Source organism: Salarias fasciatus, chromosome 12 (genome assembly GCF_902148845.1).
Source record: "Salarias fasciatus chromosome 12, fSalaFa1.1, whole genome shotgun sequence".
NCBI classification, from domain to species: domain Eukaryota; kingdom Metazoa; phylum Chordata; class Actinopteri; order Blenniiformes; family Blenniidae; genus Salarias; species Salarias fasciatus.
In genome coordinates, this window is record NC_043756.1 from 3,366,593 (window position 1) to 3,508,676 (window position 142,084).

General features: G+C 42.0%; 1 protein-coding gene across 1 annotated transcript; it reads left to right on the forward strand.

Moving 5' to 3' along the window:
* The first annotated feature begins 1,463 nt into the window (after nucleotides 1-1,463).
* On the forward strand, nucleotides 1,464-52,716 carry npffr1l2 (neuropeptide FF receptor 1 like 2). The gene is made up of 3 exons (XM_030104999.1): nucleotides 1,464-1,806; nucleotides 51,114-51,213; nucleotides 51,717-52,716. Exons 1-3 carry the CDS (start codon nucleotides 1,464-1,466, stop codon nucleotides 52,714-52,716), a joined length of 1,443 nt encoding a protein of 480 aa, XP_029960859.1.
* The last annotated feature ends 89,368 nt before the right edge of the window (nucleotides 52,717-142,084 follow it).

The window sequence follows — 142,084 nt, forward strand, 5'->3', positions numbered from 1 at the left end:
TTATACTAATACATTGATCCTTACAGACAAAATCATAATGCAGAAGCCGATGTCATTACATCATGATTCTTTTGATCAGTAACGGGGGGCCGTTTGATCTCTTGGTATTTGAGAGAATATTTGACAGGAAGGGTGGGTCAAGTCTGTTTCATAGGATCTTCAAAGGTGGAGTCAGAAAACCCAATGAAAGAGAACAAAGCCCAAAACTAACAAGGAAGGGAGCTAAAACAAGATCCAAGAGTGAATGAATCGCAGGACAAGAAAGGTAACACTGATAGGGACCCACACATGGACTGATGAAGACACTACAGCTGTCGCTTTCTGTCTCGGGATGAGAGCTTATAGCCTTTCCATCGGTGCTACATTATCGTCATTATCACTGTTGTTATTGAAGATACCATTACCAAAACTAAAACGCAACAAAATGCTAAATGAATAAATAAATTATTAAGCGCCCATAAATTAATGAATCTCACAAACATGATTTACATATGCACAGAAGATAAATCCAAGTCAACTTAAAGCAGGCGAAAATAGTTTGCTTTCAAACATTTTAAGCTGAAGCTTTGCCTGCAGGTCTTCAGTAACCCATAGAGCACAGTACCCCATTAATACCAATAAGTATAAATGTGTCCTGGTGTTTAAGTGCATGGAATTACAAGTGCATTCAGAAAATGTTCATTTGTTTTATGGATTTTCACAAAACACATCAAAGACAGTCTGAGAGAAATCTGAACTCCTGGCTGCTTGAGTTGTGCCTTGCGGACACGCTGGGAGGCAGAATCCTGCCACTTCTCAGGCTGCAGGATGTCTGCAGCCTTTCATATGCAGAGTTCAATTCCCTTCATTTTGCCTTCAGTTCATTTGACGAGCGCGTTTTCACAAATTCACTGTAATATCATCTCGCCTGCAGACAGGCGGTGAGCTTTCACTGCAGCGTGTCTGAGCAGCAATCAGCTGTTCAGTTCAGGGTCTCAATTATTTCAGCAAATCAAACAAAAACAAGTCATTTGAGATATGAGCTAGCACTGTTTTGGAGAAAATTGTGCTTAATACTTCATCTAATTTTCTCAATTCTGTGTGCATGAAACTGTGCTTTGAACCAAGTTAATGTGAATCACTGTAGGATCATTATAACTGCACAAACACAGAGTCTCAAACACAGTCAGACACTGCACAAAAAAGAGGGTGAGTGAATCATAATAATAAAAAAAACATGACATAACATTGCTCCGGATGAAAACAGAAAGCAAAAAACTGAGCAGAACATTACGAACTAGAAACACAGAAAACAATGTGGTCATCAGACACAGAGAAGACATTTATATTCATATAAAACAAATACAATTCTTAACACTTTGACCAAATCATGTGATGTTTCCAGTAGTATTTGAATCAGGAGGAAGGATTAAGGATCTCTTGTTATTCCTTCATTTTCCTTGCAGTGCTGGCTCATTCAAGGAATGTCGATGCTGGACAGTATGGGTGAGGAGGGGCAGGAGTCGGAGGGATCAGCCTTCGCAGCTGGCTTTCTGAACGCCAGCCTGGACGGCGCCGTCAACGTCACCAACGTTACCTTTTTCCCTTACTACCAGCACTCGCTGTACGTCGCCGCCACCTACATCCTGGCGTATTCCTTCATCTTCCTGCTGTGCATGGTGGGAAACATCCTGGTGTGTCTCATCGTGCTGGAAAACCGTCGCATGCGCACAGTCACCAACCTCTTCATCTTCAACCTGGCGATCAGCGACCTGCTGGTGGGGATCTTCTGCATCCCTACGACTCTGGTGGACAACCTCATCACAGGTATGTGTGTAATATGATGTGATGTGCGCATCGGTTTGGGCTCAATTAAATGTTGAATCGAAGAAAGAAAATCGTTGAGGTCTCAAAATTCTCTGGTGCCTTCAACCCAGATGTCAAAGCGAGTTGGGAATAACTAAATTAAACTTGAACTCTGAGCCAGTCGGCCATGTCTGGTAAACCTCTTAAAAAAGGCAGCCTGCGTACTTTCATTTTTTGCTTTGATTTGAGTTCCTGACTTTTGTTTAATAAACACATAATGGGAAATCAGATAAAGGCTCGTTTTCCATTTTTCAGTTTCTAAATTCCAAACAAGAAACAGGAGACGAGCCGTCTCCTAGTTTTTGTCTACAAACCTCAAATCGGAAAATGGAAATCCACTTGATTCCCGTTTATGGATTTCTCCAGTAAAATGAAAACGAAATGGCCAAAAGGTACATGGACCCAGGGGCACCACCTCAACTGACTCCTCTCAATATGGATGGAATCGGCACACGAGCAGGGGAAGCCAAAGAGCCTGGAACCAGAGACAGAATACCACGAAACACACAAGAGCAGCCGTGAACCGTGACAGCTTGAAGGTCCATAAATGCTGAGTTCATCTGTGTTTCCATCAGAAAGCTTCATTTTCTTACATTATTCCGCCACAATGCACTCAAGCTCTCTGAAGTGTAGAGACCTTTCAGCAACAGGAAATTTCAGCTTTTTCCAAAGTGTTGTCAGTTGAATGTGAGTCTGGACTCAGATCAGGCCAGCTTGAAACTGCTTTTCAACACTTTCTTTCTGCTGCTGAATGCACACTTTGAAAAACCCAGGATTTCACAGGAGTCCTAGATAATACCTTTCTCTCTCTCTCTGCGCAATCCTTTGATTCCATTACTACTTTCATTCTTTAAGTGCTTCCAACACCCAAGAGACCCAGGTATCTCCAATGCATGATAGATCCGTCTCTCTCTCTCTCAGTTTTTCTTTTCTTTTACAGTGGAGCACCATTATGAACAGACTAAGAGCTCCACATTAGTCTGATCCGCTATAGAGGCATTTAAGAAAAGCTCTGTGAATTAGCTTTGACAACTTTCACCACCATTAGTTTTACCTTTTGGTGTCTTTCATACAAACTTACTTGATTAACTGTGTTGCTCGTGGTTCAGGCTGACAGTTTCACTTCAGGTGGCTACAGAGGTATTTCTTCGCTCCATGCTTTTATGACTAAAATACTTTTGCTAACATCACAAACTGTTCAAACTGGGCTTTGTCAGTAACTTTGCTAATTATAATGTAGTCTATGGAATTGTGTGTGTGTGTGTGTGTGTGTGTGTGTGTGTGTGTTTTAAGCTCAGAAAGAATTCTCAAATCCCACACTTCATAACAAGTAAAAAAGGGCCAGTCGCTTCTTATGAAGTCAAACCAGGGTGAGAGCTGCTGTCGGTAAGGGAGTCTGCATCTCCATACTTCTGCTTGATTACATTTCGGCAAGGCAAGTTGCACAGCACCATTCAGACACAATTCTTCATAAGGAAATACATTAAAACAAGGTGATCAAGAGTCTTAATCTTAAGTGATTCAAATGAAGAAATATATTAAAGTGATTAGAAAAAGGAAAATGTTCCGTAAAAACCACTCACGTGCAGTGTTTCTGATGTTGTTCGGCGAGTGTAATCAGATAAGGGTCACTTGATAAAATATGTGTAACAGCAGGGTTAAAAAGAAGAAGAAAGAAAACAGATTCAAGCAGCAAATCCGATCCGTGCATCAAGATTTGCAGTGTAAAGGTGGCCTAACACATTATACACAGTAGGCCTGGGCGATTATATGATCGTGATTGGTGATCGCGATTAATTTCCAGTCGATCACGGTGATCAGCTGTGAGCACATTTACTCGATCAGACATGGCAGAAATGTGGGTGACACGGTTGACTTTTTCCTGCTCAACTTCCGCCTGTATAAGTTGTCTGAGAAGTAAACAGAGATGGAGCTGAACGTGGAGCAGAGGGCAGTGAAGCAGATGAAGTCAGCCCTGCCTCGGCGTTATCCTCTGAAGATGAGGCTGCTGCTGACAGGAAAGGCTGCTCCACCCGCACCGCTGCTAGCTCACCGATCTGTTAGGAATCTGGTCTTTTGAGTCCAGGAACTACTTGTGATACAGTTTAACTAACAATCGTTCAGTTCTTCTCTTTTACTGAAAATGACGGTGCATCGCATCATTGAACATATTACGACGTCTTGCCGCTAACGCTCTTCTTCTAAAAACATGCAGAGAGAGCCTGCAGCGCTGCAGCGCCCTGCTTCTTCTGTGGTGTCTGTGTAAAATAAGGTTGAACATGCAAACAGCACACCTAGTGGCATGAAGTGTAAATGCAGTCATGGCGTCGTCTGTGCGCCGTGGTCTGAATGAGGATCTCCCTGGGGTTATTATGTTTCAGAAACCAGAATATTTATCTTAACACGAATATTGACTGCACGTAAACGCAGCCAGTGTCGTCTTTTCAGGCCACTGCACCATACGAGCAACATTCTGAGAGGAGAAAAACGATTACTTTTGTTTTTGTTTTTTTTTTATATTATTGCAGTTTTGCACCGTTACATTTTAAATCTAATCTGTCCAATCTAGATTATTGAAATTTTGTACATTTGATGCAAGCATTAATGATGGCAGCAGCATATTTAGCATCAGAACTTGAAAATAATGTTTACATTCTAAAGCACCTTCATTATCTCCAGGCGGTTTCTTTAGCTTTTTAATCTTTTATAGCAACAAAAATCCTCAGGGCTGTAAACTGTAACACTGTAACTAACGATCGTTCAGTTCTTCTCTTTTACTGAAAAAACGATGCATCGCAAGATTTTATTATCTTGGTGCTAGATTTTTTTTCCCATTTACTGCACTGTTCAGTGAGATTGTTCTTATATTTTTCTATGTTTATATTATTTAATTTGCATTGCTATTTACTTGGTTTGTTAATAAAATGTTAATCTATTCTATAGTTCTAGTTTTCAGTGCAGATGCTTTAAAACTGGTTTAAAAACAATATAACATATCGTGATTTTAATCGAGATTGAATGATATGAAAAAAAAAATCGTGATCATTTTTTTTTGCCATATCGCCCAGCCCTAATACACAGTAAGGTTTCTCTGAATATTTTTGGGTCAGAACTCCTTTTATTCTTCCAGTAATTTTCAGATGGGTGTCAGCTGCTTTTGTTATTGTCTATTTGTTGATAATTGGCCAAAATTACTCCCAGATTTCTGTCTTGATTTGTTGTTTTGAGTGACTGACAGATGCACACTGATCTTTAATCTTTACTCTTTGGAAGTAAAAACAATGACCTCAGTTATTTCTGCAAAATGTTCTGGAACATCCAGTGGTTATTTTAATCCTACTCTCACTCAGCAGGTATAACGGTCTGTAGTCATTCCCTGACACTGACATATTTACCTGTGTGTCATCTGCATAACTGTGATAGGAAATGTTGGACTATTAAATGACCTGAGCGCTTACTCTATGATGGGATGAATGAATTCTATCTCCTTTGGGTGTTTTTCGTTTGTTTGTTATGTTTTTATTATGACGTTTTAATATTCAGGGCAGCTATGGATCAATGCTCCGCTGTCCATATGTCAGTGTCTTTGAGCTGGACGTTGAACTCCAACAGATGGATTGAGCGCTTTGCTTGGCAGTCGTCACATTGTGTGTGCGCGTGTTTGTGTTACTAAAAGCATTAAGCTCTGTGAGGACACTAAAGCAGTGAAAAAGGACTATAGATGGAAGCAAAATACAGTTTCATCGGGAGCACTGTGATTTGCATTTGCTGTCTGGAAAAGGAAGCCAATGCAGCGTAATCAACCTTCATCTCTTCATAAAATGAGTGCAGAGCTCTTGGAGAACTAGTGGAAGTTAAAATAGGCTTCATTTTGGTTAAACAGAGAAGAATATGCACTGTACAAACCTTGTCTCCAATTCCTGTATTACTGTTTTGGCAGATCGAAGTCAGAATTACAGTCTATAGCAATGCTGTATTAGTGGCGTGCCGTCATTCACGGCACCGCTGTCTAAAATGGGACTGCACTGTACAGGAAAGAAGATCAACATTTACCAATGTATGCACATCCATATGCTCAACAACTGTCATTGTAATTATGTAATTATCATTTGTTGTGGCAAATGCGACATGAGTGAGCTTTAATTGTTGCTTTGCACAAAGAATATAAGGCCACAGCATCGTCAAGAGGTTGTTTTGAGTCTCTTTTTATACGACATACAACAGAAAAAAAAAGGCAACTCCCTTTTGAAAACCCTTCAACTCCGTCTCTGTGGAAACGGCAGAAATGCGGCTACTGCGCATGCGTGGCACAGCTGTTGTAAATAGTTCTTCTGCACTTGCTCAGTCGATGGACAATCAGAACGTTTTCCTCTGTGGAGTCTTGACTCCCGGTGAAGATTCTCCTAGATTTGGTGGTTTTAGAGTCGACAGTCACTGTAATAACAATCCAACTTGTTCGCCTGCCTGTACGACTGTCAGTGTTGGGTCATTGTTAATGTTTATAGGAAAGTGTTCTCTGTGCACATTTGTCTGTAGTTTCATCGCAACAACAAAAACACCCGTTAGATGTTTCACAAGACAACCATGTGGCTTGGATATTGATTTCACAAATGTTGCCTTGTAAATGCAAACAAAAAGGCATTTTCTCTTGAAATATATTTCTGTGCGCATGGGGTTAAAGTCATGCAAATAAAAGCCATTGGGGGCCAGCTGAGGAAATACCTCTCACAACAAGACCAGCAGTGCATCTGCTGAAGAACGAGCAAGTTTGAATTTCTCTTTCATATACGTACTATGAAGGCTAAACGCAGTCGTTGGCAATGCACGAGTGTTCATTGTTTTGTTCTTCGACTCCTTCATTTGGTCGAAGTTTCATGTAACTCAGCAGTTTTAGGTTGAACAGGGAGGTCCAAACGAATGATCTCTCAGTCGCAACCTCGGCATTCAAACATTGATGTGACCGATCTCTCGTAAATTCATTGTCTTCATCAACTTCACTAAAGGATCGTTCTTACTATCATTTAGGCAAAGGCTGTCAAGCTTTAATAGACTGCATTTAAAGGGCTGGATGTACTGCTGTATGCATTGCAAGCTTATGAGTTTGACGTGCCACTGAATTTGAAATAAGTAATGAGTCAATTTAGGGAGGAAAAAGTACCGTCTGTATCTGTACAACGGAAATATAAACCGCCTAAGTACTACTAAAGAAGCACAAATACTCTGTTACTGCAGTGCATATTTTCATGCATCTTCATGCGCATGTGAGAGCTCATGCAACAAGGTTCTGGTCTGAAGAGAACCTGAGTTAGTGCAGTGATCGAGAGTTTCCATCAAAACTGACAGAGCTTGCAAAGGACTGTGCACGGCAGGAAAATGTTTTTTCTTGAAGGGAAATTTGGTTCATTCTGCCAGAAACGGACGACGGAGGAGGAAAGTTTTTAGAGTTGGAGCCCTGTGATGGTCAGAGTGTCAGGCGTTTTATCATGGCAGAGAGGAAGGAAGTGGAAGAGTGCGTGAACCTGCCTGGAGGAACCCAGATAGCGGAGAGTTGTTTCATTGGCTGCTTTTTAAGTGAGTGTCAAGACCAGAAATGCTGAGAAAACGGAGTGTGCATGTGCTGAAATGTGCTGGAAGGAATCTGCAGCTGTTGATGGATGAGTTCATGATCGACTGTACCAGGAGCAGTGCCGCATGCGCAAATAAACAGGGTATTGACATTGATTGTGAACAAGATGGATCGACTGTGCAACAGAAGCTACGTAAGCTGTACCAGCGAAGAAGTCATCAATCAAAACCCCAGGATTCTGGACATACCTCGTGAGTGTGAGCTTGATTGCTTTCCATTATATGGGAATCTGCACGTTTCAAGAAACATTATTTCATCTTTAATACCACTTAATCCTCTGCAGGGGTCACTGGAGGCAGTTCCAGTCGATTTGGATTCTGGCAGGATACACCTGCACCAGCCTCCAGTCTATAAAGGAAAAACAACCACACACACATTCACATCTAGAGGAAATTTAGTATCGTGACAACACCAGTGCCTGTTCCTCTTAATAGATTTTTTAAAAAAAAAATCAATAGTTTCTTTGAAATCTCAAAAATTGGCTTGGTGGTTTGTTGGACTGGATTGGAGTTTCCTGGTTTTGGCCCACAGGCCTCATGTTTGACACCCTTGACAGAGTGATTTTGATGGGAACAAAAACAATGAAACAGACTGATCATCAAAAGAAAAACTCACCGGGGCTCTGGTAGATGCTTTTTTGGAATATCAGGAGAAAACACACACATAAGAGAGAAGTTAACATGGATTGGAGCAGACTTTGGACATGCAGAGTTATGTAGACCACAAAATAAAAAAGTAGTGATTCAAAAGGAGTGACTGACACTGCAGGTCTGATTTCCTCCGGCAGGTCAGTTCAAAGCTGAACGGCCTCATTTGGTTTTCAGCGTCAAACGTTGGAACAACCTACCTGAGGATCAAAACCAGCCAGCAGGTTCATGAAGGGTCAGCATTTCTGAGACGTGAGGTCTGGCTGAACCTTGATGAACTTTAAAATTGATCATGAAGTCAGTTGTGAGTGGACCTGCTGCTGTTATCAAGCCAGAAGCAGAAGAGACAGTTTTCTTTCTCACATAAATCTTGAGAAAAAAAACAGCGTGAATTGTGAGTAACAGTGTGAGCAATCATTTATTCAATGCAGCAGAGCACAATAACTGTTTTTTTTTTTTTTTTTCCAAATCTCTCTTACGGAATGTAATTGCTGATCAATAGTAACTCCAAAGGTTTTGGTTGTGGAACAGGGACCTGTGGCTGCTTTAAATGAGCTGCATAAACCATCTATCGTCTGCGTGGCTTTTCCTATCATTCAACTCAGGTCCTGTTTGTGAAAAATGTGAAAACACATTGTTTTTTTTTTTCATTTTTTTGTTTTAGAAAAGTTTTCAGAAAATATTCTGAAAGTCTGTTTGTACGGAAAAGGTAGAAAATCAGAAAACAATGTAGTTTTTATGTTGGGCCACTAGTGGGTGCTGTTGTTTGTTCTTGTCATGAAGCCACACAGTGGGAGAACACAGATACTGGTATGAACGGACAACTGAGTGATTCTTATTACGGTGACCGTTGACGAAAACTACGTCGTCGAGGAGAATCTGAACTGGGAGTCTTGACACTCTGGAGGAAAACGTCGTTCTTATTGTCGATCTACTGAGCATGTGCAGAACTATTTACTTTGGCCATGGCGTACATGCACAGCAGCAGGGTGTTGGGATTGAAAAATCATGTCAACCTCTCATCCAAGGAGTCAATTTCAGTGTGCCATAGAGTAAGAAACCAAAGATGTTTTTTTTCTTGCATGTAAAGCTTAGTTGACTTGACAGTGAGTGACTGATCGTATCTGAAACACTCTCACACACACATAGAGAATAGAGGGTGTTTGAACTGAATGCCACTTTTCAACTCGATTCAATACACAACCTTGTGCTGCATAAGCTAGTGGAGTAGAAATATATAAATACAATCAAAAACTGTGTGGATCACATGCTGCGGATAAAGTCAGAACTGTCCCACTCTCCGACAACACCGTTAAAGACAGAATTTAAAGTCGTTACCTTCATCAAGGCTCGCCCATCTAACAAGAGACTGTTTGCCAGCTATGTGAGGATGACGCACATCCAACGCTGCTGTTGCACTCAGAGGTGCAGGGGTTGCGGCGTGGACAAGCGCTCGTGTGTTTATTGGAACTGCAGGAAAAAATAAGAGAACTCTTGCAAGATCGCAATCGACCGCTGTTTGACCGGCTGACCGATGCATTTTGGATCAAAACACGTTCACTCTTGACACGAATGAGCTATGATACTCGGGTTCTTACAAACGGCACTTTTTTCCATTTTGGGTTTCTGTATAAATACTTTTCTCCGTAGTACAGTATTGGTTGTGTTAGATTCACTCAGTTAGAATTCTCAGCTAAATCTACATAATTTGAGCTTTTTTTTAAATATTTGTCAGCAGTCGCACAATTAATTTCATTAATTTTTTTTCATGAAAACACCTGAAAACATACTGAAATGTACTGATTGTTATGCCACCCTTGTACAACTGACTGAATAGTTTGACGAGGACTCGGTTATTTATTCACCGAGTGGATACTCAGCTAAAGCTGCATATTTTGAGACTTTTAGAAATTACTTTTCAGTAGTTTGACTTCATTTCATGTTTGTGCATGAAAGCACTGGTGAATCTTTTTTTTTTTAAAGTGTGAAGTTATTGAAGTAAAGAGTTTTGGTTTTAATTAAAGCACAGCTGATTGAGCATAAAAGGAGAAATGTCCCTCTCTGGCATTGCCACTTGCTAGCTGCTCTGCAGTGTAGTGTTAAGCAGTGTAAAGCGCTTTGGGCTCTGCTAATGCAGATGAAAAGCGCAATATAAGTGTAGTCCATTTACCATTTAGTGTCATTCAATAACTTGGACAAGTTAAAAAAAACACCTGAGAACCACAGATTCAAATAAACTATAAAAACTTTCAGTTTTCTCTGTCTTTTTGTAAAGCAACACTAAGGAACTTTTCAACCTTAATAAAACATTTTAATATCTTTTGTGATGATACATCGACTTACAACTCGTTGAATGACCCCTCTGTCACGGCCTGAGGGCGTCAGTATTGCTTTCACTTGGACTGAGCAGCTGTGAGGAGGCTGGTAGGAACCCTGCTCACTAAAACACTCCAAATGTGCGGACTGCTTTACGCCATGGTCTCCGAGGGGGGAAAAGCGGCACAAAAACAAAGTTACGTTTACCAAAGTTAAACGTTTATTTTCAGCATCATGATATAACATTGCTTAGCCACCATTAGATTCATTTAGATTCATTACCTCGTCGTTATCCGTCCTTCACACAGCCACTGGAAACAAATGTAGGCGAGTTCAGTCCGACAGCACGCCACCGGGAGCAGCGTTTTACAACGCCACGCGCCAGTCCTCATGGGAACTGTGGCATTCCTTCAGGCAAAACACTACCGCTTTGTCCACTGGCGCCGCCAAAATCAACGAAAACTGAAAGTTCCTTAGTGTTGCTTTAAGGGCTGTGTATTTAAATGAACTAGAATCAGGGGTTCAAATCATAAAAATGCAGCATTTTTTTTGATGGAAACCTCCACATTAACAGCCCCAGTCGGCTTATGGAAGGCAGAAAAACACATGAAGACTTTATTAGAAACACATCTCTTCTGACTTTTTTTCTCCCTCCTGCCACCTCGTAACTGTGGATAACTCAAAACACACAAAAAACAAATAATGTAACCGTGCAGTTTACTGACTCACATGGGGAATTCTTTTCTCCTGCCGTCCCTGGTGTCACTGAGGGTATTGATTGGGTGTATTTGGCCGGCGCTGAGGAAGTGTAAACACTAGGCAGCAGTTTCACAAACTGTGGAGCGATTGCTCTGTTTTCTTTTTTGTTCTTTTGTAGAAGCATATAAATGTTGGATAAACTGGAACCCTGCTTCGCTCCAAACAAGAGCAACTAAACCCCCAGGAGGGCAGTCCAAGTTTACTAACAAACAAGCTGTTTTCACATGAAAAATGAAGGCAATGGCAGCTCGAAGTGTCACAACATGGCTTTATATTGGACTGGAAAGCACTTTGGCTGGCCATAGACCTTTTTTTTAATGTGCTATAATGCATACATTTGATATTGATATTGAAACCGAGGACACGATTGGCAGCTTGCTTTTGCATCCTTACCTTTTTTTGTCCTGCTTCAAGCCGAACCAGAAGTGTGATTACACCTTCTGACTCTAAATGATGAATTCAGTGCAGTTGATTTCTTCTTTCAGAAACTAAACAGACAGTTGAACCATCAGGCTTTCATCAGCAAATGGAGCGGGGCTATAATTCTCCCTGCGTCTGTGCAGGTGCCGATAGTTATCAAGTTTGTTTCATTTATAGAGAAAAATCGATGTTGAACCACAGGAGGTCACAGCAGGTGCGCACAGATTGGATGAATTGAACAAACGGAATAATTTGCAATGCAAAAATGAAAAGCCAATAAAATGTGGGGTAGTTGTTGCCCTCGTTCAGCCTTTCATGTGCATGCTCTTGCTTTTACAGATGACACTCATCTTTGCTATATCCTGTAGCTTCGTCATACAATCCTGTCCAAATGACGAACACTGCCTTTTGCAGCCAGAGTCAGCTTTGAGTTAGGATCAGAATGGTTGGATGGTGAAATGAAACAAAAAAAAATCACACATGTAATACTACAGTATTTTTTATCATAACTTCTCATTTCAAGAATGCGTAGAAGGGGGATTGTGTGGTCGTGCTACACAGTGTCACCTCACAGTAAGACGGTCTGCAGGACTGGAGTTTGCACTTTATTCCTGTTCCGATGTGTGAATCTTTCCTCAGGAACTCCAGCATCTTCCCACAATTTGAGACTGATATGTTGAATCAACAGGTGACTCTGAACAGGCTGCAGGTGTGTGAATATGAGCTGTTCTCTCTGTGTTTACTAACGACAGACTATAAATGCAGTTACTTGAGCTACTTAGACATGCTCAAAATGACATTTAATGAATGTATTCTACAATAGATAAACATCTACAGTACGTGTCTTAGACATTGAAATCATTAAAAACAAAGTATTTAAGCAGTTGTATTTACTTGAATCTTGAGGAATCCAGTCGAATAACACAGTCCAAAGCAAAGTTTGCCAGTTTCTCGAGTTCACAGCCCTGAAGACCAAATCAATAAACACATTTACCATTGATTGGTACGGTGGGGTTCAACAACAGGACCCATTGATTATGTAAATGTGGTCTTTTGAAGGGAAAAAAATACTGTTGTTCTTTTTAGGTACAAGCAGTGGATCTCACAGGGTTAAGGATTTGTGCCACACATTCACTACCTTAGGGATTTATGCAAGTAGCATTGTATCCTTCCGGACATTTTTTTCTTTTTCATTTGCACTCATTAAACCATGTTGTACTGCTATGGTACAATAGTTATCATCACATAGAAAAACGGTGCAGTGACAGCCAGTTGACGGACCCTCTGCCAGCCTCACTCGCTTGAATATTGATTTGATATTTGATATTCCACTGTGTTTACAGAATGCAGTGTGGAGCATCGACTCCTCGTGTCAAACTGCATCCCTCGAGGGCCCTCGTCCTGCATGTTTTAGATGTTTCATCTTGATGTTGTCTTCAAGCTTGGAAAAAAGCCCAGTAATGAGCTGCCAGTGCAATCAGCTGCGTTGGAGCTGGGAGAGAATTGGCCCTCGAGGACCGGAGCAGTACCCTTCACCCCAGGATGCTCTTTGTTAATGCTGCACGGTAACTATATGTGCCCTGATGCAGTTCAACACCATAAGACAAGGGGCTGTGGAAAAATCAGCCATTAAACCAGATCAAAGTTGTTAATTTTCTGGTCATATTGACAGTTTGGCACAAAGCTTGACAGTAATGCAGCGAATCCTGAACCTTTTTCTCTGGAGCCCCACAAAAATGAACTTCTGCTCAAACCTATAATGTCCTTTTGTGATATTTTAAAGTAGTTAATATACAGGCTTTTGATTTTTTCCCGTTGGTGTGCAGTTTATATTTCACATTCCCCAAAGAGGACCAAGCCTGGCGCACTCCCTGTGCCCTCTGACGCCTCGGACCCCGGGCTGGGAACAGCTGCGTTGGGCCACGCAGAGCCTCTGGGGAAGTGGCATTTTAACACACAGCCTTTGTTACAGTTGGAGGATGAATTAGGCATAATCCTGACCTATTTATGCAGCCCGTGAAGTATATACCGTTATAACTTTAGCTCATTAAAATTTATGGCTACTACGCCTTAGAAAGCCATTGCAACTGCTCTGTGTGTGTGTGTGTGTGTGTGTGTGTGTGTGCTCGGCTGCTTCACATGTGACTTAAGTGAGTTCAGAATTAATATTATGGTCTTTAACATAACTCATATTTAACCTTGAAATTTGCCTTATGGTGCAGTTTTCTCACCATGTAAAGTTTGAGATCTTCGATGAGACAAACACAAAGGCCACTCAGGAAGTCAGTCATTTTATTGGGTTTGTGGAGTTGATTGCAAACTGTATCATAGTTTGGAAAATGATCTAAGCTGTGGCTGCTTGTCTGACATCCGCTGCTTTAAAGGCAGTGTTAGCTTTTACTCGCTGGCACCAGCATATTACAACAAATCGGATTAATTTATCACCCTGCAGTTATGGGAACGCTTATCTCAGTTATATTTGCACAACCGGTTAAAAAAGTAATGTCAGTGCATTTGAAAGCAATCTTCACGAAGACGAAGGAATCCAGACAAAATGTGCTTCCAAGAGTGTGTTGCTACTCCCAGTCCAGCAATAGAGCTGCATGTACTGCAAATCCATTGAACAGCATATCCTGGTAAAGTATCTATATCTGGGGAGTTTTGATACCACAGCTGACTTTTCTATCAGCTGATTTTCAGTTTGCACACTCTTTAAGAATATTTCACTGCAGATGGTTGCAGAACGCAGTTTCTCCACCCTTCTCTTACCTTGAAGTACACGACATTAAAACCCAGTGTGGCCAGAGCTACGTCTGTTTCATCCCTCCATCTGCCAGAATGAACACTCACCAGTATCACACTCATATTCACACTTCTGGGCAATTTCGAGTTACTAATTAACTACCGTCTGATCTCTGTTTGACTGCAGGGGAAACCTGTGGAAACACACACACAATAAAACATGCAAACAGCGTAAAGCTCCACAATCCACAGCCCACCCAGGATTATGAAAGACACAGTCTTTAATGGGCCATCATAGACACAGTGCATTCCATAGTTTGTTTTTTATTTCAGTTAAAATGGTGAATGTAAAGGACCTAAAATAAGCACTTGTCTTGATTAATTTGGCAAGAGTAGTGTGCAAAACTTCAGTTTTTCCAATTGTAAGGAATACATTTCACCAGGAATAAGTGTGTGGATGTGTGTCTCTCTATGTTTGGCCCTGTGATAGACTGAACAGATGGATGAATGGATAGCTGAATAACCATAAACTGCTATAAAATGTGCGAGATGTAGCATGCTCTTTTCCTGAAGAGTGCATGGATGACACAATCCACCTTCTTTTATGTCAATAAGTTGTATTCTTCACAGACAATTTTCTTCTCAGAGGAAACCTCAGTTTGGCCTGAAGGCAGCATTCAGCGCTTCACAGGAAGTCTTTGCAGGGTGCCTTCACACTTTTCACTGTGGGGGGAATTTGACTTATTGTAGTCGGTGCAACGTGCCCTCACTCCTACGTTTTTCCACTCTAGTACAAATGTCACTTCAACTGATGTAATTTTTTGTGAACATAAGGAAATATGTTCTGCGAGATTTCTGTAGCTATAGGCTGTGTTCCCTTTGTGCAGCATGTCAGTGTTTCCTATTTTATTCTATGCATAACACTCAATCCATCCATACATATTCTATAGCTGTTTGTCCAGTTCAGTTTCATGAGGCACTGTTCAAGTAATCAACTAACAGGTCACCTACAACCCCACGCTCACTTATCGGCAAGTTCATCTGCATTCATGATTTTGGGCTATGAGAGGAAACCTGGAGAAAACCTAAAACAATCATTCAGACTCCACAGAGGAAAGGCCCACGACTAAACTCACGCTCTTGTTATGAGGTCTACAAAACCAGTCAGTCCACCGGCATGCAGGTTTGAACAGGTTTTTTTTTTTTGTGCTTTTTTTTTGAAGCACTATTCATTGAATCGTCGTTTGATACTATGGCTAATATCATGTGTGATTAACATTCACTGACTTAGGCAGCATTTCACTTTTAGTAGTTGTGCGTTTACATGTGTTTATATGACAGCATTTCGACAAGAAGAAGCCCTCAATTACAGTGTTGTCAAAGTGAAAACGCAAAGTTTTCGTTGTGTTTTGGGACTCTGTTTACGTAACAACGATGGTCAGAGCCTCTTAAAACATGGCTTTTTGAAAATGTCTTCTAAGGGAGAACTTTTAGAAAATGCGCTGCCTCCGTATAAATGAAAAAACACAACTTTTCTGAAGCACTGCTATTGTGCATGTGCACCATGGCTGGAGTGAATAGTTCTTCTGCACATGACCGAGCAGACTGACAAGAACTATGTTTGTTTTCAGAATGTCATGAGTCAATATTCTGCTGGACTTGTTATCTTTATGTTTTAAAGTCATCCAGAATAGCAATCCAAGTTGGCCGTCAGTTCATTTAAATGTTCGTGTACTCACCATTGTTGTTTATTGTGAATTGTTCTCTGCACACCTGTGCGTGTGGTTGCGTTATAAAACATCCAACGATCTGAACATGCCGTCTTAAATCGATTTCAGTACTTCAGCATTGATGTTGCTGCCGTAAAAACAGGGCTTAAGTTGGATAAAAAGCTGTGAAACAGTGGATAGATATAGTGACCAAAAATATAAATTCAGCACTTTTGTCCGCTCCTATTTTTTATTGAGCTTGAACTCACAGATCGAACATTTTTTACTATGTATACAAAAAGGCTGATTTCTCTCAAGGTCAGAAAGTCAGTCACTGGTGTGACCACCGTTTACCTCAAGAGTGCAACACATAGAATTGATCAGGTAGTGGATTGTTGGTCCACTCCTCTCACGTGGGGCTCACACTGGATGCGTTCCGGCTGCGGAACACTGTGTGTGTGTGTGTGTGTGTGTGTGTGTGTGTGTGTGTGTGTGTGTGTGTGTGTGTGTGTGTGTGTGTGTGTGTGTGTGTGTGTGTGTGTGTGTGTGTGTGTGTGTAGGGGGGGTTATTGCACACCCTCATGCATTGGGCCCTCATACCTTGTGCCTGCAAGACAGCTTGTAAAAGAGAAATATCATCATGATTTAATATCATAAGATCTCATCACATCCCCATTCAGCACCACGGACAGCTCTATGTTTAATGTCTGTGTGGATGTGAGTGTTTCACTCAGTATACCAATTAACTGTATTAAACCGACACTAAGGAACTTTTCAACCTTAATAAAAAATTTTAATATCTTTTGTGATGATACATCGACTTACAACTAGTTGAATGACCCCTCTGTCACGGCCTGAGGGCGTCAGTATCGCTTTCACTTGGACTGAGCAGCTGTGAGGAGGCTGGTAGGAACCCTGCTCACTAAAACACTCCAAATGTGCGGACTGCTTTACGGCATGCGTCACATCATGATAGAACATTGTTTAGCCACCATTAGATTCATTACCTCGTCGCTATCCGTCCTTCACACAGCCACTGGAAACAAATGAAGGCGAGTTCAGTCCGACAGCACGCCACTGGGAGCAGCATTTTACGACGTCACGCGCTAGGCCTCATGGGAACTGTAGTATTCCTTCAGGCAAAACACTACCGCTTTGTCCACTAGCGCTGCCAAAATCAACAAAAACTGAAAGTTCCTTAGTGTTGCTTTAAGTTGATACTTCAGCACCATGGATAGCTCTATGTGAAATCTCTAACGCCGGGTTCACACCGCAGCTAATCCGTAGTCATTAAAATCAACGCTGTGGTTCACACCGGCCACGGTCCGGCTGCGGTCCGGCTCCGGAGCCCTTGCGGAGCTCCAGAAACTTTCCGCTAGCATCCTATTTTTCCGGACGCTGTAGCCCTACCGCGTCAATCCAGATAGAAGCAAGTCGTGTGCTGGACGGACACTCGATACGTGTTCCAAAATAAGTGATTTCAAAATAAAATCTGTGTTGTATATTTTTCCTTCAAATTCTATTTTTTTATTTCTTCTGGTAGAATAGAGAACAAACAACATGTAGTCATTATACGCATTAGAAGAATGAACAGTTTTGCTCTTCGTCACTGCAGGAAAGTCAAACGACACAGCTCTGTGACCGGAGCGGCTCTGTGTTGCCAGATTGGGGCGGGTTTGTGCCAAACAAGGCTTCTTTTTTGAACACGTCGGACAGGTTGATAAAATGGTTATGTATTTATGACATATTTTTTATTATAAAAATACGGTTTTAACATGCATTTTCAACAGAGATGGCGGTTTGGGCTGCTTTCTATTGAGTTAAACAGGTTTCATGTTGTTGGGGGGAGAGAGCGATGGATCTGGCAACCTCCTCCAGCAGACCGCAGATGAACCGGAGGGGGTGTGAATGACAGTGCTGTGGTAATTCCGGAGACGGAACGCAGTCGGAGCGCATCCTGTGTGAGCCCGGCGTCGATGGCTTTGCCAGTTGCTGCATACGGGCAGGAACTGAAGCACACTGTTGTATACGGCCGATCCGGAGCATTCCAAACATCCTCAGTGGGTGACATCTCTGGTGAGCATGCTGGCCATGCAAGAACAATGTCTGGATGTTTTCAGCTTTCTGGAATTGTGTCCAGATCCTTCGACATGGGGTCGTGTATTATCATGCTGCAAGATGAGCTGAAGGTCATGAATGAGTGGCACAGCGATGGGCCTTCGTCACGGTGTCTCTACGTTCACAACGCCATCAATAAAGTGTGTTCAGTGTGCATCACATGCCATCACCCCACCATGACCTCCATTCACAACACTGACATCCGCAACCCGCTCACCCACACAACGCCATACACGCCGTCTGCCATCTGCCTGTACAGTGAAGACCGCGATTCGTCCATGAAATGAACACCTCTCCAGAGTGCCAGAAGCCATCGAATGTGGGCCTTCGCCCACTCAAGTCTGTTACGAAGACTAACTGCAGTCAGATGGAGACCCTGGTGAGGTGATGAGCTTGTAGATGAGCTTCCCTGAGACGCTTTCTGACAGCATGTGCAGAAATTCTTCTTCCATCAGACACAGCAGACCCAGGACAGTTTTTAAACAAAGGTCTTTTTTAACAGTAAAATGGCAGAGAGAGCGTGGCAGGAGAGGTGGTGTCGACCATACTCTCCTACATTGGTTAATATACAGTATACGTCCCCCTGTTTATATGTTGGCCCCAACAGGGCCAACATACAAACAGCCAACCATTCACTCACACCTCGGGGCAATTTAGGGTTGTCAGTTAACCGGACGTACATGTTTTTGGACTGTGGGAGGAAGCCAGAGAGAACACACACACCTGCCCAGAGGAAAGCCGGTCTGTGAACCCAGGACATTCTTGCTGTGAGGTAAGAGCACTAATCACTGCTCCACCGTGCCGCCTACATTACTCACTGCAAAGAAATTTCATGACTGTCCTAAAGCTCAGATCTCCTTTTATTTTGAAACTAATGATATGCCTTAGATTAAACCATTCTTCCAAATGATTCCAATTTCTTTAATTGAAAGAGCTAAAGCAATGAAGATGATTTTCCTCCCACGGATACTATGCTTATTTCAGATTACCCTTATTTTCCTCAAAAAATAATTTATTAAGCAACTAGACTGATTAATAATTCATTTTCTTTGCATAAAACTCGCAGAATAAGTAAAAAAAAAAAAGCACTTCTGTAGATCAAAGCTCAAGGAAGGACGAGCCTCCGGCTTCAGTGATCAGGACCTTTACCTTCTGGCTCGATATAACTGCACCATTATCTGATTGTCTGAGGATGGAGCAAAAAGACTGTTTCCCATATTCTTTGGGGGCCGGCCCTATTAACCCCTAACTAGGATCGATAGGCTCTTATACAACAGTAACCACATTATACACTGCATGATTGGCATTTGGAACACAATCTAGTCGACTTTGAATTGGCCCCCTCCTCTCAGGATGAGGCCTTCTCGGCTGGGAATTAAAAAAGTATTCATTTGTTCCAGATTTGTACAGAGATGGTGATTTTACTTCATTCATGAAGCTCCAGAAGAAATGCAGTTTTTTTCTCTTCTTTTTTTTTTTTTTTTTTGCTATTTGCAAATCAGAGATTACATAAGAAAACATAACACTTGCAAGACTGGGATTTTAGGTTACTCCTTCAAAAGGTTATGAGACTGAAACACCGTCAATACTCGATAAATGTTTCAAACTCTCTCCCAGTGAAAGGAAGTTGATTTCCTTCACCTATAATAGCTTTTTTTTTTTTATCATTCAGCTCCCCCTCCTCTGAAAATTACAAGCGTAGATGGAAAGAGGAATTTGGTAACCCTATTCCAGAGGATTTGTGGGAGAAGAGGCTTGGAAGAATTCACACCTGTTCAAATAATGCTAACACTGGCTCATCCAGTCCTAAATCATACGTAGGCTTCACTTCTCAAAAGAAGCTGTCTTGGCCTCTAAAATGTGGCTAGATGGTTTAACTAATACACTTCATCTTGAAAAGATAACATTTGTTTGGTAAGACAGATTTCCACAATTTGATAATATTTGGAAACCCCTCATATCATACCTTGCAGGAACAACTTCAGCACAGCAGCATGGATGAAGCTCAAAATAGAGCTCCAAAACTGAAAGGGTGATGAGTGAGACTGTGTGGGTTGGTTCTGGAAGTAGGATGTCTGAGATTATGGTTTTTGTTTTTGTTTTTTTTTGTTTTTTTCCTCTATGGGGAGGGTCAGGGTGGCACGGAGGGAATGATAATAAAACTGAGCCCTGCATGCTTGAGGAAAATGTATTCAAATTTGAATTGTAAAAGATATTTGAAATAAAAGACTGCCTGATGTATTGAATATGGTCTTTCTGCAGCCTTCCCCAGTGGCTTGTCTCACTGAAAGCTTCAGCAGTGCCTTTCAAGGTCTGCTGGATTCAGTGGCCCCAGAAAAGACTCGAAAGCGTCCAGATAAGAGCCGTACTCCCTTGTTAAATGACGACTCACTGACCTTGAGAAAGAGCTGCACAAAACTTAAGCATTAGTGGCGTCACTCCAGGCTTGAGGTTTTTCATCAGGCATGGAAGGGCATTCTCCAGTGTCTGCTGCATATTTATTCTCAAGTAATTATGAAGAATAAGCATACGTAATTCCAGATTGTTATTTGACGCAGTTTCTAGACTCACCCAACAACACCAAGTTATTAGCAGTTCCGATCTGTCTGCATGTGATTTTCTGTCATATTTTAACCAGATTCAGAGCCATCCTTGAGATATATATAAAAAAAAAACAAAAAAACAAACATATTTTGGAATTTGTCCAGGATAATCCTGGACTAAAATGCCTTCATGCCGCCTGCTTGCAGTGGTCTCGGACCACCAGGAGGTTTTCACAGCTCACTGACCAGGAGCAACGCACATGAAGCAGCAGACTGATGCCAGTGGCTAAGCTAATATGCTAACAGTGGACTGACATGACTGCAAATACTCCATAACGTGAAACTGATCGTAGGCGATATATTTTGCACGCCTCTGAATCAGAGTCTTCTTCGGTTCTGCTGCTGCTAGATGTAAGTTCAGCCTGCGCTCAGTTCTGCCTGACCCGTGTGTTTTTCTGTCTGATGTTGGGAGAATCAGTTCCTTCTATTGTGAAACACGTTGCCTGCTTTCCCTTTCCATTTTTTTCTTTCTTTTTTAACTCCGCATGGACTTTTTTTTTTTTTTTTTTTGAGAATTTGTATTTATGGGATGCAAGTCATAGATGATCAGTTTAAACAGATATAACATCTTTTCTTTTTACACAATTGAATGAACATAAATGAGTGAACAATAAGCAAACCTTCTCCCTACCCCAGAAATATGATCCTTTTTAAATAATTAAAATATACCTTTGGGGAAGGGAGACAAAATAATTAAACAAAAAGAAGACAAGACAAAACGAAACAAAACAGAGTAAAGCAAAACCAAACACAAAAAAAAATTAAAGCCGCAAGCGGCATTGGACGGGACCTCGCCCTCTGGCAAGGTGGCCCCACTGAGGCCGTCCTTGCACCTTGGTGACTGAAGTCCAGGTCACTGGGAACCTTGCTCCTCCATAGACTTCCAGCACCCTGTCACCGAACATGGAGTTGTTAGCATCTCCCATCCACTAACATGTAGCTGTTAGCATCTGTCACCCACTAACATGGAGTTATTAGCATCTCCAATCCATTAACATGTAGATATTAGCATCTGTCATACACTAACATGAAGGTGTTAGCATCTCTCATCCGCTGACATGTAGCTGTTAGCATCTCTCATCCACTAACATTTAGCTGTTAGCACCGAGAGTGACTTCTTACATCGCTGAAACTCTGAAAGAAGGATGAATTTGTTGTAAAGAAGCTTCAATACTATGTTTTAGGCCTTCAGAGGCCTATATGACATGACTGAAAAATAGCATCATATGTACCCTTTAATGACAGCTGCTGTCGACTGCACTGCATGCCCATATATGGTCAGTAGTGGACTTCCTGTTGGATTTAGGTTATTGGTGTCAATGGGTGATTTTTAGATCTCGTTGAGATGAACACATGAGCAATTGGTTTTATCTCTCTACGACATTACTACGGACTGCAGCGGCCATTTTTTCCAAAAATGTGACTTTTATTTTGAAGGGCTGATAAAATCCACACCGTGTGACTTTTGACAAAGTTTGAAACATCGTTTGTAGAGAAGCTTCTCCTCTTTCAGGCCGCATTACTTTGACTTCTCCACGACAAACGGTCTCGGACAAGAAAATTTTTAAATGAGGAGTGATTTTTACTTTGAAAGGGAAATAGCAGACTTCCTGTTGGATTTAGGTTACTATTGTCAATGAGAGATTTTTAGATCTCGATGAGACGAGCGCGTGAGCAATTGGTTTGATCTGTCTACGACATTCCCACGGGCCGTTGCGTAGGAATCTTTTTTTTTTACCAAATTTTACACTGAAAGGGAAATATCGGACTTCCTGTGCAATTTAGGACATTTTTGTCAATCAAAGATTTTTAGATCTCGATGAGACGAATGCATCCACGTCAATTTGATCTCTCTACGACATTCGTGTGGGTAGCAACGTACATTGTAGTGCTTCAAGTGAGTTTTCAGACTCAAACTTTAAGGGTTAATAAAATCCACACCCTGAGACTTTTGACAAAGTTTTGAACAACTTTGGAAGAGGAACTTGTCCTCTACGATTTCACGCCACCCTGACATCTCTACGACAAGTGGTCTCAGAGCAGATAATTTTTAAATGAGGAGTGATTTTCTGAAAATTTTATCTTGAAAGGGAAATAACGGACTTCCTGTTGGATTTAGGTATAGGTATTCCTCTTGGGCAGTTTTGGATCTCGATGAGACGAACGCCTGAGCATTGGTTTGATCTCTGTACGACATTCCTACGGGACGTGGCGGCTATTTAACTGTTTCTAGGTGGCGCTAGAGAGCAGATGGGGTGATAGTGTTACTTTTTCCACTTTTGAAAATTTTATGATTGTCTGGATGTGCCTGCCAAATTTAGTGACTAGACGTTCATGTTTAGCGGGTCAAATTTGGTATCGAATACAGCAACTTTTGGCTATTATGTTGATCGTGAAATACTGGACTTCCGGTTGGATGTAGGTCATCGTGGACAGATCGTAATTGTTAGATATCGAGCAGACGAACGCATGGGCGGTACTTTGATCTGTCTCAGACATTCGCACTGGCCGTGGTGGAGATTTTACTGTTTCTCGTGTTTGCTAGTTCCTAGGTGGCGCTAGAGAGCAGATGGGGTTAATTTTTTTATTTTATAAAATTTTTCATCTCTCTTGATGTGCCTGCCAAATTTAGTGAGTTTTCGTGCATGTTAAGGGGGTCAAATTGGCCGTCGATGTCCAGGCAGGAAAATAATAATAATAATAAGAAGAAACGAACGAAGAACAATAGAGGCCTTGCCCTCCAGGCAAGGTGGCCTCAGTTGAGGCCACCTCGCCCTCGGGCTCGGTCCCTAATAAAAATAAAAAAGGACAAGAAGGAAAAAAGAGGGGGAGTGAAAATCAAATAAATACTATTGTTGATTGCTGCCTACTCCTTGGTATCAAAATAAACCAACTATGCTGGAATGTGTCAGGATGAACAGTTCTTTGAGGGCGCTATCTGCTGCGGGCGGCCCGCTTCATAAGGGATGACACAGGGGATATGATCATATAGTCGGTCTTTGCAAAGAAGTTTCTTGTACTGGTAACTTATCAAAATAGTTGAGTAGTGGTCTCCAGTGAATGTAAAACCTGTCTGATGAACCTCTGAGCGAAAACTTGATCTTCTCGGGTTTCAAAAGAGATAAAACGTCATGTAACCAAACTTTAATAGACGGTGGTTGAGGGGATTTCCTTAATAAGAGAATTCTTTTACGAGCAACCACAGAGGCGAAGGCTGTAACATTATTCTGAATGGCTGTAATATGAAGGTTGTCTGGAGGTCTGCGGAAAATAGCGATATGTGGAGATGGGATTATGTTTATGCCAAGTACTTCTGAAAAGAATTTTTTAAAGAAACGCCAGAATTTAGACAGTTTGGGGCAAGACCAAAACATGTGGGTAAGATTACATGGAGTCTGTGCACATCTGTTACATTTTTCATCAATTTCGCCCGGGTAAAGTTTCGAGAGTTGTTCTTTACTATAATGTAACCTGTGAAGGACTTTGAATTGTATGAGCTAGATGATGAGTTAACATTTTTTTATAACCCCCTCCCATAAGGTCTCGGAAAGGCTAAACTGAAGTTCTGATTCCCAGTTTGATTTTATCTCATTAACAATATTGTCGTTAGTCGAAGAAAATAACTTATACAAAGAGGAGATGTGACCTCTTGTTAGACCTCTTGCTGGAGTGAGTAAGTGGTTACGACAGATGGGAGTTGCGAGAGGAAGGGTGAGCCATCCGAAGGGACTCTGCATGGACTTTGACTCTGATTCGGATCATCCCTTTGGACCCCCAGCTGCTAACATACAAAATGGTAAATAGAAATCATATCTGACAGATTTGGTGAAGGAGTGTGTCCCGTTGTTCTGCATTTATACTTTTTCTCCAGTGTAGATTGATGCAAACGCCTCGCAAGCTTCTCATTCAAAAGTCTCTGCGGGGTCTATTTCATCTGAGGAGGAGGGAATCAGTTCCTGGTGTGTCATTTTTCTTCCCACTGCATCAATTTTTGTTCAATTTTTTTCTTTATGAAGGTGATGATTTGACTGAACCACATGATTGCTCACACCTGCGAGAGGGCATGTATGAGAAGTCATATGTGTCATCCCACCCACTGATAAAGCACCTGCTCAACCCTACCACTCCTCAGCTGTGCTCAACAGGAATGACAAACGCTGATAAAGAAATATTCGATGACTGAGCAGCAAATACAGCAACTGGCGGCAGCTGGAGGCCCTGATGTCTTTTGTTCATTTAATGTTGAAGTCCATCTTTCTGTCTTTCTATCATATATTTATTGGAACCCGTTCTTTATGCTTCATGTTGTCCATGTGTTTACTCTCGTTCACACAAGCTGACACAGCAAACTTCTGTCTAACCCACTCCTGCTGTGGATTTGAAAGGATGTTTTTCCTAATTTGGTGGTCATGGCCAAGGAGCAGGGTGTGATTTTAATCTGCCCTTGGCAAGCTTTTGCAGATGGGTTTTTGCTAGATTTTACAAATCGAATTTTGTAATGAGGTTCTCGGAAGGTTTTGCCTTCAGTGGAGCAGTGAATGAGTGTGGCAGCCAAGGCCATGATTACATGATGACATTTCAAGTTAAAAAAACATTTTCGTGTTTTTGTTTTAGAAAAGTTTTGTGTTTACACGACAATGTTCTGACAAAGATGCCCATCGAAGTGTTTTGAAATATGTTAGCATGTTGTAATGAAACCAAACACATATACACACAACATGGATTCTACAGCCAGAATTTGGACCAGGAGACTTTATCTCTCTGGATGCAGAGGCTGGTGTCACGCTGAGATCAGCTGTTAAATCAGCAACAGCTGCATGTGACGCAAACTGCTTCTCGAGTGGCCTCTCAAGCCCAGTTATGAATGTAGAGCCGTTTTATGAAATCAGTTTGTGAATGTTTAAACCTCAAAGCAGAGTGGAAGCTGAAGTGCCCTGATATGCATAACTTCACATCTCAGTGAACCTTGGCTTCAGAATGTCGCCTGAGACCTAATGAGATCGAGACAGCGCCACCACCCACCCCGTGAAGGTGAGAGCGTGAGTAGGAGGAAGCGCGATCTTTATATAAGAAGGTGGCTGACAGGTGAGGCAAATGGCATAATGTGAAGGCAGTGGTTTTCACAGATCTTAGGTGAACCCAGACACAGACTTTTTAGAAAGGTTCAATCCAAAGTGAAAGTGTTCAAGGCAGCCGTATTTACCTTGATGACAGATGTATGCATCAACTTGCTTTTGTTTCATCTGTCAACTTTAAAGGATTGTCTCTTGGTCTATTCAGCAGTACTTGAGCTATAATACTCGCAGCCTTCAGATCAGGGCTGTCTAACTCATTTCAGCCTTCAGCTTTTACCACATACAGCTTTGTTCTTACTCAATAAAGTTAGACCAATTAAATATAAACTTTTCATCTGTCCTGAAAGTCTTCTCCTATGTGATTCTGACACACTGCAAGGTCACCTTGCACACCTGTTGTTAGAGATCTTGTCAACCTGTGCAGAAGACTTCAGAGCATGACTCGAATAACCCCTGGAGTGACTGGACCGGGGAAAAAAAAGCCAGCAGCTAACAAGGTGATATTTCTTCATGGTGCACCACGTTAAGCCCAGCGTCTCCCACCAGGCTGTCCTCTGCCTGCCAGGTGACGTCCGCTGTGTCCACGTCGTGGTCTGCCGGGTCCTCGTTTGGCCAGGTTGTGCTGTCAGCTAAAACAACAAGGTTTAACACTTTATTCCAGTCCAGCTCAGTCACGAGCGGTCGATCCAATAAGACGCGTTCAGAAACAGGTCATGGAACTCAGCACAGCTCAGACTGTGAAAAGTGGCAGAAAAGAGAGACGACCTGGCACGGATCAAACATTTATAGACCAGGGAGAGGAGAGACCAAAGAGTCACAGTCGATAACAAATAAGGGAACTGCAAATAGAGGAGGGCCACGAGGGCAGGTCAGGCAACGTTCAAGGGGAATCACAGCTCAACACAAATACACACAAGTGAAAATTAAACAAATACAGAGCCAGACCACAGATACCAGATCCCTGACGGCTGTTCTGCAAGATTGCATGAAAATCATCTCTACCAGAGTTGACAGAATGTTGAACCACGACCGTGAAGCACGACGTTTCAAGTGCAAACGCATCATTTTCATTTCAGAACAGCCCCATGCTTACACAGAAAATGATGGAGTTATCAGCATGCCAGGCTACGAGTTGGTGCTTCGATTTTATAACGAAACCACACACACACACACACACACACACACACACACACACACACACACACACACACGCGTATGTAAAGAAAAAACACTAGAAACATTAACAAGACATTGGCATGGACGGATGATGGACTATAAAGCTAAAGTCACTCTGGCCATTATCATTAATCATCTATCAATTGCCATGTACAAGCAAGACTGCAGGTGATAAAGACAAATAAAATAAGACTTTTTAATGACTTCCAAGGCGAATTTGACCTTATGAGACGTGCATCTTGCTGCTATTCAGAATTGCACCCAGCAGCCTCTGCAATAATCAATTAGGCATTGCCAAATGCCCTGAGCTATAGATAACAGAGCACAAAATTAACCTGGCTGATAGCTTGTTGAAGTAATTAAAATTGCTTTAATTATTTTTTCTAATTTAATTAAAAATTCAATCAAGCCTGTTTCGCCATCTGATAAATCCAAGCTTTTATTTTTTTTCTTCATTAAAATGAAGCTGAAGGTGAGACTGACTGACACAGTGCCAGTGAAGGCCTGGATCGCTCACATACGCCTGGTCAGTAAAGCATGCCTCTGTCTTTTTAGATCCAGTTGTCCAATCAGGTCCTCATGGGGCTGTAGTCGGATGAGCGACACAGCTGGAGACAGTTTGCACCAGGGATTTTAAACTAGAACAGTCACATACAGCACAATTCCACAAATTCCGCACCGGGTGACAAACGGAGAATTTTTTATTTATTTTTACAGTCAATTTCCTTACTTATGTTGGCTGAAGTTTCCTTCGATTGTTTGAAATTTGCTTATTAGTTGGAACGGGCCGCATTGGAGCTTCTCACAGGCCAGTTTTGGCCCACGGGCCTTATGTTCAGGTTAGATGAGGTAACCACTCCATCGCCGGGCTCGGACGTCATCACCTTCACCTGGGTCAGTTTTAAATAAGTGTAAAACGTTCCTCTCACTTCACTCTTAAACTGAAAACATTTCTGGGAGCGCCCGATGTGTTCCTCTCAGTTCACACCCTCCGTCATGTTACATCCTGTTATCAACTGAAATGAATGTCAAGTGTGGTTTCCGCTGCCTGTGCTGGAGACGCTGATTTGCTGGAGGTGCTAGATAGCGGGAGCAGAGCGGGATTGTTTGACGGAAAGTGGCAAGAGGTGAGCTGAGTGCGAGAGCGAGAGCTGAACAGCATGCTAGGAGTGTGCAAATGTGGATAAGAACCCGTTCAAAACACGCAAAAGAAAACGCTTCTGATGCAGGAGCAACTCAAGTCTGCTGAACATGTAGCTACCCACACAGAGGCTTTCAGTCTGAACCAAGTTTCACTCAGTCCCTGTCATTACAAGATTGTAAACAAATAATTCACTAACATTAAGTCAATGAATTGATTCATTCCTCTACTAAAATCAGTTTATTAAAAATGTTGCTTGTTGTATGAAATGCTAAGATGAAGCTGTAAAGTGGACATTGCCGCATAATTCTGAAGCTCCAGCAGTGTTTTTAATAAAATACCACCACTAATCAATACATGTTTGGACAGATTTGGATTTAATCAAATTAATCACAGCCACCAGTTGAGAGCCAATAAGGAAACATAGAGAGGGAAGAAGGGAAGGAAAAATAAAGAGAAACAAGGTTGTCCAATTAATGAATGGATGTACAAAGTCTGCAGATATTTCTGAGTTATCATCCTTACTGCTAAACATTGCACAATTCCTGATCACATTGAAAGTGAAAGACCATCTAAAGTTTTGTGTACATGTGATTTTTGGTATCAAAGTTACGAGTTCTGTTACACAATCCAGGAGATTATTAGTGACAAAACCTCGAAAATAACCAGCTGAGGAGATGCCTGGCACCACAGTGCCGGTAGCGTCTCTGCTCAGCCCGATTGCACCATCTTTTCATTTGCAAGAAAACAAACAAAGCAAGCACTTTCTGAGCTGATAAATCCCACTGTGCATTGTCCACTAAACCACAAACCAGACAATCCACTCCGTTTTTAGCACAACCTGGGAGACGCGCACAGTTTTCAGAATTCATGAAGACAAACTTTTGTGTGTTATTTGCTGTATGTGTGTGTGTGTGTGTTTGTGCATGTGTGTGCCTGTGCCATATCACATTTACAACAGTTTTTATGCTGGCAGCCCTTTCAGTGAGGCTCCAAGTTGAACTGTCAAGCGCTTCAGCAGCCTGGGAATAACTGTCCATGGAGTGTTTTAATGTGATGTTCTGCAAATAATTGCTTGAAGGAAGGTGAAAACACGAGCAGTGTGTCTGATGCTTGAAGTCTTGTGCGTCGTCATACCTTCTTCTTAGCCGTAGATACCTGTCACACTTGATAATCCAATTATTTCTGAAGCATTTTCCACGTTGTTGTTTTTTTTTTTTTTAAGTCCGTGTTTCTGAGCAGTTATGTTGCTAAACCAAATCACAGAACACCTTGAGAGCACTTTGACTGGTTGCTCTGTGGAAACTGATGAGAGCTCTTGTTGAAATACCATTTTCTTGAGACACCTGGGAAAGAAATACTCTCAGTTGGGCATTTTAGGCACCTTCATTAAAATTCACATCTATATGCAGTTTAGGGCCAAAACCTTTAAAAAAAAAAAAAAAAAAAAAAAAAAAAGCCGCGACTGCATGTGGAAAATGTACAAACACAAAAAGCCCTCAAGCCTGGACTCACACCGGGATGCTCCTGCTGTGAGAACCACTACAACACCAAAGGGCCCTTCGCTATACGTCTTGCTATATTTGTTTTATTTTCTCCATTGTTATTGGTGGAGTTGTATCGCCTGAGGCTCATTTATGCTTCACATGCAGTACATACTCAAAGAGATGCGTTTCCTTCATACAGCATAATCATCACAGCCATTGATCCACCACAAGGCACGGCGCTGAATTAATGGCTGAAGTGGAGTCAGAGCAAAACAAGCATGGAGACGTAGCATGAATGCCGATATTAAGAAAAAGGAACCAGATAAAGCGAGACAGATGAAAGTGATCTTCAAAAACATCCAGTAGTGTTGCTGTGTAATTTCACTGCTGGCCGCAGGACAGCCAGTGATACTGCAGCCTTTGGCTTGTATACCGTCAACTTTCCTGACATGAATGTGGACAGAGGGCTCTGTGTGCTTCTGGATGGATAGTTATAGTTAACAGATCAAACTTGGTTTGTGAATTATTAAATGAGCAATCTGAACAATGTCCGGGACAGTTATAGAGTGATTTTATGAGTGTCCTGTGATCTCATCCTCAAACAATTGCAACAGAAAATTGACGTCCACCCCATAATTTGTTTACTCCTCTCAAAATAACAAGAACTGATGAGATAATACCCCATGGAGGAAGAAGGGACAAAGAATATTGAAAAGAAAATACAAGTCAGCTGAAAATGATGGCGGAAAAACAATAGAGCAATTACTTAGAAGATATTACATTTTTAGGAGAAATTGAATGATGTAATTACAAGTTGACACAGGTCAGGAATAATTATTTAGCCTCCATGGTTTCCCATAATTAAAATAACCACAAGGTCCTTTTCATAGTCAATAAACTTTGAAGACCTTTCAGATCAGTTATTAAACGTATAATGGACGATGTTTCAGCCAATGAATGGCGTGATGCCAGTCTCAACTATTGGTCCTCCAACATGTCCATCACGCTGGAGAAATGCTTGCGTCACGCCGTCAAGCGGCTCGTAGGAGCAGCAGAGCAGGTAGGACGGTCTGGCGCGTGCACGTTTTTCAAAAAGCGAGTAACAGACGTTTGGCTTCGACTTTTTCGAGAAAATCGTCCATTATACCATTAAAAAAACCAGCGATTTATTTTCACAATTATCAACTATAATAAAACTGAATGTTTTTGAGTTTATCTGTAGATTTCTTTTTTCATCCAAATAAAGCAAAGCAGCTCTCTTTTAGATCCAGTTTACACATTACTCTTCAAAACATTCAGTGGATTCTTTTACTTTATGTGTTTATAACTTTTATCTAGATTCAGTTTCTCTCTTCAGGTAGGCGGCTTTTAAATACCAATGGTGAAACTCCTCCCCAACAAAAGAGAAATCTATATCAACAATTAACATCTAGAGGCCGGAATCCAGCTGAACATCTTAAAGCTCCATTGTCTGTAGTGATGAGATGAGATGAGGTGAGACAAGGGGAAATTAATGATCACAGCAGTTCCAAACAAAGACGTGAAAAATTAATACATTTGTGAAGAATAGACATTAAAACATTTATTTCAAGAATTCCAATATCAAAAATATTAAATATGTGATAAAGAATTTGATCAGATTTGTTGAAATGTGAACTCCCTCCACGTCTGTGAACTGGTAGATTTTTGGTGCATCTTCCACATATTCTTCCAATCTTCATGTGAAAGTTTTATATTGAGTTCCAGTTTGAACTTTCCATGTTGTTCTTGTATATAGTTCATTCAGTTTTTGTCTGTTGTCAGTTTTCAGTACAGTGTGGGTATCGTTGTGATTTTTATATCTGTTACTTATGGTTTGAATCACACCGTTCACCTCCATGGAGGGGTCCGTCCTGATTTCTTTTCTGTAAAACTGTCTTTTTTGTAAGTATAGAATTCATGATTAGACCTTTCACTAGAATACACCACACTGTAATTCCCAGGACGGAAACGATCTTATACTTCCATCAAACTACTACACTGAATGGCCAGGCTATGTGATTTTAGAGTTACTCTAAATATTTTTTTTTCTTTCTTTTTCAAGTCAGTGACAGATAATACCGAGGCAAAACATAGCACATAGTTCAAAAGGTTCATAAACAATGCACTTTCTATATGTATTTTAAACATGATTAAAAAAAATACCCAAGAGCATAAAAGCCATGTACCCTTGAAGTCTATCAGACTGCTTTTAACATTCATTATTTATACTGCATGTAATAAAAAGTAAGATACTCTCGCTTGTGGGCTTCATCCTTGTGGGTCTCTTTCAATATCCTGTATCTGCTGCTGCCTGTGAACCGAGCTCTGCAAGCTTTCCCCAGCGTTTGCTGTTTCTCGGTAATATTTTTCTCTCTTCGCACTAATCTTCCTCCCACCTTGTGAATCCCGCTGACAGCCACCTCTAACACAACCTTTGTCAGAAAACGCTTTCTGTTCAAATGAAAATGTATTTCCTGCCATTGCTCACAGGCTTCAGAGCTTCCTGTTGTGTGGCTGCACAGCGGTGAAAATGATGAGCTCTGTTATCCCACAATGCAGGCTGGTTTTAGGGGTTTTCTGTGCGGAGTTTGGGTGCTTTTCCTGCACTTCATGGAGTTTTTTTTTCTCTTGGTCAGAAATGTTTAAGGTTGAGTTTCGGGACTCTGTTTACATTGCAAAAGTGTTCAGAGCCACTGAAAACGCAACTTTTTTAAGATGGCTTTTTCTCTAAAATGCTCCGCCGCTGTCTTCATGGAAATGGGTTTAAATTAGGGCTGTCAAAAATAACGCGTTAATTGCGTTAATTAATTTATGTAATCAATCTCGTTAAAAATTTTAACGCAGTTTAATGCATGCGCATCATGACAAGCCTCACCTCTACCAGCGGGTGGCGGTAGTGCACCCGCGTGGAATGCAAGCTGCCTGCAAGCTGCCAGCAACCGAAGAAGAAGAAGCCTCACCTCAGCCTCGGCTGATCGAGAAGCTTTTCCGGCACTACAGACTGTTTATCTGCTCCTTTATTACGGATTATTTAGAGAAAATTAAGCACATACACTGTCAGTACATTATCATTAAAGTTTATTTAGCCTTTTTTTTCTGTTTCTGAATCACGGGGGCGGCGCCGGAGCGATTAGTTAATTTCATTTCTGTCTGCAGACCTTCTCCTCCCTCCAGACAGAGTCTCTCTCTCTTTCCACCAGTTTTTCACTCTTTCCGTGTCTTTAAGTGGAGCCATCAGGCTGGAGCTCCGTCTACTTTCACTTTTACCGTCATGTTTTGTCTGCTGCGCGGACCCTGGCGGACAGGAATTCATGACGATTTTTAGGTCACGCGGACCAACGCGCAGCGCACACCCACGCGGACATGTGAAGCTGGACGGGCAGCAGACAGGAGGCAAAGGAGGCCTGGCGTCAATTCATTTATCAAAACAGAAGAAGAAAGCAATATGGAGGGAGATAAGCCGGCTGGCCCCATGGATTCTACTTGTTTGATTAAAAAAATGTTGAAGCAGTTTTCTGTTTTCCACACAAAAAGGAACACTGGCTAAGAATGACCTGTTTAATTGTGCAAGAAAAAAGTGTGGTATCTCTGAGTTTTACTTTTCTTGTGGTACTACATTTGTTACAGACCTGAAAATGTAACTCCTGCCAAAAGCCAACTTTAGAGGGACTGCAGAGGGAGTGCTGCTCACACGCAGACAATATGTTATGGTGTGCATGTTTTAGTTTTTTGAATATTTATTTTATTTGGAGCCTTAAATATAAAACACTTCACGTGTTTAAATATATATAATCACGTCCTGTCGTTTTTTTGTTAATGCAATACAGGAAAAAAGGGTATATTTCAGACATAGTTGGACATTGCAATTATGTGTGACTAATCATGATTAATTAATTTGTAAGCTGTGATTAATCTGATTAAAAATTTTAATCATTTGGCAGCCCTAGTTTAAATGCAACTTTTATGAAATGCGGCTACTATGCATGCACACCACGGCTATAGTAAGAAAAACTTCTTCTGCACATGCTCAGAAGAAGAAGAAGAACAACAACAATGCTTTTCTCCAGAGCGTCATGCCCCCCAGTCCAGATTCAGTTCAATTCAATTCAGCTTTAATTATATAACATCAATTACAACACAGTCATTTCTAGACATTTTTACAGAGAAAACCCAGCAAGTCCACATGAGCAAGAAGAGACTGAGGAAAGGAAAAACTCCCTTTTAAAAGGAAGAACCCTGCAGTTTCAGGCTCAGAGTTGGCGGCTTTCTGCTTTTGCAGTTGGTATGATATTCTCCTGATTCTGAGAGTTTTAAAGTTGATTTGACAGTCACCGAAATATCAGTCTAACTTGCTCATCTGTCCACGTACTCCCACTGTTTTTGTGAATTTTTCTCTGTGTGTCTGGCTTCATCACAAAACCAAACAGCACCAGCTCGTTTTAAATATTTCTTATTTCAGTTTTAAATATTTCTGCTGTTTCCGTTTAAACAAACATTGTTTCCAAGTCACTGCCATGTAAACGGGAAGGTTTTCTGAAAAGAAAATGCAAAAAAAAAAAAAAAAGAAAAACAACAAAAAAAGAAATCCATGTCACTTTAGTTTGTTGCGTACACAGCATTTATCTATGAAGCAGCAAACCTTAAGTTGAACTGAATTTAATTTAGCTTTTATCATTAAAAAGATCAATATGTTTCATGGTTTTGACAAGCTTTGTGTTTATAGAGTCTTTGTATGTCTCTACTAGATGTAAAAGTTTTATAAACTGACCCTCCTGAACACTGCAATCTGCTCTCCTCACACTGAGAACACAACTTCATCTGTAACTGTGGTAAACATTTAACTTGTTTAGGTAAAAACATCATCACCTTCTCTTCTACTGAAAGTCTTTGATGACTCTTTCAGTCCTGCTTGCTGGTTGATACAATGTTAATCATGAAAAAAAGGCTTTTTTTCTTTGATCTCACATAGGTTCAAGGAGAGTAAAGGGACAATGAATTTTAAACACATTTCACTCTGAAATTTCATGCTACACACGGTTTTCACAGAAGCTGCAGCATTTGAAGTTAGTACCAGTCTCACATCCATATTAAGGTGCAGAGGATGGCTGACCATATGCTAGTGTGTCTTTTTGCTGTGCAGCTTCATGTGTGTCAGACATGGTGGTATCTTTGGCACTGGGGTAAAGCTGTAGTCTCAAGTTGTACAGGGGGAGGGCTTCACAGATACCCTGTGTCAACTTTTTTCAACACGCCATCGGAGCAACAACTCAGGAAGACTTCTGTTCCCTTAAAAAAGTGAGTCTCTTAGTTATTATCATGCCATGTTCTGGTGATTTTTGTACAGATTTGGAGATTGCAATTTCTGCATCATCTGGTTGAAAAAAAGATTTTTAATCCAGAATCCAGCTAGTGAGGAGCAAAACCTGCTTTAAACATTTGATGGTATCAGATATTTCACAACCGGTTGTGTAGTGGTCCTTGGAGAATTGGATATACTTGATTTTCGCCTTTGTTTTTTGTTTTTTTTTTTTTTTGAAACAGTGGCATGTAAGACTGCCTTGTTTATTAGAAATCTGTCCATAGCAGGGCTGGGCAGTAAAACAGTTAAAACTTGTATCGAAAAGTAAGTTTTCCTCCTTAACACTATGTTTCCTAGAGTGAACAGGACAGGATAGAAGATTTTATTTATTTATTCATTTATTTCTTAATATATCTGAAACACACGTAAACCACATTTTTAAAAAGTGAAAACAGAAAACTTCCGTTGGGTTTTGGGAGTGTGTTTTCATGACTGCCTAGAGTAATTGAAAACACAACTTTTTGAGGCTGACACAACACTTGTTATATCGGGTGATGTTGTGGCCCATAAAGAGCAAGAGTTTGCTGTCAGACTGACTGTTAGGTTTATAAAATCCAACTGTTGCAGGGCTTAAACCTATTAGAGAGTGTTAAAGATGAGTGAGTCGTATGCAAATCTTTATAAATGATTGAATGAATGAAAAGTGTCTGTAACCTAGCTGGTGTTCCATACATGATGCTTTATGTTTCATCATTTCAGCAGCCACTCAGTGTGCCTGGATCAAACCAACGCTCAGATAAACACGAGTACATTTGGCTGCCACATGATCTAACAATAGCACATGAGTTCCGTATCACATGTAAGATGCTGCACACTGAATGTGGCTAATTACAAGAATAAACAGTGCGGCTGATGAGTGGAAGAGGACGTTATTATATGTTATTACCATGATTGATTTGTGAGAACGTTTGATGATAATATCAAGGTCTTGATGAGCTGCACTTACCTGAGGAGACGATCCCTCATCAACTCCAGTGCCATCGGCACAACCTGAGATGAACGTTGTAGCATTAGATGCCTCAAAGCTGCATGGCAGCCATCCCTCATGCGGTCTCTATAGTGCCTGTTACTATAGCAACGCTGCATATAGCCCCCAATCACCACTGTTGATGTGGTAAGAGCTTCAGTTGAATTAACAATGTCTTGATTTCAAAGCATATAGCAGGTTGACTCCAGACAATCAACCATATACTTATATTATTTTCATCTTGTAAGAGAGCAATGTACTCTATGTATGGAGTCAAAGCAATGTACTTGAGAGAAACTAGTCGCCGTGCAGTTAGCTGGATCAAACAGAAGACTACAAAGCCTTTTCTAGTTGCTGTTTGCATTGTCTCTTAGAGAAGTGTTGATACTGTGCTCCCTTCCTGCATTGATTTTTTAGAATGAATGACATTTTAACTGTGAAACATGCAGAGAGACATGAGGCAAATATGAATCCTGGCAATACCTTGCCTTGAAATTCCTTGGTGTAGAGACACTGAGTGAGAAGAATGGTCAACAACATTTTTCGAAACCTGAGAGTGCTCAGTGATGTTTGCAGGAGAAGAACAGTCAATGACAAACAAGAGACCTGCAACAGTGTTTTCATTTAGATCTCAGCTATAAAAAGATCAGATACTCAAAGTAAATGTGGCAAATCTGTGCATAATACTTGACTTGACTGGACTTGGCTTGTTCCATTAGTCAAGTTTTTTTGCCATGTTTTCGGTGTAACCTAAAATCAGATTTAACTTTTCTCTCCAAATGAACATCTTTTTTGTTACGCTGGTGCCGGCTTACGAACTACTACTGAAGTGCAGCAGGTCAATGAAAAAGAAAGCCAGAGACTGCATCCTCACATCCTCATCATTCAGGACTGTTTCATGAACATTGACTTGGGGGGGGGGGGTTTTCAAGACGGCAGCCTCCTGGGGTGAGAAGCATGCTGAGACAGTAACCAGCTGCATCACGAAGCTTACAGAGGATATCACTGTAATGAGGACCTTCACTGCACATGGCAACCACAGTCCCTGGATGACCTTAGGGGTGCAACTTTCAGGACAGGAGACAGGACTGCTCCTCACTCAGCCAGGTCTGCACTCTCAAAAGGGCTGAAGGCTGCAAAATGCACCCATGAAGAGAGAATGAAGGGAATCTCTGAGACACAGGTAACAGTAAATGAATGAAGTAGGGAGTCCAGGTACTGATGGATGAAATGACCAGATGGCGGAGGTTTACGACAACGGTGCTTCTCTTCCACACAGGCTCAAGAATTCCTTGCATGCTTTCAAGCATTGAACCAATGTACCAAGTAAATGTATGAAGTTGATACTTCTCTCTCTCTCTCTCTGTCTCTCTCTCTCTCTCTGTGTTTGTGTGTTTTACACAATGCGCACAATGCACCAAGTAACTGTAGCACCATAGACAGCTCAATGTTCAAGTCAATTTGTGTGTTTTTGTGTGTGTGTGTGTGTGTGTGTGTGTGTGTGTGTGTGTGTGTGTGTGTGTGGGGGTGGGGGGGGGTGGGGGGGTGGGGGGGGGGGGGCATTATTACACACCCTCATGCCTTGTGCCTGCAAGACAGCTTGTCAATGAGAAATATCGTCATGATTTAATATCACAAGATCTCGTCACATTCAGGACCATGGACAGCTCTATGTTTAATGTCTATGTGGATATGGGTGTTTCACTCAGTATGCCAAGTAACTGCATTAAGTTGATACTTAAGCACCATGGATAGCTCTATGTGAAATCTCTAAGTGTGTGGGTGTGTATGGTGTGTTTCACAAATTGTTCGTGGTCATTGTAGGAAGTTGATATTTCAGCACCATGGACAGCTCCGTGTTCAATCTTTGGGAGTGTTTGGGGAGGGGCTGTTGCACACAATGTAAAGGGTGCCTGAAAAACAGATTTTTGCTTCAAGGAGAAATGTCATCATGATTAAATCTCTCAAGATCTCGTCACACCTCTATTCAGCACCATGGACAGCTCCATCTTTAATTTGAACGTGGTTGTTTTTCACAATGTACCAAAGTAACTGTATCAAGTTGACACTTCAGCACCATGGATAGCTCTAAGTGCGTAGGTGTATGCGGTGTGTTTCACACAATGTACGTAGTCACTGTATGAAGTTGATATTTTAGCACCATGGACAGCTACATGTTAGTCTCTCAGTGCGGCTGTGTGCTTGTATGAGGGGTCGACAGGGAAGTTATTCAGAATTACCTTTCACACACACATATGACACTAAACATTTCCACACATTATAGTGAAAATCTCACACACCTACAACTGAAACACTCTCACACACACAACTGAACAGTTTACCTCTTATACACACAACCAAAACGCTCTTACATGTACAAATGAAACACTCTTACATGTACTACTGAGGTTTCAGTGTAACATGAAGGCATTTCAGGGTTCGCTATCATTCAGTATCACCAATAAGCTCCAAATCTTTTGTTCTCAACATAGCCTCCATTTAGTCCTCATTGTGTGCCTTTCTGAAGAGGGGACACATGTCTCCAGGAGACTCTATTGCTTGGATTTTAGGGGGTTTGCTGTAAACCAAAGCTCACTGTGTGTCCATTGGCATGACATGGCTGAATTGCTTTGCAAATTACACTACAAAATTCTTGGGGGGGAAAACACACTAACTCAAACAAAGACTAAAAACAAAGAGAAATAGATGAAGATTCATTATTCACCATTAGATTATCCACTATTAGCATTCCTAGAATGCTCCAAAGAAGGAAAATGTCTGGAACCTCCTCTTTTGAGATGCTTTCTTGTTCCACTGAAATGCCTTCCATGCGTTCCACACTGAAATCTCAGTATTGTGCATGAGAGCATTTCAGTATTATATGTGAAAGGGTTTCAGTATTATATGTCAGAGCGTTTCAGTAGTGTGTAGGACAGTGTTTCAGTTGTAAGTGTGTGAGTTTTTCTCTATAATGTCTGGAAATGTTTAGTTTCATACAGTATGTGTGTGTGAATGGTAATTCTGAACAATGTCCCTGTTGGTCCGTCATGTGCTTGTATGTGTCTTTCACACAATCTACTGAGTAACTGTGTTAAGTTGATACTTCAGCACAAAGGATAGCTCTATGTGTAACCTCAATTGACTCTATTTTCGCTGATGACGCAGGGAGCGCTGGTAATTTCGGGAGGCACATCGCGTGCCGTCTAATTGGTAATTTCGCTGACTGGTCCATTCTGTACTAAGATGGTGGGGCCACGCACCAGGGGTCTGGGCCAGCTATGGGTTGCAGAGCTGCTGGCTCCAGGGGGTGCACATCTGTCTGCATATCTGGGGGGAGGTGGCAGGGAGGAGGGGAGGGGACAGGAGGGTTTTGGGGGTCGTGATACCCTGGATCTCAGGGGCGCTGGCCTGGGGCAGGTAGCCGCCCATGGGGGCAGGTAGCCGCCCATGGGGGGCCGGTTCTCCTGGGTATGGTCATGGCCCTCTGCCCGAGTGAGGGGGGTTGGCTCTTGGACTCTTGGGCCCTAGGTTCTCAGCTCTGCCTGCCCAGGGCGTCCGGTGCCGATCTTGGTCCTGTGGCCACCGGGGGTCCTGGCCAGGCCCTTCCTTTGCCTCCTTCTGGACAGGTGCATGAGTGTCACAATATCGTAGACAATCACAGAAATGGCTGGTCCTTCTCCTCCATCCTACGTTCCACTTCTCACCATTGAAACCACAGGGTCAACCCATGAAAAGCAACAGGTCCAGACAAGATCTGGTAAATGTACTGACTGACATTTTTAACATCTCCCTCAATAAGGTCATTGTCCGCAGATGCATCAAAACATCCATTACAGCTCCAGTTCCAAAGAAATCAGTTGTGTCCTGTCTGTATGACTACCAAACCATCACACTGTCACTAACTATGATGAAGTGTTTTGAACAGCTCACCACACCACAGCCAGCCTCCCTGCATCATTTGACCCCGTCTGACCCCCTTCAGTGTGCCTTTGTCCCAACCACTCCACAGAGCATGCAATATCCACTTCACCTTGCACTCAGCCATCACCTGCCTGGACAATAAGTACACCTCCACTCACATCCTCGACATTGACTTTAGTTCAGCATTCAAAAGATCATCCCCCAGAGACTGACGGTGAAACTCGTCACACTTGGCTTACTGTACTGCCACACATACCTGGGTCCTGGACTTTCTGACCCGAGAGATCCCAGTCAGTCCAGGTGAGAAAGAACATCTCCAACTCCAACAGGCTGAGTGCTGGATCTCCTCAAGGCTGTCCACTACTGTTAACACCGCAAACACACAACTGTGCAGCCACACAAGGGCATCCAGGTCATCAAGTTCACGGACGACATCACAGTGGTGAGGCTCATTCAAAGGAACAATTAAACAACGGACAGAGACGAAGAGACTGAACTTCTTGAGGACACTGAAACAAGCCTCTCTCCACACCAGCATCCCCAGGACCTTCTCTAGAGGTGTGGAGTACTCTGGAGAGTAGGGGTGTGACGAGATCTTGTGGCATGAGATCTCGTGAGATTAAATCAAGACGAGATTTCTTGTTTAAATCAAAAGCTGTCTCGTGGACACAAGGCCTATCAGACTGAGAGCACACACCTAACAGAGCTGACACTTTGTAAAATGTGGACAACGGACAAGTTTTCATGGCAAATTCCAGTCCGGGCAGACAGGAAAATGGCCAAAATGCGGTCAAAATACAATTTTTAAGTCCGCCTTCCAAATGTCTTGCAGAAGCTTCTGATGTTACAGAGTTACAAAGATACAGCGCCACCTAAAGGCCTGGCTTCAGGCCTGTAGGTGGCCTTTAGAACATCATCATTCTGAGTTGCTTTCATCATGTCCTGTGGATCCAGACACACTTACTGCAACTCCGAAATTATTCCTATTCCAAGCAAAATTAGGGTTAAAGTTATTTTTATTCAATCAAAACCTTTTTTAAATTTTATTGACTGGATATGATACAGGCATTTTCCAAAAGTTAATAAGATGATGTGGAAGAAGCACAGTTGTGTAAAACAATGTTTGCTGTTATTTATATTTGAACAAAAAGTGACATGCCCACAATTATTCACACCCTTATCAATAATTAATGGAAACATTTTCATTAGCTATTACAGTTCCTGAGCGGCTTTCTTCATGTCTCCACTAGTATTTATGACCATTCATTTTCAGCAGTGAACTCCAACTCTTTCATTTTATCTATTTATTTTTTTTCTTTCATTTTAAACATGTCCTCCATTTAGTCCTTATAGCCTGTCCCTCTAAAGCAGAGGTCCTCAAATACAAATCCTGAAGGTCCACATATGGTTTTTCCAAACAAGCATGGGTCTGGGGGGGGGGGGGTGCGAGCAATGCCGGGCAGTGCCGAGTAGTGCGGTGCGATGGAGCGCAGAGCGGAGCAGCCACGGCGCCCCCCCACCCCCCACCCACCCCCACCCCCCCACCCCCCACCCCGTACATTGCGCCCGAGGCCGCCTTCTACCTTCTACTTCGTCATTGTGACAGGAATATTGTGTCTTGTCTTGTCTCATGAGCTGATTGTCTCATCACGCCCCTAGTGGAGAGCGTCCTGACATACTGCATCTCCACATGGTCGTCCAGCTGCTGTATGTCAGATGGAAAAGCTCTGCAGAGGAGAGTCAGGGGCCTGAGAAGGTCATCGGAGTCTCTCTCCCCTCTTCTAAAAACGCTTCCAGAGCCGCTGCAGGAGCAGGACACTGATCATTGTTAGGGACTTCTCACATCCTCTCCATGAACCTTTTGAACTGCTGCCATGAGGCAAACGCCACTGGAGCATGAAATGCAGAACCACTAGACTGAGCAACAGCTTCATTCTACAAGCTGTCAGAATGCTGAACTGCTGATCCGGACATGCACACACTCTGCACCAATGTTTTTTTTTTATTAAAGTTATTTATTTTAGCGTTAGTCTTAGTATTTAAATTATTCATTATTCCAAGGTCACCTTAACTGTTGTTCAGTTCACATCACTGCTGCTCCAGACATTCATATAATAATTCTGCTACCAGCTTGGCCATTTTAAAAAAAATGTCTGTCTTGGGATGTGTGTGTGTGTGTGGGTGGGGGTGTTCTTTTATAAGTGTGAGCAATTTCTTTTTCTAATTGTTTAATTGCTTTTAGTGGATACTGAAGGAACCGTTTCACATTTTGCTTTCACAGCCAAATGACAACAAAGTCTGATTCGATTTGATTTGAATTGATTTGATTTGATTTGATTTGATTTGAGTTGATTTGATTTGATTTGATTTGATTTGATTTGATTTGATTTTTTTGCTGGCCTTCACTGATTTTGTGACATGACCATTAAATCAAATAAAACAGATTAAGCAACATTTCTCTGAATTAATTTGGTGGGTTCTTGTGTTAATTGCAGGTTCAAAAATTGAGCAGTCAGTTACAGTCACAGTAGGAATTAATTGGTGAATTAGTGACTTTAAGAAATATTGTTTTTTCAGGTTGTTGGTGTCCTTGTTTTCATTACAATATTTTTTTATTAGATTTATAGATGATTGGCATTTTAAACCAGAGCCCTAGTGTGTGTGTGTGTGTGTGTGTGTGTGTGTGTGTGTGTGTGTGTGTGTGTGTGTGTGTGTGTGTGTGTGTGTGTGTGTGTGTGTCTGCGTATTCTGAATCAAAGAAGGTGCCTTGACACACTGAACATTGCCTCCAAACTTATTGAGGAACCAGAGAAGCAGCTGAACTCTAAATCCATCCCAGTGGGAGGAAAGACTCAATAAGAAAAACTGAAGTTGAGGCTCTTTTGTTTTCTGGGAATCCCCTGAACTTTCAAAGCAAAACCTTTGTCCTGAGTGTATTTCTTTGTCTCTCTAGCGCTCGGTATTGAAGATGCACCACTAAATTACCAGACTCATAAAAAAGAAAGAAACCATGTATGTTCATTCTAATAGTTTGACTGCACATAAAGGTTCATCAGACTGTGGCTGTATGAAGAAAAATAAAGTTTTTTCTTCTTCTTTTTTTATTGCGGACAGAATACTCTGTATTCAAGTATAATGCTGAATCGTCAGTTCTTTATTAGATTATTCGAAGGAATGATATTTTGTTATAACTATGTTTTGTGATAATTGTGCGTTTATGGCTTTTTTTAAAGTGAATATCAGAGGCAAACATTCACATTAAACCAGATATTTTCTTGTAATCTTTTTGATCTTTTCCTCTCGTTTTGTAGATCTCGTCTTTTGCTGATTGTATTTTTATTTCTGTGACTCCAAATGGCCAATAAAAGTGATGCTGATTCTGATTTGAATTCATGTAAACGGATAACATCTAATTATTACAGTACGCATTATACTCTATATGAATGCACTCATTTGTTGTGTTTGCGATGCAGCCTCCTTGTTTTCCATGTCAGTTCATTTTCTACTTGTCACCTTCCTGATTATTGATCTATTTCCTGCAGCTCGGTGTTTTGCTCCTGTTTCTCCTTTGGGCAATCAACTGCTCTGTGTACCGAACTCTGCCCTGGGAGGTGACCCATGACTGAGCTGCAAGTGACCCATGTGTGATCCGTTCGAAGATTTTGTCCCATGAGCCTGGTCACACTGACAAAAGAGAGGATAAAAGAAAGAATGGCCATGATTGCAGAGCTCCCATGTTCTTCTGACGTAGTGGACTCACTCTGAGAACGTCCCCGAGTCTCACCTGAGTAGATGTGAGGAAACAGGAAATGCACTGAGTGTCCTCCACTCCCCGTGTTCTCCTTTAATCAGGTTAAAAAAAGGATATGCCGTATTGTCATGAATACACTGAGTGCACTCACAGACAAGTGGAAATCTGTCCCTCGTGTTCTACATCAACCGTCTTTGTGCCATGCTTTATGCACATTGTTATGTCTCCTGATTGTACTCCAAACAATACAGCGGCACGGTAACAGGTACTGCGTCGTTTCCTGCCTTCTCTTAAGAGGATCTGTGTATTCACTCAACATGTCACCTCAACAAATGAAAACACTCAACCTTGGAACCAGCCAACATTTCCAAATAGTTGAAGCCTCCGATAGCAATTTTAACATTTATTCCCTGCAGCTCGTTATTTGTTATGCAAACTGTTTCACGTCAGTGACAGCACCTCAGATTTTTTTGTTGGTGCTATAAGTGAGTGTAATCTTTCAGTGATGGCGCTGGGAGGATTTAGGGATCTTGAATTTATTTTCTGCTGCAACATTGACAATATTTGTGCTCCGTGCGTGTAACCGCCATGCACAGACAGTAAAAGGACTGCAATATAAAACTTGCGACACAGACCGCAAACTCACGCTGCCACTTACTAAAACCTCCACTGAATGAAAAATATTTGTTTCATTCAGTTGAATGACATATTAATAGATATTGCAAAGAGATACCCATAAGGAGTCAGAACTTGTATCTCAGCCACTAGTTATGCAGTAATTGCTGAGCATTAGATGTCAGTGTCTTAATAAAACGATACGTCGGTTGTTTGTAGTTGACAGCAAAGGCATCGATGGTTTTGTCCCAGTCTAGGAATCCCAAAGTTGGCGTTATGTCTCCTTGACTCCTTCCCATTTCCAGTAGCAAAAAACGCTCCATGTTTTACTACTAAATTATGCAGTCACCAGAAAAAAATGCACTCTCATTATCAGGAAATGGAAAGTTCAGAGGCTAATGCATGCGCTGCTCTGATTGTCTGAATCAGACCACATGGGTTTTAGTCAAAAAATAAATAAATAAGTACATGTTGATTCAAATAATTACCAGACAAAAAATTGTAGCATTCAAACATCAGTAAAGTTAAAATCAGAACAGAAATATTCCCCTTAAAAAATCATTCAAAACAGGACTGGAATCTCAGCATAAGCTGCAGCACGGTACAGGAAACGGAATGTACAGTAACGAAATGTAAAATAACTACATTACTTGAGAAATGTTTACAGTCACTCAGAATATTTCCTCCAGACAGCAGCTGCTCTTGAACGCAGATCTCGTATGGAGACGGAATGGAATCTTGTTTAAAAACCCAAATGTGTCCTGCGCACGTTTGTAGGAGTGATTTGTGCTCGGGCATGATGTATGGCAGCAATAAACTCCGTCACTGTGAACCTGTCACGGCCCGACTGCTCTGGCTCTGGTTCGGTTGATTCGTCCGATTGATTTTTCCTTCTTCTGCGTCTGTGTGTGTCCACCATGTATTGCCAGGACACAGTTGGAGAAATGTTTTCTGCGTCACTCTCAAAGTTGTCAGAATAATCCGTATGTTGGTCACAGTCTCTCAATGAGCCAATCAGGTTGACGGCATTACAGAAATCCAGTTTAACAGTCTGCAGTCAGGCTTGAGTCATCACTTCATTTCTGCAGGGACTCTGGGATGCTGGCGTAGTTCTGGTGCAGTGCTTTAGTGCACGTACTGACCGTCTTGTGTCAGACAGGCTTTTCAAAGCTTCTATTCTCCAGTTGTCATTTGGCTGCAAAGCAGTCGTAATAACCTGCCAGTGGGCTTTGGATTTATAGGAGAAAATTGAAAAGTGTCTGTATAAAGTGAAAAAAACCTCCTCCGTCTCAAAGCCGTGCTTCACACTGTTCATCTCCACTAAGTTGAGAGTGTGTGTCGGGCACGATACCCCCTCTGCCAGAGGGTTCATTGACTGCAGGCCACTGTAACTGAAGGACATGTTGGCTGAATTATCACAAAAGTGGCCTCTGCAGTGATTCACGTCAATGTCCACATCTTGCAAAACACCAAGAACGGATCGGCAGAGTGACTCTCAGCTGGCAGGAAGTTCACTAAACGCTCCTCGACACTGCCGTCAGGCGACATGTGGTTGTCCGCTGATCTCTGTGGGTCATGTCCGGCGTGGAATCCGCTCTTATCGAAAAATGTTTCGCCATTTTCTTCTGCCAGATTATCTCTGCCCGGACTTGCTCCCCATCCGCTCAATAAACTCCAGACCTGCTGTAGAAGACAGATAGGACGGTGTCCCCCCAACCAGCACGGCAATATTTTTTGTCCGTGGGATTTCAAGAATGGGTCAAACCGTGATAGCTTCCAGCACACCCATGAGATTCCCATCATGGGGTTGTCTGGTCCACACTCTGCCAAAAACTTAACAACTGCAACCACCCTCTTTGAAAAATCTGCGTTCTGTGATCACACTCTCTATCTGATGGATTTTTTTTTCTTTTTAATTCCACTTTCAGCACAACATGTAGCATGAGCTCCCGCGGCCTTCTGTCCTGTGGCTCTTCGATGCTTCATGCACGGTTGCAGTTTCCTCGTCACTGTGACCCAACGTGAAAGCCGACTGAAAATCACTGTCACCAAATAATCTGCATGCAAAACAAAGCTAATTTCCTTTTGATGGGGAATAAAGTAACCAATCTCTTGCCACTGTTTCCTCACTTGCCAGTTTTCTTATAAATAGAGTTTCAGAAAAGAATCTTTTTTGTTGTTTGTGTTTGTGTTATTTGTATGCAACCACATCTGCGTCTGTGTTCTGACAACTTTCAGGAACAGTTTTTATCCAGTATTTCCTGAAATCATCATCAATTTTGTCCCAGTATGTAGGATCTGAGCTCGTCTTGAGCGGCTGAACAGACGTGAAAAAAGCCCTCTGCTGAGTGGCTTGGTTGTGACTGCGAACTGCTGCTATGCTGATGTTAGCTTGATCGTGGTCTGCCTCCGCCTGCTGGTTCACCAACCTTGGTAACTGGACTTCAGTGCTTGAGCAGTACCCAGAGTGCTTCACACTGTCAAGCACATTCACCCAATCACACACCAAAGGAGCCATTTGCTATGCAAGGCGCTCAGTCCGTCCACTGGGAGCAGTGTCCAGCTCGAGGACATGTGGAGATGGGAAACCGAACAAACAACATTCCAGTTGTGAGACCAACCAAGCCACAGTCCCCACAACCTTGAAAAATCCCATCAGGAGTCTTTTTTTTTCTTTCTCCCGCTGTGGCTTCCTGTTTTGAGCTCCACTCTTCTTTTTTTTTTGTCTGACATTTTGCCGTCGTATGACAGTGACTCAGCGTCAACAGCTGACAGTGGTGCATGTAAACCAAACTGACCCATGCCTGCCCAATCAGCTGCTTGGTCTTTGTTTTAATCTTACATTACTGTGTAGAGGCTACTCTAAGTTTTCAGTGAAGTATACTGGAATTGTCAGAAATAGTCCTACTGTGTATGACATGGACCTATCAGAGGCCCCTGCACACGTGGGGCCCGTAGGATTCAGCCTTTGCGTTAATCCACACTTGCTGCATAGAGGCAGGTGTTGGGTAATGTCCTTGTTGTGTACGTGAACTCAGCCAACCTTACAGCAGCTGCACACATGATTGTTTCTTCATCTTCTGCTTGGTTTATTTTGGACCTGTTTCCATCAGCTGACTCGACAGAGTGGACAGATGAGAACTTTGGTTCTGGACATGTGAAACTGCAGGTGTGAGTAAATCAGCAGGAGAAACAGTAGGAAAGTGGCAGAGAGGGTGAAGGAGTGGAGGAACAAATTATTCAGACATGGAAAAAAAGAAAGAAAAAAACAAGTGAGAGTGCTTAAGGAGAAGTGGAAAGCAGTTTGAGAATGATGGGGGAGTGTTTCACTGATTGGTTTGCCGATCACATGGTGATATGATGGCTCGTTTTTCATCAAGGCAGACAACTGCAGGCTTGAAGTCATTAAAGAACATGAGCAGCAGCAACATTTTCATAGAGAACCAGTTTGATACTCTTCTGTCAGTAAGTGTGCCGTAATCGTGACACATTTATTCCTATACAGAAGGTTTAACAGTTCATCTGAGGACGTTCCGTTTCCTTTCCCGACATACACAGGAGATCATACCGATGGAGCAGAACATCAACAAACAGAGAGTTTAATGTTCAATAAATCTGAGTGCTGAAACTTGTGAACAATTTCTAGCATAAATGGAGGTCGAGGTCACAGCTGATGCTGGTTCATTCTACAAGGGAGTCAGACGATGTTCGATTCTGACTGAACCACAACACACTTCCGTAATAAAACCTTACTGACATGATTTTGTTGGACTGATAAATCTACTGTAGCGTTTTACGTTACACTATGGAGGACAGCCTCGCTTTTCAACCACTCGAGTGCACTTATGTTTGTGTTTGTTGTCTAACTTTGACAATGCAGCAGGCGTTTCTTTCCCGGGCTCCCGTAGTCCTTCTGGTATGTGCAACATTACGATTGAATTTACTGTGTGCACTGTGAAGCAGAGAGTTTCCCACCAAGAATGTGAACAAGAGTTTACATCTTCTAGCAGATTCGCCTGATAAAACTCAAAACTAAGTCAGTTGTTGTATCTTAGGTTTGGACAAAATGAAAAAGATAATAAAATTAGCAAACAGAAACTGGTTTGAGGGCATTTCACTAAATGATGACAGCAACCATAACAATCCAACTTGGTCCCACCTGTCCATATGAATGACCATGTTCTCCTATTGTTAATGTTTTCAGCTGTTAGAGGTGTGGTTACATTACAGAAGCAAAACCCGCCCACTAGTGGCCCAGTATGAAAATGACATCCGATTCAGTGTTGGTCATTTCCATCTGGACATCAACTATTCTGGAAAAAAAAAAAAATGCAAAAACAACACATTTTCACTTAAACTGTTGCTAAATGGCACCTCAGATTGTGAAATTTTCGGATTTTTTTTTTAGTCTATTAACTGCTACACCATGCACCTCAGAATAAAAGTAGACTGAGAATGTGGATGTGATTTCTCCTCCTTGGAAGTCTGCAAACAATTGTAATGTGCAGCACTGCTGTCTGTTGAAATATTCTTGCATGCTGCATTTCAATTGGTTGTTAGTAACCATGGGTTGGAGCGTTAGACTTGAGGTGTAATTTCATCCACAATCAATGAATATATCATATTAATCATCGTATGATCCAGATCAATGTGTCAATCAATAAGTATCACAGTCACATACCTCAAGTGTTGATTGGTGTGGAATGGTAGGTGTCAGTGCTCACAGTACGCAGTGAATTCGTGTGATAAGTAAGAATGGTGAGCTCAACTCAGCTATCAGCAGGTTTTGTTGATATTGTTGTTTGGGCCAACAATGCACTGGCCTTGGCACTGAGTATTTGCCAAAAAAAAAAAAAAAAAAAGCTTGACATACATTTATTATTTTTCTCAAAAACAGGCTTGTTTTTTTATGCTGTATTTAAAAAAAAACACCTAATGATGCTGGATTCAGGCACAGGTGGACACAGCCGTCTGCAGCGGAGCTGAATTTCTCCACATCACTGGACACTCTTTAAAAGTGGTGCTTGCTAAGAAGAGCCTTCCAGAAACTCCTCTGCAAAGGATTATATAAGAGTGTGTGTTTTGTCTTCAGGCTGCTCACTGGACTCTCCTCAAAGTCTGTTGAATCCATTCTTCTGAAAACAAAATAAACTCTATTCCTGTCGTCTTCCGTTGTGTTACTGAGCATTTAGTGTGGACTTCTTTGGATTTTTCGGTGGTTTACTTGAAATATTGTCTTGTAAGCAGATCCTTAGAGTCATGCAAGAGTCTGAGACCAGACTCGGCCTCGGGGAAACTCTTCTTACTGTACGACATGTGGTGACACATTTTGAGAGACCATATTGTTTGGGTTAAGAAAAGGATAAATTCACAGCGTGTAGCCTCAGGGTGTGTTCACACCTGTCAAGTTCTGTCTGGTTAAAGCAAACCCTGATGCGAGTGCTGCATCGCTGCGGGCCACCTGTGGGCGTAAGAATGCTGTCTCCACAGCAAGTTGACTAATCTCTGGTGAAGCTGAACTGAGTTTAACGGAATGCAGCAGGCCAAACAGTTCAACACGTTCCTGTTTTCCTGCAGCTTCTCACTGCGTGGAGCTCGGCACACATCAACACTGTGGTCGTCACGTCCTTGGATATGTCACAGCAGCTGTCAACCATGAGTTTTGTGTGCGTGAAGTGGAAAAAAAGTTAGTTTTTTTTTAAATTGCTTTTGCTTAATACCTGTCTGTGACCATTTTCAACAACTTAATTTCATCCAGCTGCGTCGCAGTGAGGAACAGCTTCATAGATTTACTGAACACATGTTGTTGCCGTTGGTTTTTGACCTTGTAGGCAATGTTGCAGCGTCGTCAAAGTTCAGGATTGTGTATCAGATGTCTAGAGGCTTCATCCTGCATGACAGTGGTCAGTAGAATGGGATTTTCTTTTCTTTTGAAAGGATGTTTTTATGCTATTTTTGCAGCGGTTTTGAACCACCCCAAGGTCAACATCAATTGATTTCCATGATGCTCTCTGTGCTGCCCTCTTGCTCCAATCCCATCATGCTCTATTCAGGCAATTTGCCATTTCTCACAGAAGAAGAAATCAGGGAGGCTCTTCTCAACCCGTCAAAGCTTCTTTTTCCTGCAGCTGCAGGGAAGACGAAACAGTCTTAAGTGGAATGGTAGGAAGACAGGCACTGCTCAATTTGAGTCTCCGAATTGTTCATTAACAAGGGCAGATATGGTGGGATGTCTTTGATTGTCTAACATGAGAGCTATCAGCAAAAAGTGACCAACACTCGCTGACTTCAGCTCATCTGTATTTTATATTATGGAGATATAAAAGTCCACGGTCTGGTCGCAGATTGTAATCTGGAAGTCTCTGTTTTTACATGTTGTTTAGACGGTCTGATTTACTTCTCTTCCACTTGGAGATCTGATTTTCTTGTTGAATGTTAAATAAAGTGACCACATATCATAAGTGAACTTATCTATCCCACAATCCTTTGCACTGTTTATGCCTTCCACATTGTGGCTCCTAACTGTGATTAAAACACTGAATATTTCCTGTCTTGGCTCATTTAGCTGATAACCAGCTTTATTGTGTGGTTCCCTCTCCAGCTGTGTGCTGGATCAGGAGGAGACGTGCACGCTGCAGCTGCTCAAAGCTGTTTAACACAACTTTCTGGCATGAATGCAAAACACCTTTGCATTTATTCCAGAGTTTATCGGTTAACTAATTGTCACGATAAAATACGTGTTGGCTCATCCTGATTGCTGTTCTTTTACGGTCATGAAAATAAAAGTTGTAGTGACAGTGTTTTCTTTCCAACAGGCTGGCCATTTTCCAACACTGTCTGCAAGATGAGTGGATTCATTCAGGGCGTATCTGTGTCTGCATCAGTTTTCACCCTGGTAGCCATTGCTGTTGAAAGGTTGGTATACACAGAAGCAAGAAAAAAAACAACATTTGACTGTTTTTAAACTTACTGACGCCTATATGATTTGGATGTGATCGACTGCCGATCGGCAGAAGCATAATGTATAAAGAAAACAAAAACAAAAACAAAAGACAACAACATAACTGTTCAGCATCATACGTTTCCTGGTATTTCATTTAATAGCATTAAATATTGTGTTTGTCTGTACTGGCTGCAGATCAAATCACATATTATACAGGGCATATGAAGGAAAATAAAGCACTTGAAAACTTTCGCTCGAATATTTATCCTGTATATTTGTTCCATAAAAAAGACAGAAATGTCGCCCTGTTAGCACTGAAATCCTTGGAGAGGCAAGCTGGTGATAAAAATGTACCAGGACTTTGTTACAGCGTAATGAGAATTATCCAGTACAGAGAACTGTGTGCCTTTCATGTTATTCCTTTGTCTCCTTCAGGACTAATTACTTGCAATGTCTGCCTTTACTTGTCTATCAGGTTCCGCTGTATCGTGTATCCTCTGCAACCCAAGCTGACTCTGTGTGTTGCCAAGGCAGCCATCGCTTCAATCTGGGTGTTGGCCGTGGTGATCATGTGTCCTGCTGCGGTGGCGCTGACTGTGGAGAAAGTTCCTTTCCATTACATGGTTCACAACAACGACTTCAATCACACGATCCCTTTATACACCTGCTACGAAGACTTCGCCAACCCCGAGATGAGAAAGGTCTACACGGCCGTTCTGTTTGCCCACATCTACCTGCTGCCCCTCACAGTGATCATTCTGATGTACGGAAGCATCGGGGTCAAACTCTGCTCCTCCGTGGTCGCCAACAGGGAGCCGCAGCTGGCCAACGCCACAGTCCAGGTGGGAGGCAGGAGACGTGGGCATGCCATGGTGTCGCAGAAGAAGATTCGAGTGATCAAGATGCTCATCCTGGTGGCTCTGCTTTTCATGCTGTCGTGGCTGCCTCTCTGGACCCTCATGATGATGACAGATTATGCAGGCTTGGACAGATACCAGCTGGACCTTCTCACCAGTTACATCTTCCCCTTTGCCCACTGGCTGGCGTTCTCCAACTCCAGCGTCAACCCCATCATCTATGGCTACTACAATGAGAACTTCAAGAGAGCTTTCCAGGCAGTGTGCAAGACCAGGCCCTTCTGCTGCTTCATCTATTTGTGGACTGCAGTTGCCAGGTGGGGGAGAAGAAGGATGTCTGTCCAAGCACCTTGCAAAGACGGCGACTTCAGAGATAACTCTAACAATCACAACCACTTTGTCATGGGAATGAGAAATCGAGTTCACAACGACAACAAGTTGAGTGACAGTTTAGAAGAGAATAAGAGCACGAGGGTGCGGTGTGTGGTGGTCCACTCAGGGAGTCAGCTTGGTGATCAGACCTTGGAAATGATGGCTGTGCACAAGAAAAACACCAGCGGGGATGGATCAAATGTTAGCTCACTTGCAGTTTCAGTGCATCAGGCATGGGACAACTGAATATAACAAGCCAAGGCCATACTATGAGGCATTTCCAATCACTCTAACCCTAACCCCAAGGTAAACAAAATGATAAAATCATTACTAGAACCAGCAATGTTTACTGTGTTCTTTTCAAATATTCACACGTCCAAAATTCCCCAACTTCAGATTTACATAATGATTAAAACACTGAGCTCAACTCGACATCAATCCCCAAGGGGAAATTCCTTTTTTGTCTGCACTTACCCCTCCTTTTTCTAGGATGTGGAGGTGCAGCCATGTTCCAGCACCCCAGGGAGGAGATGGAAGTCAAGGGTCTTGTTCAGGGATGCACAGTGGTGACACATCAGCTGTGGGATTCAAACCTGCAAACTCCCGATACCAGAAGCACTTCTCTGACCTGTAGACCACCACCGCTGCCCCTAAAAGAGATTGTATGTCCTGGCTAAGCTAGGGTCGCCTTGACTGATCCGAGCCGTGAAGACAGACGTCTGGCAGTGAGTGCTTCATGGCACTGGGGGGTGGGGCGAAATGGCTCTGGGGAACAGTAATGCAACGCTGAAAACACAGCGTGACAGAGCGGGGAGCCTTGGTGATCTGCAGTGGACCCGGGCTCTTGGAAAGCAGATCCTTACCTGGACAGACGCCGAGCTGGGGAAAGGGGCTCACGAGGTGCCAGCTCGATATGCTGTAGTTTGGTTCAGCTCTACGCACAGCAGTGGATCTGATCTCTGGGATCCTCACTAACTGGGACGGTCTTGCATTCTGCCCAGAACATGCTCATGAGATTAGATTAGTCTGCTGACTCTGTAGGCTTGACATTCGTCCAAATGGGCTGAAGGAAGTCGATGCCTGGGCCTCTTTGCCCTCTGTGTTGCAGACTTGAAAGAGAGAGAGTCAATGTCTGATGAGCAGAAGTCCTGTTCCCTTACACCCCAGCCTAAAAGCAAAGACAATCTAGCATCTTTCACTTTGAGAAGATGGACTTTGGGATCTCCCAACAATTGCTCTAAGCATCTCAGTACGTTTACAGAGAAGCCTGACCTGGCAGTATATACGTAAAAAAAGGGTAAAAATACAGGTTAAGTTCAAGCTAGTCCTAGCCTTTTGTTTGTTTGTTTTTTTTCTCTTTTTCTTTTCTTTGACATTTATTGACACTTAAACAGCTGAGAGCTGTGTAGAAAAGGTTGTCGACTCCTGAAAACAAATCCATTAATTATTCATGGTTACTTAAAAGGGGAGGAAGCACTTTTCAATTTCAAATCACATTTGTAGCAGGCTAAACCACTTTCCAGCTCGAAGACACATCAGTGAAATTATGTGTTTCTTTGTCTTTTTTTGTTTCGTTTTTTTTTTTTGGGGGGGGGGGGGGGGGGGGGGGGCGGGGGGTTAAAGGCTTTCAATTTAACAATGAAATCCATTGACAAAATGATCTGGATTCGGTCGGGACATTGGAGGCAAGTTTTTACATTTTGTTTTACATCATTCAATATGAATACAGACCCTATTGATACAGTTACATGTAATCAGAAAGTTTCATTTTGTGCTGCATGAACAGTATTGCAACTAAATTGGAATTTCTCTCCGTTAGATTCTCCATTAAAGCCACAGTGATCTTCTCTCAGCGGTCATACGATGCACGCTTCACATGAAGTTTGCACTGTAATGTTGTTAAACTGATCTGCTTCTACTTTACACAATGGCTATTTCAGTGTAACGTACAACAGCCAATGAAAAGCCCTGCCTTGCTAAAATAGTCAGATATCTACCTCCGTAACATTTTCAGATGTCAGAAATAACTCTCTTCGTGAAAAGAAAAATGTGATATATTTCCTTACATGAATACTGGTTAACTACCTCGAGATGAACAGGCTCCATCACCACTTGCAGAATAGGCCGGGTGTTACGAAAAGAAATCCCAGCACGGATGTCAAACAGCTGTGAATAAGACACGCTCGGGCCCCTTCAGATTTTAGGGTGAAGGATGCGTCGCAGAACGGGCAGGAGAAGCTTAACAGACACAAAACGCCCTCCCCGGGTTCTCAGAGCGCTCACAAAAAACACACACAGCTTGGTTTTTCAGCCACATTTCTCTGTCGTTTTTAATGTGTGTTTTTGGGAGCATCAGGACTGTCAGGTAAACATATTTTTGCTACTTAAAATTATGCATTGTAATCTATTTAAATTCTGCAGTATCACGATGACAAATGTCATGGTCTGTTTGTCTGAGTCAGCTGGATATTTTTCAGTGTTTGCTGCCATTTTTGATGCCATAGTTTGGTCAGCAAGACCATTTTCTGGTGCTTAGTGGCAATAAAAATCTCTTTGCAGAGAGGATAGCTGCTGTATATAATGTAGAGTTTAGCTGTGTTTAAAACAGGGATGTCAGACACATTCAGAGCGCACAAACAGCCCAGTTTTTATCTTGATTGGGTCAAACCGGTAAAATAGTACGATCATAAGTAATATTAAAAAAAATCATAGGTTTCTTTGAAATGTTGACCATTTGCTTGGTGGCTTGGGGAGTCAGGTTTGGCCCATGTGCCTCTGTTTGACAGACCTGATTTAAAACATCACAGAAATGATTTTGCATTTATAGTTTGAGATTGTTTCTTTTTTCAAACATTGAGAGCGTCTCGCACAGTTTTATGATACTTGAAAGACAATTTTCAGTCTTTTGATAATTAGTCAGAAGTGTAAAGAATAATGGGATTATTCCAGAATATTTGAGAGACTTTTTTGCTGAGTTTTCTAAAATGAGATCGTCATATTCTGAAGGAACTGTGAGGACTTTATTGACAGTGTAACTGAGTAACTGAGAACTGAAAGACAGCCCGATTGTATTAACAATGTTAACCTGAAATGTGACACTATCATGTTCAGTGATTTTGGATTACTTCTGGGAGAAAATTATATTTGATATGTCAGTGTAACAGAAAACGGAGTTGTGATATTATTTTCTTTTTGAGAAAAAGTTAGGAATAACACAAAACAATTCCACAAACATGACACCGCAGTTTCACTGCAAATGAGTCGATATCGCGGTACAGAAGAAAATGTTATGAGCATGCACCGAAGGAAGAGCCAGCCATTGTGCACGAAAAGTGCTTAAAACCAGCTTGATGAGTGAGGCTGCCTTGTGAATCTACAAGTAATTATAATTCATGAATCGTTATCAGAAATGTAATTCAGTCAGTGTCCTAAGATAAATGTTTTAACACAGTTGTTAAAGCTGGTTAACTTCTCACAGTGTCCGCTATTTTCAGTGCATTGGTATTAAAAAAAGATGCAACCACACACAATTGTTAATTTTAAGGAAACACCCAACTGCATCACATCATAATGTGATCCTTCAGATGTATAGCTTTTTATTTGATGCTGAATATTTTCTTTAAAAAAAAAAAAAAAAGTTGCTGTGAAAAATGTGTAAAATAATTATTTGCATCAGAAGGAAACGTTTTACAAATTGAGCGTTTTGTTTCTCCTTTTGTTTTTCTTAGTGAGCTTCAAAACTGAAACTGTTGGAATGATTAAAAAATCTAGTAAATTTTAATAGTAAGAGATCAAAAAGCATCTGTGATGATTGTTTGATATTATCTGAGCTTGTTCAATAACACGGTGGAAAAGGTCGGAATGATACAAAGCTTTGGAATTTCCCTTTTTTTTTAATTCTGATATTTTTCTTTAAGAGAAAAGGAGGAAGCAGTTTGTTTTTCCATTCTGTAACACCGCCTGGTGCAGGTCGATGACACTGCATAACACAATGACTTGCTGCTTGTTGCGTGATGCATGTGTTGTGAAAAAGTAGCTGGATTTCTTTTTGTTCAGAAAAGGTACAAAGTTTTTGTGAAATATTGCAAGTGTAAGATGAAATGTTTTTTTTGTTGTTTTTTTTTTTTGGGATTCAATCATCTCACTATGTGATACACCCCCCCCGAGCCCAGAACTGGAATCTCTTGAAGTATTCAGCATACACTATGCACTTGGTTTGGTTTCCTATACATATAGAGCGCATTTGTACAGTACAGAAACGATTCTGTGTTATTCTGTTTTGGGTTTTCTTCCTGGTAAATAAGCTACTGTTTTCGCCATGACTGCTGCTGTAGCAAAGCACACATCAGCTCACCACAGCATTGCCTTTTGTTGCTTATTAGCAAACGCAGCGGTGTTGTGCCTTGTTGTGTTAGGTGTTTTTTGAAGTATAAAGATCACAGAAAAAAATAAAACTGTGAATGTGAACATTACTCACCATGATTCTATGAAAGAAATGCAATTTTCTTGCAGCGCCTACGAGACGACAGGTAAAGACAGCATTTCGCTCATCACAAGGTTTTGTCCTTGTTTCGTACGCACAGAGCCTCGGAGAAAAAGACTTACGCCCTCGTTATTGGTTTGGGCGCTAGGACCGCCCTTGAGATAAATTCTTACCGGCGTACACAGATCTGGAGAAGCGTTTCCTAACGTCTACCTTCAATAACAGCCGACAAAAGCATCAATGCAAATCCAAACAATGAAACACGCACCCACTCGAGAGCCTCAAAAGAAAAGACGAGAATTTATTTTAAACCAACTCGGAGCTGTAAAAACGCCTTGAACCCTCCGATAGCAGCCATATTTCAAACAGGTATATTTCTGTTTCTCGTGACGCTTTCTTTGCACCTCATTATAAAACAAAAAAACATAGTTGTGCTTTAGGCTGAAGTGAAATTTAAACAACAAAACCACTGGAGCTCATGCTGGTGCTGAATGTCGAACTGTGAACAAAAAGGATGTGATGTGAAACGGTACAGGAGCAACTTTTGTGTTCAGTGTTTTGTTAGTAGAAAAACACGCCGGTGTTTTAAAGTGAAAACAGAATCATCTGTTGTGTTTGTAATGTTTGTTTATATGACTGGAAAGTTTTTGAAACTAGATCCCAGGGTGGGACTTTTCAAAAATGCTTCATCTCCTTGGAAATTGGGGAAAATGCAATTTTTCTGAAATATTGCACACATCGGCAGTAAATAGTTCTTCTGCACATGCTCAGTAGATGGACGATAATGTTTTGACTTGTAGAAACCAGAGTGAGCTCAATAGCTCCAGTGGAATCAGTTTGTTCAGCTGTTGTTGCGTTGCTGGTCATCCTGGTGACTGCAGCTGTGTGAAAGAGACGCATGTCACAGTTTCCAGAAACATGATTTGTCACTTGGCTGCCGCAGCAGAGCGGACGACCTCGACAGTTATTCAGTCAGACAATACTTTCAGAAACAATAAGCTGTTATGGCTTTTTTTGCGTCCATCCCTTTTTCACTTTTCGCTGCTCTGTTTCTGCTTTGTGCGGCACATATTGTCAGATTTACTTTTAACTATTTTTCTTTTTTCATGATATCAATACGATTAACTGACAACCCACCCAATGTGACTTACTACCTCTGAAAACACTTGTTATTTCTTACTGGACCTGTTTTCACTCCAAAAGTTGTTGCGAATTGGCTCGGCCCTTGTTTGCAGGCTTCATTATCGAATCTCAAGTCCAGCTGATCGTCCCCATGAAAACAGTCCAAAACACTGAAAACCTCCTGTTAAATGCTCCTGTTTTCTTGTGATGTGGCTCAATGTACCATCTATTGCGTGAGCCTGCAATTTAGCACAATTTATGAAGAATGAAAACATTCGAAGGTTCTGCTACGATAGATCTCTTTAAAAAAAAAAAAAAAAGCCTAGTTTGAACCAAAACTTTTGCACAGTAGATACATTTCCTTGTGTTTTTGTGCGAGCTTGAGCTGGATGTGCTGTTGGGTTGTGCCTTTGTGGATGTGTGTACTGCAGCGGCTTCTTTATCCACGTATATGTGTCACTGTTTCAAGTGTTTGTTCTGGTCTGTTTCTTCCTTTCTGGAGACCAAGAAGTGCTTTTGTGCTCCTCTCTCGACCTGTTTGAATGCTGCGTTGGAAATAGAGCGTGCTGGAAGGCGTCATGGACGCGAACAGCTTTGGAATGCGATCAAGTTATTTTTTGGTGAATGTTTCAGGAGAACCAAAAACGCATGTTTGTCTCTAAATCTTGGCCTGTTGTACATTGTTGTTCCTTGGTGCTTTTGTGTTTTTGTGTGATGTGCAACTATGTGCAGTTCCAGTTTTTTCTCCATTAGATTTTTAAAAAAATATTTTGATGTTGATGCCATTTTTCGTTGTTTATCTTTACATTGATGTTTGACTTTGGCCTTTTTTTTTTGTGTGTGTGAAAGTGTGATTGAATTTTTTTGTGCAGCGTTTCTCTGCGCACTGCCTTGTGTGTGCTGTCGGCCGGAGACCGAGGGGCCAAGCTCGCTGTGTGCCGCCACACACTCCGGCTTGCTGTTAATGAGCGCATCAGTTATACTTGGACCACGTGTAGCGTGTAGCTTCACTGCTGTGTGAGTCTCGGAGCTCTGTAGCATGTAGCATGTAGCATGTAGCACGGCTCGTGCTGAGCGGCTGATGACGTTGCTGGTGTTGTTCCAACTCGCTTTCCCCTAATCCTGATCTGTTACCAGAACATAGTCTGCAGTCTGTCTTACCTCTATGATTCTCATCAATGTGAAAGAATCTCCACACCGTGGACATCGCTCCTGCTCTCTTGCGTCCCAATGAACGACTTTGCAAACACGTTACGTCACCCAACACTCGCTGAGTTGTAACAGGGAATCTTTTTCTGTGCCGTGTCAGACCTGATGTCCAACACTGGTATTGGTATCAGCGCATCCCGAGTTCCAACCATTTTCACTCTGAGCCAAACAAGTTACGAGACTTACATTAACCCCTGCTTGAATGGCTACAAAAGAAGAGAACCCTGATGTTATTGTCGTCTGCGGTGAGAATACGCATTGTACAGTGAATGAATGCATCTCAGCACAATGGGACTGATCGTTTGCACATCTGGTATAACGCTGCTGCAGTTGTGTAACACATTTATTTTTAGCTGCCACACAATGGCACCTAATGCAAAAACTGTACACTTAAAGCCTTTGTGTGTGCATTTTTTTTTCTTTATTTTTTTTTTTTTTGGCAGTTGTTAGTCCTCCATGTGGGTAAAACTGAAGACCCCAATCTTCATTATATGTGAAAAGTTTAATGTCTTCTTTATCTGTATTGTTTTGTAATGCTGTTTTTTCCCCTTTATTTTTCTTGTGCAAAAGTTATTAAATGAACTATTTCAATCAAGGCAGTGTGTTTGTGTGCAGTGCTTCTAAACACGAGGATATTAAAAAAAAAGCCACTGAGACTGCTAACAAGATGGATTTTCCAGCTGGATGATTCAGAATTTAACCTTCAGCATCACCTGGAAGAGCAAGAGCATTTGGAGACGTGGAATAAATATAGATTTTTTTCAGACAAATTGCATAGGATATTTGAAACATATTTTCTGTTGACCTCCAGTCTGCATTTTTTTGGCAGGTGTATAAAAACACCAAACACATCTGGCCTCTGCGTCTGTTTCGTCCTGTGCAGATTGAACAAAACGTCCTGATTTCAAAATGGTCTTTAGTTGATCTATCAGTGATGCGGCGCAAATATTCTCCCTGCAAGCACTAAGTGGGAGAAATGCTCCTTAATTTAAACTTATGCATTCATAAACAAGCAGCACATGTTTGATTTGCAGATTAAAAGATTAAAATATGAATCTGCATGCACAAGCTGGCAAAGCTATTCTGATTGCTGAAACTTCCCAGCAAACTGGTTTTATGAGCTATTGTTAGAATCAAGGTTATGGCTTTAAGAAATTACCTTTTCCTTTTGTGCTATGTTTGCTTTTAAAATGTAATTTAAAAAAAAAACTGTATATAGATTTGCTCTTTCCATTATTTTTGATTGCTCACCAATAATTTCTTCTTTATATTCTTCTGATATTTTATAAAATGTTTCTTCGATCAGTTCTTGTGAAACACCATGAGCCGTGTCATGACTGAATGGTCTTTTATAAATATAATTGCCTTGCAAATTCTGAAAAAAAGACGGAGAGAGAATCAAATCAGCCGGAGCAGTTGTGACTCATTTCAGCTACATGAAAGCTGAAGGCCACAGGTGTACCTTTGTCTTTCTTATCATTTCACAGATAGAGCTGTGTATGTGAACAAGATCTTTTTGTTTTCCTTTGCTGCTGTGCAGCAGCTTAACGTTCCAGGTGGACCTCTGAGTCACGGTTTTAGACAGCCAAGGTGTTCTCTGTGCATTGTTTTCGCTGTCTTTCAGGAGAGCTGAGACTGTCAGAGGGGAGAAATTAATATGAATAAAAGTCTGTGATGTTGCGCTGTTCGGGAGATTACACATTATTTACCGCTCTGGGTCATGATACATTTGGTAATTTCAATGAGTAAGCCAACAAAACATGAAGATTCCAAACAACCAGTGAGCTGAGCTCCTGTGTTTGTTGGTTGTTTCTGCAGTGAAACCACGTACACATGCACTCAAAGAACAAAATGCGATAAGCATGCACAGTGGCAGTGTTTTTAAGAAAAGCTGCTTTTGACTGTTTACACTGAGATGAAGTCGCTGCATTTGGAAAAAGTTGCACTTTCTGTGCTGTTGTGGAAATGGAAATGCAAACTCCTGTTTTTCGTGAGAACATTTGTGGACCTCAGAGAGGAGCTGCTGCTCCTCAGAGTCGAGGCGGTTCATCTGATTAGGACTCACTGGCGCACCAGGCACGTCAGACTGGGAGGAGGCCTGCAGGTCGGCGCAGGACCCACTGGACAGATTAGATCTCTGGCTTGGTGTGGAAGCAGCTGTGGCTCTCCCCAGGAGAGACGAAGGAACTTATGGAGGTTTATTTTCTCTCCATGCGGACTACGTGGGAAAGATACAGAACTCAGAAATATTTTTCATCAATGTACTAAGTTAATGTTGATAATCCTCCAAATTGTCTGGAATTAAATCACATGAAACTTTAATTCATAATTAAATTGAGCATGAAAGATTGATTCGTTCAGTCTGTTTTTCATTAAATCCCCTCCCATCACGAACACTTTCAACATGCGAGGTGAAAAAGTCAGATGAGGACTTGAATTATGCAAAAGGCTGAGGCTGTTTTCTGTGTAAGTGTACAATTCAGAGAAAATGTTTACCAAAATTGCTGTCAAATAGATGCTCCTCTGTGTTTCTCTTCATGATTAAATTGAATTAGAGGAGTTTTATATTCAGGCGTGTCCTTTTTTCCGTAGGGTGCAGATGATAAACAAAGCGAAAAGACATGAAAACGTAATTGTTTTTAGGGATGCGCTCTCAATTTCTGTTCAGTAAAGCAAAGTGTCGATTCAATCTGCAGATCCACTCACAGAAGAAAACACAAGTTTGAGGCACAGCATTTGCCACCTTGGGGCCAAAGGAGGGGTGTCAAACAAGAGGCCTGTGGACCAAAAGTGGCCCACAAGCCCTTCTAATCAAACCACAATGCAAATTGTCAGAAAAAAGTGTAACGGACACAACACAAAACTGGGACCCAAGCTGAAATATCGGTGACGTTTGCATGAAAGACAAAGTTACCTCACTGCTGTCAAACTGGCCTCAAAGCCACGCTATCAGGGCGAGCTTAGGTATGGAAAGTTATGATCTAGAGGAACAAAGTCTTGAGATCTTGTAGTCTGGTTTTTTGCTTGAAAAGTTTTGTAGAGACAAGTGTGGACCAATATAAGTTCCAAACTGATTGCAGCTCAGGGTCATTCTCATAGCGATGGAGTAAAGAAATGGGAGCATAATGCTCGAAGTCCTCAGGAAAATGATGTGAAGTCTAAATCTAATCTAGTCGCTCTGCAGATTAATGTGAGTAAAAGCCCGTCATTGCGTGGTTTCTGCAGCCTCCAGCCAACTGGTTTGGGAAACTTAACCTCAAAACACCCCATGAGATACAGAAAGATTAGAAAGTATTTCAGCTGCTCTAATCCAGAAAAGCGCAACCATAACCGTGCTGAAGGTGTTGTTGTTGTTGTTATTGATTTTATTGAGACAGTAGCCTAAAGCAGTCTGCATAGAAAAAAAAAGCTAAAGACCAGCCTGAGCAAGCTGAAACAATGAAGCCTTAATAGACATCAAGGCTCTGTTCTGTTCATCAGTGTTTTCATCTGAAAACTAAAATCTTTTATTGGGTTGTCTCAGTTTGCTCAGTTGCAGGCAGAAAATGCAAGTTTTTGAAAATGTTCTGACTCTGTGTAGGCAGAAGAAAATGCAACTTTTCTGAAACGCTGCCACGGCACAAATAGTTCATCTGCGCATGCTCAGTGCAATAACAATAAAAACAATGTAAAAACAACTGTGTGGCTCTCTCACTAAGCTGTGTTCAATTATGGGTCTCATAGTTGTTGTTTTTTTCTCTCTGCAATTCTCACAATATTCACTTCTTTCTGGAGACAAATGAGGAATAGCAATCACTTCTTTAGCGGTCTTTGTACTGAGCAAGGTTATCTGAGAGGCCTGTTTTGCCCGCAGGCAACATGCTTGAAAGCCGTGGCAATTAAAGAAGAACAATAAGATAAAAGAATCGCTGCTTTGTGAGCTCGCCAATGATACTGACATCGATTTTCAAAATACAAACAAAGCCTGAAGTTGGTTTTTTTTTGTTTGTTATTTTCATTTGTGACAGTGACATGATGTCCCCAGTGGATGCAGCTGGACAAAAGGTCTGCAGCCACAGAAGTCCTTCAACACTGAAAATGATGTAGTATAAATATATGTAGAACAACTGTACCTCTGGAGCTCACGTTGCTCCAGAGCAGCAGACTGCAGAACTGCTGAGCTCAATTATAAAGTGTCAGGTAACACCTGAGCTTGTGTGCTTTATAAATGATTTGCTCATCAAAAGCCCTACATCTACGGGGGAACTGAAGAATAATGAAGAAGCAACATAGGTGCTGAAGTCAGTGCTGCTGTATTTGGTCATCTATCAGTCTGTGATGATGGTAAAGTGGTGTCCTGCTTGAAGGTAATCACTACTGGGGACTAAATCACTGCTGCAACCAGAATCAAATCAGCCTTCGGAAGGTGGTCGAGCAATGAAGTCGACCTTTTCCAGCTGACAAGGGCAAAGACAGGCACACATGCACACGCATAGTGCGGATAACAATCGACACTGAAGTTATGAATGTTGATAAAATGGAGGATGTTGAAGAGAAAATAATTCCTCTCAAGGAATTTGGATGAGACTGTGGATTAGGTCAAGGATTTGAATAGACTGTAGTGTGTCAAAGTCAAAGTAATCACCTGATTGGACTCACCTGCTGCAGGGACAGGCTCATCCTGGCTTCGCTCCACGTATAATCCAGTGTAGAGCCACAACCACATGCTGGATTGTTCACTTCTTTAACTTCCTGCTTGTATTCTTCCCTCTCCAGTTGATTGAACTTAAGTTCCCTGCTGTCATTCTGAGTGTAGTTAGGCTTTAGTGTGTAGATGTTTGTTTTGCAGTTGTTTAGCGTTTGCTTCACTGCAGGTATGGATTTTGTGTTTTGTTCTGCATGCTGTGTTGATTCTTTCATACATGTACTAGATTCCTGAGCTGAGTGACTTCCTGATTTTATTATCCAAACTTCAGGGGCTCGCTGCATGAAAGTAGGATTCAGACATCCAGTTGGACTCAACGAATCCAGAACAAGGCGAGTGGTTGGGCAAGACACCAAGAGAGGGCGAGAACACGCAGATTCACCAGTGCAACCTATTCTGGATCAGTGTGTGCACACGATTCATTAAATACTGTAGATCACGTGACTGATCAATGGATTCACCATAACAAATGGACCAATGTACTTATCTCCATCGGAGCTGAACATCCCCACAGAGGCCTTTGAGAAGACAAAAGAGCGAATTACAACAAAAGAAAACACAACCACTATAACACAGTAAGCACAGAAAGCATGGCAAAGCTTCACAGACCTCCTGCATGCCGAATACTCTGCTGAAACCATCACCATTGCAAACCAAACAGTTAATGTCTCAGAAAATGTAACTGTGCCCTGATGATTAATTAGGTGAATTGCACGTGAAATTTAAAAGTTCAAGATTGTGACTTCAAAGAGGATTTTTATATAATTTCAAATAACGGAAATTACAAGACAAGTTACAAAATTCATAAGATATTCATTGCTTTGAGTTAAAGGCGTCTCCGTTGTCATTGGAGCGCTGGACTGAACTCACCTGAAAAAAAATGAGGGGATTGTAAATAGGCATGACTTCTGGATATTGTCAGTCAATTAATACTGTACATTGGTTTAATCATTTAATAATTTCAGGTCGTCTGCAATGCCGACTGCCTGATCAGTGATGTCAAAATGGTCTGGCTCAGTCCAGGAATCCCGGGTTTTTTGGATGTCTGCAGTCTGTCAGCACCTGTCACAAGGTGAACCCGACAGCCTGTATTTATCACGGCTTTTAACATCAGGGCTGTGTCATGGCTGCCACTCTCTTTCTGAGGTTACGGTGATGACATTTTATATTGACAGATGAATTCTGCGGTGTATTGTTGAGGGACGGAGTGAATGCCTGCCGGGTTTTTCTTTTTTTTTTTTTCTCCTCATACAGTTGACAGACCCTTGGGACGTACCAAAAAGGCATGACCTTTGGCCTCCTAAATGTTTAATGGCCTGCTTTAAAATCTTGACTTTGGCAATGTACCATTTTAATCCTGCTAGAATCTAATGGGAGCATTTGACATAGCAGATCACTCAGTTCTCCTGGCATGCCTTAAAGCTCGTGTCCGGAGTTTTGAAAGAAAGAGGTTTTTTAATCCAACGTCTCGAGGTTCCGCCCTCCCTCTGCTTTCGTGAGCTACCAAGCCACGCCCCTTTAATTGTGCTCGCGCATTACCTGTGGGGTCAAAATGAGAGCCTCCCAGTCCTACAGCATCCTCCATGTTGAGCTGTTTACGGTGGATGTTTAGCAGACAGTGGATATATCCGAGGTAAGCGTAAAGTCTCTCTGGCTGCTCCACACGTTGATTGACAGCATGACAAAGCAGAAGCTCGAAATCTATTGGCTGAAGCTGACCGGCGCTTTTTCGGATAACAGGGGGGTCTATGAGACGAAGGCGGGGCTCATAAATAAATTTTTATATTGCTTTATGCCAATATTATATTATAGTATCGAACCAGACTGACACATTTAAGCTCTGTTAAAAAAATGATACATACATTGGAAACGAACGCACAATGGACCACACGAGCTTTTTGAAACGCAATTATGTCCACAGAGGTAAGAAACGTATAAATCTGCAACAGAACATGTATAAGTAATTTACCTCTAAATGACATAACAAATGTTGTAAACATGGAAAAACGATGTATCTAGAACCCCTCCCCCTCCGTTTTCGTCCACTTTATGACAAGTTTCATATGGAAAAGCGTCAATGAATGAATCAATTACAATATAGCAGTATGAAATATGAAAACTCGAAACTTACAAGCTGTCACAGTGCACTGATATGACGTTTCCAGTATGTAAAGTGTCAAACTCACGGTCAAAACACTCCCATTCGTATTTCTAACTCTAAGACTATGTGCATTGTTGATATGTTGTAAGTAATAACGTTTTCAAATTGAAATATTTTGTAAGCTAGATAGTCATATGCAAAACATAGTGAAATGTCACACAAAGGATCAGCTCTGATCAGTGTGAGATTCCTGTGGAGACAACCACAGAGGACAGCAGTGCCTCTGGCAGGGGGAGAGGTGAACGGGGAGCACGGAGGAGACCAGAGGGAGAGGTGCAGGTGGTAGAGGCAGGGGAGGCAGAGGCGGCGGCAGAGGGGGCAGTCGAGGCACGCCGCGGCCCGCCTAGCGGGTTGCCCTCGTCCCCGGCGGGGGTCGGTCGCCCCAGGCCCGCCACCGTGCCGTGAGGCGCGGCCGAGTTCCGGGAGGCCTCCTCCCCGGGGGTCGCGGGGTTTCCTCCGCGGGGCGCTGTCCGCTGCCGCCACGGAGGGCGAGCTGGTTTTGGAGGGGGTCGGGTCGGCGGCGGCGAAGCAGTGATTCGTACCCGAATCACTCATATCGCTGTGCCTTCAGTGCCCTGCACAGGGAAACAGGAGCGACTGCGATCTTGCAGAAATAGCTCTTGCTGCCCATCAGGAAAAGGTGAAAACGTGTGTGGGTGTGAATAATTGATAATTTAATATTTAAAACTGCGCTGTGCTCCTTTAGATAAATCCTGGAATTTACCCTGGTCTGGAACAGGCTAGCTTCACAGCATGAAATCACAACCGGACTCTGGATAACTTTAACCAGGATAACAAAGATATCCTGGCTTCATCCGTGATCTTAGTTTTGCACAACAAACCCCTTTTAAGCATCTCTGTTTTTGAGCGTAATCTTGGTTTTGTGTATACTTCGTTTTCATCTTGTACTTCACCTCCTGTCCACTAGTTGTTAATACTGAGCAGCAGGGCCGGTGGTGTGATTAGTTCTCAGTGAACATTTCCCAGGTTGTCATTGCGTTTTATGCTTTGAATTGAAGTAGTTTCTGGTGACTTCAGACGTTTCTTGACATTGTGTATTGGTTTGTATTCTTGTCTCAAATTGGAAGGATTGCCCCCACCCCGCCCTCCTGACCCCAGTCCTGGGCTTTCCTTTGTGGAGTTTGTCTGCTCTCCCTGCACATGTGAGTTCTTGACTGGCCCTTCAGTTTCCACCCACAGGCCAAAATCAGGCATTCATGAGAAATTGGTTCATCTAAATATTGCCTGTAGGTGTGAGAGTATCCGACGGTCTGTCCTTGGTTGCTCTGTGTGGCCAGCTAAGATTAGCTCCAGCACCCTGGGGCCCGATGCCGGATCAAGAAGCAATATGGGTGGAAGGTTTGATTGCTTTAATGTAGAAGGGACATACAGTGTTGTGCTCTCTCTGTAGCAGTGTTTGTGATGATACCTCTTTGAGTAGTTGACAAGTGTGCCTTCAATACACACTGGATCAATTTTCAGCTGAATGTGAAACTGGTGTGCAAAATGAAAACATTTCAGTCTGGTTCCACGGTAACAAGCTGTTACTGTCCTCTTTGGAAAGTTGGTGAAGTTTCTTTTCAATTCCTTGTTTATAAGTGAATTAAAGTCAGATTTTTTTGAGAATATCATTCAAAAGTGGCTGTGGACTACTAGAAACACATCTGATCAACAACTTTTTCACCTGTTGTTATGACCAAACGATGACAGACACAGCTGGAACGTGGTGGAAGTTTCACCATCTGGGAGTGTCTCAAAATTAAGCGGCTCCCTCGCCACAGGGAGGAGACCATTTTGGGTAAGCTTGTGCCTGTGATTACTGTGCATCCTGGTCACTTTCTGTTGGAGACGAAGCACAAATGCCATACTGCAACAAGGTCTCAAGATGGACCGACAACACATTAAGGAGATTATCGCTCTGTTGGCCGGGGAAAAACTCAAGTCTCCACATGATGACCTGGGCTGTGTTTGAAACCGCGTACTTACGTACTACTCATACTAACTTATTGAGTATGCAGTGTGTTTACACTGGCAGTATGCGATTTTGAGTATGCGAGAAGTTCCTGGATGCATACTGCATTCGCCAAAAATGTTGAGTATACATCGTGTGTTCACTACTCATACTGAAATTGCCCAAGATGCAACGCGACAGACATTTGAATAAACTTTATTCAGTTCACAATGACTGTTTCTTCATGATGTACATTTAGCAAGCTGAGTATGGTTCTAGATTTAATCTTCCCTCCATTGTTTGTGCTCGTAGGTATGTTATGTTACGAGATTTCTGATTGGATTGACAATGATTAAAAATAGTAAAAAAAAAAACAAAAACAGTTACATCTGAGAACAAGTCCATGCTGGAAGCGACCATGATGTACCGAAGACGGCGAGCCGATCTTTGTTGAAGAGCCGAAAAAACTCTCCGTCGGTAAAGCATCATAATTGGCATAATAAGTGGTCCGTTAACGGGACACCGGTCCACACGGCGATGTTAAGCCAGATATATTGCTGAAAGATTGCCTTCTTATTTTCAAAGTAAAAGCACAGATTTATCACTGAGGTTTTTTTGCATGAGAAAGGGAAAGGGGTGGTTTATTTTGGTGAAAATAACCGGAAGTGCGTTGCTCACTGCGGCTGGCTTGAATTTCGCCGAATTCGTCCGAACAAAATCATAAACGGCTGATATTCGGACAAATAAACGACACACTCGGCTCTAAATGACCACTTTGTCGCCTAATTTAAAAAAAAAATCTCGATGAAGTTATACATTTGACGAGTTTAGAGCTAAAGTGAAATCAGCTTTAGCAGATCGATTTCTGCTCATGGAAGAAGTGCAATGCATTGTGGGTTATTATGTAGTATGCTGTAGTGTAAACGCTTCGCATACTGTTTGATGGACTGGGTAAGCAGGATGCAGGATGGATAGTATGAGTATGTAAGGATGTAGTAGACAGTATGCGGTTTCGAACACAGCCTTGGAGAGAGTTACAGGTGACAAGATGTCTGAGCCTTTAAATCTCCACTCTGACCTCATGAAAGGAAAGAATAACTACTGGAAGGTCATATTTACCGCCCTAATATTTTATATGTCCTGGAAGACAAAAAATCCTCACCTCGTTGATGTTTTTTGACTGGCTATGTTTTGATCCCTTTATCTTGTTTTGCTGCATGTCTTTTGAACACAGTCCTCAGTCTGCCTGAAGGAAAATGTTTGTGGAGGGTGTTTGAAGAGTCAAAGTCAGACGGTTTACTTTCATCAAACCAAAGAAAGGTCACTTAGATGTGCAGAGTGGTCATGTCATGATAAACCTACAAAATAAGTTGGTTTATATGTTTGTTCATTGAGGTTCAGAAGCATTTCAGCTGCTTCAGTTCCAACAACAACTTCACTCATGTGGAATCTTTCCTACATAAAATGCTGCATAAGTATATGGATCAATCGGTGCGGAGATTTATTTTTTTGACCTTCAAAGACGCACAGTGAGGATGACAACATATTGAGTTACTCAATCAACAGTTAAGGGTTGAAGGCAAAAGCCTTAATATAAATTAAAGTTATAAGTGAAGTCAATATTTTATAACGGCTAAAAGAATTAAACTTAATTGTTTTGGTGTTTGTGTGTGTATATATGTATTTTATAGATGCAGCTGATTTTATCCTATCAAGGAAAGAAAAAAAACCTCTAAAAATGGTTTCCATTAAGGAAGCCGTATGTATTTTCCTATCAATTAGGAAAATTCTATGTTTGGTCCACTGGGTGAAAATAGGAAGCAGATGTGCAATGTGGCACCGCTGTGGGATAAATGAGGAGGATGATCCTCTTTAATGAGAGTAAACATGACATTGTTAGCAGTTACAGTGAAAAAATAAATTGAGATTTGTTTTTTGGGGAGAAACAGTGTCTGAGTTGTTGGCTCTCCAGCTATGGCCTTGTGTGTTCTGTGCTCTGTGGTCGTTGGAGTGCTGCAGGTCATTAGCTTGAGGAGCCAATTAGTCACTGACAGAACCTTCGCCAGACTCACGAGCTGTTATAAGTTTTCCAACCCAGATTCTTTGTGTTTTGTTCACACTTAGCTGCCTTTCAGTACTGGATCACTGAATTCACGGTGGTGATTTGATATGTTCAATATTTTGAGCACTAAGTGGCATAATGTGTTGTGGAATTTTTGTTTGCTGCTATGATGCATTGTGCCGTTTCCAGTGACATTTCTGGGCTTGAAGACTTTAACACACAGGCACTGGTGGTGCTGATGGTGAATTATTTATAAAGTGTTATCCTTAATTTATAGAGCCTCTCTGGAGGAATGAGACGCAGGTCTTCATCAGAGTGTGTACATTTTCTGTGGGGAGTCTTATAGGATTGGCAGCATCTCTTCGGGTTTAGTCAATGAGGAGTTATAAGTGTTTGGACTCTGTGGTCAAAAACTTTTTTTTCCTTAATTTGATCCGGAGCACTTCCTCTAACTCCAGGGTTGCCAGTTTACCGGTACCTTCTTTTGGGCCTCTAGGTTCAATAATACCCAATCCTATGTCTCATGAGGACTAGGGAAGAGCTAACTTCAAGTAAAGCAAAGTTTAACTTTGTCCAAAAGGAAAATAAAGGTAATCCAGGGCACTGAGCAGAGAAAAAACAAACCATGGGCTGCACCAGACTGCATAGCTCACCACAGGGAGAGCGCAGAGAAATGAAGGAAAGACCTTAAATGGACACATTGATCCCGAAGGGGGGAAAAAAAAACACAAGTCAATGATGAAGAGCAATCGATGAAGGGAGGGAAGAGAGAGCAGATGAGGAGAGGCAGCAAGAAATACACCACAAGGTAAACATGAGGAAATCCAAGACATACAGACAGGACGAAGCACGAAACAGAACAAATAAAACTTGTATTTCTCAAGTGGGTTCAACAGTTTTCATTCCTTCTGTTCAACTGTTGCTTTTTAGACGAGTGTACAAGGAAATGGCCGTTCAAGATTTCTTTTGAAAGTTCATGAAAAGAAAGACTCAACTGAACTTTTAAAGAATCCCTCTGTGCCTGACAGAAATCTGATAAGGTCTCCCACTGATGATTTTGGTGGATCGAGGTCAGTTCACATGTTCAGTGAGTGAGAACCAGAGTGGCCTCGCTTCACCCCTCTTAATGTCACAGTGTGAAATAACTAGCAGGGCCCAGGAGGCCTGTTCAGCTTTGAGTACCAGTGACTCACTGGCAGTGAGTGTCAAAACAATGCATCAGTAAAACCAGCTATTCTAACATCGAATGTGCTGCCACCCACCAGCGGTCTAAGAGTCCAAAAGAAGGTGAGAAGTCCTGTATGAATCTGTCCACTGTCTTTGACTGATGCAGTTTATAGACTGCTTTGGGGTGCATTGCTAGTTTGTCTTCCAGCAGAAGTTTAACATATGAAGTGACTGTTTCATCTGACAGTTCCGTTTTGACATGGTTTAAGGAAGACGGACGTGTTGATTGCTGTGGTGGAGCGATAGTGGGTCCTGTGAATGTGAGACTGTGTGTAAACGACAAGGTTTTCAAGTGGAAATGGAAAGCTTTTCTTGAGTTTTGGCTGTCACTTCACATGACAGCAGTGAGACAGCATTCCACTGGATGCGGTACGGATGCAATTTACAGCGTGGATTATTCGCACCAAGTTTTTGTTTCCACTTGCCGCCGCAAACACGAAAGTAAAAGGAGAAATACCACTAAAAGCATCTACTTTGACAACTAAAACACAGCCTCAGGTCTTTAATCCACATCGTAATAACATGGACTACAGCACAAAAAAAGTAATATACATCATTAAGGACGATTGCCAAAAAGAAAAATACTGAACTCGCAGCCATGATAGAAGCACAAAAGTCCCAAACACTCGAAATAACGCCTGCCATGAAAATTAACTTTTTGTGAGAGCTGGTGTGTGTGTCCATGGTACAAAGGTGGACGCGGCGGTGAACCCAGCTCCGTTACTGGGTAAAATTTTTCCGAAACGAAATGCAAAAATGAGGCGTTTGAAAAGATGATCAAGATGACTTCAAAATATGTGCTGTAAATGGGGTTTAAGTTTTTTTTTTTCCCTCACTTTAAGCTTGATGCTTTCAAGTCTGTCAATCAAACCAACCATGTCTGTTGTACCCGTCTCTGAGAAGATGCTGTCAGGTTGTGAGGCAGAAACAGGTGTAGAGATCAAGTCTTTCAAGCATTTCAGTGGTGAATTTTATTGAGTAATATGTAACGATAAGAAAGTGCATGTAACGGTACTGAGTGTTGTTTTGGACCATTTCGTTTAAACGTCCATCATTCCTGTTCATTTGGGAGGAAAGCGCCTCGAAACAATATGATCTTGTCTTGTGATTTTTACAGGATGTTGGAGTAACTACATCATCATCATCATCTGATGGTTTTGGGGAATGAAATATGTCCTAGCAGGATGGTGTTGGTGTTGTATAGCTTTCTATCTTATCATAAAAGACCTGATAAATATTCCTGTTTTCGAGAACAGTAAAAGTGCCTTGAAATGACAGTTGTATTTGGTGTTACATAAATATAATGGAGGTAAGTGGACTTCATTTATGTTTCAGCGTACACACATGGCTTAATGGGAATTCCAGTTCAAAGGTTGAAGAGTTCAGCAGAATATAATGCAGCATTGCTGATCATCTGAAGGGTTTACTGCAGATTCCTTGTTCTGTTGTTGAGGTGTTGAGCATAAGAAATTATGCTCAGTGCTGCTTCATTCATGCTGGTTTTGCTGATGAGGAAGTTGGTTCCTCAGTGGGGGAACTAATTGATGACCTTGTTTATCAAGTTGTCGCGCCTTCTAGATTTCAGGTTGTGAAGTTTCAGGTTTCTCAGGGATCAGAAAAGCGGACAAGATCAGGCGATTGTTATCTGGGTGAAGTAATGTGGCAGACCGTAAGGTATCCAGCAGCCTCCCCCATGCATGCAGATAAATACAGCCAGGTCAGATGATTATGATTGCCTTGCATTGTTCATGTCCCTCTTTGGGGTCCGATCTGAATGATGATCTAATTTTGAACCCTGCTTTACCTAAATGACCGTGAGAGAGGTCTGGTGGTGCAGTGGTTAGCAGCTTCTTTGGGTTGATTTTGAATGTGTGGCTTTAGTTGGACTTCAGTGTCCTTCATTCAAACCTGTCTTAAAAATGTGCATTATTGAGGTGTTGCTTAGACCCATTAGCTCAGCTTTTTGAGTCAGTCTAATGGCTCATAGAGCTGTTTCATTCAGGTTGAACTCAAAGGATGGTGCACACACTGCATTTTAGTTTGATGTTGTGCATCATTATTTCAATCAGACACTATCAATTTCAGGCACTCCTGTGACCACAGGATGCAATTGTTGCCATGTCATATCCTCAACAGGACATTAATACACTGCCAATGTGCCCTGCTGGATACAAGTGAATAATCAGGACTGCTCAAAGCACACTTAACACCACGAGGTGCCAAAATTCCACAAAAGTAGTGTTTTTGTCACCAACAGTTCACCTGACGGTCCCTCTGACAGCTGATTGATGTTGACTGTCAATTGCATCAGGTCTCTATTTAATGGTAATCCTTTCTCACATTTGGAAGTCATCCCAGTACAACACCAAGATCAAACTGTACCAGAGCTGGAAAACAGAATCTATTGCTGAATAACTTTTGTCAGTACTAGAATAACAGGAAAAATCCCTCTTTGACGAGTTCAAGTGTCTTCAGATGTACATTTAGATTTTGTTTGTGTGTGTTGAACTCCTACAGATTTATCTTTTCTTGGATTGAGCGCACAGTTAAAATCTCCAGCTATATTTTTGCATGGCTGTGTTGAAATGCTTAGAGGTTATTCAAAGCCCTAACCCATATTCCGTGCATTTACATGGGACTTTTTATTACTCAATTAATCTGAATAAAGCCGATTTTTGCTCTAAAATGGCCATGTGAACGCCTAAAAACAGTTTTTTTGTTTTTAATTTTTGTATAAAGTTTTTAAAAAACTTTATACAAAAATTAAGTTTAAATCTGAATAGACCGGCAAGCTTAACTCCTTTGGAAGCGGAATTATATGCTAATTAGACACGACTTCATTCTCAGTTCAATTGAGAATTCAAATCAGTTTTCCAAGATGGCGCCCGCAGTCCATGGAGACGATTTATTTAATGGCAGTTTTAAAATAATTGGCTATTATGAAAAACGAGCGAATCAAATTTTGGGGGGTTTATTATGTTCAGCATCCTTGGTTCTTTTTGTTATGGATTCTCTAGAAAGTGTTTTTCTTTCAAAAGGCATATTTGTAACCCTTTCTCCATGGTCACTTAGTGTATTTGGTTTCTAGTGTATTGATTTATTGGACGTTTTCTTCATAGAGTGTTGTAAACATACTCAAAATGCTTCATATGCCTTTCCAATCTCATGTTCCTTATTTACATCATCCCAGTTATCTATAAGTGCATCCATAGTCTCATCTGTAAAATAGTCTTTCATCTAGGTGATTTCCTTCAACTTTGCCTTCGTAAACTGGAAGGTGGACCCCGATGCCGATGGAGAATCCACTCTCTGTATTGTTTCCATTGTCATCTGTGAACGAGTTTATTGATTTGGGACAGTGATGTGACTCTGTTCGGTCAAAAGGCTCAAACTGTTTAGAGTGTTTATGAATTCACCTTATTTGGATTTGAAAGATCGGTGTTGATGTGTATCGCACACACACACACACCTTGACGATTCACTTTTATTCCATCTGCTGTGACTGAAGTCTTATAAGCGTTCAGCTCAAGCTGTTTCATCCAAGCTTCAGATAAGGCACAGCTTTTCAATGGTTTTGTGAATTGATTTAAATTGTCCTTGATGTTATTGACACTTGCATGGGTGCTTCTGCTGTTGAAGTACTGTAGATTAGAATTCTATGTCAACTTTTCAACCAAACTGACTGCATTGTTCATCAGTGTATAGCGGCATTTGTCACTGATGCTGGAAAGAAAAAATGTCTGACTCTAAGCCTTTCTTTTATATCCAGTATATTACCAGAAAGTTGTCAGCTCCAGGTTGCTCTGATCAATAATCCTTTGGGTTCTGTCATCACTGTGAGAACGAGTCGTTTCAGACGGTGCCGTGGTTGTGGACATTAGAGTCCTGTTTGCGTTGATCGTTGGTTCTTCATGTCTCTGAACACCACAGTTTTAGCCTGCTGTGGTGTTCAGTTTAGTAAATATTTTCACAAATACTGGTCCATGAATTGAGTGTATACTGGGCTTGAAGTGAATTGTGTTGCTGGCATGTTTTTGATTCTTTAGGATATTTGTGTTCCACTGTTTTTTATTTTTTATATTACTTTTTTTTTTTTTTTTTTTTTTTTGAGGGGGGGGGGGTGGTTGCTGCTGTTTCTTGTTTCCTTTTATTCCTTGCAACCTTCTGTCTTTTTGAGTCTGTCCTCCATATCTGACAGCTGGTGCGTTGTTATATTTCCCAGCTGGCTTGTTGTTATTTTAAGGGGTGTCTGGCCAGAGTCTGATGCCGGGTCTCGTGACAGTCAGGCTGGTCAGCCTTGAGCGCCGCTCCAGCTTCACCACTCTGTCCTCTAAGTCTGCCAGTCCTTCTCAGCATTCTGGATTTAAAGAACTTTCATCTCTCCCACTATGTCCAGGATGTTTTTCTGCTCAGATTTAAGTGTTTTGAAGTGATGCTGAAGTGTAACAGCTGTCAGCTGCTCTCCAGAACAGTTCTCAGTAGGTTTAACACCTCCATGTGATTAAAGCATCGCGGCGCTGAGTGAGGCCATATGCACAAGACATGTTCTGCACATTCAATAATGGAGGGCTGGCCCTGGATGTGCATGTGGATGATTTTTGCTCTGCAGTGAAACAGTGACCTGTCAGAAAGTGTACCCTGCCTTTTTCTGAGACATTGGCTTGGAAAAATGTGTTTTCTTGCATCATGCCGGCATGCAGTCGACCGTGTTTCGTGTCTGTTCCTCGGCTGTGTTCCTGCCCATTCCGCCGGGCTCCTGCTTCAGTTCAAGAGGCTTGTGGTGAGCAGCTCTCCTTCCTCTTTCACATATTTATGGGACACTGCAGCATGCTATTGATTGTGACTGTTCCCCTTCTCACAGCCTGTACTTTCCACCCCTACTCGTGCTTTTCTGCAGTAGTCTTGTTTTACTGGCTCCAACACACGCTGGGTTTGTTATTTCTTATTGTGAGTTATCCATTTATACCGTACTTTTGTCTCCCTCATCCCGACAGGTGCAAACACTGTCTTTTGAGGAAGGTCTTGTTGGAGATTTGTTCCCTCTAAGAGAGTTTTCTTTTCCACCCAGCTCTTGCTCAGAGGGGATTTGTTGTATTTCTATAACTCTTTGTAATCTTGTATAATCTTGAGATTTTCACACCAGTTCTTCGGTTGAGCAATGTTCCTGCTGTTTATTTTTTTTCTTTTAATTTATTCAGTATCCCATAGCTTTCAAACCATGACTCGCTCGTGCTCATTTTTATTTAAATACTTTTCTGCCAGTAGATTATAAAACAGCTTGTATATTTCATTAAAAGCTGAAATAGTGTCTCTGTTTACTTTTCAGTGACGTTTGAGTTTATTGACGCTGGATGTCATTGTGCCCTGGTTTTTGCCTTGATTTTCCATTCTGTTAATGTTTCTCTTTGTGAATAGTACCACTGTTGAACAGTGATAAGCACTGGTGCCTCATAGCAAGTATGGTTTCGAGTCCAGGAAATGCTCGAGGGCTTTTTGTGTGGAATTTGCATGTTCTTAAGGGTTTTCTGGGTAAACCCCTCAGGAGGCTCAATGCAGAGCTCTTGGTGGTGTGTGATAACAGTCACGTATCATGCATGTGTAACGCTTACTTCTGTGGGGGGGTTTCCCTGCAAAAATGCTTTGCGCTGACTGTCTTTGAAGCTGTAGAGATAAAATTTGAGTTGAATGCACATTACCCTGCCCATGGACAGGATGAAGTCACCCAAAACAAGAACATAGGTAACACCAGATGAGGAGAGTGTTTCCGGGCTGGAGGGCCTGGCGATGGACCAGCCGCAGTTCAAGAAAAGCCTCGAGTGTACACAAAAAGAAGTTGATGAGCCAAAATCAGTAAACGCCAAGCAATCTGAATGCTGTAAGTCGGTACAGTCTGATGCCTTCAAAATGTGTGAGAGTCTGACGGTTGTCACTGACCAGATGGAATAGCTGGAGGGACAGTCCAGGCCAAACAGCCTGGTCTTTGATGGGATTGCGGATTCATCTGGGGAGACCAGGGCAGAGAGACAGAGGAGATGAAAAAAAGATTTTATCCAACAACCTTCAGCTGCAGCAGACTGGGGATAAAGAATGAACGCACTCACCTCACAGGGAGGCCTGGAGGTGACAGACCCATTGTGGAGCCATTTCTTAAATACAAATCTGCCAATCTTCAATGCTTTAAGAGACTAAAGGGAACAAAAATCTTCATCAACGAGGATTTCACAAGGATGCTGTGAGAAGGTAAAGAAAGAAACTGATGCCAGATTTGTGAGCTGCAAGAGTAAAAGGAGACATTGTTTACCTTCGATATGACAGACTAATCACCCAGCCAGGCAGCAGCGCAGCAAAACAACATAGAAACGTGTAATAAACACTACTTAGATTATCCTTATTGGTTTATTTGAATTGTATTAAATGTCACAAGATTCATGAATTGTAAAGATTTTGAAAATAGTGGAATGGCATTTTCACGATTTAAGAAAAAAATGCATGTCAAAAGAAAAATATAGAACTAAGAAGAAGGAACAGTGACTGAAGGTTTGTGTTTGTGGATAATACTGTGTTGTTAAAAAAAACAATGCTGCAGCTACTGGAGAAATTTGAAGTTATAGATGTTTGAATGTTGCGCTGTTGACGTGTGATGTTAAATTAAGAAAAAAATTACTGTTTCAAAGAACAAAGCTATTGCTAGAACTGCTAGAAGGGGCAGGGTTTCCTCTCATGTCAATACAGATTAGCACACATCAAAGATAGTTTATCTTTTCTGTATTTGCTACTTGTTCTTTCTTTCACATGTTCGAAATTTTTAAATACAAGCTGTATATCAGATGGACGGATGTACACTGAGTCAAGAACATAGTCGTTATATTAACTTATTGAAATGGTTTCAGAGTATATACAGTGGCTTGCAAAACGTTTCATGCCCTTGGAACTTTCCCACATTTTGTCACGTTGTCATGATGACACACACTCTGTTACAAATGTAATTTATTGAAATTCTAAGTGCTGCATATTTGTGAAGTGGAAGGAAAATGATGCATGGTTTTCAAACTTTTTTAAAAATAAAAAACTGAAGTGTGGCATACAAAAATATTCCTTAAAAATGTAGTTTCAATTTGTTTTTTTCTTTTAAATTATATGCTGTAATACCAAGTCCAAGAATACCAGAGTGAATGTTTGGATCAAATGAAATTTGAAAGCTTCAGATATCAATTAAATATTTTGAAAACTGTTTTTTGTAGAACTGTAACAAGTATTTGACATATGCAACTAATTGAAAGCTAAAATATGTAATGGAAATTACGAATGTAACTACGGTTCTATGAATCCCAGATTACCGTTGGAAGGCGGTGCTGAAAGCACAGAATATTCTCTTCTCGCATGTGCGATTCAAGTATGCATCCCAACAATGACACCTGTGAGGGTGCTGGGCATTGTCCGGGCGGCAGCGGCACATCATCCAGGATGCAGACACGCCCCTGGTGGAGTTACGGCACACACCTGATGGTGGAGGGCGGGTCGCCGCCGGATCAGAACGGTAAATGGCATCCACGATTCAGCAAGATAAGTGCTGCTTGGGGAGACCAGAGCCTCTGTTCGGGCCTCCAGAACAGACAAAACCTGCTTTTGCCTTTGAGCTCTGCCCCATCTCCAGGAATGCCCGAAGGCGGGGGGGCTGGGGTCACCATGTGAACCTTATAGGCTCCCTCTGACGAAGGGCAACGTTCAGCCATGGAGTGACACTCATACCATCGACGCGTCACCTCCGGCATGATGGGTTGAAAATGGGTCCTTGAAAATGCAGTCCTGCGTGACACCCCTGCAGACTCCGCTGTCGCCCAGGGCTCAGAGGGAGACTGATACCAAGTGCGGGTTCCAGAATACTGACAGAAATTTAAAACTGAACCGAACACAGTTTGCATGTAGATGCTGTTGTGGAAGCAGACTGTCTATGAACGTTGGCATCAAATTCATACTTTTGGGGAAAATCCTGTGCTCTGAGAAGTAACAGGCTGTTGCGAAGATTAACAGGGAAGATTATCAGATGGCACTTTTCAAAAGCAATTTCAGGTTGTTTGTGATGGCTTTGCGTCTTACATGCATTACAGGTAAACCTGTTCACATATATTGACTGCTTTGCATCAAAATTAAAAATAGAAAGCTGAAGAATTATAACTAGTTATCAGTGTTGCTGATATAGACTGCTGAACCCTTAACAAAATGCGATTGAAGATTCTGCAGTTATTGTAATCACATTAGTTAAAAATGCTTGGATGTCACTTGAACTCATCATCCATGCCATCCAGTTAACCACCTGTACATGAAAATGTGTTATTGCAATCTTCCCCATCATTATGCCGCCTCCTGATGGCGTACTCATGATTAGTTTTTGCAGAATCAACAGATTGTCTTGCGGTCTGCCATTATCATCTCAGGAGGAAGGAAACAAAGTGAGCTGGCTGTGGATCAGCCAGCGTAGACAAACACGCGTGTGCTCTGTGAAGTACATAATTACCATTATCATTTAATTATGTAGTGTTGAATTTGACAGGTGCTTTGTTCTGTTTAGTTATCTTATTGGCCCAGGCAATAAGAAATGCACATCAATGCTTTGAGAAGTGAACTGTTAATTGGAAGACTGATGATGGTTAATATGACATCAGACAGCTGGTTGGAGGACAGACTTGGCAGACCCAAACGTATTGTGAGGGTCTGTTGGGAACGTCTGGTGGAACCCTCTGTCAGCAGGGTTTTCAACTCCCACCTCCGGGAGAGCTTCTCTCATGTCCCGAGGGAGGTTGGAGACATTGAGTCCGAGTGGACCATGTTCTCCACCTCCATTGTCGAAGCAGCTGCTCGGAGCTGTGGTCGTAAGGTCTCCGGTGCCTGTCGTGGCGGCAACCCCCGAACCCGGTGGTGGACACCGGAAGTAAGGGCTGCCGTCAAGCTGAAGAAGGAGTCCTATCGAGCCTTGCTGGCTCATGGGACTCCCGAAGCAGCTGACGGGTACCGGCAGGCCAAGCGAACTGCAGCCCGAGCAGTTGTGGAGGCAAAAACTCGGGTCTGGGAGGAGTTCGGGGAGGCCATGGAGGAGGACTATCGGTCAGCCTCGAAGAAATTCTGGCAAACCGTCCGGCGCCTCAGGAGGGGAAAGCAGGTCTCCGCCAACACTGTTTACAGTGAAGGTGGGGAGTTGCTGACCTCAACTGGGGATATCACAGGACGGTGGAAGGAATACTTCGAGGACCTCCTCAATCCCGTCGCCACGTCTTCCGTGGAGGAAGCAGAGGCTGAGGTCTCAGAGGTGGACTCGTCCATCACCCAAGCTGAAGTCACCGAGGTGGTTGGTAAGCTCCTCGGTGGCAAGGCACCGGGGGTGGATGAGATTCGCCCTGAGTACCTCAAGTCTCTGGATGTGCAGGGACTGTCTTGGTTGACACGTCTCTGCAACATCGCGTGGCGGTCGGGGACGGTGCCTCTGGATTGGCAGACCGGGGTGGTGGTCCCCCTGTTTAAAAAGGGGGACCGGAGGGTGTGCTCCAACTATAGGGGGATCACACTCCTCAGCCTCCCCGGGAAAGTCTATTCCAGGGTACTGGAGAGGAGGATCCGACCGATAGTCGAACCTCGGATTCAGGAGGAACAATGCGGTTTTCGTCCTGGTCGTGGAACAGTGGACCAGCTCTATACCCTCCATAGGGTGCTCGAGGGTTCGTGGGAGTTTGCCCAACCAGTCCACATGTGTTTTGTGGATTTGGAGAAGGCATTCGACCGCGTCCCTCGTGGTGTTTTGTGGGGGGTGCTCCGGGAATACGGAGTCCGGGGCCCCTTGTTAAGGGCCGTCCGGTCTTTGTATGACCGGAGTAGGAGTCTGGTCCGCATTGCCGGCAGTAAGTCGGACCTGTTCCCGGTGCATGTTGGACTCCGGCAGGGCTGCCCTTTGTCACCGGTTTTGTTCATCATTTTTATGGACAGAATTTCTAGGTGCAGCCAGGGGTCGGAGGGGGTCCGGTTCGGGGACCACAGGATTTCATCTCTGCTTTTTGCAGATGATGTTGTCCTGTTGGCTTCATCGAACCAGGACCTACAGCATGCACTGGGGCGGTTCGCAGCCGAGTGTGAAGCGACAGGAATGAGGATCAGCACCTCCAAATCCGAGGCCATGGTCCTCGACCGGAACAAGGTGGCTTGCCCTCTCCAGGTAGGTGGAGAGACCCTAGCCCAGGTGGAGGAGTTTAAGTATCTTGGGGTCTTGTTCACGAGTGGGGGACGGATGGAGCGTGAGATTGACAGGCGGATCGGTGCAGCGTCTGCAGTGATGCAGTCGTTGTATCGGTCCGTTGTGGTGAAGAGGGAGCTGAGCCGAAAGGCGAAGCTCTCGATTTACCGGTCAATCTACGTTCCCACCCTCACCTATGGTCATGAACTTTGGGTCATGACCGAAAGGACAAGATCCCGGATACAAGCGGCCGAAATGAGCTTCCTCCGTAGGGTGGCTGGGCGCTCCCTTAGAGATAGGGTGAGGAGCTCAGTCACCAGGGAGGAGCTCAGAGTAGAGCCGCTTCTCCTCCACATCGAGAGGGGCCAGCTGAGGTGGCTCGGGCATCTGTTCAGGATGCCTCCTGGACGCCTCCCTGGGGAGGTCTTCCGGGCATGTCCCACCGGGAGGAGACCCCGGGGAAGACCCAGGACACGCTGGAGAGACTATGTCTCTCGGCTGGCCTGGGAACGCCTTGGGATCCTCCCGGAAGAGCTGGAGGAAGTGTCTGGGGACCGGGAAGTCTGGGCATCCCTGCTGAGACTGCTGCCCCCGCGACCCGGCCCCGGATAAGCGGCTGAAGATTGATGGATGGATGGATTTAGAATGAGACTCTGTCTTTGAATGATTTTACTATTCATTTATACCTTTTCTTGTATTTTATACACTTTTTTAAAAACCTTACCTCCTTTTGAGTTGTATTTTCAGATCTATATATTAGAACTTGGGCGGATGTGAAGGTTTTCCAGTGATCACGTTAACTGGGAAATATCAGAGAATTTCACGATGCTTATCACAAAGGACACGACATGTTTCAGAGTTTTGAGAGCAGTAACTTAAAATTTCAAGTTAGGAGCAGATTTGGTTATCTTCAGGTCACAAATAGTAACACTTTTGATTATTTGCTTTACATGTTAAGATGAAACCTGAGTTTCTTGTTTAGATCATAATTTTTAGGTTCACCTCTGGAGAACTTTAAAAAGGTCATATAACCACCTAAAGTGCTACAGACACCCGGACATATCTGTTTGTAGTAAATGTAATATCTGACAGACTGTTTGAAAATTGTATGATTGAGAAATGTTAATGAGTTAAATGTTAATGAGTCTATTTTTTTTCCCTTTCTGCAGCTCTGGCTCACAGAATGAACCTTCGATCACTTCGCGGTCATAATCTTATACACGCGGAGTACGCACAATGCATTCTGACACCGTAAATACTTCATCCGTGAAACTCTGTTCGTATTTTGTTTATTGAAGGCCCCTCGCAACTTGGATATTCTGACAACATCGCCGACCTTAAATCCTGCCTTAAATTTTTGTTTTCTCTTGTCTCGTGGTGTAGGTGTACCGTACAAATTGTGAAACACTTGATTTTTATACTGCTGTGGTGAGTGTTGTTATAGCTTTTTACTAAGTCTGGTAGGACTTCCACGTACCGTCTAGTGTTCTTAGCAGTGAAATATCTCCACATTCTGGTCTTTAACGTTCGGTTAAATCTTTCAACCACGGAGGCTTTTAGATCACTGGCTGTGGCAAAATGTATGATGTTGTGTTTCCTCATCAGAATCTTGAAACTTTTGTTGAAAAATTCTCTTCCTGCATCAGTCTGTAGTTTTCCAGGCGTCTGGCTCTCGCGAAAGACGGATTCAAAGGCAGACACCACCTCAGCCGCGGTCTTCTTTCTCAAAGCTCGCACGTACGCTAATTTGGAAAACACATTGATGACCGTGAGTAAATAACTATACCCATCATTTTCATCGGCTAATGCTCGCATATCGCAAAGGTCTGCCTGAAATTGTTTGAGAGGTCTTGTAACAAAAACTCTGTTTCTTGGAAAATGTATCCTAGCCGGTTTATGCAGAGTATAGGAGTCTTGAGATGATAAAAAGTCTTTCACATTTTCCACCCTAACTTTCTTTCCCGTCTCATCTTGAACCGCTTTATGAAGCCGCTCTACCCCACCGAAACTACCAGGATGACTCGGCTTGTAATATAACCTCTTCATAACACGTTTCTCCGCCATCTCCGGGTACAATATAAATTCACCCCCTCTAACCGAGTGTCTGACTCCTTCTCATCCCTTCAGATGTGTCAACACCTAACCCGTCGTAAAAACTTCAAAAGACCTCAGACGGAAGGAAGTTTGGGGGCGGGGGGCGGGGGGGGGGGGACAAATGCGCAGTGGACATACGCTGGACAAATGGTGGACAAATGGCAAGGGGAGGGGTTTATTGAGGGCCATAAATCTTTCGTTTGACATATAATATCCTATCTATCTCTCTCTGTTATCTTATTGGCCCAGGCAATAAGAAATGCACATCAAGTGTAAATGCTTTGAGAAGTGAACTGTTAATTGGAAGACTGATGATGGTTAATATGATATCACACAGCTGGTTGGAGACATTTCAGTCTTTTCAATTTCGGTACATCATTAGTTTGCCTGTTCTCTGTGCTGCTGCAGACACGAAGGTGTGGATGGATGGGAATGCTGTTTGTTGCCTTTCTCTTGTGATTTTGATTCAGTTGTCAACCATCTGAAGCACTCGGTCGAATTAGGGCCCCGTTTGTATGACATTTTAAAGTAAAGAACAGGAAATCTTTCAGTACGCTTTGGGGGTCTGTTTGCATAACAACAGTGCACAGAGCCACTGAAAGTGTAACTTTCCGAAAATGGTCTGAATCTGTCCCTTCAACTTCTCTGAAATGCTACAAGTGTACATGCGCACCACGATGTTAGCAAATGCGTCTGGCTCTCTCATTGTTTACATCTGACCGCATGCTAAAAGCCCATTGATCAGCAGGCAGAATATTCAGGAGGTACTTCACATTGACTATTTATGGCTCTCTGCTCTTTAGCTTTGAAAAAGTTTCTTTTCTGAGACGTTCCTTTAAAATATAGCAGAAGAAAACAAAACAGAACCTCTTACTCAACTGGTTTCAATTGGGACATTCTGCAACGAACATGAAGTCAATAAACATGTGGTTCACGTTGTGAAGGCTGAGCGCAGAGGAGAGCACTGGGCTCTTTCCAATGGAAGGGAGAGAGAAGAGCTGCCCGGCCAAGGCTCCGTCCAGCAGGGACTAAAACGGCACAGACAGCTCAGAAATGATTCGGAATGAGTTCAAATAAATTTTTAAAATGGACAAAATACTTTTCAAGCCTGCATATTGCTCATGGATCTATTTTCTGAGCGACAGTGTGGCCGTGGCTGGTTCTGAATGAGGGCTTTATAACAGACAGCTGCTCTCCCAGCTTCCTGGTACGCAGTACCGATACTGCACCAGGATACGTTCACCCCTGGTTCTCCCATTGTTAGTGTTTGTAGCTTATTGGTCTCTGAACTCATGTTTGTGTGGCTTCATTATAAAAACAGCATCCACTAATAGCCCTGCATGCTAAATACAGAGTTTTTGGCATTTCTGCTGCTTTCGTGTAAATTCAGTGTTTTTTCAGAACGTTTCCGTATAAACGAAAATTTTTCTGAAGGGAGAACGCAGCGACTTGAAACGTCATTGTGTGAATGAAGCCTCAAGGTAACGGTGGTATTATGGAGAACAGAGAAAACTCCAGACGTGTCTTTTCCATGAATCCTTGAGTTGTCAAAACCTAGAGGTTTTCTGAATGAAGACAGGATGATGAAGATGATGATGACGATGATGATGCATCCAAATAATGTCAACTGACTCTTTTCACCAAGTGTGTTCATAGGCTTGAATATCTGGTTGCTGAACCTGTTTTCCGTCTTGTGCTTCTAAACGTTTGATTCCACCCTGAGAGCTGTAAGCAAAGCCAAAGGTTCATTGCTCCCTTTGCTCTCCGTTTGGCTGTGTCACACCAACACTCGGGGTTCTCTGTTCATACTTTCTCAGTCACTGCCTGTGTTATGTTATGTGCTGTGATAGCAATAACATCCTCGCAGCAGTCAAAGAAATGATAAAAGGTTCATTCTGCTCTTTGTGCTAAAAAGTGAAAATGCAAATAGATGTGAATAACCAGATTCCTCTATGTTGCATTTGATGAATAGGAATGCAACTTTAAAAAAGTCATCTTAGGGTGTTTAAAGTACATCTGTAGGAGCCTCCTGAATGGCTAAAGCCTTTATATTAACCAAAAGAAATCCTTGACAGCCTGCAGAGAAAAAAACTGAAAGCTGCTTGTATCAAGAAAATATCCACTTAATCCTTCAATATCGTCCTCAAATTCTTAAAAAAAAAAAAATAAAAAATAAAGATAAACTGAACCAATTAAAGAATATGTGATACAAGTAGAATATTGTCTTTTGATGTAAGCAAAATAATCTCCAGATGACACTCTTGGCATATGCTGTTGCAACGTGCCGGGGAAACATGATCTGTTAAAGTATGAATGAAAGTGTTTCACCAAAAGTCATGCATTACCATGAACTGGCCTGAATAAAATCAATGTTTTTCAACCCTGTGCCAATCACATCACATCAAATAGTAGGACACATACAACGGCTTGGCTGGTTCTTCTGGTGGGATTGAGCTGCTTCCTTGGTGTCTGTAAAAAATGCCATCAAGAGAACATGATGAACCAATGAAGTCTGCGGATTAATGAGCAAAACGCTTTCTGAGTCCAGTTGACTTGAGCCAATTGCTTTACCATTACGAAGCATGCTCACTGGCTATAATAGGGAAATAACCAAAAATATTGGATGATTGATTTATGGATCATTAAATAGGCTTCCCAAACACATCCGCATTAACACAAGTGCTTTCAGTTTGTCAGTGTATAGTTTGAAATCCTAAAGAGTCGCCCTGTGGTGCAGTTGACTGTCTTCGCACTGAGAGCATCACCTCTTGGAGTTTGCCTCATTTTTGTGCGATGTTCACATGCTCACTACGAGACGTGTTTGTTTCCTCCTGCAGTCCCAAAAACACCAAGGTCACATGGCTTCTCTAAATTCACACTGCGATAGTAAACACAGAATCACTTTGCAACCTGTCCGTCACGCGTAGTCACCTGAGAGCCGCTCCGGTGCCCGGAGGCTCCAGCTGGATAACGTGTTATAAAACATGGATGGTTGTATGAACAACATGCTAGACTTTACAGGAACAATGCAGTTATCTTTGTTGCAATCACCAACACCTTTTCTGCCACAATCACCACCAAGGAGTCATGTTTTTATTTTTGAACAGTTTTTGCACTTTGCAGCTGTAGCTGTAATTCTTAATTCTTTCTTCAAGATCAATGATGAAAATATGTTCGATGCTTACACAGTATTGTTCTCTGAACACATGCTTTAGTGGTTTGATTACAAAAAAGTGGCCAAACACCAAAATGGTATTTTTTTTCCCTTCAATCTCTACAGTTTCGTGAAGGTTATCTAAACAGTGAGTAATTTTACATGCAGCCTTATTTGCTACTGTGGTACTTCTTCTTTGGGCTGCTGTAACAGTGAAATTTCCCCATCGTGGGATCAATAAAGTCTGATCTTATCTTATCTTAGCCAATAACCCTTTTCAAACCCTTTTCAAACTCGAATGTTGGCAATAACCCAGTAGCGCGTGGCCTTGTAAACACCCAAAACCCGGAAAAGCTCATTTTCGAGATTTTTAAAACCCGTAAAAGACCGCTGGGTTACTCCTTTTCAAACTCGAAAGTGCCACCGTGTAAACACATATCGGGTAACGGGACATTGTTTTTGGTTCTGCGCATGCGCCATCCGCAATGAATCATGGTCTTTTGAGTCCAGCAACGAGTAGGCGCAAAACTCACCGGAAATATGCAGCTCAACCACACTTTTGTCCGTGTGAGGCTTCCGTAACGCACGATACGAACTGATATTCTGAGCGTGCACACCGCACATGCTTCCTTCTGAAAGTCGACGATTTGTATGGCCTGCATAAAAATCATGTACAACAGAACAACCGTTCTGTCTGCGTTCCGTCTACAGAACAGAATCACTGCAGCACTGTCTGCCTCTGCAGTCCAGTGGGGGAGGTTGCCACATCTGTTGATCTCGGCCGTAAAAAAATTTGAAACTCGTAGAAAGCAGCCCAAACCTCCATCTCGGTTGAAAATGCACGTTAAAACCGTATTTGTATGATAAAAAACACGTCATATACACTTAATCATTTAATCAATCCATCCAACGTGTTCAAAAAAGAAGCTTGCTTTGGCGGAAACCCTGCTTTGGCAACACAAAGCCGCCCCGTCAGAGCTGTTCTGTTTTGAGAACAGTGCCACAGTGCCTCAAAGCTATAACGGACTCACCTCACTGTTGGCACAGGGCTGTATTTTACTGTATCGGACACTCAGTTTGACAAAAACGTCGCCACAGAGAGCAAATTATCTTTCAGTGAAAGAAGAGGTCAAGTGTGAGGGAAAAGTCACAGTGTGTAACACGACATTGATTGGTACCTCAAAAACAATGCAGCTCACAGCAATGAATGCCCTTTCAAAGTAAAGCAAATTGCTGTGGGTCATTATGTTCCAGAAGCTTGAGTGTTCTTACCCAGCAGCCTGATTGCTGCTGGAAACAAGTTGTTTGTGCTGACACTGTCGGCTTTCTCGCACTTGAGATTGCAGCATTAGTTCATCTGTCTAAATGAGAGCAGATGATCTCTGTGCAATTTTAACAACCACTTAGATTAGTTTCTTCCCGTTTTCTGTTCCTGAGCCATATCAGCATTCCCTCACCCAGACCTGCATGTATTAAGCAAAAGATCCCAGCTCTGCCGTTGACCTGCCAGCTTTTTGATGGTGAGGATGAGGACAGGGTTTCTTTATCATCCCACGACTGTGCAAAAACAAGTCGAGATAAACAATGAATATGCTATGCTTCAATCCGTTTTCACTCCCAGAAGGTTCGGCTGGTGAAAATGTTTCATGAATTATTGCTCACCTATGGAGTGTGTCAGTGAGGCACAATTATTTGATCATGAATCCATATATATCATGAACACATACACAGCTTGTGAAAATACACAGTTCAGAACAATGGATGCCGTCTGACTCCTGTTTGCATCATTTTCAAACAATTGTCCATATGATGAAGAAACCAGAAGGTATGCGGCAGCCTGCTTTCTGCCCTCGCGCAGTGGGTGCACATACACAATTTCTGCAGCTATATTTGTACAGAAATGACAAAAGAAGTTAGCATAATTTTCTTGACTATCCAGCCTCATGGTATTTATATAGAAGTATAAATTCTACAAGAGAAGGTGACAGTGAAATGGGAAAAGCTCCCTTTCAACAGGAAGAATCGGTACAGACCAAGATCAAAGGTGGTGGCTTTCTGCAGCTCTGGTTGTGGTTAGGGGGTGAAAAGAGAGAAAAAGACAGGAGCAACCAACAAACAGAACAAGACATCAGACAGCGTGCTAATCCACACACTGCAGGCTTGATGGAGGCAGCGGGATCAGATCACAAACTTCCAGTTCTGCTGTCAGAGGTCCTGCAGGAAGGTGGGGAGCGAGAAAGAGAGAAACACAGAGACCACAGACTGCTGTTGAGAATCAGGGTGCTAATGAGATGTAATGGTGACATATGAGCGTATGGAGAGTGAGAAAGAAGAAAAGCTCAGTGCAGTAAAGATCTCCCAATAGTCGAAGCCCATCACAACTAGAAAATGGTTCGGGATCATCTGAACCAGCCTTACTGTGCGCTTCATCAAAAAGTCCTGGAGGCTTTGTTAGCCTCCTTGATGGAAACAGAGTTGGTTCCACATGAGAGGAGCCTGATAGCTGAAAAATCTGCCTCCTTTGTACTTTTAGAAAATCCAGAAACCTCTGAGAATGAAAAGTTCTGCTCTGATGATGCGAGATAAACAGTTCTTCAAGATATGATGAAGCTTGGTTATTAGGAGCTCTATAGGTTATTGGAACAAGGCGATATGTAGTTGGTGGAGTGGGAGTGAGTTGGAAATTAACTAATTTCATAGTGTTAAGAGTGAATTACAACGACCCAGTCTGCTATTGGAGACATTACACAGGTCAAAGAAAGCAATCTTGCAGATTTGTTCGATGTAGGAGTCAAAGGGGTAAGACCTGGTCAAAAGTATCTCCAACTTTCTTCACGGTGATGCTTGAGATCAAATGAATACCACCCAGTGTTAAATCTTTAGGTAAATTGTCTCTGAGATGTTTTTAGTAAATTAATTATTTTATCAAAAATCAACAGCAGAAAATCACAGCTCTTCCAGGCTCTGAGACAACTTAAACTGACAAGTTGATCAGTATCATGTGATTTCATAGTAAATTAATTTGAGTATCATTTGCATAACAATGAAGTTAATAGTGTTTCCTTACACCTTACACTATTTAGTACAGCAGGTGTCATGCAAGTAACTGAAAACTTCAGCTGCGACCAAAGCTATCAATAACATGGAGAAAGAAGCAATCTAGAAAAGAGAAAGCGGGTATACTTTATTGATCTATGGGAAATGGTCTTGCTTCTGTTACAGGTCCCAGTGAAGTGGCCGCAGTAACAAAAATAATGTCGACCGGCCGGCCGACCTGTTTAAACAGTTTAGAGAGAGAGGAGTCAGAAACGTCTTTGCACGTGTCTTCCCAGGCTGCATCTGAGTTTATTCTTGAACATGTCAAAACAACAAAAATCCATAGCACATAACTTCCATTTTCTTAAGACAGTTCAGTTAAGGTTTGTCATTCATCTCCTTTCAATTTCCATTTCACATCACTTGACAATCACAATTCACATTTTCCCATGTCTTCTCATTTTCCAATCATGTCTGTAAATACATGCTTCCTAATCATTTATCTCAATAAACAAGTAAAATGAATTTATCATTGTTTCCGCTCAGTGTAGACTGAATAAACTGGATATATTACCCTAAATAGTGTTTCAACCTCTGCTGAATCTGAATCTGTCTGTCTCTATCAAAGAGCCTCAAATATCTGAAATAAATGTGCTTATTTTACACTTCTCTTCCTTTTCATACACCTTTAACCAAACTGTGATGAACAAATACTGGGCAATAAAAAAATATATACATTAGCAAAACCCGAGTGTACAGAAGCCTCATTGCCATTTTCCCCATTGTATATAATGAAACTGCAGCCGGACCTGATCCAAAATGGCGGCCGCGTGACAAAACCATGCGACTCATTTAAGCTATTAAACAAAATATAAATCTTCAAAACATCACAAAAAGTTCAAATAAATATCAGGGGTATTGTCAGGACAGCTTACAGGGTAATGTCAGGACTGCTTACTAACCTGTTTAAACAGTTTAGAGAGAGAGGAGTCAGAAACGTCTTTGCACGTGTCTTCCCAGGCTGCATCTGAGGATACGGGAGGGGACCGCTTCCCCTTAATCGCTCCCCAGTGCAACTGGTCCGAACACGAACGTTCCCTCCTCTCACTGTTAACATAAAAGTAGCAACTCTGTGCCCAAAATATTCATTCAAAACAAATCAATATTAACAAAATTAGCTGCCATGTTCAAAATTAAATACAGCCACTCTAACTTGTGGTTCCCCAATTTTGGGGGTGCCACACTTCATCAGTCTCGGGGTAACCTGTCAGCCGTGGGATTCGACATCGACTTCATGGCGTTTCAAGTGAAAATGCATCATTTTTGCGTTTTCATTTTAGAAAGGTTTTGCACGGCAACATCCTGATAACGATGTCCGTGTACACAGCAATACCAGAAACCCTAAAAACGATGTAGTTTTCATGTATGTAAATTGTTGCATAGGTGACCGACAACAAGTTTTTCCAGGATTTAAAAAAATTGTGTGTGAAATAGCAAATGCTTAAAATCTGTTCTGATCATAACTTGGAGCCGGTGGAGAGACCGAAGCACAGGAGTAATATGCTCACGTCTGGAAGTGTTCATTAAAAAGTGAGTGACTTCTTGGACAGGTTGGAGACATGAGTGTGAGGACATAAAGAAATTAATAATGTGGCCTTGAGCATGAATTACAGGAAGGATAATACTTTGGTGAAGTCATTATAAATTTGCTCTTACAGCCAAATTAATTTCTTCATCAAATTTCAAAAGTCTGTCAGTTACTCCCACGCTGTTCTTGTTGTACTGATGTTTTAAAATGACAGCCCTTAGATTCAGAGTTGCAAAGGACAATGTTATGCTTGTGTAACCCTTGTTACTATGTAATAACAGAGCACAGGTAAGTAATGAGCAATGATAATAACCGGACCAATAACAGAAGATCTAAATTTGTAAGAGCCCTATATGTTTGAGTACCCAAGAAACACAAACGACGATGGATTTGAGTTTAGTGATCACTTATTATTAGGAATTAAACACACAATGAAATTTATGCAACATTCAAGGAAAATAACAAACTAAAATAAATGCCAGCAGAAATCAAAACCCTCTGTTCTCAAAGTTAATGTTGGGGCCCTTGTGTTCCTTTTGTCCTACCACACAATCCGTGAGAATAGGGGGGGAAGAGTCCAGGAAATCCTTCTCCAGTTGTTCAACTTGGCTCGCCACCCAGCTCCTGCTGGGATTCTAGGGATCTCGCAATCTCTGGTCCTGATGTCTGGATGATCCAACCCAGCCTCAGCTGGAACTGTTCCAGTGGATGGTGTGATGAAACTGATCTCGCTCAAAGAAGTCCTCACAAAAAACCTGACCCGATGGATGACCATGGATTTGATCAGTACCGGGATCAAAACAGCACCCGAGGCAACTAGCAAGAAGGCTAACCGGAAGCAGCGTCCCGGAGGCGGAACTACAGGAGTCACATGAGGCTCGCGGGATTCACTGATTGGCTTAGCCATCGAGGTCATTTCTCAGTGCTTTTTTTTTAGAACCACACTTTTAATATTCATCTATTTCAGTACAAAATTAACTCTTTTTTAAAGAATCCCTGTGGCCATTCAAATGAATTGTTTATTTAAAAATTAAATATATTTCATCAAAAGGGCATTTTAAAACCTGGGCAACACTTGGATGGAGAACCAAACATGATACTTTCAGTTTATCTGCAATACGGTGCCACACTCTCCTTTGATTCATCAATTCAGTCCACAGTCTATTGTATCGCTTACATTAAGCAGCACAGGTAAATCTGAAAGTCATCAGCCTGACAATAAAAAACAGCGCTACAATCGACTTGAAGTGCAGGGTGAATAATGAAAAGACGGCAGGTCCCTGTGCTACCCCTTAAGAAAGGTCGGCATTGAGAGGTCACCAATCATCACAGTAAAGCTTCACTTCAGAAAGTTAAGTTAAACTACTTCAGCATATTCCTGTACATGCTAACATAATTATCAAGGTTGGAGGTAAGGACTGAATGATCAACTGTCTGAAAGCCCGTTGTGAGGTCCAGAAATACCAGCACAGCAGGATTCAGCAGACAAAGCAATGTCATTATACACCTTCGCCAGAGGTGTTGTGACCTGAACCCAGACTGAAAGAGGACAGTTATTTTCTAAAGAGACAATTACATCTTTCAAAACTATTTTTTTCTAAAACCTTGCATAGAAAAACACATGTGAGAAACCTGTCTAAAATCTGTCAAAAATGAGGGGTTGAATTTATGTTTCTTTAGAAGTCTCACAGAATCATCTTTAAAATCATCTAGGGGAGACACATATTAAAGAAAGCAAGGAGGCCTGGGTGAGCAGAATGAAAGGTCTCCTTTCAATACCTAGCAGGAACAAAAGGTGCCATCGACAGGTTTTCTTTGTTCCTCCACTTCAGTGAGGTGTGATGTGGAAACAGGTTTGAAACCAGTAAATGTTTGAGCAAGCGACCGGTCAATGTCAGAGCGATAGGTTGAGCTGTCTGACACTTGACTCTACTTTATCAATACGAGGAAGAAATTCCACACATGTGGTGTTTAAACCATTTGTCAAAGCAGCAGTGAAGGGATTTATTATGTTAAGCAGTACACTTGGATTACAGCAACTGTTCAAAATCACAAATCAATTCAGCTTTATTTATAAAGTGCCAATTACAGCATAGTCATTTCTCGACACTTTTAACATCCACACGAGCAAGCATAAGTGACTGTGGAAAGGAAAAACTCCCTTTTAACAGGAAGAAACCTTTGAAGAACCAGGACCAGAGGTGGCGGCTTTCTGCTATTCCGGTTGGGGTGAGGGGGCAGAAAGAGAAAGAAATAGGACAGACAGCTATATTTCTTGTATCGACATACATTTCATGAATAAACAGAAGAGAAACAACGGTCAATGACATGTAGTTATGAAACATTGCATGAAGGAATGGAGAGACGTGAAGCAGAACTGGGAGCTGGTTCCACATGGTAGGAGCCCGGGGTAAAGAAACTGTTTGCAACCAAGATGAACCAGCACAGAACAAAGACAGAGACCACACTAAATAGGCTTGGGTAAGGGGCATAGACGAGACACAATAGGTAGATAAGATAATTGAAAGATTGACGCAAAGACAGACACAGGTGGGATGGACAGGGTCACAGAAGAGAATATGAGATCCAGCAAGGGGGCGTAAGGAGATTTTGGACACAGGAAAACCCGACTGCACAGATGGTGAGGTGGAGAATTGAAGCCAGATTCATCTCGTATATTTAATTTCATCACTAAACACACTTTCAAGGCTCCAAAGATTCCATGTAGCTTTAATAATCATTCAGCAAAATGTTGTTGTTTTTTTAACAGCATTTTTTGAGACGCCACACACATCATGACTTATATATTTGTCAGAGGTCGTCTCTGAATTCATTGATTTCAGTGATGGTTCGTCTGCATCTGCAGCACAGTGTTGATCAGGATCCAGACACTTCAGGTGTTACATTTGATTACTGTGGAGTTTTGTTCAGCTACAGTAGGGCTGGGCGATATGGACCAAAATTCATATCCCGATATATTTAGGCTGAATATCGATATACGATATATATCCCGATATTTTTTTTCGCAAAGTGAGAGCAAATGTTCAGTCAAAGTCAAATATGACAAGTCACAAGTAGTTTTATTGAAACCAGCTATTTCAGTGAACAGTGGCAAAATGAAATGAATAATAATCAACAGGTTTTTTCACCTGGTTCATCAAAAATGCTCAGTTGTTCAAATAATAAAATGCAAACATCAAAACCTTATAACAACAGGAGTATCTTTTTGAAATTAAAGCTCTATAACGTACACATTTAAATAAAAATGGCTGAAAAAATAAAATAGGCCAATCTTTTTCTGAAATAAATCTATTCATGAAAAAAGTACAATAAAATTTTTGGTTTTTTAATTCTACAACTAAAAATGACTTGTTCAAATCAAATCAAAATTACAGATTTTCTTCTCCTTTCTAACAAATCCACAGGTACAAATAATGAAGATTATAAAAGATCAAAATACGACAACCCGTTGTAAGAGCAGCATTGATAAAGAAAGAACAAAATAAAGTGCCCAGTTTAAGAAACAAATGTAAAAATTAGCTTTGGATTATCTTTTCCCCTTGTTCCTTTAGCAATTTCTTTTCTGAACAGTCTCAACCAGTTGCACAATAAACAGAATATCATCTCAGTATACATTTTCTCACTCTTTTTGTACTTTGACAAACAGTAATGCGCGCAGCTTTACACACTCCGTGCTGCAGTTGCTTCCACCCTTGGCTGTAACTTCTTTATAGCACTCCCGACATATAACGTGACTTTGTTGCACCTCTGATATTTTAAAAATGAACCATCTCCAAATTACTGAGCCACTGCTTTTTCTTTTACTGACCAGTTCCTCCTCCGCGTGCTCTGGAGTGCTCTGCAGCCGCTGTAGCTTCCTCCATGCTTGTTGAAGAGTCCAGTGTGCCGCTCTCTGCCCCCCTCCCCCCACCCGCCCCTCTCTGTGCACGAAAGAGGAGGGGCGGGGCCTGGAGCAGTGCAGAGAGCTCCGCTCTGGGTCAGCAGCGCAGCAGAGCAAGGATCACAGCGCAAATTTGAACTATATCGATATAAACGATATACTCTAATTCCATATCACATTTAAAAATATATCGATATAATTTCAATATCGATATATCGCCCAGCCCTAAGCTACAGAGACAGTTTTGATATGAAGTTTCTGAGAATATCTCTTCCTGTGGAATTCATTTTGTCTTAAACAAAATGGAAACAGACACAGTCGCTACAGGATAAAAACATGTTTGGATGATGACATGTACGAGGAAGCAGTATGAGACTGTGACTGTCTCTAACTCAAGGTCTGGTTGTTTGGGGTTTTTTCAGAATATGAAAGTGAAATAAAGTTTGCCAAAAGAGACCTGCACCCTCCAAAGTGGGATTTCATTTGTTTATGAAAGCCATATTGTTTTCCTTCTAACCTGCCAGCAGAGCAAATGAAAACATTTGACTGAACAAGACATCATGGGTCAGATCAAGTCAGGGGCCAGAAAAAAATGAGGGAATTCCAAAATAAAAAAATCTACAAATCCACACACCAATATATCATACATTTTCCCGATGCCCAATTGGTGTAATGAGGTGCCATGACCACCAGACATGGATTATCATGTCATGCTACCTCTCCAGGGGTATTTGCCAGAGGTGGAAAGAGTGCAAAAATATTATACTCAAGTACAAGCACTGTTACTCTGATGTGATTTTACTTAAGTACAAGCAAAGTTACCAGTCAAAAAATCTCCTCAAGTAAAAGTAAATGATATATAATGTACTTAGAGTAATAGTAAAAAGTTACTTTTTAACAACAGGTGTTTTCTGCCTCTATTGTGTTGTGCAAAAAAAGGAAACGAGGACATGGATACGTACATATCAATTAAACAGTTTTATTTACAGGTAGTGAAGCAAATTCAATTATATACATGAACTGTCTGAATATATACTTGGTCTACCACTGAAGATGGATAGAGCTCATCACAAATGAAGCTCATGACAAGTTCGTTTTGGCTGTGGCACACGTCTGCCTACGCCTGCCATCATGTCAGCCAGTTTAGGTTGTTTGGGCAGCATTTCTGGAGGCTCCAGTGTTCGTTTCCGAGTTGCCACACCGTCACCAAAGGCCTTCAGCTTTGATGGACGTCTCCTCTGAAAGCATAAATATACAAATATTTTCATTACTATGTAAGTCTTTATTAAATACTCAGCATTTTATCATAGATATGTTTTCTACACCCAATACATTTGTGCATCAGAATGCAAAATTTGGTCGTTCGATGTGTTGGAACCAAGGCTCTGGATCGTGCTGCCAAAACTCCGGCAGCTTGATCGCCGCGGCGTACACAGCGGGAGCAGCCTGCGCTCCCGCACCGTCACCCGGCTCCACAGACATGCTGCCGAAACGTTCAGGGTCACCAATGTGGAGGTTGCGGAAGGAGGAGACGAACGCTGGACTCGGATTGAGCGTGATTTATTCTTTGCACCGACCGTGACAGCTGTCATCCAGGAAGCCGCCATTGACGGAACACTCCCGCCTATTTATCCAAAACAACAGTGCAACACACCCCCCTACGTCAACAACCCCGCCCCTTCTAATGTGAGGTAACTCCCTCCCCACAGACACCACAACAAAAACATATTAAGTACAATAATGAACATATACAATAATAAACAAAAGAAACTGTGATTTAAAAGATGAATTTATTCACATAATGTGTCTTAGTTTGGTTCACATAACGATCTAATAAAAGAACAGATACAACTTCAACTTGTAATTTGTTCATTCGTTTTGAGGATGCCAATGCAAAAGATTTAGGGCTTCCACTCTGGCATTAAAAGTGGAGGCTTGAAAAAAAAAAATGCAGTCTGGCGTTTGCACGTAAGCAGAGAAAAATGGAGACTGGCTTTCTGCTTCCATCGACCCTGTTGTGCCGGTGTGTGAGCAAAGTTATTTTGAAAAACGGAGGGAAGAAAGTGTCCGTTTATGAAAAGACTGTATCATGAATTGCAATGCTTTCTCTGATGCAGGTGAGTCAGATGCTAAATAACTAGCTTGCAAATTTGCATTCCTCAGGAACATACCAAAAGCGGTAAAAGAGTTAAAAAGCTGCCAAATCATGCCGGGACTGCACAGACCACAGGTGGAGAAAGCAGCTGCAGGGTGTATGCTATGGTACCTGTAATACTGATCACGTCAGGTCGGCACTAACTTGCGCGCATGATTAGCCAGTCGAGTAACAGCCTTAGTTAGCTAGTAGCCATTACAGTACCAAGTCCAACAGGTTGCTACTTCCAATATATTAGCAATGCTATCTATTATTTTGGGATATAGTTAGCCTGTTCGGTGTCAGTTTAACTGTGGAAAGGAAACGAGAAACATGACTTACCTCAACATGCTTGCACATGGGGGCCGGGGGTGCACTGCATTTCTGGTATCTGTGTCCTCCGCCTCTGCACGGTCGTCTACGGCAACACCTTCGCCTGCCTCCTCCATGTTTACCATCGACTGTGTGTGAGACTTGCGCCATCATCTGTCTCTGCTTGCACCAATGAAATCTCTCCTTCCCAACCCGTTTTTTTCTTCTCTGTTTCAGCCTTTTTTTTTTTTTTTTTTAACTCAGTAACATTGGTGATGTAAAATGTACCGGAGTACATTACTTAAAGAAACTGTACTTAAGTAAAAGTAAAATTACACTTTTTAAAAAGTACTTGAAAAAGCACACGAAAAAGCTACTCAATTACAGGAGCATGAGTAATGTAATTTGTTACTTTCCACCCCTGGTATTTGCAGGGTGCATAGCCAGGTGTGTAATTCAGTGAGCCTGGCCTCCGACACTAAAAAGCCAGTAAGCCGAATACAGATGCATTTATCTCTGAATGAGGCTGTGGAAAAAGAGAACATCAAACTGAGCAAGAGAAAAAAAGACAAAGTGAAGGTGAAGCCATAGAGGTCATTGCCAAGGATAACACTCAGCCCCAATTCAGACAGCCAAAAGAGGCTTTGAGGGGAACAGGTGAAACTAGTGCTTGCATTGAACATGTTATGATTTACAGTCAGCTGGGGAGAAGGGACTTCTGCCCTGAGCCTGCGAGACAGCTGTTCACGAAACAAGAAATCTCGTGACAATTTAATTGTGCGAGATCTCCTCACATCGACAGCTGTAATATTGCTAATAGATGAAGTGGAAAAAAGCACTTTACCTGTAGACAAAACAGGAAGTCTCACCACTTCACCAAGCACCAAGTACACTGTCTGTGAAAAGTCTGGAGCATGGTTCAGAGGGGTTTCTCTTATTTATTTGAGGATTTGAGTGTGACAATGAATAAATTATCCACTTGAGAGACTTTAAATAGCTTGTGTAGGACGAATCGGTCAAGCAGCAGAGACAGTGACAGCTGGACTGAGCACATGTTACATGTACTGGTTCTGTTTAGCAGCTCAGGAACACAGAATCCTGCCTCTCATGGCACAGAAAGTAAATAACAGCAACTCTGCCTCATATGAAATGTGGACCACTTGACAGTGAAGATGCACATTCATTAAGAGTCAACTAAACCTAGCCCTAACCCTATGTTTGATAAATTGAGTAACTGCTTGTACCAGTAGGTGTTGTTGTTCTAAACTGTGTGCATATGTAAAAAAAAAAAAAATCTGCGATGTTTACTTTTGATTGGTACACTTCTCACTCCCTCAAGATGTTTGTGTGCTGACAATGCATCCTCATTTTAAGCCTGGATGCACAGCTGTATCAGGCAAATCTGCTGTTGGTAAACTCCTTGGCGTACAGCAGGGAAATGTCTTATTATCGAGTCGTGAAGCAGCCCTCAGATGAGCTGATTGTTTCCCCCGTTTTTCATACAGCGTTTTTTTTTTTTTTTTAACTTAACAGGAGATTTGCGGCTTTGTGGGGTTCACACAGTTTAAGCAGACATGAAAAGGTAGCAAAGACATGATGGATGCAAGACTAATTTTTGCTGTTAGTATTTCCATTTATATATCTACCGAGGGTCTCCTGTGATACTGAAACAATCATGGAGATGCTGACACTGCTCACACACAACCTCCTGCTGAATATTATTCTGAAGGCCAAGAGCACCAACCTGCAGACCGTCTCCAGCTCCTGTTGTCTGTAGGGTCAGTGAATTGCTCTGTCCATGTGCATTTGTGAAGCATTGCCACTATAACAGAAAAATCATGAATTTCAAATGTCTTGTGAGCACTTTGGCCAACTCTGATTTGAACGCCCTTGCTTCCAGACAAATGCTTCCTGTTCTTTTATTATTCAACTGTTCAGACTTTGTATTCATGGGGGCAGGAACCCTATACATATCAGCAATTTCAAACCAAGTGCTTCCTGCCTGGAGCTCTGTGCTCATATGATTTTGATATGTTTTATTTAACCTCTTCCGTAGCTTAGGTCTTATCTCTATACTCCGTCCACGAGTCCCTGTGTTTGTCTTTCTTTACATGCATGTTTCATTGTTAAAGGAGTGTTTGACAGTACTTTTTTTTTTGCATGCCCTCTCTCTGTGATGGGTAATCTGCTTGTGTTGGTACCATCCTTTTTCTGTCAGGCTTTTTCATTAAGATTCCTTGAACCACAGTGCAGAACGATTTCCAGCCACTCGCATTCCTGGATAAGCCTATGAATCTTGGGGAAATACTACAAGTGGAGGCTTACTATGCAGAGAGCACCCTGTCTCTGGGATTTTTCTTCTCAACGAGATATGCTGCAGCGCACAATTCATAAACAAGCAAGCGATCCTCCAAACTGCAAGCAGGAAAGGATGCATCGTCCCTTACACGGTAGCTATGCAAATTGATATTTAATTTTGGAATTGCTGGATTTCAGAGAGATTGTAAAAATATACTGAAATCAGATTTGTAGTAGCAGCTTTTCATTAAATAAGAAAGTTAGGTTTATTCTATTTAGACTGCATACATATGAAATTTGAACTGAAAACGCATCAGTTTTGTGTTTTTGTTTCATAAGGTTTTTTGCTTACACGGTCACATTTTGAAAACGAGGTCTGGTTACGGAGACAGACAAGGCAGAAACACTGAAAACAAGGTATTTTTCCGTAGGGCCACCAGCGAGTGCCCTCCTTGGTTCCACCTTAGGAAACCTTTTTGAAAAAGTTGTGTTTTCAGTGGCTCTGAGCAATGTTGTCGTACAGAAAGACACCTAAGATATAATGAAGGTTTTTTGAACAGTGCCTGAGTCACTATAAATTCCACTTTACATGGTATTAATCCATCTGCCGCATGCATCTGCAAGGATAAAGCAGATAGATTATCAGAGTATAAACTGATGTTTGGTCTTGGATTTGGAATCTGGATGTGACTTGCGGTACCCAAAGTAACAGATGGCTGTTTGGACAGGAGGATTTAGTAAATTCATAAGGTACTATACTGTGTTTGACTGGGATCAACAAAACAACTGGCATGCAAAACTCAAACAATGTGGGTTAACAGAGGGATTTCACGTCTTCACTTTCTTTTTTTCTTCCTTGAAAGAAATGTCATGCTCAGATTTTGAAGAAAAAAAGCTATTGCATATATTTCCTATAATGTTCATCCATCTGTGATCATTGGTTGACAAAATAAAATTAATTCTTCCTACAAATCACCTTCAGTCCAAAAGGACACGCTCCCCCCATCAGGTCATTATAGAAAATGAGAAAAAGTTCTAATTAACTCACCTGGTAAAGTGGAGGCTAAGATGCTCGTTGTTGGTTCAGTTATTTGTGCAGACAGTCCATTTCAAATCCTCTCACACCATGTAAAACGTATAGTGGAGTCAGTAGCTCTGGTTTGCCCAGCCCTCAAGGCAATGTAGCTCTCCAGCTCTCCTCAAAACACTGAAAACATTTCTCTGCTCCACATATCTTCTGTTAGTGTTACCAGACATCTGTGTATTTTGTTCAGAGCACATCATCCCAGAAGTCTAGGTTTTTACAGTTTTTTTTTTTTTTGAGACTAGATTGACTCTGTTGATGATTTTTCTCTTCCTTTCTGAAGCAATTAACACAAGTTAAAGTATCTCAGAGAATTTCAAAGACTTGATTTGAATGTGAACTGTCTAGTCCTTAATTGAATTTGTAATAAATTACGCATTTCTGACAAATGTGTTGGCTGGTGTTTTTCTAATGAAATCACACACGTGCACAGAGAACAATACACCATTATTAAAGGCATACTTCAACATTTTGGCAAATTGGCCCATTTAGCACAATTCCTTAGTCATTTCGAACAGCGTACTTACTTTTTTTGTGAGGTTGAGCTGTTGTTTATTCAGAGGTGAGTCGGGGAAGGTTTTCAGGATGGACACAATGGAAGTGAATGGTATTTTTGGTTCCCCTCATCAAACTCATCAAATACACAATCCAACAACCCCAAAACACTTTGGTGGACACGTTATAATCTGCACATTCACTACGCTGTGAAATATTAATGCTAAATTACGAGATTGAGTTGTTTATGCGAAGATTGCTAAGACGGAACTACTTACTAAACATGGCGTCTGGGCGTAGTGATTTCAAAAGAAAAAGTAGTCCCCAGTATTTGCTTCAGTGTCGTAACGCTACAATATTATTTGTTGGTGTTCCACAGCGTAGTGAATGTGCGGATTATAACGTGTCCACCAAAGTGTTTTGGGGTTGTTGGATTGTGTATTTGATGAGTTTGACGAGGGGGAACAAAAATACCATCCACTTCCATTGTGTCCATCCTGAAAACCTTCCCCGACTCACCTCTGAATAAACAACAGCTCGCCCTCACAAAAACAGTAAGTATGCTGTTTGAAATGACTAAGGAATTACGCTAAAGGGGCCAATTTGCCAAAATGTTGAAGTATCGCTTTAACAATGGGAGAACACTGGCAGCTCTTGTGCACCAAGTTGAATTGTTATTATGGTGAATAATGATAATAATATTAAGGCAAACTCTAAACACCATCTTTAGAAGAATCTGGACTGGGACCATGACACTCTGGAGGAAAAGGTCTGTACTGTCAATATACCTGGCATGTGCAGAAGAAATATGTACTGCACCTGTGGTGCGGATGTACAGTAGCAGCAGCAGGAGTTGCATTTTTCCCCCATTTCCATGGAGATGGAGTTGAAGCATTTTCGAAAAGTTCCACCTCAGGAGCTGTTTTCACATTAACCCCCCATGGGGGAGACTTGACCGATCGGTAGGCAGCCGCACAGTGATGCACTGCAGGGGAGAAGGTGGGACCAGAGCATTTTACCCACAGTGCATGTGTTTGGGCCTGTGGGAGGAAACCTACACTCATCCAGGGAGAACATGCAAACTCCACACAGAAGTCCTAGCACATATTTCAACCTTTTTACTGTGAGGCAAGAGCATTAACCACTCTGCCTTACTGTTAGTGTAAATGGAAACCAAAAATGCAACCAAAGTTGTCTTGTCTTTTCTTTTTGACTTGAAAAGTGTTGCTTTGTAAAGGGACCCTAAAGTGAAGCAGGTGTAGACAAGCTTTCAATTACCACTCATCCGTCTTTTAAAATGTGCTATAGCCACAAATGCAACATCTACCATAAAATCTGTTATCCACACACACACTCCATAGCTGAAATTGCACAAACTAATTAAACTTGATTCTTTATTGTTGCTTCTAGACTACTGCATAAAAATATCTACTGAATCTAAAGCCTTTTATAAGTTAATGATTCTGCTGGAAACTACAAGCTCTTGCATTTTTTTTGGAAATCATTCAAAAATGAAAAGAACCTACAAACTATATACATGGTATATGATTTCTGATGGTATTGAGTAGGGATGTGCGAGTACCGATACCAGGTATCGGTATCGGGCCGATACTGGCCTTATTTCAAAGTATCGGGTACTCGTGAAGGCTACCGATGCCAGCCGCCGATACTCACGGCAAGAAAACCTCACGCGTAGTAAGCCCTGCTCACCAGCAGTTGGCGGTAGTGCAACCAAATGGGATGCAAGCTGCCGACACACATGAAGGAGGAAGAAGCTCCTCTCTGGAGCGCTGACAGGCGCAGGCATAGACATAATAAAGAGTAGACCCTGTCAGTACCTGATCCGTAGACCCCGCTTGGGGCGCTGCGCAGCGAGAAATACGGCCGCCATCTTGGTCCGGTCGAGAGGCGCAGACGCTCCAGTCATTTGTATGGGGATTCAGCCGGAGCTCTGCTGTGACACCTGTGTGTGGGACGGTAGCGAGCAGGGCTCAAGGAATAACTTTTCACAGATAGGATTAAACGTTTTTTTCAACATCACACCTGACTGTAGAGTCATTTGTAAACAGCTTGCTCATTAATAATTATAGGAACTTTTAGGAACAGATTTGCATTAACTTGAAAACAGAGAATGAGAGGTTCTAAGAAACTTTAAGGAATAAAACAGAATGAAAAAGGAAGAAAGTGAACTCTTAGATTATTTTGTGTTGATCTCCTGTTTCATTTTGCATATTTCCTAAAGAGAGAAATGTGAGGAAGAAGTGGGAGATCGCTCTGAGGAGGGAGGATTTCCCAGCAAGAGACTTGTCTATGCTGTATAGTGAGACTTCCGAGAGCAGGATTTCCACAGGACAGGACAAGGTTGTCCGCCTTAGAGATGGCATTATTCCATCCATCTTTTTTTTTTTTTTTACACATATAGTCAAAACAATATGAGCATGTGCATGGGAATGGAAAAAAAAGCCAAAAAGCTTGCACAAATGCTGCTCCTGCACAAATTCAAAGTGAAAAAAAAGAAATGATCATGTAAAAGGCGTACATACGAAGATGACATAAAATCAGCACAAAAATACAAAAAGAAAAATAAAGAGAAAAGAAAAGAAAAAAAGAGAAATCTTACAAAAGTATGAACAAAGAATCAAAGAAAACAGACAATCTCAAGCAATTCCCATGTATCTCATGTGTCTCTCATTGTGTTTGGATCAGGTCAGATATTGCAATATTAAATTGTTCTTTAAGTTGCTTTTGTAGTTGAACATAGACGAAGCAGGGACAGGCACAATAATATCTACATTTTCCCCCATTGGTGACAGAGAAATAACTGATTCCAGCGTTCACAATGATCATGATAGAGAGAATCTGTCCAAACAGATGACCCCCTCCACCCCACCCCCCAAAAACAAAAACAAAAAGACACATAAAATGAGTAGAAAAAAGCAAAAACAACAACAAAAGAAAAGAACAGGGAAAAACAAGCAAAAAGACAACACGGAAAACATGCTTTAAGTGTGTTCTAAGTCTTTAAGTTTCCAGATCTCCTCCAAAGAGTAGGTGCATCACAAGAAGGCTGTTAGCATTGTTGAAGGGAAATATTCTATTGATTACAGGGCATAAATTACTTCTCATTGTGATTCTCTCTCCCTCTCTCTCTCCCATCTGTCTATCTGTCTTGATTTTAAAACAGACAGTCTGCTTCTATATGACATTAAATTATATTTTGATGTGTATATAAATAGATATATAAAATTAAACTAAACAAAATAATTAAAAATATTAAATTACTCTATTAAAACCGCCAGTTATTAATAAATATTGAGACATGGCAGGAACCGAGCTCTAAACCTACATATATCCATGATTAATTATTATACTATGGCATACAGCTCTGCCAGCATCTTCTAAAATATTATTTTATTCATTATAAACATTTGAAAACGCCAAAAATTGTGGCCTCTATCGTGCCTCTTTGAATGACGTTTGCAGATTAAAAAATGCGTAGTATTGAGCGAACTATGATTCATTTAATGCGCTGAGACTTCACTGCTCCGGTCAAACAGCGGAGCAGAGTGAGGCAGACGACCGGACCAAGATGGTGGCCGAATTTCTCGACAGCGCCCATTGGTGGTAGCGGCCAATGCGGGGTCTACCACTGGGGCGACAGTAGCTCAGTTGGTAGAGCAGGTCGTCTTATAACCGGAAGGTTGGCGGTTCGATCCCCGCTCCCGCAGGCGTAAAACTGGCATTGTGTCCTTGGGCAAGACACTTCACCCACCTTGCCTAGTATGAAAGTTGTGAGAGTGAATGGTTGGTGGTGGTCGGAGGGGCCGATGGCGCAGATTGGCAGCCTCGCTTCCGTCAGTCTGCCCCAGGGCAGCTGTGGCTACAATAGTAGCTTACCACCACCGAGTATGGTGTGAAAGGGTGATGTGATATTGCAGTGTGAAGCGCTTTGGGCTCTGTCATGCAGGGTAAAAAGCGCTATACAAGTGTAGTCCATTTACCATTTACTCTTTAATATGTCTATGGGCGCAGGGCTACACTGCAGCGGGCTGACTTCTCCATGAGTCTCATCCAGAGCAGAGACAACAGGATGAATCCAGAACGGCTGCTCGTCTCAACAAAACTCCGCCGGTGTGGAAAATCTTTTATATAAGTGAAAACGAGCCGAGCTTTGCAGAATGCAAACTCTGCAACGCTAAAATTGCTAAAGGAGGTGCGCGATGTTGTTCATTTACCACTAGTAATTTGTTTAAACACCTCAGGGCGAAGCTTGTGGGCGAGAGTCTGACGCTGTTGTGCTGGAAAAAAGAAAACTCCGGCAGCAACTCGACGGCAAACTCTGCAGAAGACCGAGAAACTGAAGAGCAGAGATCCGAGAGCAGCACAGAGAACACCAGCAACTCTTTAAACTTCTATCTTTGACTTTAGTTCATAAAAAAAAAATCATTAAAATTAGTACATTTAAAAACCGTAGTTTATGTAAAGTGGAAAACTGTTTTATCTTGCACTTAATTTCATTTAAAAACCGTTAAAATAAATTCATTTTAAAAAGCGTATAACTTAGAGTTGTTTGTTTACGTCTTGTAATTCAGTTCATTTTTTTAAAAAAAATTAAAATTCAGAGAAATTGTTTTATCTTGCACTTAATTTCATTTAAATAAGTGTAAACTCAGAGTTGTTTGTTTTATTTTTCAGACTATTATTTTGGACTTAAACATAGTGGCTGGGCTGCCTTTTTATTAGAAATAAAATTCATTTTCAAAAATAATCTGTCATTGCATTATTTTAAATTTTATGGATATAAATTATCGGTATGCGAGTATCGGTATCGGTAAGTATTGAAGATGAAGTACTCGTACTTGGTATCGGTCTGAAAAAAAGTGGTATCGCACATCCCTAGTATTGAGTATCTGTGAGTTTCATCAGAGATTGTTTTTTTTCAAGTCCCTTTTTGAACAATATGCACAGAATGTAGACATAAGAATGGTAATTTGTTATATTATGTTAAAGTCACGAAAAGAAAATGGAAGAGAGCTGGTATATTGTCACTAGTAATTTTCTCCCGTCCTGACAATAATGATCCTTGGCCCTTGAAAAAAACCCACCAGAATCTCATCTCACAAAAGGTGGATGACTTACCCCAAAATAAACCCTTCAATAGATTTAACTGAGCTGACAAACAAAATTCCAACTGAAATGTCCTGAGGATTAAATTCATATCAACTCTATAAAAAAAAAAACAAACAAAAAAAGGACTCAGGAGAAGAAGTTCAAAGGTAATTAATTTTTGATGCGATCATTCCAACGGGGGGGGGGGGGGGGGGGGGGGGGGGGGGGGTGTTAAATTGGTGCATCCAAATGTGATTCATAAAAATTTTTTTTGTTTTGTTTTGTTTTTGTTGTTTATTTTTTTTTAGAAATTGGACCTTCAAAAAAAAAAAAGTGTAATTTTGTAAGTGGTAGACTGTACATTTCACGCTAAGGCTTTCAGCAGTGTCCTGCCTGAAACATGCTGTCTTCACCACAGCTATTAGAAACCATCAGTTTAACAGAATTAGGCACTGAATGAATGAATGAATTGAATGAATGAATGAATGAATGAATGAATTGAATTATATCTTTAGTAGTCCCACAAGGGGAAATTTCATGTCTGCCCTGGCAGCCCTTTACAGGCGCCTGACATGGGCAAAAAAAAACAGGGGGGGGGGGGAGAGGGGAATCAAAAAAAGGTACATCATTACAGACTGTGCTTCCTAGGGGAAACAAAGTTGGTATGAGGGACCAAAAAAACAAACCCGCACACACAAACAGCAAAGACATAAGACAGTTGCATCAGTTCAGCAAGAACCAGCCTTCCCAGCTTCCTCAGCGCGCCAGGTCAACCCCGCTGTTCACCAGCAGAAGGGTGGGGGAGGCGGTTGGTTGGGGGGTACGGACACGTCGTGGGTGCAGGTGTGACGCCATCAGTTCGTCAGTTTGGCCCGTCCCCCTCCGCATTCAGTTCGTAGTGACCCCGCTCGCAGATGATAGTCGCCGTGGAGACGACCTCGACGGAAGCAGCCCAGAGTTGAGGCGGGGTGGAAAGAGAGTTGAGGGTCATAGATAGTAAGCAATCCCTGGTCTTGAATTTTTTAGGAGGTTTGTTTTGAATTCCAAGGGGGAGCCGGATGCAATCAGTTGGTATCTTGTTTTGTCGTGGAAGCAGCAGTTTGACCTTCCTCTGCCTGGCTCTCAGCTTCTTTCAGACAAAAGCTGAGTTAACCCTCCAACTCGCGTCTCCATCGTCCATAACCCAAATTGTCCAGCCTTCGAAAGAGTTTGCTCAAACGGTCAGACTCAGCTTTTGATTTGAAAGGACCGTCCTCCCTTGGCCGTCTTTTGTGGTGGCGGTCTTCTTAATCCTGCAGAAGATCAGGCTGCAGCAGAAGCCGATCAGCAGCAGGCCGATCATCATAAATCCGAATATGCAAACAATCTCTATGCCCCACACGGGCAGGGGTGCCAGGCATGTGACACCCCTCCATCACATACCCAGCATGCCGGGCCCTGTCCGAGCAGGCAGGATCCCCCGCTCCTGTGCTCTTTGTTGAAATGATCGTATCAATTTCGTTGCTGATCAATTCCATGGTTGATATTTTGGTTAGTTCGAAAAACCAAGTCGAGTGATTCCTCAAGTCAAACAGACGAGACAAAGGCAGCAGCCAGCAGAGACAATAGGGAGGGGGAAGCAAAGTAGGGAGCGATAGAAAAAGCGTCCGCCTCCTCCGAGAGCCAAGCAAGAAAGCTGTATAATCCAGTGAGAATGAAGGTCATTTCTAAAATAGGAAACCCAGCTAACACAATTCAAGAAGTTTCCCTCTGATCCACAAACATATTCAGCAAAAAGTATAATTATCAACATAATAAAATAACAACAAAATTTTTCAACCCAAAGCCCATCTTCCTCTCCTTTCTCAAACAGTTCAATGAGTGTTGTTGTTGTTGGAACTTCATTGCGAACTTAAAAATCTGCTGAAGACTTCTTCTCTTTGTTTGATCAGTAGTAATTTATTTATTACCTCCGCCAAGGAGGTTATGTTATCACTTCGGTTTGTTGGTTGGTTGGTTGGTTTGTTAGCAACATTACGGAAAAAGTAATGGACGGATTGCAATGAAACCTTGTGGAAAGGTGGGTCTTGGGCTAACTTAGAATCCATTACATTTTGGTGATGATCCGGATCACTGTCTGGATCCAGGAATTTTTTTTATTGTTGTTGGTGACTGATTTGAGCTGTGGCGGAGGTCTGCGCTCTCTGAGTGCCAATTTCTAGTGTAAGTCAGTTTCATTTAGACCATTCTAAATGCAGTTGGTGCTGAGAACATATTAAAGGAATCTGTCTGAACAATGTATTGAGTCTGTAACGGGGGAGCAGGCGCTCTTTCACTCTGCTTTCAAGGTTTTTCTCTCTTCTTTGTGGTGGGTTGTTGCAGTGGCGCTGAATGGATTCAGAGGATATGTGTTCTATCTAGACCAAGCCACTGTTACCAAGACCTCCAGCTGTTGTTTGTGCTAAATGTTTTGTCTCTTGCTTCTTCGGTTGGATTGGTGTGCCATATTTCCACTGTTTCTGCCGTTGCTGTGTAAGCAGACATTATTTCCAGAACACGACCATGCAAACCTGAAACTTTCTGAAGTAAAAATGCAAAAAAATGATGTACTGTATTTTCACTTGAACCGTTGTCATGTAAATGGGGCCGAAGTGAAGTTCAGTACCCTGAGAAAAAGGAGGCTTTATTTGACCCGCTCTATTCAGCAATGTCATACTTTGTCATAAACAACCTTTAGAGAATTTAGAGATGTTCACCCAGTAAACAAATCTTATTCTCACAATTCAATTTCCTCTTGATCCAACAGCCACATTCGTGTCTTCCCTTGCCTTCCCACCTTCCAGAGCAACGCCGGTGATTCCTAAGAAGCTTCTTTGAGTTGAGGGTAACTGGGATATGTAAGTTTCTATGCAACCAGGTGAGATAATCATTGGTTTGACTGACATGTTTTTATTTTTTGCATAATTTTGTTCTCTACACTGACTAACGAACATCCACTTGAGAATACCCTACCGTGTCTCCGGTTCTGCAGTCAGCATCAAATATAGATTTTTCTACAGCGCAAGTTATTCTGCCCCAGCAGGCGTTTCCAGTGCACCAGGGAAAATCTGTTGTCATTCAACTGCTCGTCTATTTCCTGTGCACCACAAAACAGTTCCCGTGCTCCGAGGTCTTATCAAACACACTGAGGACTGAAAGCCTGGGGCACTTTGAGTTGATGTTTAAATTCTGTATTCAGTCCCCGTGCAACTTTCCAGTGCAAATGCAATATCTGTTTTCAGTGTCTGAAATCTTTGAAACATCAAACTGGTGAAATCAGCCCTGCGGACCCCCGCTCTCTGGTTTTCCTGTAACGGGCTTTTATCAGCTTTTGAAACTGAGAAGCTCCTCTTGCCAGAGGCTAAGAGGTGCAATGTAATGCTGAGATTATACTGCTCCTCTCTAGAAACTTTTCACTGTATGTGTGACGGTGAAAACCGTCCCAGTCATGTTCTGTCCACTACCAATGTAAATATACTGTACGTGCTTACTCTTGCACAAATGTACATACATTTATTTATCCACAGTACAGTGTACAATACATATATTTTTCTATTGCAGTGTACAAATACATATATTTTTCTCTGTGCAGTATACATGTACATAGATTGTTCCAATTGCTGCTACCGGACTCACAGCCGTACATCTGTACATTTTGTAATTTTTGTATTCTTACAAGCCCCTTGTATTCTTACCGCTCTTAACTTTTTATCATCTTTTAGGGTTTTTTTCTTTTTCATCATAGCATGACACTAAAAGTTGGGTTCACTCCCAGATGAACATAAACCTAAAAAGTGTTCTTGGAGTCATTATTTCAAAGGACAGGATTATTCAAATGATCCAGGCCATATATATATTGGCATAGGCTCCAGTCTCCATGGCCCTGACTTGGATCAAATTCTTATGAAAGATGCATGAAAAGGGTTCAGAGAGATTATTGAACAAAATTAGTATTCTGTCAGTTTGTGTGAGCCAAACGCCTGGCTTGAATTTTCTGACCCAGTCAGCCCCTCCTGTTTAAAACTGGACATAGAGTTTAAAAAAAAACCCTTCGGGCAGAATTTTGTGAAAGCGGCATTAATGACGGAGGTGTTGTTTCGGATTGGACTTCATTGTACGGGCGTACCAAATGAATTTGTATCATGAAGCTGCGGGGACTGCTTGTTATTTTCACATCAGCACACAAAACTGAGGACAGAAACCGTTCTTGCTGAGGACAATGATGGAAGCTGTCACGGCTGAAGTCTTTCCTTTTTGAGTCTTGACTGACTCTGTCTCCGTGAAATGACTTGAAGATAAGTGTCCCCAAACTTTCACATTTCTTCTATTCAGACTTGCTTGAAAAGGCTTTGATCTATAATAGCTGTTAGACACTGATGGACAGAAGTTTATTAACTGTTTTCTTTAGATTTCATCCTTGGGCAACTTTACTGTCTACTGTAACGTCACTGGAGGTAAGATACACGGCTCTAACGATGTCAAGGGTTTGAATATTTTAAGGAATTCATCTCATAACACAATAAGTGAGAATCAGTATCAACATAGCTACTGGTTACTTTTCATGTTACTGGCACTGCTCTCATCTTGTGTTTAAAGCCAAGTGCACTGTGATATCAAAGAATTTATTTATTATTTTTATATATTTTAAACCTGTCCTGTCCAGCATGGACGCAGCAGAATGGAGGTCTGACTGCTGTTACCTGCCTGACACACCTGCTCTTCCAAGAGGAGCCTATAAGTTAACATGCTTTCTTAATGTATTTTATTTATTTTGAGTACTGATGCAGGATATTGCTGGACCTGACAGAAGGACAGAAAGACAGGTAAAGAGACAGAAAGTGAAAGAGACAAAGAAGTGAAGAGACAAGCAAACAACAACAACAACAAAAAAAAATAGTGGAGAGAAGCAAGAGAGAGCAAAGATATGGCTACTGCACCTTCATAAAGATATGACGGAGGACATCCTACGGGCTTTTTATCTTTGAGCGTATACGCAGATGCGCTGCCGCCATTTTGGATCAATGACGCACGCTGATGACACTTGTTTCTGTGGTGCGTTTGTCAATTTTCATTATGAAAATACACATTTTACTTCATTGTGCTTTTCTACAACATACTGCACACTGCTTCTTTTCATTGAAACTACTCCCTGGGTGGGGAGGACAGAAAGCCATCTGCTCCCTGATTGGACAGTTCGATTTGCAATTATCCAATCAGATGGAGGAGTCAAGACCAAGCCAAAATTCACAACCAACTTCAGAGGCTTGTGTGCAGTTTTCATGCCTGCATCTCAGTTCAGGGTGTTTGCAAAGGAACTTCTGTTTCTTTTCACAAACGCTAATTTTTTTTACAGTCATGCAAATCCTTTTTTGCATATTCACTAACTTGCATTTTTTGTGCATATATATTTGTTTTGTTTTGTTTTGTTTTTTTTTGTTTTTTTTTACAGCATGGTGACACTTGATTTACAATTACAAACTCTGAAATTATGTGCAAACATTCATTTACAGATGGAAAATATTCATGGCATCGTATTGAGCCCATATCTTAGCTATCAACTGAGACCAAGATCATGGAGATATCATTGATTTAATTTGGTTATGTCTGTTTAGGTGACCCTTGGCCCCTCCCAAAAAAAAAAAAAAAAAAAAAAAAAAAAAAACTGGTTTAACAGGTTAACATTAAAAAGACAAAACTCATCATGATTTTCCAGTATTACAGTATTTTTTCAGATAGTGTGGCAGTAGTGGTTATCAACGTGTTTTTTTAATTGCAAATGGCACAGGAATAACATATACAAGTGTATAAAGTACTTTTAAGTGTTTTGTTTACAAGTTGCTTACATTAGCTAAAGTGTTTTGCACTAATTAGACAGATGTTAAGTAGCCTACAATGCCTTTGGCTTTATTAAGGTGGATTTTATATATATATATATATATATATATATATATATATATATATATATATATATATATATATATATATATGTATATATATTTCAGTTCTTATTATTGTCTGACTGAGCCTGCATGAAAGGGGGCAAGACATATTGTAACTGTATGTTCATGTTGGAAGAAGACATTTTCCTTTAAAGATAATTACTTATTGGGTGTTTTCTTTACATTGCATTGCAGCACCCTGTATAAAGCAACCATATAAGAAACAGCTGAAAGGTATTGGTACTTCACGGTAATAGATGAAATGAGGGATAATGATACGACAGAAGCTTTGAATTTCTTAGATATAGCTGTGTAGTGTTCTTAGTAGATTGAACAGCAGTGACACAAGAGATCTATGTTTTTCAAAGCACGAGATTTGACTTGGGCTCCTGACAAAATACTTGAGACTTCACCAATTCTCACCCCACACAGATTTGAGGCTTGACTTGGACTTTCAAAAACAGATTTGTGAACATGACTGTTTCTCTGGTACTGTCATCAGAGCTGTGTGCTGCTAAAATTCACTTCTTCATTTCAGTACACTACTCATGTACAGCACAAATACCACTATTAAAGGTGCTGTAGGCAGGATTCGGCATCTCTGCCATCTTGCTTAGGTTTACCTAAGCAAGATGGCGATTTGACCCATCTAAGATGGCCATTTGAAACCCAGCACAGCCAATCCTGTCCTGTTTTCTCTGACATCACGCCCTTACGCAAGTTAAGCCCCTCCCACAAGAACGTGTGACGAACGCCCCTCGACCAATCACGGTTAGAGCCTCATGGGCTCTTCTGATTGGTCAAAGATGCCTGGAGCTGTCGAGATTCCTTTTCATCTCAGAACAGAGACAGATAGAAGCGCTGCGCCCTCGCGGTAGTGCAGTTATGCTACACTCCTAAAGGATTATCAATGGATACTCTAACATTTAATCCAAAGAAAACACAGAAAAATTAGCATTGACTAGCAAAATCCTGCCTACAGCACCTTTAAATAATATCCAATAAATAACATCAACATATTTGCAAAAACAATGTTTACCTTCACAAGCATGCAGACTCTCCAGTTTGTTACAGTTTCTGTCATTACTAGAAAATTACGGACTTCTTTGTATGAATGTGCTCCATTTTCAAGGTCATCACAAAACAAACTGAACACATTTTGTTGTAGGAGTGGTTTTGATTTAATTCAATAATACCTTAAAGGTGCATTAAGGAGTTTTACAACCTTAAAAATACTTATTTTCCACCATAAATATGTTACACATTTTTAATGATGTGTACAATGTGCCCTGACATATTCATTACAAGTACCTCTAACAGCGCTAAATTGTCACTTGAAAGTTGCAGTGCCGGTCCGGCACCAGAAATTTTTTGGGGAGAATTTGAAAGGAATGACGTAATGCACGCTCCGGCTGGTTAGGTTTCATTATGTCCGCCATTACTCCACCAGATGCTTAGTGAGCAACAACTGAGCAGGAGCTTCCAGAAAGTAAGAACAGACTGGCTTCTAGCACTGCCACAGCTCCACACAGACTCCACCAGGTAGAAGAAACTTAAATCTTACTTGAGCGCTACTAAACACGCGAGGAAGGAGTTCCCCTCTTCCGTGCACGCGAGCCACAGGCACGAGTTTTTCACTATGCTGCATTACGCCCAAGGCCTGCAGGGGGCGCTGTTTCGCATAAAACGTGCAAACTCCTTAAGGCACCTTTAATCAAAACTATTAAATGTTTTGCTTTGACTGCCGACTCACCAGTTCAGAATCAGTTGAGAAGACTCAACTATCAAAAAGATAAATTGCTGTGACAACTTCCCCTGCACAAACTAAACTGCTCTGCTTCTTTCAGCAAGTGGATAAAGATTGCTGCCATTTTTCACTTTTATCTATTTTTACATAAGAATATGAGGCATATTGCCCTCGGAACAAGAACACCATTTGTCTGAGAACAGCGTGACAACTCTGATTATGGCCCTCCTGCAGAAGAGACAGACTGAAGTGAGGCCACCCACTCACGCCCCACTCACAGCAAGTGACTGAAACCTGCATTTATCAAGCTCCTCACATGATTCAGAAAGAGTTTTACTAATGCCTCAGATGAAAGGGTTATCATCTGTCTTGCACGCGTTCCCAAATCATCCAAACCTCAGTTCTCTCATGTTTCCGCTGAACTTTCCAAAAAAAGCAGTCACTCTAATGTACTCCCGAATATTAAACATTCTGCTCACTCCCAGGGAAACATCATGACATTTTCAGAAAGGCCACTTCCAATCCAAAGACAATTGCAGACATATTAATGAAGCATAAGAAAACCCAGAACCTCACCAGCATCACCACCTGGAACACCAGGACTGGGTTCACAGCAGCTATGGTGAGTTGAGGATCCAGTAGCCTTCACTTACTCAAGAATATTCAGTTGAGCAGGAAGAAACTTCTGCAGCACTCCAGTGTAAAAATGAAAAAGCAAAGTCTTTAATCCACGGTTTGTTAGGTCTTTTTACAGGAGTATTCAAACTTAAAAGTTAAGAGTTAAACTCACCGGTGGCAAGTCCATATTCTATTCTAAACACGCAGATGAGGAAATGGAAACGAGGCTCTCTGAAGAAGCTCGGAGGACGAGAGGAGTCCAGCAGCAGACCTCGGCTCTCAGGACCCGGAACTCCACTCTAAGGACTAGAAGTTGATACAAAGCCTTTCAAAATACAAGTAAGAATATCGGAATAATGTAATTTTCATTTCCAATGAGAATATGGTTTATTTGATGGGGCTTTATTTCATGTATACATTATACAGTATATCTGTGTAAATGCTTCTTAATGTGTGACGACTAAACTCTTCTACACTCCAACTTATTTGAGTGTTCTTGCTTCAATAGTATTATTGTAAATGTAGCTTCCTACAGTGCTGGGTCCATTTGCATATTGTTTTACTGCAAATTATTTTATATAGGCATATATATTTTTTGGTGTAGTGTTCACAATAATCCTTTAATATTGTTTGTGCTGCTCTTACCTTGTGTTGTCGGACCACATGGATTTGCCAATGGAGGATGTTAAGACTGATTAACTTGTGTATTCAATTCATTGGATTACCGAATACCTATAGTGACATGATCAAGATAGCCAATAACCTCTGTTCCAGGAGAAAACAGACACAAAACAAACTTCCAAAGTTTTTATTTTTCTTTGCACTCACAGTAGCTATGCCATGTACCCTCCTTTGTCCATATAATCTCCTCACAAAAGACACACATATCTTCAGTGTTGTAGAACAAAAACTTAAAAGGCTCCAGAATCACTTCTCTTTCCTCATCATCACAATCCAGGGTGGCGTCAAAGAGGTTTGCCAGCTGCTGCACAGCCTCCTCAGTGCATGATCTGTCCTCCATGCCCAAAATGTCAGGGTTTTGGATTAGCCTGCACCCTTTCTGCTACTTTCTTGCATTGATCCACAAGTCGGCCACTGTACTGGTCTACAGAAAAAAGAAGCGTCAAGTTTTTGTCAAGATATAAAGGGTCAATTCAACAACATGGAAGTGGAGATCAGGCCTACCTCTTCTTCAGTTGTCTCCACCCCCTGCACAACTGGAGCAGCTGTTTATCTTAACAGCTTGCCATGGCTGGAATGGTAGGTAAAAAGGGTAAAACAATTAAAATTTAAATGTCTTTTTCTAGCAACAAGTACAAGAATGGGAAAACAAGAAGACAGATGACATTTCAATATCATCGATGATGTCAATTCAATCGGTCAATCAAATTATGACATCCTTCCTTCCAAGCTCGATGTTTTTGATGAGCATGACACACCACCATCGTCACAGGGCCGCCACGTCTGCCTACAGAAACATTCAGACATATTATTTCATATGAATCAAACAAGCAATTAAGTAACTTTCTGAATGAGCAGGCGAACAGTGTGTACAAACACTGAAAAGTACAGTGAATGAAATGCCACCTTTTTTAAGTGCCTCTACGTTGTTCTGCATCTTGAACAATTTAGCAGGTTTGAACTTTAGGTACAGCGGACAGTGAAATAGCTTTCAGCACGTCCTGCAGCGTTCAGTTTTGGGTGCGGTGTCCGCTCTGATAATTGAAATATGCATCTGTAAGAGAAATGGCGTCGTGATAAGTATAACAACATTATAAAAAAAATATATGGAGACTCAGTTTTCTTGGTTTTTTTAGCAGGAAAATTGCACGTTTAAGTGAGCACTACCACGTGCACAAGACAACTTTGACAAGTTAATAATATCCTCCGGACAGAATCATTTCTATGCAAATGCTGTTTGCAAATAACAGTGAAAGCTTTCTAATACCATAGACCAGGGGTCAGCAACCCAAAGTGTTCAAAGAGCCACATTGGACCAAAAAAACAAACAAACTAATCTGTCTGGAGCCACAAAAAATTAAAAGTCTTATATAAGCCTTATATGAAGGCAACACAGGCTGTAAGTGTATATTAGCCATATTAGCTTACTATCAAAATGAGTAAGTAAGCTACAAATACATAATGAGCATCATGACTGAATGTTTATTTTCCCTGCAGCATCCTGGAGAGAATGAAACACAACATGACCCTGCCGTACGATACTTGGTGCTTTAAGTTTAACTTCCATTACAATATTAATGTATTATGTTTTGTCACATTGATGAAATTATAGAAATACAGTAAAGAAATCAAATTGTTGGTGTCATTTTTATTTTGAGGATTTGAAAAAACAAAAACAAAATGGAACGTGCCTATTATTAATAGGCCTCCTGTCAGACCTTCCCATGCAAATAAAGTGCAATCCTCTTCAAACTTCAATAATACAGTCCTCTTCTCTTTTTCCATTATCTGGTTAACAGTGCAATAAAACACCTGCAGTTAAAACACAGTCTGCAACTATACAAATAGAACAGCAGCGTTTTGAAAAGGTAAATAGGTTATATAAAATGAAAATAATCAGTTTAATTTTGATTTCAGTGCATTTCTGTGCATTCTGCAAATGCAAAGTTCGGTAGCCTAAGTCAGTGCAAATGAATAAAATGCAGAACAATCCTTTTCTATTTTCCCACTGATGGCAGCTACAGACACAAATGAACAGGCCACAATTGCAAACGAGTAATAAAACAGCCTGCAATCAAAAGGCAGCTTGTTTAAAAAAAAAAAGTAAAACACGGTAGAATAGCTTTCTGAAAATGTAAAGCATAAAGTTAAGATAAGGCAGCATCCTCGTCTCTTTTCCCCCTCCTCTCTCAGCAACAGACAGCACAACACCAGCGCAGCAATCCTCGGACCTGAGCAATAAAACACAATAATATCCCTGCGTGTCGTTCAAAATACTGACAAAAATCGGAAATCTCTTTTTAAAAACAGGCACTTTGATAATAAATATGTGTCTATGACAGGATTGTGTTCTCACCCGTTTAATGTGACTTCTGTTTTTGGACATCACTGGACAGCTCCTCAACATCGGGCATGTATGATGAAACTTCAGTCTTCACACCGGACTGCTGTTCTCCTCTGAGGCGGCGGTGTTTGCGCCTGACCTTTCTCTCACCGTCTTTGCGGAGAGAGGCGCTTTTCCTCGCGTTATCATCTCTCGGGTTGCAACAAAACTTGCAGCAGTAGTGGAGTTTGGAGATGAAATCCACTTCTTAAATCGGCCTTTGCGCTCCTCTAATTTCTTCAGAAGCACTTTTTCTCTCACTGTGAACTGGGTTAATTTAGCATGCCTTCCCTGAAAATGTCTTTAGAACTTCTCATTACAAAACAAACATGCAGACAATCTTTCCGCGTTGGCAATGAAAGCAAATGATTCAGTCCATTCGTCCTTGAATCCTCTGTTCTCATCCGCTATCTTTCTCTTTTTACCTTTGGGATCCATGGCCCATGACAGACCCGCAGGCTGTGACGCAAATCTTCGTTGACAGAAATGTTGAAATTTAATATTTATTATGCACGCTTTTACAGCATTGTAAAACGCTAAGAATGTTTTTCATGTTTGTCCTCCTACAGAAACCGTATTAAAACAAAAAATATATCCCCCCCCCCGTATTTTTCCATTTTCATACATTTTTGAAGAGGCTCCAGGGAGCCACTTGGGGGGGTGCTAAAGAGCCGCATGCCGACCCCCGCCATAGACAAATCTAAATAATACATACAGTGCTTTTGTGCTTTTTGAGGCTAATAATGTTAACCTGGTTAGCGCTAGCCACCGTTAGCCCACTAACGCTACCCTAACTACGCTAGCAACGTTACAAGCTACTGTAAAATCGAAACTCTATTTTTTTAACTATAATTTAACGGGGCAATGTATCGTGTGCAACGTCACGTTCTACTGAGGCTATTTTTGTTTCTTCGAACAACGCAAAGTTGTCACTTGACCTTTACTCACCTTGCTATCGCCACACTTTACGGGAATAATGAGAAATACGTGCTTATGGTATTTTTGTTTTTATTTTTTTAAAGCTTTGTGTGAAGATCTGGTCCTGACAGTGGAGGGCAGCTGTCTGCAAGGAAGGGTCCTGAGAGTGGTGGGGACAAATGACCCATAAACCCGGTTTGTCTGCAGAAACACTTGAATGGACAAAAGAGAGGAGGGCACAAAAAGGGCAATCCAAACAAATGCAAATCCAGAGCAAAAAGAGCAACAGCCAAACTGGCTCGATGTGACAAGCAGAGTTATATTAATGCTTTGGCACTGGAAGCACAGGGAGGAGCCAGAGAATACAACCCAAATGAACTCTGCATGACCTCCAGGAAATTAGTTGCAAAGTTTTGTGTTGGACAAACATGCGAGTCAGAGGGAACAACACCTTCCCACGAAGAAAAACAAATCCAAAGCAAACAGCACTGTGTGGAGAAGAAGCAAACATGCCATCTAGCTGGAAGGATTGACTCATTGCTGCGCTACCCAGTGGGGGAGGTCTCGGGGATTGCAGCAACTTATTTGAAACGGCCTGTGATGGACGAGCAACCTGTCCCAGTGTGCCCTGCCCTCACCTTAGGGTGAGCTGAGATTGGTTCCAATGCTCTGCAACTCAACACAAGACGACGGAGTTTGACAGATGGATGGATGGACAGACTCTGAAAGGAAGTTGATGACGAACTGAGAGAAAACCAAACTGTCTTCAAGAACGACGTGACCACACAGCTATTCTCAGAATCGGCATTGATAGTATAACACACGATACAAAAAATAAACAAGTATACATACGTCACCCTGTGTGGAATGAATCCATCAACTTTGCACTTTTGGAATGAAAGACTTAAAAATAATTGCTTTTCAATGATATTCTAATTCAGTGAATGCACCGGTAATCGTGTTCTTATTAGAAATAAAAGAGAAAAGTTGCCATAAAACTAAATACTTCAGGAACATGCATAAATATGAAAAAGGTATTTTTACTTGATTAAATTCCAACCTCTTAATGTTCCATCTGCCCTTACCTCCAAATTGTTTTTTTTTTTTTTTTTTTTTGGATAATTTAATCTTGAAGTCATTTTGGTTGAACATATTCACAGAATTCATGAGTAGTTCTTAGTTCTAAGCATTTGATTTATCAAGATTGTTCCTGGAAATGATCAAGAAAAAGCATGAAACGACGAAGGAAAAGGAAACTCAATTGGAAAAATAAGCACACCAAGAAGGTCCACCTACACCCAACAAGTGGTGGTCAAAACAGCAAAGAACACCTCCGAAGAATAATCATTATCTTAAGACATCAGAGAAATGGTAACCGCGGGGAGAGCTCCTTCAGCTTCAACAGTCATTCCAGCAACCTGCACTGCCCACTCAAATCCAAACACAACGGCAGAAATAGCAAGGAGGATGACTCCCTCAGCAACCGGAGCTCTGGAAGAACCGAAAGGAATGCAAAGAGATGCCATGTAAGAATACTGAAGCCATTCATCCTATTTTTGGTGGGGTCTGTAGATTTACCGAGTAACCATGGGAGGAAAAAACAAGAGCCAATATTCGTATTCATCATTAATGACATATTGCACACCACTGTTGACTTCTGTGGTGTACTTTAAATCAATTACAACCTGGAAACGTGTAGATGATGCTGGTGTGATCACAACATAATTCACAGTTCCCCGCAGCTAACCTTTACACAGCAACGTTTCAAATGAAAATGCATCATTTTTGTGTTTTTGTTTCATTGAAGTTTCACATTTACATAGCAATTTTTTTTTTTTTTAAACAAAGCGGTTTTCATGTTGTGCCACTGGTGGGTGCTGTTTGGTTTTGTAATAAAACCGCTGGAGAACAATATGCTGTAAACATTCTAAATGGTGAAAACTCAGACATTCGCATAAACAGACGGCCAAGTTGGATTGTTTTTACAATGACTCTCAGCTCTAAAAGGTCCAAATCCCAGGAGAATATGGACTCAGAGTCATGACAGCCTGGACAAAAACGTTGTTGCTGTCCTTCTACTCATGGCTGTTTGCACATGCGCAGTAGCAATGTTTTCAGAAAGCTGCATTTTCCACCATCTACACAGAGACGGACTCAGAGCAGTTTTGAAAAGTTCCACCTTCAGAAATACTGTATCTAAAATAAGAGCTTATTTAAAGCCATAGTATAATAGCAAGGGACGTTTTCACAGTCAAACATGAAATGTCATATCTGGCAGCCATGGGCGGATCTACCGGGGTGGCATGGGGTGGAAAGTGCCTCCCTCAAAGACGGCCTTGCTACTCCAGCTGGAAGCAGTGAATTAAAAATCAAGTTATGGCCAATGTGGCTTTGACGAGCGTGAATCTCCAAAGTCCGACTGAATGGAGCGCAGCACGACACCCGAGTGGGATGAGTTTGTGAACAAAGTGGGCGAGTGAAGGAGAGGAAAGAGGTAAAAATGTATTATCTATTAGGAAATGTGATCATAATGAAAGCACAGTAGTCGAAATGTTGATTTTGAGATGATACATATCAGGTTGTAGAACGTTATTTTGCTAATTATACTTGTAATGTTAGCTCGGTCTGACTTCAGTTCTGTGTAAATTAAGCTACAAAAGCAAATATTGATTCAGCGTCTGTCAAGGAAAACCTCATAAAGTTATTTTGAAATTTACAGAAATGAAGAGGAAAGGCAGCAAATGTAGGTTTTTTTTTCACCAAAGAGAAAGATGAATGAAATAGAAAGTGAACAAGTGAGTAAGGTACATGGAGAAGAGGTGGAAGGACAGAGACAGAGAGAAAGAACACAACGAAGAAGAAAAGAGAGAAGAGCAACAGAAATGTGAGAGATCATAGAGGCCAAGGCGACCAGGGACAGGAGGAGGGGGGGGGGGGACCCCACAGCGGTGCAGATATGAAGGAGGGGGAACATCACCATGATGAGGAGAGAGAAATCCAGACACACCATGACACACAGAGCTCAGACAGAAAGAGAAAAGAGAGTCTGAACTCACTGAGCTCCAGTCCAGCTGCTCCACATGGTCTGGAACCGGCACAGTCTATTAACTTACATATTTATTAAAATAACATGACAAAAATATACATTTTGTTAAAAGATATGTAAGAGACATTGATCGGACTTCTTCAAATAAATGCAAATGTTCATGTTTCCTTAATTATGAATGACAGGAGAGTCTGAGGTTTCAATATTTTGTGTGTGATGTATTTTGGATGTCTTGGGTGTCAGATCAAATGAATGAACCTAAAAATACTCTCTCAGGCTAAAATGTATATGAGCATTAACACAGCTTGATGGTGACTGTTTTTACTAGTTGTATGATGAGCTCAGATGTAATACAGTTTGGCTCTTTCCTCATCTTCTAGACGTATCCCAGTCCAGGTGTGAGATTCCAGAGCAGCCAATGAGCAGAGCGTCCAGGAGGAGCCAACCTTCAGCAGTCGCTGGTACAAATCTCACCCCTGGTTACAATATTCTCAATAGAAACATGTATCTTACTGTTTTGTGAAATGAAAGCTTCTTGTTCTTTTCACTGTTGAGCTTTTACAAGGCTGTTAAAATGACGAGCTCAACAGAATCACTTCAAATTTCTTTATTTGTCTTTGGCAACTGGGAAAATGTGATATCAAACCTGACAAAACCTAAAGTGTTTGTGTTGTTGTTATTGTTGCTTTTTTTCAACGTTACAGTATGTATGTAGTGGGACCAATGGGGAGAATGTCTGTTCTTAGTAAACAATAAAAATGTGCCTTGTTTGAGTGCCATGACCCATTTATTTCCACTGTGTATTTCTGCTCACCTGAGCACAGCTTCGTCCACAGATCATCATGGTTTTTCCTGTGGATACTTTCTTCTTGTTCAGATGCTGCTGCAGGCGCCTCCGCCACAGTATAAAACTGGCTGCTTCCCCTCTGACACATCTGTCCCTCATCACCTGTCTGACCTGAAAGGCTTTCCCGTGATAATGTCCCGCCTAATATTATCATACTTCCATTTCCTGTTCAGTTGGAGAACATTGTCAGGTCACTTGTTCCTAATATAAAGTGTTTAATTGAAAGACATTACAGGAAATTAATTTTGTCTGTATGAGGTGGTAAGACTCCACGACCTTTAGTCGTGTGTACACACGGGTTTCTCATTAAAATGAATGATCTGTGATGAAAGTCAATGTGTCACAGCAATGTACTTTTCTAATTTCCGGCACAGATTGTTGCTTGAATGAGTTTACTTTGTGTATTCACACCCAACAATTTGTCATGATGGAACCTTTATGCCCTGGCTCATCCACGCAACAAACAACAAAACATGACCTGTGGTCTCTGAGGGGCGCAAAGAAATGCCCCTTTTGTTCGTATATCCATTATGCATCAAAAATTTTGAGAGACAAAGTGGTTTAAAATCACATAATAGATGTAAGAAGACAGAACAGACGATTGAGAGTTTGAAAACCTTTCATTTGATTTCATCCCTGATGTGAAACCTATAATTCCTCCGCCAAAAAACAGGCTGAAGATGAGAAGACCTTTTCAGGTGTTTATCCACTGATGACAACAAAGGTTTTTTTGGGGGGATTTTACAGTCCAACATCCGACCTTTTTCAGTGCACCTGTGAAAGTTCCTTTTGGTTCCTGGAAACCAGTCATGCTGATGCGGCAAATGCTTTGTGGTTTTATTGTTTGCCATTGTTTTGGAAGCATCAGGAGGGGCATAGGGATTCATACAGGCAAAAGCCAGTCATAAGAGACAAGAGCGTATTCAACCGTTTGTTAGGAGACAGTGACTAATGGTCGTCTTACTGGCAAAAAGGAAAGTCAGTGGAGAGTCAGCTTTGGCCACTCAGGCGCTGTTTAAATGACATTTTCAACTGAAAACACTGAACTTTTCTTGTGTTTTGGGGGTTCATTTACACCACAGCGGTGCTCCAAGTCTCTGAAAACGCAACTTTTTGAAACTTCCAAAACTTTGAAAATGCTCCGGTTCTGTCTCCATGTAAACGACAAGAATGCTGCTATCGTGCATGGACAACAGGGTTGCAGAAAAGTAGTTCCTCTGCACTACATGCTTACATGCAGTCTGTTTAGCACAGGGGTGCCCAGTCCTGTTCCTGCAGAGCCCCTGTCCAGCATGGTTTAGTTCTCTCCCTGCTTCAACACACCCGAATGCATTAACAGGCTCATTACTGGGTAGATTCAGGTAGAAGTCGTCATCGCCAACCGTCCACCAACGTCATCAGCAGTCACTTGTCAACTTTTACAGACTAAGTCAACATGAGTGGAACTTCTTATAAATATTAAAGTGGAGCAGCAAAGTGAAAAGAAAAGGAAAAAAGAGAGCTAGAAAAAACCAAGTTACAAAAACTGGACATGTATTTTGTTTGTTGTCCTGAGGATGAACTCAACTTTTTTGTTGGCAACTATTCAGGCCCGCCAAAACTAGTAGTTGTAAACTCTTGGTGGCTGTAAATTGCAGTAGGCCGGCAGCCTAGCTTATATCCCCGCCTTTCTCTCTTGGCGGTGTAGCGTTGATGTCAGGTACTCAGCAGTTGCTAGCTGCTCCAGGATAGAGCCAGACCTCTTGCCTGACCAGCATGTGCCCTCCTCACCTACGCTGGACGTTGGAAATGGAAGCAGCAGCAGGTTTCCTCCCGATACAGGTGACACACAGACAGCTGATGAAGAAAACCCTCCTCTGGAATGTTTTCTGACTGATTGGGCCAACTTTGCTGAAAACATCCAGGACACCAACATTAATAGATATATCGTTAAGATGGGCCCATGCAGACCTGAAGGTCCATTTCCCATCGATAATGATAATCAGTGTTTTTCTAAAAGTTATTACACCTCTACCACTAAAGTTGGGATGAATCTTCCCAGCAACTGTCTGTGCTATTCCCCCAAATCATACTGCTGTGAACCTTGCTGGCTTTTTCCCAACCAAAATTGCAATTACAACAATGTATGGGTCAACGGAATAAGAGATGGAAAATGTCTTTCTGCCAAATTTGAGAAGCATGAATCCACGCAAGTACATCTTGATGCATGCATAGTCTACAAGCAGTGGGAACTCAACAGCACAATAGATGCTGGAATGGAGATTCATGTGCTTAATGCAGCCTTTTTTTTTGGAGACAGGTCCTAGAGCACACTGGGTTCATGCACCGCAGTCCTTTATTTTTGACTTTTCCTGTCACCCTGTGACTTCTGGGAGCTCATTCTCCAAGTTAAAACTCATTAACAAGCACTTGAGGAGCACAGTGAGACAGGAGAGACTGAGTGGACTTGCTCTCATAGCAACCTCTCAGTCCATAGAGAATGAGAGAGCAGAGAAAATGGACATACACAGCATCGTGCACGAGTTTGCGGAGCGCAAACCTCTTGAAATAGTAATGAGTTGGTCTACAGCACTTCATATTGAAAATGTGTTTGTGAACATGTAGCCCACTGTGCCAGTTTTACTAAACTTTATAGCTTCTGAACAGATACAGGCTCTGAGTTGAAATAGTAAAGTAGGTGTCAAAATGATGAAGTAACTGTCCATGGTGCTGAATTGCTTTGAATAGGTGTTGTAGGTGTTGTTTTACTATCAGTGAACATGTAGCCTAATGTTTCTGCTCTTCGCTTGTTTACTTGTATATATATATATATATATATATATATATATATATATATATATATATATATATATATATATATATATATATATGGCTGTGTAAATTGGACAGAAAAAAATGCTAAATACAACATAAGAATATGATAAAAAAAAATAAATAAATCAACCAATTAAACACAAGTGTAACACTGTTTAATTGTTTTTCCTGCTTTTTGCTTGTTGTGCAGTCTGACAGCAGCAGGCAGAAAAGGTCTTCGATACCTCTCCTCCAAGCAGCGTGGCTGGAGCAACCACTCACTGAAGGAGCTGCTCAGTGCTGTCAGAGTGTTCTGAAGAGGGTGAGATGGTCTCCTAACATGGATGACAGCTTAGCCATCATCCTCCCATCTGCTCCTGTCCCTGTCCCAGATGCTGCTGGCCCAGAGCGCCCTGAAGAGTGGTCCCTGCACTCCGAAGGACCTCATCCTCCTGAGCAGGAACAGTCTGCTGTTGCCCTTTTTCACAAGGGCATCTGTGTTGTTCATCCAGTCCAGGCTCACATTTAGGTAAAACACCCAGGTGCTTATATGACTTGACAATGTTGATATCCATCCCCAGGAAATTCACCGGTGCAGGTGTAGAAATCTACCACCAGCTCCTTGGTTTTGCTGGCATTGATCTGGAGGTTGTTCCGCAAGCACCAGTTCACAAAGTCCTGAATAAGTCCTCTGTATTCTCTGTCATCCCCATCTGTGATGAGTCCAACCACAGCACAGCCATTGGAGAATTTTTGTAGATGACATGTTGTGTTGTGTGAAAAGTCTGCGGTGTAGAGGGTGAATAGGAAAGGGGAACCAGACCTGTTCCCTGTGGAGCACCAGTGCTGCAGAGAAGCTGATCTGACAGTTGTCTGGGAGTGAGGTAGTCCAAAATCCAACAGGTGAGGTGGAGATCCACCGCAGCTGTAGCTTGTCCCCCAGCAGCCTGGGTTGGATGGTGTTAAATGCACTGGAGAAATGAAAGAACATGATTCTCACAGAACTTCCAACCTTCTCCAGGTGAGCAAGGGTGGTGTGTGTGTGTGTGTGTGTGTGTGTGTGTGTGTGTGAGGTACATGCATTTCATCATTTCAAACTCCTACCTAGTTCATTTCAAGTTAAAATGACAACAGCAAAGGTTATTCAGATGTAGAACACTGGAAACAAACATTTCAGGTGTGGGTCGCTGCTATATTGCCTGGACACGACTGGCCAAACTGTAACGCCTCCACCAGCAAAGGCTCGTCAGCTAACGGCGAAGCACGGCACTCTCCAACACTGTTTCTGCTCACGGTGAATCAGAACAGCACTGAGAAACTCACTGTTCCCTGAAGAGCTGCTCGACAAACACTGTCGACCGAGGGTCATAATGCTGGAGAACAACCTAATCTGTTTGTACATCTTCAAAATAAATAAATAAATCATTGTATTCATCATGTATTCAATAATTCAATGTGCCTGGTATGGGAGTAGGAAAAGCGGTTTTATGGAATTAAAAAAAAAAAACCTTTGGTATCACAAGGTGAATGATCAGGTTGTGAATAACTCAATCAAGTAACATAATTAGACCCTTTGGGATGCAATATGAAGTAGTTTATGGCATTTGTAAATATCTGAGAATCTGTGCAAACTGATTCAGTTATTATTCAAATGTTTTTATTGATTCTCACAAAATGGTACTCATCATCCCTAAACAGACATAGATGTGAGCATGAATGAACAATAAACATACATAATAAATATATTAAAAAAATAGAGAAATGAATTTAAAGAAAATAGATAATTATTTAGTTAAAAGAATAAGTGAAAAACAGGTTGGAATACATGTTTCATGTCTACCTACTCCGTTTGAAACATTTAAATTTTTTATTTTCAGCATTTAGCCAGAGTTCGGTCATTCTTTCATTCACTCCTGGCCTTTTGTCAGCTGCAGCGCTGTTGCTTTTTGGATGATATCCTTAAAATCTCTTTTGAAATTATTATTATTTAATAGTCAACTCCTCCAGGGTGACTCTGCGTCTGTCGTTGGTGTTTACAATTGGTTGCATTTAGCGAACACCTCATTTTGTTTTGCATGAACACAGACAGAGGCAGTTTAGAAAACCTTGAGTTAATTTTCTGAGATGATAATCGACTCTGCGATCAGTGGTCTGATCCCTGAGGACGACCACGTGGACTGCAGAGGACTGAAGCTGAACTCTGTGGACTGGTGGCAGCAAAACCACCTCCTCCCCCCCTACAGGGTCTGCTCTGACAAGCATCTTCAGTAACACACTGATACTACATCCTCTCTGTGTGATAAAGACACCGTGGGTCCTTCCTTCCTGCTACAGTCAGACTCTACAACCAACACTGGGAAACTGTTCCTATCACATCTGTGCAATATGTATTCAATATTTAAAATCAGAATGCAATATTCATTATTATCCAACAAACTTCCTAATTTCTGCTATTTGAAAATATCCACACTGCATACATATACTCACTTAGTCAGAACCATCGACCATATAAAAAGTGGACATGATATGTGACTCCAAAACATGAAGCTCACCTGGAAGTGTCAAAAACTTGCAATATCACAGTGTCCACCAGGGGCTGGCTCCAAAAAGACTGTGACTCCACAGACTCCAATTCAAAATGAAGCATCAATAAAACTGGATCGGCTGAGTTTCTGCATTTTCTACAGTTGTTTTTTTCATTGCAGTCATCCAGAAGAGAGATCAGGTGGCCCATCTTAAAATATATTAATCCTGAATTTTATAGAGAGCATTTTAGTTAAGTTTTCATAATAAGGAGGCGTGGCTACTTGATTGACAGATCTGGTCTGGAATGATTGACAGATCCTTTCAGCAGCTTTCAGCATGTTTACATTAAGGAGATGACATTAAGATTAAGTTCTCCTTTTTTTCCATAGTTACTCGGTTTGTTGAGTAGTTTTAATTGGTTGTTGATTCACTCAAAAAGACTCTCAAAGGATTCTGTTATCCAGTTTTTTCTATAACTTTTGCATTTATACATAGTATTAACAGTAAATATGATGTGTGGCATTCCCCCAAAACAATTTTTTTTTTCTTTCTGAGGTGTTGTGTCCTGCACCTAGAAATTCTGCCCATAAAGATTATGAACAGAACCAGTGACAAAGAGCAGTCCTGCCGGAGTCCAACATGCACCGGGAAAAGGTTGGACTTACTGCCGGCAATGCAGACCAGACTCCTACTCCGGTCACACAGAGACTGGACGGCCCTTAACAAGGGGCCCCGGACTCCGTATTCCCAGAGCACCCCCCACCCCCCACCCCCACAAGGCACCATGAGGGACGCGGTCGAACGCCTTCTCCAAGTCCACAAAACACATGTGAACTAGTCGGGCGAACTCCCACGAACCCTCGAGCCAGGGGCCGGAGGGGGTCAGGTTCAGGGAGTGCAGGATTTCATCTCTGCTTTTCGCAGATGATGTTGACCTGTTGGCTTCATCGAACCCAGAATTGAAGCATGCACTGGGGCGGTTCGCAGCCGAGTGTGAAGCAACAGGGATGAGGATCAACACCTCCAAATCCGAGGCCATGGTGCTGGACCGGAAGAGGGTGGCCTGCCCCCTCTATGTCGGTAGTGAGACTCTGGCCCAAGTGGAGGAGTTTTAGGGTGCTTTCACACCTACAGCATTTGGTCCGCTTGAAGCCGACTAGCGTCCCCAACTCCTGCAGGTTCGGTTCGTACGCGCTGGTGTGAAAGCAGACCAGTTAGTTTTGGTCCGGGACAAAGAACCGCACCGAGATCTCCTCGAGGAGGCGGTCTCGGTGCGGTCTCGGCGCGGTCCGCTGCTGGTGTGAACGTTGACCAGCCTCGGTCCTGTTCGCTCTGTTGTGGAGAAGGCTTTTTGGTCGGCTTCTGTAGCAAGCCGCGCGGCACATCACGTCACACATGCTGGCCAATCAGGATTCACTTCCGCCACCCAAAACACACTATTATGTGAACAGCACCACCAAGGGGCAGGAGGGTCATAGTGGATAGTTCATCTGCAAAAACAAGTGGTGTGAATGCGAACCGAACTAGTTGACAGCTGCAACATTTATGAATAACTTATGTCCGAACCGAACCACTCTAGCGGACTAGTAGGTGTGAAAGCACCCTAAGTTTCTTGGGGGTCTTGTTCACAAGGGGGAACGGATGGAGCGTAAGATTGACAGGCGGATCGGTGCAGCGGCTGCAGTGATGCGGTCGTTGTATCAATCCGTTGTGGTGAAGAAGGAGCTGAGCCGAAAGGCAAAGCTCTCGATTTACCGGTCAATCTACGTTCCCACCCTCAACTATGGTCATGAACTTTGGGTCATGACTGAAAGGACAAGATCCCGTATACAAGCGGCTGAAATGAGCTTCCTCCGTCGGGTGGCTGGGCGCTCCCTTAGAGACAGGGCGAGGAGTTCAGTCACCAGGGAGGAGCTCGGAGTAGAACCGCTACTCCTCCACATCGAGAGGAGCAGCTGAGGTGGCTCGGACACCTCTTTAGGATGACTCCTGGACGCCTCTCTGGGGAGGTGTTCCGGGCATGTCCCACCGGGAGGAGACCCCGGGGAAGACCCAGGACACGCTGAAGAGACTATGTATCTCGGCTGGCCTGGGAACGCCTTGGGATCCTCCCGGAAGAGCTGGAGGAAGTGTCTGGGGACAGGGAAGTCTGCTGAGACTGCTGCCCCCGCTACCTGGTCCCAGATAAGTGGTGGAAAATGGATGGATGGATGGGTGTTGTGTCCTGAACATAAGCTAGCAACAGGTTTTGTTTTCTAGGCTGTCGTCGGGTTCTAGTTCATTTTGGAGCTGGGTTGCTTTGTCCCTCTTTATACAGCCTCAGGCTCAGGGCGTCACTCGCTAACCACAGGCAAACCGCAGTGTCATGGCTCGGTTCGGAAATCCACAGGCTTGAGGGGTCGTGGAGAGAAACCCAGATGGAGAGAAGCTCCACCGCTGGCCGTGCCTGGTGGCCAGGAGGTGGGGAGCACCGCCGGAGGCCGGGGAAAACACCACTAGCGGCTGGAAAAAACAGTGCAAACGTCGATGAAGATAGTGCCGCTACCCAGGAGAAAATACCACGGAAGGCCAGGCAAAAAGCGTCACTACCGCAAAGAAATCACCACAGCTGGGGGGAAGATGACCACGAGCGGCCGGGGGAAAGCACCGCTTGCGGCTGCTGTCAGCGCTGAGCGGTGACCCGACGGGCGCTTTCCTCCACGAACCCTCCGGCCTGTGAATCCCCAAAGAGAGCCAAGATTCTGCTAGCAACCGGCATGGTGTGGTGGCGGATGTTCCCGGCGTTGCTTGGGGACCTGGTCAAATGCATAAAAACTGTAAACATTTTTATTGACAAGAAAATAATATGTAAACACTATGGAACGAGTTTACAGCAGACTATCACATGATCACACAACACCAGGAGCTCTCAGTCATCCCTGCCCCTTGTCGCTCTCTGGCCCCGCCCCCGTAAGGTCTTTTTTCGTCTCTGGCTCTACAATTCCATCGTGTCAGCCTCCGAGCAGGCTTCGTTTTATGATAATAGAAAAAAACGGGAAAAAAAAACAGGAATGGTTGCCACTTGATCAGAACACGTACTGTACATATTTATAATGCTAGATCTTTTGATTTGAGACATGTTCTTGAACTTGTGAGCAGACAAAAGATTTCCAAACTCTAAAGTATGGTAATATGAGTTTGAAGCTTCAGTAAATGAGCACAACATTATCTATCTTTATATAATAACTTTACCAAAAGGACACATTACAGGAATTCTCATTGGACACTCTCCTCCAACTGCTCATCTCCATAAGCACTGCCACTGTTGTTACTGGCTCATGTCATTGCAGTTGTCAAGGATGTGAATCTGCCCCACGTATACTTTCATCAGTGCCACACAGTGGCGATTGCTCTAAGACTGCAAGGGAAGCTCAACTTCCCCTAAAATGTCAAAAAATAAGTGGTCCAATATTTACTGTTGTGTGAACATTTCATTGACTAGATATGCGCTACAACACGTTCATCTTTTGTTCAGAATCGGCTACTTATCTCAAGTAATTGACTCGGCTTTTTTCTCACTCCTCCTCGCAGCGGCACGGCGCTTTAAACAGCTGGACGCTGAGCGTCCATGCGGAAGCCAGAGTGGGTTGTTCTGCTGCAGTGAAACTGGACGCTCATTGGATAAAATACTGGGCTGGTCCCGCCCACGGACGCTCAGCGTCTCTGAGGGTCTATGGGGCAGTGAGCTGGCCTGGACGCTGAGCTTCTGCGTGGTGATTGGATGATCTGTGTGAAGCTTGATTGACAGCGAAATGAGCAAATCAGCGATCTTGAAGTAAAAAAATGCACCAAAGTGCTTCTGAAGTTTTTCATTCTGTTGTGCTGAGTTGATTCGGAGGCTTTGCTGATCCCTGGAGACTTTGTGTTTGTGAAAAACGACTAGCGTTGTGTTTGGAGACTCGTTTCGGTCACTCTGTAGTTTCTGTCCTCGACTAGCAGCTGTGGAGCTTCTCCCCTTCTCTCACACAGCTCCAGCCTCCAGCAGCTCCAGCTGCTCGCTAGCTGCACACAACGGCAGACAATGTGAATGTTGTGGACCGGATTTTGGTGAAGCCATTTGATAGTCTTCCTTACGAAGAGAAAATTGGTGTTAAACTGCATAACAGATCAACTCCGAAGACTGAGCTGGTGCCGAAAGGTGGGGAAAAGTAACAGGTCCTTTCAGCTGTCCTGGTCTGACAAGGTGAGCTGCTGACTGGAAGCGCTGTCACCAATAAAATGTCCTGCTGGCCATGCCTCTGGATGAAACTATCTCAGGGAGGTGTTGTCTGGTCACAAGTGGGCTTTGAGGATCTGTCTAACTTTGACAGGGCATACAAAAGGCATGAAAGCTAATAGAATTTACATACAAAAAACAGATTACACATATTACAATGTATGCTGAAAATGAGCTTCCCCTCTTTGGAAGACCAGCAGCCGCCACTGGTGCCACATAATGGAATAAGTGGAAAAGTGAATGTAGAATCAGCAGTGGAGGTGATGTGAAAGCCTAGTGTGGCCCAAAGTGATGCTCTTATTGAACACAAGCGAATATGCTGTTCATCACTCTGAACATTAACATCCACATTAGTGCCTTTAGTCGGTTTCTTTTCGGAGAAATAAGTGATTAATTAAATGTTTCAAAGGATGTTTAATCTTTTTTATGTAAAGATGTACAGCCACAACAGAATAGTCAAAATAAAGAGATAAATAAAAAACATTAACTTTGAATAAATATGTAGTAATCTTTGTTTTTCTCTTTCATTATTGTTGTGTCATTGTATAAAAATGCAACTATGTCCAGGAGAAAAGCAGGCACAGCACAGAAAGTGAGCCCCTATGAAGCAACAACCAATGATCATAACCTGTAAACATGACGAACAAACATCATGCTCCAAGGACATCACATCATTTATAAGAGACAACAACAAAAATCAAGAGTAGAACAGAGCAGGCTGAATCAATATCGTAAATGAACACTGAGGGCTTTAGAAGACACAAAAAGCAACTGTTCTTTTCTTTATGCAAGATGCAAATGAGAAAACTAATTGGTTTTGGTGCGTTACAGAATTAATCATTTTCAAGGTACTCCACATAATGCATATAGAATTGTCAGGAACATAGAAGAGCACCAGCATTATGTGGCCTCTTTATGTTTTCCAGGCATTATTGAATTTTATAACTTCTTCTAAATAATAAATATTGACAATTTCTCATGATCCAGAAAAACCATGGATGGCATGGCTTGGGGGCTGCTATGACTCCGTTAGTAGAACTGGCCATCTCTGAATCTGAAGGTTGCAGGTTTAATTCGCCATGTGTCCTTGAGCAAGATACTGAATGCCAAATTTCTCCCAACCCGAGTGCCTTGCACGGCTGCTGCTTCCACTGGTTTGTGAACATGACACCACTGCATGCAACTTTCATTAAAGAAATCACATTTATATTCATTTACAACCTGCTCATTAGAAAATAGAAAAAAATTACATATTTAACTTTCTTTAGCAGCACAATGTATAATCTATAACATATCTCCGGAGAGAAGAGGGCAGCAGTGATGGAAGTCTGCTGCTCGACACATTGGAGAGCATCTTATGACTGCTGTTCCACCAAACAACACCCACTCTGAGGCTGTATTGTGGAAACCTGATGCATCCCCCAGTGTCTCTTCACTGCATCCGTAGCCGTGGTGCTTCTGTGAAAAAATACGGAAATCCTCCAAACTTTGCGAGCAATCAAGCAAAGTCTGTAAGTTTTAAAGCGCTTTGTGAAGCAAGGTTGAGAATTTGTGTGAAAAACAAAATGTGTTGATATCCAGTCAGCTCAAGGGCTACAGACGTATTCAACATGTTGACAAAAACAACAGATGGCGCTTTTTCAGTTAGCTTCCATTCTTCCGTGGGTTTCTGCTAAACCTCAGCCATTTGAGCTCATGTATGAATCTTGAGCATTGCCCTTGTTTACAGCTTACCGGAGAGCATTTCCTGCTCGTTATCTATAAAATAAGTAGTGATTGTAACGAAGGGCTCAGAGACCGTGAAATCCATTTACTTTGGGTGATGGGGCTCTCCACAAAGTGCATTCTCCACCTCACTTCTGGAATCATCCTGGAATTGCATTTTCAGTGGAGTATTCTCTGCTTGGTATTTCAAACCTGGGTTTCAGAGTGTATATGATTTTTTTTAATTTATTTATTTATTTATTTTTAAAACCTTAATTTTTCATCAATGATGCAGGGGAGATGGAAGAATTTACATCCCCCCAAAATCTGTAGCTGACACACTCTTTTGTTTTGACTTCCACCAGAAGTTGTGCCGGTCAGGGGGCATTTAAAAATGGTGCCACCCTCTGTCAGTTTAGAGTTCTCCCTGGATCAGGAAGTACGGTATGTATGGTCTCCGGCCTCGCTTTTCCCGGTCATTACCGTTGTAAGCTTGGCAGATGTGAATGTGACTTTGCTTTGTGTTGTCAGCACGCACAATCTGGAAATAACCTCATGGTGCAGCAGTGTCCTAGTGCCCTTGGTCAGCAGAGTGAGGTGCGTTTGTGGATTTGAAATGTTTGAGCGCATGTTTGGGTATCACTTGTGTAAATATGTCACTGAATGCTGAAATAAGAATGTGCTGTGCATGAAGGCACTGAATATGTTGGGAGTACGGAGTCTGGGCCCCTCGTTAAGGGCCGTCTGATCTCTGTATGACTGAAGCAGGAGCCTGGTCCACATTGCCGGCAGTAAGTCGGACTTGTTCCCGGTGCTCCAGCAGGGCTGCCCTTTGTCACCGGCTCTGGGTTTCTAGGTGCAGCCAGGGGCCGGAGGGGGTCCGGTTCAGTAACCACAGGATTTCAGCTCTGCTTTTTGCAAATGATGTTGTCAGGGGTGAAAGTAAGATAAGATTCTTGCAGGAACTGTGCAACTCAAAAAAATGTTTTAGTTCGTGCGCAAAGCGTGCGAGCATCATACAAAACAGATATTGACAAAGCCTGCTTTTTTTGACACCCTTGAAATCATCATGTTTTTTTAATTGTTTGAATGTTATTTTGAATGTTTAAATAAAAAATATTGTGACGGCAGCCTCTTCACGACGGAGGCAACGATCGATGAGGACTGCTGCCCTTCAGCTCAACCAAAGCGTTTGTTATTACAACAACTACTGTTCACTGGGGGTATGTCGCTCACACTGAACAACGTTCACACAGAGGCCAAGTCACTCTCACACCAACCCTTCTCACTGTTGGTCCAACATAACGTAAATGAAACTTAGCATAAAAAGACCGGAAAAACGGCATCAACACATATAAAAACAATAACTTAACACACCTATAACAAAACAAAGTACATTTTAACACATTTTAACACAAAATACATCTTGAAACGGGGGGGAAGGGGTACTTACATCACCTAGGGCAACCAGCCATCCAATGAAAAGAACGCATTGAGTTTGCGGAAGGAGTGATGCTGCTCGCATGACAGAGAGATGGAGAATATTTTACGACGCGTGAACCCTCACAATTTATTACTTGTGGATTTATGTTTTGTTTATTTTGCAAAAATGACGACCCTGTTGTCTGCAAAAAACACACAACAGTGGACATTGGATTAACGTTACGCTACAGCGAGTGTCTGCCGCTACAAGCTGCAACCTGTCACAGTAAGCGAGTGCTCCAGTGCTCGTCAGGCACATTAACCTTGTTCAACACGTCACAGAAGATGTAGTCTGGAGATGAGTTTTATGTATTCATCAATTTTACACTTATTTCGGTAAAATTTACTTGGGAAAAAAAGGGCTCGCTTTGTATGCATGAGTGAAAGTTGCTTTTCAGAGGCGTTCCGGGCCGTTCCCGTAGAAGAGGCCAGTATATTTCTTATTGGCCCGGCGTTCTGGTGCGTTCCGGCTTACTTTCACCTATGGATGTTGTGCTGTTGGCTTCATCGAACCCGGACCTACAGCATGCACTGGGCCGGTTCGCAGCCGAGTGTGAAGCGACAGGGTGAGGATCAGCACCTCCAAATCTGAGGCTGTGGTCCTCGACAGGAAGAAGGTGATCTGCCCTCTCCAGGACAGATCCTGCGCCAAGTGGAGGAGTTCAAGTAACTTGGGGTTTTGTCGACAAGTGAGGCACCCATGGGGCGTGAGATTGACAGGTGGATCAGTGCAGCAGCAGCAGCAGTGATGCAGTCATTGTTTGAGTGCGTTGCGGTGAAGAAGGAGCTGAGCCGAAAGGTGAAGCTCTCAATTTACTGTTCAGTCTTCGCTCCCACCCTCACCTATGGTCATGAGCTTTGGGTCATGACCGAAAGGACAAGATACAAGTGGCTGAAATGATCTTCCTCCGTAGGGTGGCTGGGCGCTTCCGGATAGGGCGAGGAGTTCAGTCACCAGGGAGGAGCTCGGAGTAGAGCCGCTACTCCTCCACATCGAGAGGAACCAGCTGAGGTGGCTCAGGCACCTCTTTAGGATGCCTCCTGGACGCCTCCCTGGGGAGGAGTTCCAGGCATGTCCCACTGGGAGGAGACCCTGGAGAACACCTAGGACACGCTGCAGAGACTATGTCTCTCGGCTGGCCTGGGTACGCCTCAGGATCCTCCCGGAAGAGCTGGAGGAAGAGTTTGGGGACAGGGAAGTCTGGGCTGTTTGGACTGCTCCCACTGCGACCCGGTCCCAGAGAAGTGGGTTGAAAACGGATGGATACATCCAAAAATGACCCGTTGGTGTGAATTAAGAGTTGGTAAGGAATTTCTGGTTTGAGTTGAATGCCATTTTAAAGCTTAAATTTGGTTATTTCTATCTGCATGTCAAACTATGAAGGACATAAATCCTCCAAGGTGTTTGAAATGTGAGAGAAAGCTGGATTACCCAGAAAAAAAGCTTTGCATACACAGGTAGAGCATTTTACGTCCCCACAGAACCCCCTGTGAATCGAGATTTTCACTGTGAATTTAAAGTACTAACCAGCCTTTCAACAACAGTGAACTTGCCTAAGAAGAAACACAGCTAATGAGACCGACTTGCCTGTTTCAGATATATTAAAGATGATTAGAAAGGCAAATCTCCTCCTGTTTTCTTACAAAAGCAATAACAATCCTAATACTGTCAGGATCCCGTCCCTTTGCCAGTCTTTGTCTTGTTTGTGATGTGTTTGTGTCTGCTGCTCCGTGTGTGTCCCCTTCTTGTTTCCTATTATCCAACAGTCTTTCCCCCCATGTGCTCATTACCCTCATGTGCTCCACCTGTGTGTTTCCTATTTAATCCCTCCTCCACCACCGTGTTTCCTATTTAAATCCTTGGCTCCTCTTGTGTGGTGATGGATCTTCTTTATTGCTCTCGGTCCCGTCCTACCGCCCTCTTGTGTGCTTCTGTTTCTGGCCATGCCTTCAGCCCTTTCTGTACGCTGCCTTTGTGTCAGTCTGCTTTTGGGTCCGGCATGGTCATGACGAAAACCTCTTTTGTCTTTCAGTGTCTTGGTAAAACACCACGTAAAGGCAGCTTGACAGAGGCAGGTGAACAGATGACAACTGTGCCAGAAAAACAATTAAAAACCCTGAGTGGGTTTTCACAGTACAGCTTCATAAGCCACAGGTTGTTGTCAAGCAGCTACAGCTGAGAGCACGCCTCGGGACCTCTTTTCAGCTTCTCTACTGAAAACTTCTATAACAGACACACCTGACAATGGTTTTGAATCTGATTAACTATGACGGTAAAACAGAAGAGTGTTTGAACCTCACATGCCCATGGAGACTCTTTTCTCACTTCAGCCTTAGGGACTGATATCTGCTGTCACTGCCTGCCTGGAGCCTCGACAAGAAGATAAACCTCAGCTGTGTAGCTTTGTGTATCGTAAATGACTCAAATACCAAACAGCTGGAGCTAACAGCCATGTCGTACCAAATACATCAGTGAATTCGGTTTGCTTAGTTGTTTTACAGACGGGTTGATCACACTGAGATCTCAGTCCCGGTCAAGAAATGGCATGCAATCAGTTTTTCAAGAGAGCTGTTTTTTCCAGGTCTGCTTTTAGTGAAGCGCAATAAAATGCACCTGCTCAACCTATGAACTTAGAAGTGAAATGATTTAGGGCAGATTAAACCTTTTTTTTTTTTTGCGTTCTATGAAACTTTTACATATTTCGAGCTGCAGTGGATTGGAAAATTACCTCTCTTTTTGTGAGGTGACTGTGATATCCAGTCATAGTCCATTGATCTCTTGGGGAAAATAATAAATGAAATTCATTACATCCATCCATCTTTCCTGTCCATTAAACATGCAGGATACACGGGGAACAGAAAGCTCTGACAACAAGGAGACCAGTTTTAGCAGTCTGTTAGTGCACTTTCGACTTATCAAGGTCAATTTTTTTTCACAGCCCTAAGTTAGTGCAAAATCCAGACCATAATTCAAATACTTCTTCTTGTAAATATTCATAAGCACGTCTGTCAGTCATTCCTTCTCCCCTGAGGGTGTGTTCACACTGATCATAACTGCTGGGAGGTTTTCTTTTTCCACGTTTGCTCATGTGTAAACTGTATGGACGTATGGAATTGGTGCTGTAATGAAACAACAACAACAACAACAACCCAACAACAAACAAGCGATGATAATGGCTTGTGATAGAGGATTTTGGGGAAGTGTAGTGTGAAATAACTAAAGTATTCATGCCTCACTCATGAATGAAAAGCCAGGACATTCAGAGATCCCACAGCAGGAAACTGAGGGGAAAAAAAAAAAAAAACTTTCTATCAACCGAAGTGGAAAAACAGCTTCAGCTCCATCATGGGGCTGGTCAACAGCGGGCTTATTCACTTCTCCTTATAGGCGTGCAAATATCACCTTTCTGAATGGCAGGGCCAGTAAATATAATGATAAGGTCCTCATCACACACCTGCGCATGAGACATGTGGTTAAATCCGAGGCCTGAAACCTACGGCTTTGGAGCCACATGAGGCTCTTCAGCCCCATTAGCTGCCAGATTCTTAGTTTTTTGTTGTTGTTTTTTTGTGCATACCACAGTTACTTGTTTTTCTTTTTAAGAATAAGGTCTCATCTCCACACTGAAAACTGAAAACAATCCAGAATTGCTAAAAACTGAGAAAAGCAGCAAAATCTTCTGTTAAAGAAAGAAAGAACAAACACCCCAGGAAAAAGAAAATTTACAAAACAATTAGGTAAAATAGTTAAACATGGCTAAAACTGTTCTAAACATGTAGAAATTGACAGTGGCTCGAAATCAATGAGCAAGAGAATTGGCAACAAAAGCCAAAAAAAACAAGTAATTGAAAATGCATGTTTTGTGGTTCCAGACAAATTTTATTTTGTGAAAAATCACAAAAACTCTGCTGCCTGGCTAACTGAGTCCTCTGCACTGCCTCCCGTTTGTGACAACCAGCCTGTCAATCAACCTGGCCTCAAGCAACCGGCAGCCCTGAACTGTGCTTTAAAACGACCAGGAAAAGCAGACGACAACCGAACTACAGCCATCTACTTCAAAAATACGACGTTGTTGTGACACCACCTGTCTCCAGCTCAGCAGCAGTCACCCCAGTCAACCATTTATAACATAAAACATCCACACCAGCAGACACATCTGGGGTGTGACGTTTGTCACGATTAACACGTGAACTCGACACGGAACGCGGCTAGCGCTCTGAAAACATTTACAGTTTGAGCTCACGTGTCTTTATGTGTTCTTGTTGTGCATCAGTGAGTTTTCAGTTAAGATATGCATTTTGAGGCAAATTGGTGACTCTAGATCTGTGTAAGTGTGTGTGTGTGTGTGTGTGTGTGTGTGTGTGTGTGTGTGTGTGTGTGTGTGTGTATATGTGTGTGTGTGACTGTCCATCATCCCAACCCATCACCATAGTCAGCTGGGAATGGCTCCACCGTCCTGAAACCCCAAGTGGTGTGGAAGATGGATGATCTCTGTGTGGTAATTTGACAATAATGCCAGTCTTGTTTACTAATTTATTATAATTTCATGCTTTGGCGTCAAGAGAAAATCTATAATGTACCGGGCTCCTCTCACCACTATAGCAGGGAAAAGTGAGTAATGACCCTCAGTCTGATAAATGACTGAGGGAACACCATTTCACACGCACACATTCATGTTCATATATGATTTCACCACACAAAAGACAAACAAAAGACAAAAAGGATAAAGGAGGATTCTCATATAATTATTTTGCTTCTTTAAAAACCCAGCTTCCAGTTGTGGAATAGTACATAAGATTAAATATTTAGCATACATGACAAACAACTGTTTCATACATAATAGCACAGTTAAAAAGTTATAATTACTATACTGATGATTTTGTTTCTCTTACTTTCCCGCACAATGCTAGAAAACTAAGAAAAGCTCTGGTGTGTCAGTTAAGGACTGTCACGACATCCTTTTTTTTTCATTACTCAGTGTTTTTTTTTATTATTATTATTCAACACTAAATAAAATGGCATATAGTTGTGGGTGGGGGGTGAAATGGAAATGCGTTGAACTGGAGCTATTATTTGCAGCCTATCCTGAAATGACTGATAAAGTGTTGCACTGTGAGTGACAAGATGTGGGCGGAAGCAATTCTTCTCCAAGGTGAGAGATCAATTCTGCTAGGTGAAAACACCCGCTCCGACACAAAGCCCATATTCACCAACGAAATTATATGGTGAGACAAGAGGAAAACAGCAAATTCAACAACTGCAACAGAGTGACAGCGGGGTATCAGAGACGAAGGCGCAGCTTCTCCACAGGAACTGGGTTAGGTGACACAAGAAAGTTCAAATTTTGAAGAGGGTTTTGGGTGTCTGGGTAAATATAGCAGTGAAGGAGCAGGTTCCAGCAGCACTGAGATGGAAAAGATCACTGTGGCTGTGGGAGGCGAGTTTCACTTCCTCTTAGTATTTAATGATCTGCATAGCTCGAAACCGCTTTCTCTGTTGATAACGTGATCGTTTACAAAAAGAGGTAAAAACATTCATTTCCAAAGGAATAGAGAGACACTCAGTTTTGACATGCGCACCTGGTTGTGCACATTTTGAACATCAGTGGACGCAAGACATTATAATAACAGAGCTGCAGGGAGAGAAACTGACAGTGGAAACTCAAAGAAGCAGATTCTCAACAGACGGATTTGAGAACAGAAGTAAAGTTAAGACAGAAGTAAAACGTGGATGTCGGAGTCAGAGCAGGTCAAAGAGATGCCACTCAGCAAACTCAACTACGCAAGCGTGCCAGTGGGAATGCATCAAAGGAATAATAGGACATCAAGAGTGGAACGATAGAGCGCTAAAGAAGTATACCGGCTCATTTTGCTGCATTGAATACAAGACTCACAAAATTCAGAGACTTAGCACGGTCCTGATGCTGGGAGAATTTAGTCATCAGTTTGGAGTGTGCTGGAGCTCACTTCTGCACTTCGGGTGCGAAACTCTTGTCCAGACTAAAAATAGAAAGAAAAAAAGAAAAAAGAGAAGAGCTTCCACTCTGGACCGGGAGACTTAAACCACATCGGATCGCAGGCCGCAATATCAGATGAACCAGTTGCTCTCCTGGGATGAACCTGGGCAGAAAACCAACAGCTCCATTTCAACAACACGTTTTTTTTTTTATGAGAGATTGGCATGTGGTTAAAGCTGCTGTACTAGGACTGAGTTCACCTGGGTTTGTGGTGATACAGCTTCTTGGCTTGAACAAGACATTTTGATGCACCCTTAAACAAAAACATCCTTTTCTAACTGTTCTGCTTTGTCCTAAAGAGAGACACAGATATGTTT

Coding starts and splice junctions, on each gene's coding strand:
- npffr1l2 (XM_030104999.1), top strand. CDS start 1,464: ATGTCGATGCTGGACAGTATGGGTGAGGAGGGGCAGGAGTCGGAGGGA. Junction 1,807..51,113: donor GGTGGACAACCTCATCACAG/GTATGTGTGTAA, acceptor TCTTTCCAACAG/GCTGGCCATTTTCCAACACT. Junction 51,214..51,716: donor GTAGCCATTGCTGTTGAAAG/GTTGGTATACAC, acceptor CTTGTCTATCAG/GTTCCGCTGTATCGTGTATC.